Source organism: Setaria italica, chromosome I (assembly GCF_000263155.2).
Source record: "Setaria italica strain Yugu1 chromosome I, Setaria_italica_v2.0, whole genome shotgun sequence".
In the NCBI taxonomy this organism is placed as follows: Eukaryota; Viridiplantae; Streptophyta; class Magnoliopsida; order Poales; family Poaceae; genus Setaria; species Setaria italica.
The window spans coordinates 402545-541834 of record NC_028450.1 but is presented as its reverse complement, the minus strand read 5'-3'; the positions used below and the strand labels follow the sequence as shown (position 1 = coordinate 541834).

The 139290-nt window shown below is 46.6% G+C and overlaps 14 protein-coding genes and 4 pseudogenes across 30 annotated transcripts; 13 read left to right on the top strand and 5 right to left on the bottom strand.

The window, feature by feature from the left end:
• Window positions 1–9422: 9422 nt before the first annotated feature.
• LOC101778961 (snRNA-activating protein complex subunit 4) lies at window positions 9423–16540 on the top strand. 7 transcript variants are annotated; one of them, XM_004951171.3, is made up of 13 exons: window positions 9423–9664; window positions 9951–10035; window positions 10513–10570; window positions 11072–11129; window positions 11592–11687; window positions 11784–11883; window positions 12827–12955; window positions 13131–13524; window positions 13961–14018; window positions 14324–14419; window positions 14515–14614; window positions 15272–15400; window positions 15584–16540. In XM_004951171.3, exons 2-13 carry the CDS (start codon window positions 10001–10003, stop codon window positions 16284–16286), a joined length of 1956 nt encoding a protein of 651 aa, XP_004951228.1. In that variant the 5' UTR covers window positions 9423–9664; window positions 9951–10000; the 3' UTR covers window positions 16287–16540. The 7 variants fall into 7 exon arrangements, with proteins under 7 accessions (XP_004951228.1, XP_022683263.1, XP_022683260.1 ...); XM_022827528.1 differs by having other exon boundaries at window positions 9440–9664; window positions 9957–10035; window positions 13053–13524; XM_022827525.1 differs by having other exon boundaries at window positions 9440–9664; window positions 13053–13524.
• Window positions 16541–16937: 397 nt separating this feature from the next.
• Window positions 16938–21768, top strand: LOC101777738 (transcription factor MYB3R-1-like). Of its 6 annotated transcripts, XR_002678373.1 has the most exons (8): window positions 16938–17225; window positions 17396–17450; window positions 17772–17829; window positions 18685–18766; window positions 18855–18954; window positions 19829–19957; window positions 20314–21167; window positions 21754–21768. XR_002678373.1 is itself a non-coding variant. In XM_022827835.1 (7 exons), the coding sequence occupies exons 1-7, from the start codon at window positions 17191–17193 to the stop codon at window positions 20969–20971; spliced, it is 1074 nt and encodes a 357-aa protein (XP_022683570.1). In that variant the 5' UTR covers window positions 16938–17190; the 3' UTR covers window positions 20972–21140. The 6 variants fall into 6 exon arrangements, 5 of the variants coding, with proteins under 5 accessions (XP_022683570.1, XP_022683605.1, XP_022683586.1 ...); XM_022827835.1 differs by lacking the exon at window positions 21754–21768 and having other exon boundaries at window positions 18728–18766; window positions 20314–21140; XM_022827870.1 differs by lacking the exon at window positions 21754–21768 and having other exon boundaries at window positions 18724–18766; window positions 20314–21140.
• A 29466-nt stretch (window positions 21769–51234) lies between these two features.
• Window positions 51235–52978, bottom strand: LOC101777323 (probable inactive linolenate hydroperoxide lyase). Its single transcript, XM_004951166.4, has one exon. It carries the CDS (start codon window positions 52828–52830, stop codon window positions 51319–51321), a length of 1512 nt encoding a protein of 503 aa, XP_004951223.1. The 5' UTR covers window positions 52831–52978; the 3' UTR covers window positions 51235–51318.
• On the top strand, window positions 52974–54698 carry LOC111257403. The gene is made up of 2 exons (XM_022827087.1): window positions 52974–53107; window positions 53237–54698. The coding sequence occupies exons 1-2, from the start codon at window positions 52990–52992 to the stop codon at window positions 53671–53673; spliced, it is 555 nt and encodes a 184-aa protein (XP_022682822.1). The 5' UTR covers window positions 52974–52989; the 3' UTR covers window positions 53674–54698.
• Window positions 54699–55862: 1164 nt separating this feature from the next.
• LOC105913925 (vegetative cell wall protein gp1-like) lies at window positions 55863–56653 on the bottom strand. Its single transcript, XM_012844304.1, has 2 exons — window positions 56257–56653; window positions 55863–56035 (listed from the first exon to the last, which is right to left on the bottom strand). The coding sequence occupies exons 1-2, from the start codon at window positions 56651–56653 to the stop codon at window positions 55863–55865; spliced, it is 570 nt and encodes a 189-aa protein (XP_012699758.1).
• A 445-nt stretch (window positions 56654–57098) lies between these two features.
• Window positions 57099–58952, top strand: LOC101779115 (receptor like protein 3). Its single transcript, XM_004954507.2, has 2 exons — window positions 57099–57237; window positions 57353–58952. Exons 1-2 carry the CDS (start codon window positions 57099–57101, stop codon window positions 58831–58833), a joined length of 1620 nt encoding a protein of 539 aa, XP_004954564.1. The 3' UTR covers window positions 58834–58952.
• Window positions 58953–61743: 2791 nt separating this feature from the next.
• On the top strand, window positions 61744–64665 carry LOC101776920 (receptor like protein 3). Its single transcript, XM_012846301.2, has one exon. It carries the CDS (start codon window positions 62782–62784, stop codon window positions 64405–64407), a length of 1626 nt encoding a protein of 541 aa, XP_012701755.1. The 5' UTR covers window positions 61744–62781; the 3' UTR covers window positions 64408–64665.
• Window positions 64666–70219: 5554 nt separating this feature from the next.
• On the top strand, window positions 70220–72636 carry LOC101776515 (tyrosine-sulfated glycopeptide receptor 1). Its single transcript, XM_004951165.2, has one exon. The coding sequence runs from the start codon at window positions 70287–70289 to the stop codon at window positions 72420–72422; it is 2136 nt and encodes a 711-aa protein (XP_004951222.1). The 5' UTR covers window positions 70220–70286; the 3' UTR covers window positions 72423–72636.
• A 1398-nt stretch (window positions 72637–74034) lies between these two features.
• LOC106804116 (putative zinc finger protein CONSTANS-LIKE 11) lies at window positions 74035–76375 on the top strand. Its single transcript, XM_022825970.1, has 4 exons — window positions 74035–74494; window positions 74750–74967; window positions 75407–75843; window positions 76219–76375. The coding sequence occupies exons 1-4, from the start codon at window positions 74035–74037 to the stop codon at window positions 76373–76375; spliced, it is 1272 nt and encodes a 423-aa protein (XP_022681705.1).
• A 914-nt stretch (window positions 76376–77289) lies between these two features.
• LOC101777906 lies at window positions 77290–82999 on the top strand (annotated as a pseudogene).
• A 1345-nt stretch (window positions 83000–84344) lies between these two features.
• On the top strand, window positions 84345–92428 carry LOC111257025 (protein STRICTOSIDINE SYNTHASE-LIKE 2-like). Its single transcript, XM_022825966.1, has 5 exons — window positions 84345–85032; window positions 86782–86856; window positions 86943–87115; window positions 89534–89695; window positions 92262–92428. The coding sequence occupies exons 1-5, from the start codon at window positions 84764–84766 to the stop codon at window positions 92426–92428; spliced, it is 846 nt and encodes a 281-aa protein (XP_022681701.1). The 5' UTR covers window positions 84345–84763.
• Window positions 92429–92503: 75 nt separating this feature from the next.
• LOC111257024 lies at window positions 92504–94434 on the top strand (annotated as a pseudogene).
• Window positions 94435–95040: 606 nt separating this feature from the next.
• On the bottom strand, window positions 95041–99372 carry LOC111256980 (annotated as a pseudogene).
• A 1696-nt stretch (window positions 99373–101068) lies between these two features.
• Window positions 101069–106609, top strand: LOC101776113. 3 transcript variants are annotated; one of them, XM_022823817.1, is made up of 11 exons: window positions 101069–101561; window positions 102095–102304; window positions 102397–102858; window positions 102998–103108; window positions 103193–103372; window positions 103859–104140; window positions 104496–104616; window positions 104705–104831; window positions 105048–105293; window positions 106025–106149; window positions 106251–106609. In XM_022823817.1, the coding sequence occupies exons 1-8, from the start codon at window positions 101127–101129 to the stop codon at window positions 104821–104823; spliced, it is 1920 nt and encodes a 639-aa protein (XP_022679552.1). In that variant the 5' UTR covers window positions 101069–101126; the 3' UTR covers window positions 104824–104831; window positions 105048–105293; window positions 106025–106149; window positions 106251–106609. The 3 variants fall into 3 exon arrangements, with proteins under 3 accessions (XP_022679552.1, XP_022679525.1, XP_022679538.1); XM_022823790.1 differs by having other exon boundaries at window positions 106233–106609; XM_022823803.1 differs by having other exon boundaries at window positions 101070–101561; window positions 105231–105293; window positions 106233–106609.
• An 8651-nt stretch (window positions 106610–115260) lies between these two features.
• Window positions 115261–120198, bottom strand: LOC101775014. 4 transcript variants are annotated; one of them, XM_022825094.1, is made up of 10 exons: window positions 119417–120198; window positions 119118–119327; window positions 118564–119028; window positions 118313–118423; window positions 118050–118229; window positions 117281–117562; window positions 116807–116927; window positions 116592–116718; window positions 116130–116375; window positions 115261–115788 (listed from the first exon to the last, which is right to left on the bottom strand). In XM_022825094.1, exons 2-8 carry the CDS (start codon window positions 119229–119231, stop codon window positions 116600–116602), a joined length of 1392 nt encoding a protein of 463 aa, XP_022680829.1. In that variant the 5' UTR covers window positions 119232–119327; window positions 119417–120198; the 3' UTR covers window positions 115261–115788; window positions 116130–116375; window positions 116592–116599. The 4 variants fall into 4 exon arrangements, 3 of the variants coding, with proteins under 3 accessions (XP_022680829.1, XP_022680826.1, XP_022680830.1); XR_002676895.1 differs by having other exon boundaries at window positions 118050–118134; window positions 118564–119025; window positions 119118–120198; XM_022825091.1 differs by having other exon boundaries at window positions 119118–120198.
• Window positions 120199–120377: 179 nt separating this feature from the next.
• Window positions 120378–124317, top strand: LOC101774623 (annotated as a pseudogene).
• An 874-nt stretch (window positions 124318–125191) lies between these two features.
• Window positions 125192–135066, bottom strand: LOC101776264 (cell wall protein RBR3; the record flags this gene model as incomplete). Its single annotated transcript, XM_022826291.1, has 10 exons — window positions 125192–125447; window positions 125717–126563; window positions 126664–126712; window positions 129303–129460; window positions 129688–129750; window positions 131146–131736; window positions 132424–132531; window positions 133791–133860; window positions 133969–134318; window positions 134413–135066. Coding segments are annotated over 4 exons (1167 nt in total), but the record flags the coding sequence as incomplete, so codon positions are not given.
• Window positions 127077–128226, top strand: LOC106804513 (probable serine/threonine-protein phosphatase 2A regulatory subunit B'' subunit TON2). The gene is made up of 4 exons (XM_014805793.2): window positions 127077–127318; window positions 127469–127544; window positions 127689–127790; window positions 127925–128226. The coding sequence occupies exons 1-4, from the start codon at window positions 127304–127306 to the stop codon at window positions 128224–128226; spliced, it is 495 nt and encodes a 164-aa protein (XP_014661279.1). The 5' UTR covers window positions 127077–127303.
• Window positions 135067–139290: the final 4224 nt, after the last annotated feature.

The window sequence follows — 139290 nt, the reverse complement described above, 5'->3', positions numbered from 1 at the left end:
ACGGTATTCCTGGAACTTCATGGAGTATCGTTCGTCAGAACTTGACAAGATGTCGGTGTGCATCGAAAGAGTCGACACTCTTGTGCAGCTTCTGAAATCCAGATTCCCCAACCTGCCTCCAACCTTTATAGATGTTCTAAAGGTCCAGTACAACATGGTAAGTTTGGCATCCCATCAGCTGTGGATTCTGAATAATGTGGAAGATGTTCGATAGGTCTAAAATGATGTAACTCTGAACATGGACTGAAGAATAACTGCTGTGTACATATGCAGGACATCGGGCACGCCATCGTAGAGGCCTACTCTAGGATTTTGTTCTATTACATTAATATAAATATATTCGAATATCATTTATATTCATGTTTCAAAAAGATAGTGCAACTATGATCATCTTATTTATGCTTGATCTTACTTTTTTTTCAACAAGCAACACAATAGTATACACAAGTCTTATTTACGATTGATCGTGGCTATATGCGGACATTAAAGACTTAACAGACAACCAAACAGACAATGGGTTGTACGCGCTATCTATTTAGATGTCTTTATGTGATGTGACATCATCATACAGATGACAAGGTGTCTGTGGGTTGTACATACCCTTAGCCGTACCTACATAGAGAGCAATAATCGGCAAATAAGTGTTTCTTTTCAGTTTCAAGAAATGGCAACTTGTTCAAGAGTATGATAGATATGTACGGCGGGGTGGGGATCACAGTGGGCGAACTGCGCGCAGAAGCCGTGGCGGGAGCGGGTGAGGGGGCGAGGCGGGGCGCCGACGGTGTGGTGGAATCGGGCAAGCAAGCCGCGAGGCGGCGGCACGGCGGGACGTACGCGGCCGGGCGGGCATGGATCGGCGGCGCGGGGGAAGTGCGCGCAGAAGGCGTGGTGAGAGCGGGCGAGGGGGCGAGGTGGGGCGCCGCCGGCGCGGGGGAATCGGGCGAGCAAGCGGCGAGGCGGCGGCACGGCGGGATGTAAGCGGGCGAGGGGGAAAAGCGATGGATCGGCGGCGCAGGGGAATTCGGGGAGGGGATGAGGCGGCCGGTCAGCGGCGGGGTGGGGAGCAAGGCGGCGGGCAAGCTACGAGCGGTCGGGGTGGGGAGGAGTGGTGGAGCAGCCGCGGCGGCGACGGCCATGGTGGCGGCGTGAGACGAGATATCCAATCCAAAACGAAGCGAATCGAAATCGGCAAGAAATCTTACAAATAGAAGCGATCCGCCGGAGGCAGCAGACTTTCGCCGGGAAGAGCTCGAAAGCTAGCTGACGCGGGACGGAGGGAGTGCGCTTTGGACGATGCGTTTGAGGATGCGTGTATAGATCTACGGCGCAGGGTTGTTTTTACGGACCCGTACATGGAGGCGGTATCCATACGGTTCCGTAGGTCGGTCGCACCGGGAGGCCGAGAGGGGGTCGGTCTGTAATTTTGTGGGCCGCTCATTATTGTTGTTACTGTTTGACGGCCCAATACACAAGCCCATTACCGAACAACGTCCTTTCCTTTCCAGTCCAGTCCACTACTCCACTCTGGCTGGTGGTCCCTGAAAAACGGGTTAAACCTCCCTATGTTCATGTGTAACCACTTTGCAAGCCTCAATTACATATGATATACAAAATACAAGCTCCAAAAATCTGGCTAAATATGTAATTGATCCATACCACAAAACCAACTATATAAATATTTGCATCTTGTGCTCATCTCACATTATAGGATACATAGGGTGAGTTTGGTATAGCTCCAGGAACGGCTCCCGGACCCGTTTTAGATGGAGCTGTGCCAAATGGCTTCAAAGGAATGGCTCCATCGGAGAAGTCAAGTGTAGCTGGAGCCATTTTTCAACAAGCGAGACCGAGCCGGAATTTGTGGCTTCGTGCGGCTCCGTCTCGCAAGCCAACCCCATCGGTTACGTAATTGCCACTCAACTTCGCCAAAATTACATCAAAACTGCCACCGCAGGCAGACAGAAGGACGCGCTCCCTCTGTTGCACCCTCTTGAGTCACACTCCCTCTCTCGCGCTCGTAGGTAGAAAGACGGCGACGCCATGAATCCCCTCCGGCGCCCAACGCCGGCGAGCAGGGAGGCTACTTCGGGTGGGGAAAACAGTGGATCGACTGTGGCTGACCTCGATCCGAGGATTGGGGGTGCTGGAGGCTCCGCATCTGGGCCGGATGGCACCCTTCCCGGACCGGCGGCAGCCAGCCAAGCGCTAGCGCAGCAGGCGGCCGGCCAGGCAGCGGCTCACTAGGATGGCAGCTCATGGGCTAGCGGTCCGGTGGCCGCCTCAACCGCGGGCGCAGGAGCGTCGCATATTTGATAAGAGAAAACAAGCAATGGTGCATGGATCTAAGGAGGCTTGGAACATGACTATAAAGTACTTCCAATTGGAAGATTTGCTTGCAACAGAGAAAATGTCAAAAGATTGGTCATTATGTGTTGAAAGAAAATGGTTGATCAAGTAAAACTGAATCTAATGAAAATGCAAGCATATTTATTTCAAGTAGTGTGCTACATTCATCATGTGAAGGCCTCGAATTATAATAATTCTTTGAAGAAGATGATCAGAATAGTAAAATTGTTTTCTAATGTCGAGTTAATGAAAGGCAAGCTCGTGTGGGACTTAAGAAGGCATTTGGATAAAGGGGTTGATTGCAAAGTGAATGGCAAGCAAGGGCTTGATGCCAAAGAATCTAGCTATGATGAAGAAACAAGAAAGGAGATTGACACTAAGGCACCGAAGGTCATGGACAGGCTCATACTGGGAAGGATTAGTCATCCTTGTATCTATTGTGAAAAGTTGTGACTTGTGAAGTGGATTTCACTCATGCAAGCTAAATTTTGAGGTTGAAGTGCTCGATACAAACAGACAAAGATTGATGCAATCCTCGTGAAGAGATAGTGATCAAACTATGGCATGAAGAAGTGTTGAAAATCAAGTGGTGGAGTTTATTTATTCTTAGATCTTTTCTTTATGAAACATTTATTCTTGATCTGAATATAAAAAAGGGTACGGGGCAATTAATGATTTTGAAAACGCGAAATAGCTGATGAGTGAAGTTGTGGTACGGGGCAATTAATGACTTTGAAAACGCGAAATAGCTGATGAGAGAAGTTGTTGTTTAGAAATAGGAAAGTGGAATGAAATCTAGCCTTAGTCAAATATTTCATATCTCTTCTTGTCCAAACAGAAGGAAAAGAAGACAATTTGAGCTGAGCGGAAAATCTATGCAAGAAATTTTACTAAATTTGAAAGAAATTGTATTGAGAAGTAATCTCTATGGAGTTAGAGACGCATCAATTTGCGTCAAAGGTCCTAGATACATAACCGCTCAAGATATAATCTTACCGCCTTCCATAGAAATCGTTGATACGATACAACCTATAGCTAACTTGAGAGAGCCGATTGATTTCTATATTGAGTTACAGATCAAGAGAGATCGCGGATATCATACGGAACTCAGAAAGAACTCTCAAGATGGAAGTTATCCTATAGATGTTGTATCCATGCCGATTCGAAATGTGAATTATAGTATTTTTTATATAGATATTTCGTACAAGTCTCGGTGCTAAAGTATCCTGAGTTGATAAGAGATACACAAAGCCTCATGAACATTTAATATTGCTTCAGCCACGGCAAAATAATTTTCAGTTTCTACTGACTCTATCTAGGCTATCCTGCTTAGATCTATCAAGTATAGGTGCAGTCCTAGGGTCTATTTGGACGCCGCTGTAGGATGCCGTATCGAGGCTCTGGCTGCACCGCAGGTGTGGCGGACGATTTGTCCACCACACTCTTGGCAAGCTGTAGCGCAAAATTGAATTGCAACACTGGCAAATTCCGGCCGCGCCAGACTTTTCTGTGATCAATCAAATGATTGACTAAACAGCGGCGTGGAGTTGTGGCGAGTTATGGCATGGCTTGGCTACAAACCAAACACAGCCATAATGCGAACACTATATAACAGTGTGCATGGCATACTAAGGAGGTGTTTAGATACATCGTGCTAAAGTTTAGTACCTATCACATTGGATGTTTGGATGCTAATTAGAAGTATTAAATTCAGGCTAATTACAAAACTAATTGCACAGATGGAGTCTCATTTACGAGATGAATCTATTAAACCTAATTAGTCCATGATTTGACAATGTGGTGCTACAGTTTCCGTTTGCTAATGATGGATTAATTAGGCTTAATAGATTCGTCTCGCGAATTAGCACAGGTTCTGCAATTAGTTTTATAATTAGCTCATGTTTAGTCCTACTAATTAGCATCCGAACATTCGATGTGACACTGTTAAAGTTTAGCACCTAGTATCCAAACACCCCCTTAGATAGTCCCAAGAAACTTAGCTCCCAATACACAGTACTCCCTCCATTTCTTTCTGTAATATTCCTCAAAATTGAGAAATATTAATTTGAGTGAAATTTCAAAAATTTAAAACTTTTTGTTTGAATTATGTGCTCGTTTTGGTTAATCAATGGCAACTTCTCTAATCTCTCCTAGAATTCCCTATTAAATAAATTGTATAATTATTTTCAAAACATGAGTGCTAGTTTGATTTCGATTTTCTTAGACTTTATTTGGATTTCATATTTTATTTAGATTTTATTTTATTTGAGTGAGTTTGAATTTTAAATCCTATTCAAAATTCAAACTAAAAATAAAATTTAACTAACCTATCTAACCTAACCAACAGGACCAAACCAGCCTAGCCCACTAACTTCCCTCTCCCTCACCGGCAGGACAGCCCCTAACCAGCCCAGCCAGCCCACCAGGCTGCCACCGCACCCCTCTTCTCTCCCTCGCTGACATAGGGCCCCCGCATGTCAGCTTTATCCCCTTCCTCCCGTTGGCGCCTCCCTCTCTCACCCGCGCGCCTACGCCGCTACTGCTTCATTGGCACCCACGTCACGCACCCTCTCCCGCTTCACGACAACGTGGGGAGCGTCTCCGCGCACCTCCCCGCAGCCCTAGCTTCACGCACGCACCCATGACCCCCCTTGCATCAGCTCCCATGGTGGGGAAATCCCCGCCTTGCTCCTGCAATCCCACCGGCCCTCGCACCCACGGCCGCAAACCCTACCTCCGCACTGCGGGATGGCCGCCACATGCCCCCACAGCACGACCGCCGAGGATAAACGGCCGCGCAAGCCCACGCCCGCGCTCGCTCCCCGCAGCCCTAGCCCCGACCGTGGGCTATAAATACCCCTGGCCGGTAGCCTTCTCCACCCATCCAAAGCCTCGGGGATTCTCCCCTTCGGTGCCGCCACCAACCCGAGAGGAAGAAAAGGGAAGAGGAGGAGAGGAGGAGAAGATGGCCGCGTCGGGGGAAGCTACCGCCGCCTCGGAGCCGCGGGCCACGCTCGGGAGGAGAAGTCGGAGTTGCTCGTCCGCGTCGCCATGCTGAGGAGGAGGAGCTGCAGCCGCCGTCGTCTGCAAGCCGTCATACCGTGAGCCTTCACCAGGCCAGTGACGCCTTCACCATGCCAGTGACGCCTTCACCTCCATCCCGCCATGGGCGCTGCCACCCCTTCTCTCCCTCTTTGGCGAACCTGTTCGGCCTTCGAGCCGCTGCCCTTGACCCTTGCTTGCCTAGCCTTTGTGCCTCCGCCGTTGCTCAATGATGATTCCGTGGCCTCCCCACGTCGGCCGCCCACCGCGGTGCTCGCGTCTATGAGCCCGACTACGACTTCAACCATGATGGATGTGAAGACTAGGGATGGTCCTTCGTTCAAGTCACCTATGAAGTTGGTGTCCAGCATACTACATGTTCCCGTTGCGTGGATGATTTACCTTTCATGATTCAGTCCCGATGGACTTGTACCGGCATGTGCCGAGATGATGTACTAGATATTATGCTATTATTACTATGTTGCTACTTTATTTCTGTGTTGGTATAGATTTATACTATCTGAGACAAGGATTCGCACGTGATAGCCTTCCTGGGACTATCACGGAGGTGCGTAGGCTTGGATTCTCAGAAATGAGAATCCAAGCCGTTTCACTCTTTTGACAGGGATATTTCCAAATCTGAAAAATTCTCTTTTGATAGTCTTATTTCAATCTAACTACCCATCCACTTAATGACTGTCTCGGGTTTGACGCGTGACCTTTCATTTTTCCATACAAGATTGGCTATCTGAGCATCTAGAAGTCTGGGCCTTGGTTAATCACTTGTTTACGAGGAATAGCTTATACATGATTGTTTTCCTTGATCATTGTGCCAAAATGAAATAGAACTATTAAAAAAGAACGGAGAGAGTATCTAATTATAGCTCTAAAATAATCCTTCGATCATCTTTATCGTCTCCCCAAACCATCTTCCTCCCACTCTCTCCTCATGCCTTACATTGGTATTTGGTAGATTGAACATTTTAAACCCAGCATGAGCATGCTGAGTTCTGGCCCGCCCACACTTGAGTAGGGCCAAACTTGGTCAGCGAAAAATCAAGTTTGAAAAAATTGGCTGGTTCCTGCCATAATTTTTTAATTTATTTTTATAAAAGTATAAGGTAGCGTTTGGATGTATATATTGAGCCTCAGAATTCGGAACTGGTATTGGTGCTCCAAATGCCAAGTGTTTGGATGGTCTAGAATTCGAAATTGGAAATCAACCCCAATACCAGCTGGCATTCAACTCACTCTCATCCCGTCACACTCGATACCGAGCCATCCGCCTCTGTATTGGATGGAATCGTCCTCCCCCGTACCCTCGTCAGCACCCCTCCCCTTCCTTCTACGCGCGGCCACTTCCTGCTCCCTTCACCGGTGAACTGTTCCGCACTTCCCTTCCTCTGCCCAAGACGCGTCGGCCCTTCCTTCTCCCTTCACCGGCCAGCTGCGGGATCCCCGTCTTTTTCTCTAGCAAGGCAAGGCAAGGGTGGCGCGAGCTCGGCCCTAGATGCGGCCTGTCTTCTTCTCCAAAGCGGGATCCCCATCTTCTTCTCCGACGAGGCAAGGCGTGGGTGGGCGAGCTCTGCCCAGGATGCAGGCGGCGCGGCCCCTCCCTGCTCCCTTCGCAGGCAAGCGGGGCCGCCCCATCTTCTTCTCCAGCGGGATCCCCGTCTTCTTCTCCGGCGAGGGAAGGTGAGGGCGGACGAGCTCGGCCCCGGATGCGGGCGGTACGACCGCTCCCTCTCCCTTCGCTGGCGAGCTGCGCCACCCCATCTTCTTCTCCAGCGGGATCCGACGATGCCTAGGTGGCGCGCTCCGCCTCGGGCGAGCAATGGCTCATCGCAACGGCACCCAAGTTACGGCCCGCAGCTTTCTCCGACGAGGCCTGAGCGTCATGGAGAGAAGAAGATGTGAAGATGAGCAGTCAATTCTTAATTCCAGGATATATACATCCAAATGTGAGTTGGATTTGTCTATCTCATAAAATTTCATCTACATACAAACAATGGTTTTGGTATTGTAACTCAATACCAATACTAGTCTGATTTGGTATTTGATTCAATTCAATGCCAAAGTTTCTAATACCAACATCCAAACGAAGCCTAAGGGAAATCCGAGCTCGGTAAAAAAAATCAGCCCAAGAACAATCGTGGAATAGTCGTGGGCAGAAATTTTCAGTCCGAAATGTGAATCCGATTTATTTTCAGCTCGACCCGATTCCGACTCAAGCCTGACAGATGTCTAATATTTGCTATATCTATTTTCAATGGATTTCATCATGTCGTTTCTTGAACTTTGTTTTTTGTAGAAATCAATTTATTGCATGAAACGAATGTCTTGTCTTTTCTCTCTCCTCTTTAATAGTGTCGAATCGGTATAAAGTTCTATATCAAAACATATCAAATGCTATGAAAGCTATCCAAACTAATGTTTCTTTTTACCAAAGCAAGAAGGGGAAGCTGTATTTTTATATAATTTTTTATTCTAAATCTGTTTAACTCGCTCCATAAGGAGTCGAAGCTAGATCAGATGGATGCTACTTATATGCTCTAACTACTAGGCTAAATACTCTTTCACTATCCAAACTAATCTTATCTCCACTATCATCACACCTATAATATACTCTCTCTATTCTTGAATATATGACACTGTTGACTTTTTGACAATTTTTGACCAGCAATATATATTTAACAAATTAGTTAAATAAAATAAAATGAGTACATCTACTATAATAAATATTTAAATTTTACTTATAATTTATCATTTTACAAAAATATTTATATAAAAAAGAATAATCAAATGAATAAAAAAAGTCAATGGTATGTTAAGAGCAACTTCAGAAGTCTCCTAAAACATTATCTCCTAAACCTGTCTCTTCTAAAATTTTCTTTCCTCAAATACTATCATCCCACAACCCACAACAAATCTTCAAAAAATTACCTCATCAATATTTTAAAATAGGTCACGCTATCAGAAGTAGACCCATCCAGTGGGCTGCCCTCTCTTCCCCCTCACGGTCTTCGTTGCGGCACGCACGCGTCCAACCCGAGCTGCACCAGCACCGCGTACAGCGATGCAAACAGCTCATGCGCTGTGGTCTTCTTGGCAACCGTCCATGGCAAGGGACACAGGGCCTGCCCAACCGACTGCGGGGCCTTCGGGTTGACTTCGTCGTCATTGCTGCTAGCGCGTACGAGGTGGTGCGAATGGCGAGGGAGGTGGCCGGCGTGGACACGCATGCACGCGTGCATCCCAAGCTGCGCCAGCACCGTGTCCAGGTCGCCCATAGCGGGGCGAGGCTGCCCCTGAGTGTCTCTGTTGCCCACATGCGTCGGCATGCTCGGTGCCCCGTCGCGTCGGCCATGCACGGCGGCAGCGATTTTGCGGCCTTGCATGTCTCTGCAGCTAGCCTCGAGACTCGTGCGGGACGATGCACCGAAACTCAAGGCGTGACGCGTGGTTGTAAGGTGCGGGGAATAGCATCGCGCGCGTGTGGGGAAAGGAAACTCAGGGCGATTGGGGGATATGCGTGAGTCCGGAGCTGGATTCGCGTCCGGGTATTTTGCGGTAGATTTGAGGAGTCGTTGGAGGCCTTTTTTTTACTGTTTTTCACTAATTAATACTCCCTCCATCCTAAATTATAAGTCGTTTTAAGAATCTTGGAAAGTCAAAGCATCTCAAGTTTGATCAAAATTATAGAGAAAATTATAAAGATTTATGACATCAAATAGGTATACTATGAAAATATAATTGATGAAGAATCTAATGATACTTAGATGACATCATAAATGTTATTATATTATTATATAAATTTGGTCAAACTTGAGATATTTTTACTCTTCAAGATTCTTAGAATGACTTATAATTTGGGATAATTTGGGATGGATAAGTATATTAAGAGTGATTGATGGGAGTTCTTGGAGTCCGTTTGAGAGAAGTTACCGCCGTAAAAATGGCTCGTCCAAGCTTCCAGTCAGCGGAAATTGACCGCGCGGGCCTGCCTGAGGTGCCACTCACTCGTGCTACGGGACAGTTGGCGCGGGCGCGTGTGCCACGCTTCTTGAACTCCTCGCCATCCGAATCCAACTCGTGTCACCGTATGCTCTCCGGCAGCCTCCTGCTCCTCCCCTCGCATCCCAAATTCACCTCGCCGCCGGCCAGGTCGTCGCGGCCCCGCCCCGGCGCCCGCCATCACCGACCAAGCCTTCTTCGCCAGGATCGCACCGCGCGCCCAGCACATCGCCGAGCCCGAGCGCCCCTTCCACCGAAGCAGGTCCGCCTCGAACTCCTCGCTCCAAGTCGCTGCTCTCCTCCTCCTCCGCCGCCCCGCTACTGGCACCGGAAATGCAGATCCGCCTGGACCTGGATCGATTCCTTCTTCCGTGAGCAATCATGCGTGCATCACTGCAGCGATTTGGTGGCCGCGGTGGAGTAGTGCTGTTGCCAGTTTATTTTCCCCAAAAAAGAATAATTGGGGGTCAACTTCAAGTCTTAACCACCATGCGCTAGTAAATGTGATGTGTCACCGTTCTAATCTCTAACCATCTGTTTGATCCCAGCTTCAGGCGATGCTTCTGGTGGAATCGGAGCCTCATCTCTGACCGCTGCCATGGAGCAGAGTAGCGATGGGATGCCAAGGCAGCGGTGAGTTATCCGATCCTCCTCTGCAGCATTTATGCTCGTATGGGGAGCGCAGTTTCCACCTGGAGCTTGATTGTTTGAGAATCTGGTGGCGATTTGCTTCAGTAAAATGGGGGCTTCAGCTTATAACGTTGTAAGCTGAGTATAGGCATTTAGTCATTACTACTCCCTCCATCCCAAATTATAGGTCGTTTTGACTTTATTAGATTCATAAACTTTGTTATGCACTTAGATATACCCTATGTCTAGATGCATAATAATATCTATGTATCTAGAAAAGCCAAAACGACCTATAATTTGGAACGGAGGGAGTAGCACACTGTTGCAGTTCATTTTTCAGCAATATATAATGGGTTCTTACTCTTAGTATACTTTTTGCTGACAAGTAAAACCCAAGAATCGAAATTGACATTGTGAACTGCAAAATTTATAAGAGGACCGCCTGCATAATGTTCACTTGATTATCGCTTCCTCTTTTAGGAGGGACTTCAGTTCAACAAATCACTTGAGCAACTCCGACGCGGTTGCTGAAGGCATGGTAATGCCACATGGATCCAGTGCTACTAAATAGTTGTGTTTCCATATATGGACATCTATTGTACTACATTTGGCAGGGAGCTGTTCCTTGACATATCTGAACCATTTTGTTATGAATTTGAAAGCTCTGTTTACACCAAAACAAGAAAGTACTAAAATGAGCACAATCTTGGATCAATTATTTTTTAATTATTCATACCAAACTATCAAGAATACCTTTTGTTACCTGATTGGTACAATAATAAGGCTCTGGACCAAATGTTGTGCTACTGTAACAAAAGCAACCTGTGAGGAACTCTACTTATGCCATGTCTGCATGTTTATACTTTGCCTGATCCATTAGAAAGGTGCATTCAATAATTTATATATATAATTTGATTTTGTTATTCCCACTTATGTGATCCAACTGAATGGTTAGTTAGTTAGTTTTCTGGTAATTCTATAACTTTTGTTAATTGAATGGTATGCTGGTGCTTAGGTCATTTTTTAACTGTGATTGCAGACTGATATATCACATGAAACTTCGAAACATTGGCAAGATATGGAATCAGAAAATACAGGTAGGTGCTTGTTGATTGATCATTAGGTCCTTGACACACCATGGTTCAATTGCTCGAGAGAACAAACGATCCATGGTTAAACTTCCACATGCCCCAATCCAGGAAAGGCAATGCATGGCATGTCCACATCATCTCACATACAATTTCTGTGCTCCCTTTCTGCTAGAAAAGGTCGTCTAAAGTGGCACCTGATTTCCTCAAGCATTATATACAAAGATATAGTGATATACAAATGAGCAACCTTCGTCTAAGTCTAATCTGTATTTCAAATGCAGTTAGGTACTTTATTATATGATACTTTCAGGCTCATGCTTGCATTCATAAATATAATGCCATCAGCATTTATTTATCAAGTATTACCTGTCTCCTATTGCTGTAATTTTGTTCTTTGCTACATTTGCATATTCATTGAATAGAAGTGTATGGATTATGTGTTTAGATCATTTTTTTGGTTTCAAGCAGAGGTTCCACCTCAAAAGAAGAATGTGCACGGCTTCAATGAGTGCAGTAGTTTAAAAAATCTTGAAAGGACCAAATGCAGATGGTCACCAGAGGAAAGTTTTTAGGACTATAATTTTATTATTCGTGTGGTTTTTCTTTTTTATTCCATCTTGTCTGCTAAGAGAAAGAAACTGATTGTTTTTTTCCAGGAAGATGAGCTACTCACTCAATTGGTACACAAACATGGGACAAAGAACTGGCATAATATTTCATGTGCTATACCTGATCGAAATGCACATGCATGTTTATCAAGGTAATTTACTTATTATTTGCACCATACCTGTTTTTTAAAAAAAACAAAATTATGAACGTGACGACATTTGTTCCATTTTATCTTGAATTACTATATTCGGCATGTTATATCCTCTTATTCTAAAAAAAAAAATCGACCAACCTAAGAGGAACTAGGTGGCATTGTAAAAAAGAAATAGGCAACCAAATTCAAGCTAGAGGACTCGAATCTTGTCGGTGGGTGTGTGCACCCGCACCTTCCACCAATTGGGATATGCTCATTACCTTATATTCTATTGTTTTGATAATTTGGTGTGCTAAGTTTAGCTTGCATTACCAGAACAAGCTGCTGTGACCACCATGGTGATATTTAGTCAGCAGCTGCAAATTGTCCTCCTACCATTGTTCTATGCTGTAGCGGCCATAGCCTTCTATGTCGATATTGTTGCATGTTATGGCCACTGCTAGTTTGATCTTATTAAGATTTCTATTCCAAGTGACACACCTGATGGTTGCTCGTGACAATTCACAAAAGTTGTTCTTAGGAATCATGATTCTCCATATATTGCAATGCAACTTTTGCAATAGAAACTATTATGGGAATATGCCATCTTCTATCATCATCCTAAGTGGAAAATATGATGCCTCTGTTGTAAAGTGTAAACAGAGTAAGTTGTTTGGCACCTTATATGATCTTTTCCACACTCATACTGCTTCAGGACTTCTCTAGGTAAGGGTGTAAAGGTCAAAAAGAAAAAAAAACTGCATTACAGATTTCTTAGACAACATGTCCTGGAAGTTGTTTACACTATTAATTTCATTAATCATTGTTATATATTAGAAGCCTTAATAAATTTGACTAGTGATGTGGGAACATCCAGTAAAGCATTGACAATCTGCATTTGAATTCATTAGCTACTTAATGTTTTTTTTTTCACTTTTGTGCTAATGGACCTTCAACGCAGATGGAAATACGTTCTAGACCCAGCAATAAATAAAGAGGCTTGGTCGCAACAAGAGGAGCTAAGATTGATTCGTGCACATCAAATATATGGAAACAAGTGGTGTAAAATGGTCAAACATTTCCCAGGGAGGTATGAATGGATGGTCTCACCTGTAAAAAAAAAAGACAAACCACCTCTCCTTCTGTTAGCTACCATTTTTGTCTTTTGATTTTCATTATTTCCTTAGTGAGAGCTCATTATGCATATACCCTCTTCAAACTACTGTGAGGGTGGCACTAAAGTTATTGACATCATGTACAACCAGGACAAATAATGCACTCAAAGAACACTGGAGGGGTTCTATGAAAAGAAAACTGGATTCATATTTAGCCTCAGGGTTGCTTGAACAAGTTCCTGACCTTCATGAAAATCTATCAGTTCTGCAGAGCAGTCAGTCAGATAGTCCAAAGGACAGCAAAGTTTCATCTGATAGAAGTCAATTTTCGTCAATTTTATCTACAAGGTCCAAACTTAAACAAGAGATCAGAGAACTAAGTGAAAATGCTGATACTTCAGTAGGAGAAAGCTCTGATTTCATCTATGCTAAAGCACTTGATACCCATTCAGCCAAAGTTTCTGAAAGTATAATAACTAAACCGCAGCAGTGTGCGAGAGCAAGAAAGAAACTGGATTCGGTGTCAACCCCAGTGAAGCTCAAGGTGGGCATCGCTACCAAGGCTTTGCTGTTGTTTTATGCACTTCAAGTTTTTTATGTTTACTGATCTGTTTATAGGAGTACCAAACATCAAAGAAAGGCCTTTGTTAGTTCATGGATTTGAAGACAACAGTAATTCTGGATCAACTGTTGCATTACTGTAGAACATAACCTTAACCGATGAAAACCATGCATTTTAATTCGCTGTCAAAAGCTTACTGTGCATGCATCTTTTGATGTAATAGAACATCTATGACTGCTTATGCTTTCACATGATTCATTAGAAAAGGTTAATTTAATTCTTTATATAATCTTGATTTTGTTACTAATTTCTGATCTGCCTAAATGATTTTGTCAGCATTTAATTCTTGGTAGTTTTGTAACTTGTGTTAATATAATGTTATCCAAGTTCTTATGTCAGTTTTTAACTATGGCTGCAGAGTGATTTACCACCTGAAACCGTCAAATGTCGTCAAGAAATGGAATCAGGAAAGACAGGTAGTAGTTAGAATACATCTTCATTATCGGTTGCTCGTTTGCCCAAGTAGTGGGATGATGTTTTCATTGATGATACACATATAGTAGGGTACTTTGTAGTATAATAGGTTTCATGTGATATCTGATATCTTCTTGCATCATTATGATTGTATTGCTGTTCCTGTTACTGATACATCATGGTTAGCTTTCATATAACACTATCAAATGCTCTCCTATAGGTTAAATTTGATTAATTGTTACATTCACATCTTTGAAGAATAGAAGTGTAGAGTTTATGTATTTAGATTTGGCTTTATTTCAAGCAGAGGGACCACCATGCAAGAAAAATGGCTACTGCTTCAAGGAGGGAAGTAGTTTGAAAAATTCTGAAACGACCAAAGGAAGATGGTTAGCAGAGGAAAGTTGTTATCAACCATAATTTTTTATTAACCATGTCAGCTTGGGTTTGTTCCATCATGCCTACTGAGAAAACGAAATTGTATTTTATTCCAGGAAGATAAAATTCTCACTAAAATGGTTACCAAACATGGGCTGAAAAACTGGCAAACTATCGCATCTGCTATACCTAGCCGAAATGCACAACAGTGCCGAATAAGGTAATTAACTATTCGTTTATAGTACTGTACTGCTTGTTCCTTTTTGTATTTCTACATGTGACAGTTTATATTTATTTGATCTTAAATTAGTTTCTTGTATAGGTGACATCCTCTTTTGTTCATCATTTTGTTGCCTATGTTTAGCTTGCATTGCAATCACAATCTGCTGCAACCATCATGCAGTTGTCAGTCTACCACTGTTCTACTCTGAAAATGCACCTCTGTCAATACATCTGTTCACTGTTAACCTGTGCTTATAAAGATTTTGATCTCGAGCAACAAAACTGGATGCTTGCACTTTCTTTTTTTCTAACACACAGGAAAACTGTGTGTCAAAGTAAGATAATTGGTTCCAAATACAATCTTCTTGAGGTCGGGTCGTCTTTGATATGTAATAGGTGTTTAAGTTCTTAAAACTGTAGCTCTCCTGTTAATACAATGATACGCAGGTCTCCTGTGTGTTTGAGAGAGAAAAAACTTCGTTAATGATCCTATTTGACACTTTTCATTTCTTTAATTACAAAATCTCCTTTTATGGGTTGGAGTATTGACTAGCGACTAGTGAGAATATCTAGTATGCATTCGCACTCTGCATTCAACTTTTCATTAGAACTGCGAATATTTTTTTCACTTTGTGCTGATGGGCCTTCAATACAGATGGACACGCAGTCTTGACCCAGCAATAAACAAAGAGGATTGGTCTGAAGAGGAGGAGCTAAAATTGATTCGTGCCCATCAAATATATGGAAGCCAGTGGCTTAAAATGGTCAAACATTTCCCAGGGAGGTACGATTGGATGATCTTTACTGTAAAAGAAAACAGAGAAAAAACTTGCACACTGACACCTTCGTCAGTTTATGCTGCATCCAATATTCCCTTATTTTGTCAGTTACTGTTGTTTTTCATCCTTCCGTTTATACTAATTCAGTATGTCTCTACTCTACTAAGAATCCTTTTATGTGCAACCAGGACAAATCATGCACTCAAAGAACACTGGAGAGGTCGTATGAAAGGAAAACTGAATTATTATTTAGCCTCAGGACGGCTCGAAGAAATTACAGACCTGAAAGAAGATATATCAGTTCCAGAGAGCAGTCAGTCAGATATTCCAAAGGACAGCCAGGGTTCATCTGAGAGAAATCGACCACCATCATCTTTACCCCCAAGACCCAAATCTAAAACTGACCTCTCAGAACTTGATGAAAATGCAGATACATCAGAAGAGGAAAGTTCCGACTGCATCTATCCTAAAGGTCTTGATGCTCATTCAGCCAAAGTCTCTGAAAAGATAATGGCAAAATCAAAGCAGCGAGCTAGAGCAAGAAAGAAACTGGATTTTCTGTCGACCCCAGTGGAGCTCAAGGTGTGCACCGCTGCAGCAAGTTGTCAAAGGCCTCCCCCGAAAATGGAACAAACAACTCCAGCCAGTGACAATAGCTCTCCGTCAGATGTATGCCAAGGTATTCCACAAAATGCTGCATCAGAACCTGTGGATGTGGTTATACCAACAGCTGCTAGTAACCATCCCAATGATGTTCATTCATTGGCAACCCCAGATCCATGCTCACTGGAGATACATGAGGCGGATGCATCAGATCTTCTGGACATGTCCTACTGTGATGGCTTGATGATCGATTCTCCTCTTTATCTGCATGGCAGTAGCTTCATATAGAATGAAGATCGTCACTTAGACAGTGCAACGACAAGTATTGCGCTTGCTCCGTTGCACCTTTTTGGTACCAGGAGATGATGAACTGAGGTACAAACTTGATGCTGTCTTCCTATAATCGAACAGCTCCACGTATAAGGAGCTCGCTGCGTGTTGGATGGAATTTTTATATTGCATAAGTTGCAATTCTGTTCTGTTAAATGTCACTGTCTCACTGGTTTGGAGGGCAGTTTTCTATTTTCAGTTTGTTTAAACTACTTGCTGGTTTGACGCTTTGGGTTTGAGGGAATGTAGGTCCTTTCCAGAAACCAACTTTTCCTAACTTTCGGAAGGCCGAACATCCCAATTCCCAACTGGACAGAGACTTTCTTATGTCCTGTTTTGGGTTGAATCTAGCTCGACATAGATATAGGAATGCGCTGTGAATAATTTTTCACATACGAAATACAAGATTAGAAATCTACTCCAATTTAAAAATTAATAGGAAAATGAGAAGAAAAGAAAAAGAAAAGTCCACCTTTTTTCAGCAGAAAAAAAGAAGGCCCCTGAGGCCCACGAGCGCTCTTGGGCCGTTTTCGTTACCAGCTCAGTACTGGGCCGTGCGCTTTCATCTCAAATCGAGCAGTCCCACAGCTTCCGACCCGCAGCAGTCGGCAACGGCGGCTGAGAGCAGCCGCCGAAAGCTGCCACTGCCCCCCAGCCGTGGCACTCTTCTCTTCTTCCCTCCAGCAACCAAGCGAGGAAGGAGGAGCAAGCCTGTTCCTTCGGCACGGCCTGGTACCTCCCTCTTGGGCAACGGCGATTTCTTGAAGCAGAAAGGTGGGCGTAGCTTCTCCTTGGAAGCTGCGTTTCGTTGCTTCGATCTGAGCTAAGGCCGAGCTGAAATTGGTCTCCTCTGGAGGCGGCCATGGTGAGGAGCGCAGGCGGCGTCCACAGGCGGGGGTAGTCTGCTGGCCTTCTCTTGATTCAATTCAGTGCCCCCTGTTTCTTGGTTCAGAAGTCAGAACATCATTGTTCTTCTAGTTCTAGCCTTCTAGGCAGTTGCTGTTTAGCTGTTAATCCAGAAAAGAAGCAAGAATTTTCAGTGACATCCGCCTTGTTTTGCATTGTAGGACGTCTACCAAGCCAACAAGTTGCTCACGCGAAATTGATTGGATTGCAGAAGAGGTGGGATTGCATAACCTCCAGTCTACTAGTATTTTACACGAAGTTTGCAATGAATTGAATGTGGCATCTGTAGTCCAAAACTAAACTGGTATCAGCTGAAGTTTGGCATGTTCTTACTTCTTAGATCCCAATCATATGGGGGCTGCTTCACTCATACTCATTATTCTCAATTTCCCATAGCTTATTGCAGAAGCACATCCTTTCATGTTTCAGGCAATATTCCATCATGTCAAATATTCATTCTATATGGTATTTAATCATTTCTAATCCTTCGAATGGATTTGATATAGTACATATTCTCTGGATGAATTCCTACTGCAGCATGATGAGCCCCTACAAGCTTCTGAATATTTCGACGATGAAGAACCGGAAGGGACAGGTAACCGTAGTTTAATCAATTGTAATTTCAATTCTTGGCTAGATTAAAGATTTTGCACATCCGTTTCCTCACAATCTGTGTCCACTGTGGTGCTAGAACAAACTTTCTTAATCAATTGTCTTGTCGAATTAGCCGGCATTTCTTAACTAATACCAATCATCGCTGATGAAACTACTTTCTCAGTTTCTCTACAACCAAGCAAGAGTTAGTCTCCTACATGTGCATCTATATGACAGAAATTGCTCAGTATTAGTGTTCAAATTTTTCTCTGCAAACTATGTGTAATGTATGATGTTGGCATGGTGATGGTTATGACCAAATGTATTTTTATGAGTAAATATGTAACAGTTGTGCTTGGAACATCATTACCCCCTATGCCATAGTGTCAAACCTCCCAGCATATTTTTCTTATAGAAGTCTTCATTGATAAGTCTTGTAATAAGAATGCTTTTGTAGCTAAAATGATAGGTCGCGGTGATTTCAGTAAAATTCTTAACAAACTGAGTAAATGAAGAGGAATGGAATAATTGCTAGTGTCTTGGTTTTTTTGACAAATCTTATTAGTGTCTTATGAGAGGAAATAGTGGTACCAAACATGGACGCTCATCTGTAATATGATGGTGTAAGACTGTAATTTGGCTTATGTTAGACCTGTGGATGCAAATGGTGACCTGAATTGGAGTCAACTTTGGAAACAAAAAATGTATAATGTTAATTCTGCATTCCCTCAGTTAAATCATAATTTTCTATAGCATTTCTGTCTTCATAGCAATAGTTTGGAAGTTTGCATCTATAACTACCACTTGCACTCCTGCCAGCTCATTTTATGTCTTTTAACATCTGCAATCTCAATAGTTTTGATTCAACTGTCTCACTGAATGCCTGCCTTTCAAGACAGTTTCATTCAAGAGGAGGGGGGCATGGTCACAAGAGGAAAGTTATTAGTTCATATCAGCTACCTTTATTTTTGTATATTGTTCTGCATTAGTGAATTGTTGAAACAAAATTAGTTGTATTTCAGGAAGATGAGATTCTGATTCAAATGGTGGATACACATTCCTCAAAAGATTGGTCAAGCATTGCACGGGCTGTGCCCGGTCGTAGTCGAAAGCAGTGTAGAGACAGGTAGAATTACAGGACTCACATTATTTGGTTGCATGCCTTCTGATTCCAAATGCAAATAATTCAGCCTAGGTTCACTTCTAGTTTTAATTTGATTTGATAAAAGTTCCATGAGAACTATGTAGCTCCATATGTATGCCTATGTTTGCTTGCATCTATGGCTGTTGAAACTGGGAACTTGTCATATGCCACCTATTTTGGCCTGTTGGCCCTATGGAAGACTCATTGAAGACATGTTTGCTGCTTCCACATCTCGCACCTTCTACCATTTTTCCATTTTTAGCACATTGCAATCTCCTTTCAGCAAAGGAAACTATATGGTTCTTGAGGGAAAATATTGTTCAGATGCAAGCAACAAGGCAGAACTACACGCCTGTAAGAAATTAAATTGCTTTAGAAATGGCTTGTCCTCTTGGACTGTATGGATTTTAATTTCTACTTTTAAGTCCAAACATGGTTTGCACTGTTTTATTACATACAGGTGTAAGAAAGTCAATATTACCTCTATTTAAATTAATTTTCTCAAACAGTTAGAGTAATAAATAAAATTTTGGTGTTTGGCTTCTTGTATGCTATTTTTAGTGCTGTGACCAATGAACAGCTTTGTCAATTCCATATTATATCTTTGAAGACAAGTGAGTCAAGTTAATTGGTTAATATCTCTGTGGGCCATAGAAACATTTAAAACCTTGATGAACTATAAGTATTGTTAGTCACAAAATACAATTACGAAGCAGTAGCATTTTCATGCTGACGATATTGTATAAATGTATTGAATTCTAGAACTTTTTCAGCTATTCCATGTTTGATATTTATCCTTTCATATCTTTGTCTCCAAATTTGCTGAGTATTTTCCTTATTAAAAATGAGGATGCAGGTGGACGCATTATCTTGACCCTGCTGTGAACCAGATGCCGTGGTCGGAACAGGAGGAGATAGATCTTATCCGTGCTCACAAAATTCATGGAAACAAATGGTGTGAACTGGCTAAATTCTTTCCTGGGAGGTGAGATCAAGATGATAAACTAAAACTTGAAGACTAAAGCTCTATTATTCTGTTTGTACCATGCTCCTAGTAAAATTTAATAAATAATAATTCGTACTATGCCGCTTATTTATAGACTCCCTACTCTGCTATTAACCAGACCATAAAATTCATCTCCAGTCATTTAACCACTAGCTAGATATAGGTAGGTCTTTATTATGTTACGTGAGCTTACAAGTTTTCTGCTTTCATACTTTATGTTGTTATTATTTTTTGTTATTTTATGTTTTTGTTCATTATCTTTGTAAGGATTCAGCAAACTTTTATCCCTTTAGACTACCTTGAAATGTTGAAATGGTTATCTCTTGTGCTACCAGGACAGGGAAGGCAATTAAGAATTACTGGACTGGTGCTATGAAGAAAAAGATTAAGTCAAATTTAGGTAGTGGATCGCCAGAGCAACTTTCACCCTGCCCCAATGATTCATTGATTCCAGTGGGTAGGGACTCCACCGCAACAAGCAGTCAAGATTCATCCAATAATATTCCAATTTCATCAGCCGACCTGCCAGTAAGACTTAAATCTAAACATGGACTCACAGAAGCTTGTAGAAATGCATGTACACTGAAAGAAAAAGGTCCTGATTCTATACATGACGAAGGGTCTATACCTCATTCAGTTAATGTCTCGCAAATGGTGGATGGGCGAACAGTTGGATCTAGTTTGCGCATACTAACCGAGGAAAAATTGGTTTCGCCGTTGAGTTCAGTGGATGAGAAGGTCTCTTGTGTTGCAGCGAATTCTCCAAAGCCCCTGAAAGAAGAGGAATCAACAAACTTTCTGGAAATCCCACCAGCACTTAGTTTTCAATCAAGCAATGTACATTCTGATGCGATTTGCAGTAGTGCTGATCCAGAGTCACGGCAGCTACATCTGGCAAGTATAGCAGATCTTCTAGACATGTCATATTGTGAGAGCTTAATGGTCATCGCACCTGATTCAACAAATGATGAAGATTTCAAGCTTGGTATGTGATGTTAGTTTCAAACAAATAATCCAGGGACTGAACCTGGAGAAAAATCAATAATTCTGCTTGTTGGACTTCAAGTCCATGCAACTTTTGTTCATTTACTTGTAAATCATTTAATATTGCCGAGATTCTACATAAGGATTTGATTGCAGAGGGATGCATAAGCCACTGTCACTTCTGCTGTTCTGCACTGCTCTGAAGGTTAGGATCTAACTGAGAAAATCTTTTTCTGTCAGCACCCAAAGCAACTCAGAAAACTTTGTGATATTAAATTGAACAAAAATAAACCCAAAAATTGCCTAATGTTCTTTGGCGACGGTAAAAAAATGTCCTATCAACTATGTTTTAAAATTTCACGAAATGTTAGTGGGAATGTATTGTGAACTTGTGCAATTAGATCTCCACTGGCCCCTGTTGACTCTTCTACTCCATATCGGCGTATCCATTTCTCTGCCGGGAGGCCCCGAGCATCTGGATCAGATCAAATCAAACCTGTTAAATCACACCTGATGCGGGCCAGCAGACCTCGCCCACGTGGGTAATCCTCTATGGCTATTAAGATTAAAATCGAAAATTACCCACGTGGTGAGAGATCTCATGTTTAAATTCTAGGGGCCGAAATTAAATAACATAATTGCAGTACTATTTTTGCTTTTCAGACTTGAATTTTGCACAAGAGAATGCAAAGAGGATCGAAATCAACAACAATCTGAATCGGATTAACAGTTCTTTAATATTTGGTGAACAATAAAACATCAAGCTTACCTTTATATGCGCCATGTTGCAGACAGATGGAGCCAGTGGCAGTCAGCGGTAAGTAGGTGTTGACAGTGGCGGACCCAGGTTTTCACCAAGGCTAGGGCCAAGTTGTAAGGCTCATGAGTCATGACACAACAATGTATATACGAAAATATCATATACTACCGTAAAGTCTAAATTGTCTTCTAAATTGACTATCGTAGCATAATATTTCCTCAAAATCTACACAAATAGCACAATTATTAGTCGATTCTAGTACTCCATTGTGCTGCCATAAAAATCGTGTGTGTGGCCCCCAATAAATTGCTTCACTGAGTTTATTCTGCAATTGTTTACACTTAAACGGAAACAGGATATAATCAACTAATTGTTAGTTGACTTTGCCTTTACTAGTGTTTGCTACACAGCTGCATGGTGAACTTCGAATCGCTGCCTCCTATGCGACAAGATGCAAGCAAGCACAATGGCCACAAGGTAAGCTGGGCACGCTAGCACTGGTCTACGGATATACGTGCTCATGCTCGCTGGTTGCTGCTCTGCTTTCCGTGTCAGTTGACAACCAAGGACGCTTCGGCAAGGCCACAAGGTGGCAGACGGCGTGCATGCAGTGGCCTAGCAATGGCGCAAGAAGCTCGGGCCGGGCATGCTTCTGCAAAGAAGCTAAGAAAAATGCAGAAAGAGAGAAGGACATAGGCGTACAGACCAAGAGAAGGCACGTAGACGTGGTAGGTGTGCTGGCCTGGAATGCAGGAATGAGGATGGGACTATACCTTGCTACAAGGCTCAAGACTAGGGCCACGGCCCTACTGGCCCTACCCACAGGTCCGCCCCTGGGTGTTGAGATGGATCAAATCAAATATGTCATACTGCAACCTCATCCTTATCGAGTCAAATACAAAACAAACACCATCCAGATTCCTTTTCGAGAGAAAAAAAAACATAATCCAGATATAGATCAAATAAATACAAATACGAAGGAACAGTATCATCAACTGAATAAAAACACATAAATTTCAAACATGTGGCAAAAAAAAGTTCTAATAACATGATGAACTGAGTAAAATTAATGGATACAAATATAGGTACTAGAATTGAAAGAAACTTTTAGTCATATTGGAATGCTTCAACAAGTTACGCACATACATATTGGAGAATCACCTCTTTATGTGGTGGTGGTGGTGGAAATGTGAGAGGACACCAAGGTTCAAATCCTAGTGTCCAAGATTTACACACACTACCGGTGATTTGTAGGTATGTAACAAAAGGCACTCTCGTGGGCATCAGGACGCGCGTGTACTGTGCATACCTGGTTGTGTGCGTGTGTACTTCTGATAAATAAGAAAAAGCTGCACATATATTGTACTCCCTCCATCCCAAATTGCTATTCGTTTTGGCCTTTTTTAGATACATCACTTTTGCTATGTATCTAGACATAAGTATATATCTAGGTGTATATCAAAAAATGTGTATTTAGAAAAGCCAAAACGACTGAAATTTGGAATGGAGGAAGTATTTATGAATACGAATTAAAAAATATGGAAGTGGATACTTTAGGATGGGGAATTCAATACCATGCTCACATATAGTATTGCATAACAATAGCAAGAACCTGCAAAAAATACATACCGTTGTGCATTCAAATTCAGATATCGAATAATTTGCATCCATGTTTAGCTAGGCCAAATCGCAAATAAAGCATGTCTAGTGGACATTTGCCCTTCCCACTCGTTCCCGCCAAAACCACATCTTCTAGGCTTCTATACTCGACTTTCAGGAAGTAGCCGAGCTTCTCCAACAGGCTGCACGGATGCTCCGGAGAGACGACTGGCGCGCTGTTCTCGTCGCGGGGGCGCTCCGGGCTGACGACGTGCTCCATGGCCTTGTCGATGCCGAGCGCCCTAAGGTGCTCGGGGCACGCCATCTGCACGAAGAGCGCGGCTCCCCGAGCTTTCATCTCCTCCTGCGCCTCGCGGAACCTCTTCCTCGCCACGGCGCAGCGGAGGGCCTCTTCGTCGACGGCGGGCTTGGGCTTGGGGGGCTCCGGCGGCGCCTTCCCGCTCCGGAGGAGGCATCACCTTGTTTGTATATGTAAATGGCTCTGGCCCCTCGTTGAATGAACACATCTTTGAGGTTCTTTCTTTATTTCTATTGTGTGGATGATTCTATTTTTACTATTTAGCTTGTTTCTAATCACCCCGCACTTCCCTCGGTGGAGGTGGGTTTTTTTCGAGCTCAAACTGCAAATTCCTCGATGGCCACATACCGTGCTCGCTTTGAGCCTCAACAGGTTGGTTCCGGTGAGATCCGGTTTTCCGTCCATGGGAACACTAGCTTGGCTCATCTTGGAGCATCTCACGCTGCCTCGATCCCTCTTTCGTTTTGGCTCCTGAGTCGTTTGATCGACTCGAGGGACTTCGTTGTCCACCCCTCGTGGGGCCAGCCCACGGGTGGGGTTGTAACCATGGCTTTCGAATGCAGTCGAGAATTTCCTTCAGTCAGGGGCTGTTCCCAACTCCTTTGGGCCACTCTGAGGCCTATCCCTTATTGCACCTCGCTCCCTTGGCGTGCGGCGGCCTCGGAGCCCCCTGTGAGGCCGGCCTTCGAACCATGCACCTGTTCCGTGGGTCGGTGAGTTTTTTCTTTCTCCCCGGCCCGTTGGGCCGATGCCCCATCGACTGGGTTGCGTCACATCACGCGATGTGTTGGCGCCGCCCACATTAATCTTTCATGGGAAGTTGAAGGAGCACCTCACAGTTCCCTATTGTTGGGGCCCACCCCATTCCCATCGCTGGCGGTTCCGCTTCCCACGCCCGGTGTGGGTAGTGGCGGGGCCCACCACACCTGCGCCCGTCTCGTCGGTTCCGCTTGCTCCCTTTATTAACCGTCCAGGAGGTGGTAGGGTTTGCCCTTTCTTCTTCCTTGCTTCACATCTGTCTGCTCGCCTCCTCACACTGCTGCACACATTTTAGGTCTACCGCTTCATCGTCTTCATTGCCCTAGCTGTTTCCACCGTCACCACATCATGGGGTCCTAGCATCGCTCGGAGATCACCGGCGCCCGCATCCGCGGGCTTGTGAACAAGGGATTCCTCCATCCGCAAGAATCCGGATGGCACCTACCACAGGGGGAACCCTTCCCCGAGCCTCGGCAAGACGAGACTGTGGTCTTCGCTCTGTTCTACGAGCGAGGCTTCGAGTTGCCAGTGCATCCGTTCCTTCGAGCGCTCTTGCACTACTACCAATTGGAGCTGCAGCATCTTAACCCCAATGGGCTTCTTCGCATCACGACCTTCATCACCTTCTACGAGTGCTTCCTCGGCGTGCAGGCAAACTTCCTGCCGTGGATGTACTTCTTCACCGTCTACATCGAGTCCTACCTCGGATAGCGCGGTGGAGGTGGCGCCCCCATCGGTGGCACTGGGATCCGGCTACGGGGCGGGAAAGGGAAGGACTACTTCGATCTTCCCTCCGTCACTTCCAACAAGGGGTGGCATAGGGAGTGGTTTTATGTCAAAACCTATCCCCGAGCCTTCCCCCGTTCACCGGCGTTGTCCCCATTGTGCAGGACTCATGGACTTGGGGCGTGTTGACGCCTGACAAGAGGAGGCTGGACCGGATCCTGCCCGTCTTCCACAAGCGCGTCTCGCAAAGGATCACTGGGGCCAGATTGCTGCAGGAGTTCTTCAGCCGGCGCTTCCAGCCTGCGAAGCAGCGGGCCCATGGGATGTTCCAGTACTCGGGCCCTCAGGATTCAACTAGGGAGAGGCCCGAGGAGCCTCCCAACTCGGAGGCCCATGCCCGTGTCCAGTCCTACCTTGCAGGGGGTGCTGATGCTGTACTAAGGGGCCAGCCCCCATGGCCTTTCATCCTGACAACCCTCCCAACCTGGTTAGTCACCCATCTGGTTCTTTCTTTCCATGATTTTCTTTTGTCCTGAGCAGGGCTCATTGCTGCGGCAGAGGAGAGGACTCGCGTGGAAGAGGACTGGTGCGATCGCCTGGAGCAATGCGTGAAGGTGTTGGAGGAGGCACGCAATGATGAGCAGACTAACTAGGCGTCGGTGGAATGGGCTAAAGAGTGTTTGGAGCAGGATCTTCAGCAGAGGATCATCGCAGATCACCATGAATAGCCTGTACTTGCTACTTCGTGGTGGGTTCCTTCTTGACCCTCGTCCTGAGCGTTTCTCTTCTCCTGCAGATGCTTAGATGGTGGTGGTGACGCTGCAAGCGGACAGGGATCGGGCACGTGAGGATCTTGCGGCTGCGACTGGGCAGTTAGAGCAATTCCCCAACATTGCCATGGTAGTGTGTGAGGCGCTTCAGCCCCCAAGCGGAAGTAGTGACACCCTGGGCCACCTAGCTAGTCATCCCAACCGCATTTAGTCGGCTATTCGCTCCGCGTACTTCCTTGGGGCGCATACGACTCTCTCCGTAGTTGCTTCCTACTACGGCGAGCTGGACCTAGCTGCCCTGGAGGGTGGGTTCGCTCCTCTTCCAGAAGCCAAGCTGCTGCAGATCGAGTTGGAGGTAACCCCCTACGCCTAGTCCTTGATTGAGAAGATCCCACTGGAGCTCGCACTTGTTGACGGCTCTTAAGTGCCAATTCTAGGATGTCAACTCCTGCATAAACACAGGAAAGATGAGCATCAACCTAGTGGTAGGGGTTTATTACTAACCATTTCCACAAGTGTTGGTGAGTATTTGTATGCAGGTGACTTATCCTTAGAAAGAAGGAGAAAGCACACCCAAGAGGCAAAGAAACACAACTCTAGCCAATCAGGAAAGAGCACACGGATCCGTGGACCCACATCAGGGGGTAAACCGCCTTAACTTGGCATGAGCACCTAGAACCAACTTGAGGGCCCACCAGGCAGCATCCCAGACGAAGGGTGGTGTGAGAGGCGGTGCCTAGGGTTCGGCCGAACCAAAATGGCCCTGGCACCCCTCGTGCTTAGCTTCCACATGGTGGCTCCTGGTGACTTCCTAAAGGCGGTTATGATCATTTCACCAGGAGTTACCGCCTCAAAGCCTCGGTGTCGGCTAGGCACCCCTGGGCCCACTAGAAGACTTGTACGGACCCACTCAAGGGAACGTACCCAAAACCTACTCGGACATGAAGACTACTCTGCAGGGCGCGTAGGCTTCATGGACTCCCCGAAGACTAGTCGGGTCAAAAGGAAACTACTCTACCGAGTTAGAGTAGGACTCTATAACGTACTTGACTAGGACTCATACATAATCCACCCTATAACCCTACTTCCCCGACTATATAAGGGCGGGTAGGGACCCCCTCGAAACAACAAAGAACAAGATCAATGCAATCTACACACAGGACGTAGGGTATTACGCGATCTAGCGGCCCGAACCTATCTAAATCGTGTTCCTTGCGTCACCATCGACTCCTTGATTCTCGACGATACCCACCGCACAAAAGACCACCTTGGGTACTCCCTAGGCGGGTTGCCAGTCTAAAACACCAACAGCTAGCTCACCAGGTAGGGGAAGTCGTCGAGTTTCTCCGCACGAGATCGATGGAACCAGTCATCATCAAGCCCGCGTTCACCTTTGAGGTGGGCGTAACCTTCGTCTTCGGTTCCTAGCTTTGCATCGCTGACGGCGCTGGATCCTTTCAACGTTGCATTGTCAGCAACCAGGAAAAGAAGCGTCTCGACGAAAACTTTCTTCATCAAGAAGCAGAGAATCTCATCGAGAAAATCCAAGATTTCAACATTAATAACATTGAGTTCGACTACGGCTTGGACTCGACCTCGATTCTAACTAGCCCGCACAGGCTAACGTCCAAGCCATCCTGCAAGTCAACTTCAACTTGAAGTCGATTCCCGCACGGACTCCGCAGTGCAGCCACGGTCCACCAAGAATTCCTTACTCGAGTCCAATCCGGACTAGAGACAGCTAAGGACTGCGACTACGATTTGGACTTTGTCCAAGAGATCCCTTTGTCAGGCCCAGCTCAAGGCTTGCTAATTACTTCAACCCTGCAAGGCAGATTCGTTTATTGGCCTGGGATGAAGCCATTGTTCCTTGCCCAAGACTATGAGTTACACCTTGTCGCTCACATAGACAACCTCCCGTATCAAGAGGGTATCCCGCTTCAACCCATGAAGAAGGAAGCTCTACAGAGATTGCAACATCAAGCTCTGGAAGCTACTACCCAGACAGAGAAATCTTTGTCATCACGTCACCAAACAACGACGCAAGTGCTAGCCACCAAAGAACTCCTCGACGGGTTGGACAGCTCGACGACGTCTCACAAGATGAATCGTTAGCTAACGCCCCGCAAGATGAAACCTCTGAACAGAAAAATCAAAGAAGGGCGCACAATGCCGCTCGAGCAAATCGTCGCCGACTACTAGCTACGAATATTCCTATTGTGAACCTCAAAAGAGCATTCGATGCAGTGCAAGCTCGAGAACACAACACTCCACTTGCAGCAATTGCCTCGATCAATCTCATGTCAACTCTCATACCTCACGACAGAGATAATGAGTTAACAGCACAACTCGCGGAAAGGAGCAACAGTTAACAGCACAACTTGCAGAACAAGCTTACAAACTACTCGACAAGGAATCGTCAATCCCATCTATCCCTCGCAACTTGGCCCACCAGGATGGCAGCAGAGACGTTGCATTCTATGGTGGCAATCGCGAGGCTCCAAGAAATAGTAAAAAAGTAGCCAACCAGCCAAGGCAACATAGCCAAAGGCAAAATAAAGATGAACATGAGGCCCCAAGGCGAAACAGGGATGCAGGAGAGGCCAGCTGCACTAATTCTGTAAAGAGCCCTCACCACCGCAGAGCTGATCGCGAAGCCTCAATTTTCAGTGACCTAAGAGAGGTAATCAATAACAACCGTCGCCGCGAATGCAAACGTGAAGCCAATGACTATGATCACTTCCCCGCCTTCACCACATGGGTAATGAAGACTAAACTACCCGAGAAGTTCAAGCCGACAGGGATCACCAAGTACGATGGCAAGCAAGATCCAATCCAATGGCTACGATGTTACTCACTAGTAGTTCAAGCAGCTGGGGGTAATGATGATACAAAGGTCATTCACTTCCCCATATGCATGGAACCTATGCCGTTGACATGGCTTGAGTCACTCAAACCAAAATCGATCGATTCCTGGGAAGACTTGACGAAGACTTTCACTAATAATTACGTGGGCTCCGTATCTTGCCCAGGCAACAAAATTGACCTGAGCCAAGTCAAATAGAAGGAAAGCGAGACACTTCGTGACTACCTACGCCGTTTCTTTGAAAAGAAGGCTACAATAGTCGACATTTCAGAAAGGGACGTCATCGAGTGCTTTCAAAATGGCCTCTATGATCGTCGAACATACCAAGACTTTGGCAGACGTCGACCAGCCACTGTTAAAGATCTCAAAATCATGGTGCAACAATGGATAGATGAAGAAGATAAGGAGCATAAGAGATTCAGCTCTCATCGCAACCGCGGTCATGACAACAATAACAACAATCATGAACAAGATAGAAACTGCAACAATGATACTTGCAACAACTACTTGGGTAATCAGAACCATAAGCGAAACTTGACAACACTGTAGAAGCTATGTCCAACTCAGGCAAGAAAGGGTCACACAAACGGAAATTCGGGTCCTCCTTCACCGAGTTACTCAAGAAACAATGCCCATGGCATCCAAATAGCAAACTGTGGCGGAACCGCCCAACTTACACTGTTTTAAGTGCGTTTTGGATAATTATTGTTCTGACAGCAATTAGACGCACTTAAGCCAGTCTAAGTTGGGCGATTCCGCCACACAAACACTCGGCGATTGATTGCTACAGCATGCACCGAGTAATGCAAGAATTACCCACACCACCCCCTCCCGAAGACATTGGTCAGAAAAAGGACAAGGGTAAAGGCAAGGTCAATGAAGCTGACGAAGGTGAAGGCGAGTTCCAAACTGCCTCTAAGACGGTCAACATTATTTTTGGTGAAATCCCGGGTACCGTGTTCAAGCGGTCCAATAAGCTAGTACTTAGAGAGATTATGGCTATCGAGCCAGCAACTCCTACACCACTCAAATGGTCTGGAGTACCCATAACTTCAGTAGAAAGGACCAATGGACAAGTTTCTCAGAACCAGGCCGATTCCCTCTAGTACTCGACCTTGTCGTCGCCAGCTCAAGACTTACCAAAGTACTCATCAATGGGGGAAGTGGACTCAACGTCATTTTTGCTAAGACACTAAGGAAAATGTGCCTCGACATCATAGACATGCTTACTCCAACGGACTCACCATTTTACGGAATTGTCCCAGAAAATGTTGCCATACCTTTAGGACAAGTTGTCCTACCAGTCACTTTCAGCACCAAGGAACATTACCGAACCGAGTACATCAGGTTTGAGGTTGCCGACTTCAAAACTTGTTACCACACCTTACTCGGAAGACCAGCCCTGGCCAAGTTTATGGCTATACCACACTACGTGTACCTGGTACTTAAGATGCCAGGACCTAAGGGTGAGTTGACACTACGTGGAGACTTGAGGCGATCGTACGAGTGCGACACGGAAGCTGTTGAGATCGCAGTGACTTCTCAAGCACCCAGCCCCATGCAACAAGTCTTCACAGCTTCAAAGAAACTCAGCCCCACTAAACTCAAGATCCCAGAAAACAAGTCAGGATCGACTAAGGTGAAACCAGCAAGCGAGAAGGACTTCAAAACCGTCGATCTCCAGACTGGTGACTCATCCAAGACAGCCCTGATTGGAATAGGGCTAGACCCTAAATAGGAAAATGAGCTCGTCAGTTTTCTTCAGGCGAACCATGACATCTTTGCTTGGAAGCCAGCTGACATGCCCGGTGTGCCCAAGGAGCTGATTGAGCATTCATTAAATGTCGACCCCAAAGCTACCCCAAAAAGACAACGACTACAAAGGTTCGTCCAAGACAGAAGAGATGCAATCAAAAAAGAGCTAGCCAAACTACTTGTAGCAGGGTTTATCAAAGAGTTTTTCCACCCTGATTGGCTAGCCAACCCTGTACTCGTTCGCAAGAAGATCAATGAGTGGAGGATGTGCGTCGACTACACAGACCTTAACAAGCATTGCCCAAAGGACCCCTTTGGACTACCCAGGATCGACCAAGTAGTTGACTCCACAGCCGGGTGTGCTTTGCTCTGCTTTCTCGACTGCTACTCAGGCTATCATCAAATAGCCCACAAAGAAGAAGATCAAGCTAAAACAGCTTTCATCACCCCGTTTGGAGCATTTTTCTACAAAACAATGTCTTTCGGGCTAAAAAACGCAGGTACGACCTATCAACATGCCATCCAGATGTGTTTCGAGAAGCAACTACACCGCAACGTAGAATCTTATGTAGACGACGTAGTCGTAAAAACAAGAAATCCGGATGATCTAGTCACAGACTTAGAAGAAACATTTGCAAGCCTACGAGCATTCTGGTGGAAACTCAACCCTACAAAATGTGTTTTCGGTGTACGCTCAGGAAAACTACTCGGATTCATCATTAGCCACCGTGGCATTGAGGCTAACCCGGAGAAAATCTCTGCATCACAAATATGCAAGCTCCAGCCGGCATCAAGGACGTGCAAAAGCTTACAGGCTGCATGGCAGCCCTCAATCGATTCATCTCAAGACTTGGAGAACGTGGATTACCCTTCTTCAAGCTACTCTAACGGCAAGACAAGTTTCAATGGACAGAGGAGGCAGACAAAGCCTGCTAGGTGGCACAAGGAGAGAAGTTGGAGGACAATATTCCGTTGAGATGCTTGGAGCATCTCTACTCTCCCAAGGCACCTCCACTCTATAAATAGTAGAGGGGGGCCTCATTTGAGAACACACCATCCTAGAGAGAGTTAGAGCTCTATTCCAAAGGCTAAGGCTTGCCTAGCTTATGCTTAGAATAGGGAGAGAGTGAGGGGTGTTCAGGAGGAGTGTCGAGGTGTCGGCACTCTCCTCTCAGCTTGTACCTCTACGGATGCTTGTTTCCTTCGAGTAAAGTAAGTTACCATTCGTGATTCCTTCTTATATTGTTATACCTGGATCTTATATGCATGAGTAGTATATTACCATTGCTATGCTTATATGCTTGGCTTATATGCTCGTATGCTAGTCATATACCCTTGCTATCATAGTATAGGCTTGTATGCTCTCATGTATGCCTTGAGACCTTGATACAGTATACACTAGTAGTACTTACATAGAAGTGAGATCAGTTCTCTTACTCGCGGGTTCGTGTTGTAGTCTGCTATGGGAGCTCAGACGTAGTTAGATTGCAGTAGTAATTTGTAGCGTAGATGTGGTGTCTGGGCTAAGGGTTATCCTTCGTTGGCCGTATATCCCACGAGCTGCTAGAGGTAGGCCGTAGGTGGTGATAGTCCTATTGGTCCTTTGTCATCCTCCACATTCGGATATATGGTGGAGCTGTAGGCCGGAGGCATCTGACTAATTCAGGGTAAGCCAGCGCCCGATGCGAGTATTTGACCCGAGATATCAACCTTTAACTTATCTATAGTACTATCCTTAGGAATCCTCTCTACCCTCGCCACCTATCTTGGTGTGTCCTTGGACCAACTAGAATAGGAGTTAGTACACACACGTCCCCTTGGATTTGATACCTTTGGAATACTCTAAGATAAAAGCTACAACGGTATCCGTGCGCATTTATTCGCATCGTAAGCACTGGGAAGGAGGTGAAAAAGAATTAGTTGTGCCGCTATTGTCGTTTGATCATTGCCCGTGTGTGGGCGTGTATGGACAATTATACGTGTTTCTTTTTGTTTTGTGAACTTCGTGTGGTGGACCCTTTCGATCGTTTTTGTTTATCTATCACACTTCGATTTCCACTCTTTTTGACTTAATAAAACATTTTTTGCCGCGATCCTTTAAACCCTAGGTCGTCCCATTGTGGTTTTTTGGCGTTTGACCGTTAATCTTATCGATCTTGAGGGTGATTCGGGGCTTAGTGATAAGCTTCAAACGACTTGGAGGGGTAAAACCAATCCTTTCTAGGGGTTGAGTTATTACAGGTTTGGTAGCTCCCGAGCGACCCATATTGATCGACTGCTGGATTGGCACGGGTTGCTCAATCAGAAAATGACACGTGCTTTTATTTACATCATACGACTTGCTTTAAGCCAGGTACATTTCAAGGGAAAAATGACATAGCTGTTCTATGTTCCATGCGTTGGTGATGATGTTGCCTGCGACATCTTTGAGGTGGTACGCGCCTGGGCGCAGCGCCTCTGTGATGATGAACGACCCTTCCCATGGCGGCAACAACTTGTACTTGTCCTTAGAAGATTGTATCCTTCGGAGGACTAGCTCGTTGACGTTGAAGGAGTGCGCTTTAATACGCCTGCTGTGATACCGCCGCAGGTTTTGTTGGTATTTTGTTGACCGGATCATGGCTATGTCTCGGGCCTCATCTAGCATGTCGAGGTCGTCTTGCCATCCTTGCTTTGATTGCTCTTCCTGGTATGCGTGTACCCTTGGTGAGCCATAGTCTAGCTCTATTGGGAGCACTGCCTCGGCATCGTAGGTCATGAAGAAGGGGGTGAAGCCTATTGACCTATTGGGCGTCATTCTCAAACTCCAAAGCATAGAGGGAAGCTCGTCCACCCATCGCCCGGCAAATTTTTGGAGCTTATCGTAGATGCGAGGCTTAAGACCTTGCAGGATCATGCTATTGGACCGCTCTACTTGGCTATTGGTTCAGGGTGGGCTACAAACGCCCAGTCAACCCAAATGCCGTAGCTGTCGCAAAAGTCCAGGACTTTTCCAGTAAAGTTGCTACCATTGTCGGTGATGATGCAGTTGGGTACCTCGAATCGATGGACGATATCTAACATGAACTCGACTGCTTGCTCCGAATCGAGTGATGTTATCATCTTAGCTTCTATCCACTTGGTGAATTTGTCAACTGCGACCAAGAGGTGATCGTAGCCTCTGGATGCTTTCTTAAGAGGTCCTACCATCTTGAGCCCCCAAACTGTGAAGGGCCACATGATGGGGATCATCTGTAGCTCCTGTGCCGGGAGGTGTTTTTGTCTTGCGTAGAACTAGCACCCATGGCAAGTACGCACCAGGTGTTTGGTGTCGGCAACAGCAGTTGGCATGTAGAAGCCTTGTCGGAAGGCTTTGCCCATGAGTGTTCTTGGGGTTGCGTGGTGTTCGCAGGCCCCTACGTGGGTATCATGCATGATCTGCTTGCCCTGTTCGCGAGGAATGCAATGCATGCAGATTCCACTTGGGCTTCGCTTGCAGAGTTCATCTCCGATTACCACCAAAGTCTTCGATCACTGGGATAGGCACCTTGCTTCCATTTTTTTGGAGGGGAGTGTGTGCCGCAACAGGTAGCCGAGAAAAGGGGTTCTCTAGTCGGGTTCTCCAGACTCCGTTTCGCGTGCCGTGAAAATTGCTTCGGTCGCGGTGGGGCGGCTATCATCACCTGTCGAGGGTGTGGTGGGGCTTTGCGTCTCATCTCCTGGGGGTTCGGTAGGCATCACTTCGCCCACCAGTCTAAGTTGGATAGATGGTTCGTGGAGATCATTGACAAAAATGCCATCAGGGGTGAGTCCTTTGCTTGATGCGAGCTTGGCCAAATCATCTGCTGCCTGATTGTCTTTTTGGAGGATATGGTGGAGCTCGAGCCCCTTGAACTTGTCCTCCAACTTTCTAACCTCTTGGCAGTAGGCCTCCATCTTCAGGTTTTGGCAAGCGGCGTATTTCATGACTTGATCGACGACCAACTTGGAATCGCCCAATATGTAGAGTCGCTGTACATCTAGCTCGGATGCGTTTTGTAGTCCGTTGACCAGCCCCTCATATTCCACGATGTTGTTTGAGGCTTTGAAGTGTAGTTTGACCGCGTATCGGAGCCTATTTCCATGCAGCGAGATTAAAACTACTCCAGCCCCCGTGCCCTCCTTCAGTACCGACCCATCGAAGTACATGGTCCAGCACTCGTGCACTTGGGGATCAGCCGGGATTTGAATCTTGGTCCATTTAGCGACGAAGTCGGCCAAGACCTACGATTTGATTGCAGTTCGGGGAACATATGAGATTTGGCATCCTATGAGCTTGATCGCCCATTTTGCAATCTGTCTGGTCGTGTCCTGATTGTGCATGATCTCACCGAGGGGCGCGCTAGATACCACCGATATCGGGTGGGATTCGAAGTAGTGTCGTAATTTTTGATTTGCTATGAGCATGGCATATAAGAGCTTTTGGACCTGTGGGTACCCGGTTTTAGAGTCGATAGGACCTCGCTGATGGAGTAGACTGGGCACTGCATGGCCAGCGTATGGCCTGGCTCCTCTCATTTGACTAATAGCATGACACTTACGACTTGTGTTGTCGAGGTGATGTACAACAAGATGGGTTCCTCCACCATCGGGGAGACCAGCACTGGTGGCATGGTCAGGAAGGCCATTGTGTTGTTGAGGACTGCTTGGGCTTTCTCGGTCCATCAAAATTGGTTGGACTTCTTGAGTAGCTTGTATAGCGGCATGCCGCGTTCCCCTAGTCGTGAGATGAACCTGCTCAGGGAAGCGAGGCAACCTGTGAGCCTCTATACCCCTTTAATGTTAGTGATCGGCCCCATGTTTCAGATCGTTGAGATCTTTTCCATGTTGGCTTCGATGCCACGTTTGGAAACCATGAAACCAAGGAGTTTCCCCTTCGGAACTCCGAACACGCATTTTTCGGGATTTAGCTTAATGCTATTCTTTCGCAGATTAGCAAAAGTGGCCTCAAGGTCGCTTATGAGGTCGCACGCCCTTCTCGACTTCACCACAATATCGTCGATGTAAGCCTCAAGGTTTTTCCCTATCTAGTCTCAGAAGCATTGTTGCATGCATCGCTGGTAAGTTGCGCCAGTGTTTTTGAAACCGGACAGCATTGTCACATAACAGTATGAGCCGAACATTGTGATGAATGATGTAGCGAGCTGGTCAGGCTAATACATCGATATCTGGTGGTAGTTGGAGTAGGAGTCGAGAAAACATAGGATTTTGCATCCCACGGTCAAATCGATCACTTGATCGATTTGATGGGAAGGGGTCTTTGGGATAAGCCTTGTTCAGGCTGGTATAGTCAACACACATCCTCCATTTCCCATTCTTCTTCTCAACAAGCACGGGATTGTCAAGCCAATCCGGGTAGTACACTTCCTTGATGAACCCCACTGCCCGCAGCTTCGGGATCAACTCGCCGATCGCCTTCCGTCTTTCCTCGTCAAAGCATTGCAGGCATTGCTTGGTCGGCTTCACGTCTAGCTTTATACAAAGGTGGTGCTCAGTGACTTCCCTCAGAAGTCCTGGCATATCATATGGTTGCCACGCGAAGACATCCCGATTGCGATGTAGGAAGTCGACGAGCACACCTTCCTATTTGTCAGAGAAGGGCACCCCGATGCGTGCTTTCTTGGTTAGGTCATTGTTGTCGATCTCAACTTCGTTGGCCTCCTCGGTCGATTGGAACGGCAACGCGGTGGTGCCTTTGTTGGAGTCGGGGGTAGTTAGGATGAGGTTTCTCTCGATTTTTGCTAGGTCCGCTTTCATGACAATCTTGGAGGTGAGCTAGCGTGTGCGTGAAGCTTGGCCTGATGGTGATGATGCCCTTCGGTCCAGGCATCTTCAGCTTGACGTAAATGTAGTTGGGGACGGCCACGAACTTGGAGTAGCACGGCCTCCCGAGGATGGCGTGGTAGGGGTAGCTGAAGTCTACCACCTTGAACGTGAGGGTCTCCGTCTGAAAGTTTGACCGGTCTACGAACATCATGGGCAGGTCGATCTACCGAAGCAGGATGGTCTGCTTCCTGGGGATCATACTGTGGAAGGGCACTCCGGTTGGCTGCATACGCTCTTGACTAATCTTATGGAGTCTGAGGTGTTGATGTAGAGGATATTGAGACCGCTCCCACCATCCATTAGCACCTTGGAGAGATGCTTGGGGCTGATGATCTGTTTTACCCTCAGCGGGACCTTCTTGGACATCGCATGAGACTAGGATGGTCCAATCTGTCAAAGGTGATAGCGGATTCTAACCACTTCAGGTATGTTGGGACCGCCGGCTTGATGGTGTTAACCTCCCGGTTGGCCAGCTTCTGACGCTGCTTTGACTCGTAGTCGTTCGAAGATCGTGAGACATCCATCTGGCTCGGGGAAGTCGTCTCCCTCCCCTTCATCTGTTGGGGTAGAGGCCTCGGCATTCTTCTTCTTTGGGTCGGCCATCTTGAGGTTCTCCTACAGGTACTTCTTCATGAGAGAGCAGTCCTTGTAGAGGTGTTTGGCCGGGAACGCGTGGTTGGGGCATGGCCCCTCAAGCATCTTCTCGAAGTTTTCAGTCGGGGGCTTCCTACCCTTCTTCTTCAGCCGTTCTGCCGCTGCAACGAGCTCGCTCTCCTGCCGTGGCTTGCTCTTCTTTTTCTTCATGCAACCATGGGAGGTCTTGGCCTCATCCTCCTACCTCTTCGCCTTTCCCTTGCTGTGCTCGAACACCGCATCCATGGCCTCCTCCTCTAAGGCGTGATTGGTGGCAATATCTAGCAGCTCCTTGGTAGCTCGCAGCTTCGAGCATCCGAGTGTGTGTACAAGGGATTGGCAGGTCGTGCTAGAGATGAAGGCTCCGACTACATCTGCGTCGACTATGTCGGGGAGCTCGTTGCATTACCTCGAGAATCATTGGATGTAATCTTGGAGGGTTTCGCCCGACTTCTGTCTACAGCTCTTCAAATCCCAGGAGTTCCAAGGGCAAGTGTGCGTGCCCTGGAAGTTGTTGATGAAGATGACCTGAAAGGTCAACCCAGTCTTGAATCCGACCGTGCAGCAGGTACTCAAGCCAGGCCTTGGGGGAGTCAGCCAGACAGAGAGGGAGGTACTGAATGATGAAGTATTTGTCTTCGGCCCATCTAGCCCGCAAGGGTAGTCGGTAATCCTCGAGCCATACTCCGGGGTTGGTATCCCTGATGTACTTGGCAACGTGCAAAGAGAGGGACGTCTTCGGCTCCCTAGACGATTTCGCGGTGGACTTGCTGAGCGCGAGCTCGTGTGGCATCTCCTTACCACCGTCGTTGGGGTTCCATCTCTGCGTGTTCCCGATCCAACTGTTGCCCCTCTACTTCGAGCTCCGCGCGTCCAGCTTTTAGGCGCTCCGCTTGCTCCCAGGCGTAGGCTTCACGCTGCTCTATCGTTAGTTGATAAGGCAAGGTGTGCGTAGTGACTTCCTCGACAACGGGAGTGTCCGTGAGGTCTACCATGTTGCACTCCCATGATGGGTGCTCGCTGCCACAGAGTCCTAGTTTTGAGCTGGAATCATTGCTGGCATCATCTTCGAGGAGGTCGTGGACCGACGTCGGGGCGTAGTCCATCATGCCGACGAAGATGGGCATGTGCGGGGCGTGGGTGGTGGCTTCCCGTAACTTTTGCGAGTAGCCATGGCCCACGTTCTTCAGCCCGAAAAGGAAGCCAATCGTGGTCGCGCTCCTCTGTTGGCTCTGGGCCTCCCGCCGTTAGTTGGGAGAAGATGTTCACCAATACGTAGAGCGTGGCCTCGATCTCCTCGCAAGGTGGGTTCAGCCCGAGGTAGCTGGTGGTGCGGTGGGCGATTGCGTCTACATCGACGTCGAGGGAGGCATCACTAGCCGTGATGTTTGCATTGATGATGTGTTGGGTCGTTGGCTCACCAAGCTCGAGGTTGCCGTTTGCGTTGGCGATGAAGCAGAGGCTGCCAAAGCACGATACTTGTCCCCTTACAGGCTGCATGATGAGCTGGAGGTCGCCCGTGGCAATGGTGATGAAGTCCAAGCTCTCAAAGCAGATGCTGCTCCCGGGGATGAAGGCACGACCATCGTGGGCAAGGGGGAAAGCCATCTGAAGAGGGATGATGATCACGTAACCGGCCCCTTCCTGGCGTACCAACTGTTGATGTTTAGTAGCGTCAGCTAGTGAAGATTTGTTGCATGAGTCTTTGGATGGGTTAGCTTGCTATTGACGGCTCTTAAGTACCAAATCTAGGTGTCAACTCCCGCATAAACATATAAAAGATGAACATCAACAGTAGTGGTAGGATTTATAACTAATGAATTCCACAAGTGTTGGTGAATATTTGTATGCAGATCCATTAAGAGAGAAAACACACCTCAAGAGCAAGAAAACACACTCAACCAATCAGGAGCAAGCACATGGATCCATGGGCCCACAACCGGAAGGAAACCAACTACATTCAGCGCCAAGCACCCCATACCCACATGAGGATCCACAGGGCAGCGGTGCGAGAGGCGGTTGTAGTGGGTCGGCCGAACCCCTGGTTCAGCCGAACCCTTGTTGTCTCCTCTCATCCCTAGCTGACGCATGGCAGTAGTTGACGGTGTCCCTAAGGCGGTTGTGGAAGATTCCCTGAATATTCCTAACCGAAACAAACCCCAGGTGCTTATAAATATGAGGGGAGGGGTCTCATTTGAGGACAACAACCACACCAACTCCACTTGGAGAACACTACAAGAAATATGTTGATCTATGATGAAAATTTTATGATACATTTATTCTCGTCATAGATCTAAGACGTTTCTGACTGAAAATGTCACAAAGTTTCACATCCGAGCAAATTTAGTGACAAAGTTGCGAAATGTCATAAAAGTTACCACTATAGCCAAAAAGAAATCATCACTAGCTATTACATGGTGGTTTTGTGATGATATAAGCTCTGCGAAAACGTCATAAACCAACCAAGGTCCCACATGTAAGTTTAAGCTGATAAATAGGACGGTAAAAACATAAAGATGTTCTCCTTCCATGGGTCGAACATGTTACTGATCGAATGGGAAGTCTTTACCGTGACCGGGTCCCACATGTAAGTTTCAAGTGAGTCTTTACTGATCGAATGGCCGACACCATGCTTTGCCTTCACTCGCTTCGCAAAGACTTTCGCTGCATAGATCTACAATGGCCCACGGCGGGAATGGCGCATCCTAGCGGCGACGGGAGGATGATGCGCCACCTCCCGGGTATGAAAGGATGAGGAGCCATGATGAGGTCAATCCCCTGGTTTGAGCCGCTACTTTCCCCTATCGTCCAAGGGAAGGGGATTTCTGAATTTGGGGATCTAGGTTGAACATACTAGATTTCTGATGCAATTAGTTTTTAATTTGGATCGTATTATGGATTGATAGGTTCTTGTATTTTACTAGCTTCTAGAGGTGCTTGAAGTCATTGGTAGTGGCAGACTGGGGCCTCCTGACGATGATCTTATCATTGTGGATCCCGTAAACAAGTGCGAGCACAGGTATGCTCTCCTTGTGAGGTATAATTGGACATTTGACAAGCCTAGGCGCTGGTATGCATCCTGCAGCGAGGTAAATGATAACTTGTTTCAATTGTAATAAACCTTGCTTGTACTCTTGTTGTTAGTGTTGTAAATGGAGAATTGTATGAATGTAATTGGTGTCTGCAGTGTGAAGGGCTGAAATGCGTGATGTTTATGTGGGTTGATCATGAATGGGATGCTAGGACTAAAGGTATTCTAATGAAGCTGATGAAGAGGAAGGACAAAGCTAAAGAGGAAGCAAGGTCATGGCAGGAAGAATGCGCAAAGGCTAACATGAAGCTTGAAGCGACTGCCGCTGAGCTTTAAAAGATGAGGGACACCTGGAATAGGCCATCGATATGGTCAAGAAGGTCAAGCAATCGCTGCTGCTATGATGTACTATCTGGCAAATTAGGATAAGTAAGAACGATGATTATGAACTTTGTAGTAATGAATGGCTATGACATGCAATCTGATTATACTCATTTGGTTTAATCTACTTTCAGTTTGATTTCAGCATATTTACCATTCAAAATTCAGATACGCTGCATAATTGAGGAACACTAATGATATAGATATTGGTAGTATATATACAAATGTGTTGTCTGATAATACAACTGGCAGCTGAGATAATAAAATCTAGCAGGGTCCCACAACTCAGTCTGAGATAAAAAAGGAAGAAAAATTAAAAGGTAATAGTGTCCACAATAGGGATCAAACCTGCGACAACCTCTTGTTTCTGAAGAGTCAGCACTACCACTAAGACATAATGCAGTTTATAGTTTTTGAACAAGGTAGCTACTTTATATTACAGTTCTAATAAGTGTGGTCCACTTCCCAGTTGTAGGTCAGAGCAACGGGTATATCTGCAATGGCGTACACTACAAGGGACTCGCCAGCATGCTTCTGTTGGCTGTGGCAAAGACTTAATCCTAAAGGCGTCGGTGGTAGATCTGCACCAGGCGGCGGGTATGACGCATCCTAGCAGCGAAGGGAGGAGTAGGAGCTATGGTTAGGTCAGTCCCCTATTTTGTGCTGTTACTTTCCCCTTTCGTCAGAGGGAAAGGGGATTTCTAAAATTGGGGATTTCGGTTGAAGGTAGTAGATTCCGATTTCATCCTACCTTTAGGTTTGCATTCCGATTGGTGTTAGAAGTTGATAGGCTATAGTTTATGAAGTGCAAAACTAAACATTGATTTCAAGTTACAATGACTTTTATGAAGCATCCGAGTATTACATCATCTTCTTCCATTGGTAGCTACTGCTCGAAGACATCTTCCGGCAACACTACCCATTGGCATCCTGAAAACAAGTGCGATCATAGGTTGAGAGCGGTGGTGAAGTATTCTTGGTCCTTTCTTAACCCTGGTCGCCGGTTTGCTTGCTGCCCAAAGGTAATGGCTACCTGCTTCACAGAGGTTTTGGTTCTGTGGTTTCATGTTACTGTTGTCAACGGCGATTTGTAAAGGGGAGTTTAATTTGCAGGAAGGAAAAAAGCAATGCGATTACATGATCTGGGTTGATCCCGAATAGGATGATAGGGCCTTTGGTGTTCTAGTGAAGTTCATGAAGAAGAAGGTGCAAGCTGAAAAGGATGCAAAGAAGTGGGAGGAAGAATTATGAAAAGCTAACTGTGAGCTTAGAGAGATTAGAAATGAGCTCAAAACGGTGCGGCAACAAATTCAAAAGGCTACTGCCGAACTGAAGTCAATTGGGAATTATAGGCACCATGTCAAATTCGCGCACGTGCTGCTTGCTTTATTTTTTGTTATCGTGGGATTGATGCTTGGTGGCAAAGCTAATTAAATAGATGGTTCAGAGGTGGGATGGTGCTCTTATATTTTGGTAGCTAATCGTACCTAGAGTGAAAGTACCATAGGATTGCCTTATGTTTCTAAATATTTTCCCGATGATGTATTTTGCAAGTGTCATTTTGGTTATGTTGCCTTATGTTTCTGAACATTGTGCCGATGATGTACTATCACTTTTTCCAATCTCATTGCATGATTTTATTTTGTTGTTCCAAGAGTGCGACATCAACAAATAAAAATAAAACCATGGATGAAACTCTAGGTCTGCTTGGTTGTCTTGCCCAAGCTTGCCCACTAGCCTTGCTTGCCAAGACTTGGCAAGGCAATCCTTGCTGTGTGGCAGTTGCTATCCACCACTGCGCTACTCAAATGTTTTTGACTAACTCCACACTCATAACATTTTAGTCCGGTCCATTCACTTTTTCGACAACGGAATTTACATCTAGCTTCCCAGGGAAGTCGGCGCAACTTCCATGGAAGGCGAGGAACTCCTTATTTAATCATCATTTCCTCCACCATCGGCGTCATCGCCAGTTCCACTACCATCTCGTCCCCAATGCGCGTGCCTGACCCCAGTAGCCCAGCCGACGCCATGAAGTGATCCGTCTCCCCCTCGGCCCCCACCTCCTCCGGCTCCCCATCGCGCCGCCTCTCCCCCACCGGCTCCCCCTCGCGCATCGAGCGATCCTCCAGCACCTCCTTCTTATTGCCATACTCGTGTGGCGGGTTGTCGCCGTGCTACTGCCACACCACCGCCCGCAACTTCACAGCAGTGCTACGGTGCTACGTCCACACAGGGGGGTCGTCTCGCTACAGAAGCAAATTCCGCGTTGGGATCCCGCTCCGACGCCAGCGACCTTGGGTGGCCATTGTGCTTGTCATTGGGATAGAGCTACGACGCCGCCAACCTCAACCCGCCGTCGCTCGCGGATGGTCGCCATGGAGCCGCTGGAGGCTCCTCGGTGCGTTCCTAACCTCTTCTGGTGGTGGGGGCAGCTTCCTCTACCCCCGCGCCCTCATCAGTGCCTCAGAAGTTGACCTTGATGGTGACCTTTCCAACTGATGCATTCGACTCCAACTCCGACTCCCAGACTAAGATAGACTCGTTTGATGACCGTCGTTGTAGCTACTGCACGCCCTTCCCCCGAGGGCGACGCTCTGAGTGTCTTCCGCCGCGCTGACAACATCTTCGCATGCCCTGTCTACCCCAACACGAGCCATCGTTAGACGATCCTGAATGAGGTCTAGGACCATGTCCTAGGGATGGCAAAATCCGCACACCTCAGGGGCAAGAACAAGAAGAAATGGATCCACCACCGCATCATGGCTCGAAACGAGGGGTGGATGTAGTGAGCGAGCCACGCCGGTGGAAGATCAATGCTGTTATCTTTGCTATGCTGTAAATTCAAATCAAATTCAAACCAAACATCTATTTGCCAACAAAGGATCAAAACTATTAGTCTGTCCTATTCACTTTTGCGAAACTGTAAAATCCGGTCTCATACAAAATATATTCGCAGAAAATCCGATTTCTTAACAAATTCTTATTTTTACCCTAAATCAACGTGGCAACCATCCACGTTCCAGCGCTGGTTGTTTTGGGAGACTTGCCCGGTGAAGTAGCGGGTGGTTTTGTCATAAATGTGATGGCCCACCACTTCTTCTTCAGCCGACCTCAAGCACAGGAAAACCCTTCTACATCCCCTCCTCTCGGTGCAAGAAAACCCTTCTGCATCTCCCCCTCTCGACGCTAGTACAATGCTCTCTCCCTAGTCTCTATATCGATTTGTACGTGCTTTCGACTGTGCCCCCTCTTTGATCAAACTAATTTCTATGTGCATTTCAGGATCGTCAACATGGATGCTCTAACTCCACCGCTGGTACTCACCGTCACCCAGGCCGTGCTGCTCCACCTTGGTGTCTGGAACGGTGTTGCCGACCGGGTGGTGGCAACTTATGTCACCAAGCAGCACCACCAGGCTCCTTGGCTCACCACATCGGTCTGCATCGGCGCTTCGATGGGCTATCAGAACTCCAAGATGGCACATGACACCTCCTCTAAGCTTTTCTTTGCCATGCTAACATCCTCCTAGGATGTTGACCGCCTTCACGTTCACACCTAGTAGTGGTGGAAAGAGGTCGTCATCTTCCGCCACGTCAGTCGCTTTAACATCTTCGAGGGCAACTGGGAGTCCCTGGGCGACCCTAGGGAGATTACGTCGATCGTTTATCTTTGCAATGTTGTTGATCATTTATCTTTGCATGTTCTAGTACTTGCAAATTAAGTTTAGTTCTTTATTTCTCTACCAAAATTCACTGAGATTTCAGTGTTATTCACTTCCAAAAGACCATTACATTATTAGAGATCGATGCACCTCTTGCCATTTTTTGTTCCCTGACTCCCGATGCAATCCTTCAGCTTTCCCTTGGCAACTGAGAGCCATTAATATACCGTTACCCTCCTCTTGTGCTAACCAACCGCTCCATTGCCTTGCATACACTCTCTCTTCCTCTAGAAAACTACCATGGCTTATTCTCTGATTGCTTCTTCTCTTCCTTCCAACTACTCCTCTGACGAGGATGGTGGCCCTGTTGAGGATCATGGGCCACTGTATGATGACTCCGACCCCTCATCTGAGCCCTCCATTGTACCTGAGTCTCCCAGGTACTCCTACGAAGGAGATCAAGTACAAGAAGGAGGAGGAGGATGAGGAAGCGATGGCAGAGGCAGCTGCAGTGCAGGCGGCGGAAGCAACGTTTGGCGGAGGTTGTGAAGGAGGAGAGGGCCAAGATGTGGGCTGCCAAGAAGAGAAGGTAGGAGGAGAGGGCCAAGAAGAGAAGGGAGGAGGACAGGGCCAAGAAGCAGGCTGCCAAGAAGAGAAGGGGGGAGGAAGAGGTGGACTCGGAGATGGCCAAGAAGAGGAGGCGAGTGGACTTCGACGTTGGTTTTTTGAGTGGTTGAAAATCAGTATGTGATGAAAATTTTAGTCCTTCCTATTTACTTTTCCGACAATGGATCATACATCTGTACCTCGCCAAGAATTGCTATTTCTGATCATTGTGCCGATGATGTATTGTCACTTTACCAATCAAATTGCATGATTTCATTTTGCTATTTCCAAGAGTTCCAAGCTTTTCCTAGGGAGATTAATTAGATCATTTATCTTTGCTATGTTGTTCTCCTACTCACATAGCTCAAGAGGCCAAGATGGATCGAATTTTATATTTCATTTAATGTGATTCTAGATGGAATAGCGCATCAGTTTTTCTGAAGGTTGAAAATCAATATGAGACAAACATTGACAAATAAAGTAATCCTACTTGACTCTCTCTCAAAACCAAGGAAATCCTTGCTCACCTTGCCAAAATTCAAACCATTTTTCCAACAAAGGATCGAACATTTTGTTCCGTCCTATTCACTTTTCCTCTAATGGATCATACATCTGTACATATTTTTCCCAAAAATTGTAATGAATTCTAATTTGTATCCGAGGATTAATGTGGCAACTGTCCATATTCCAGTGCCATGTTATGTCACATCCTCCACGTCCACGCAGTCGGTCGTCCTTGGTTCTCGTGTAGCCATGATTACTTGAAACCAATTTACGCTATTCCCTCATTTAATTCGCAATGGGTGATTATCATACTTGCATGCCCCTAGAAATCAAGATGGATCAAATTTTATGTTCTATTTAATGAGAATGTAGTTGGAATAGTGCATCCATTTTTGAGAGATTAAAAATCAATATGGGATGATTATTAACAAAAAAATGTGATCCTATTTACCTATCTCTCAAAAGCAAGGAAATCCATGCTCACCTTGCCACAATTCAGACCAAACTTCTTTTTTCCAATAAAGGATCGCAAATGTTAGTCCAGTCTATTCAATTTTTCGAGAACGCATCATACGTCTGATTGATACTAATATAATCCATAAGAACATACAAATCTTTCTTGCATGGATTACAAAAGGATTAAGGTAGCATAAAAGTTCACATAACATCTTCATGATTTATCTTGCAGTGAGAGCACTAAAAGAAAAGAATTAAGGTTGCATCTTCTCCTTTTGAGATAATTCCATTGCATCAAGGTGGTGTTGGACGTCGATCCTCAGAACCTACAACGCCCTGATGAACACTAATAGCTCATCCTCCCTAAGAGCTTCCACGTCCACCTCCCACCAGTTCTATTTCCCCGCGCTCGTCTGAGCTGCCAAGATCTTCGACCATGCGGTAGCCTGACGCGCCCTTTCCACATCGGCCAAGAAAGCGGTCTCCTCCGCCTCCCGCTTCATTCCATCAATCCTGGTGGCAGCCTCTCCCGCCGTTTCAGAACAAGATGGAGACGGCGAGCTATGGATCTCGGGGAGGTAGGTACAGAGGATGGAGACAGCGATGGGTGCTCCATAGGCTTTGGGCTCACCGGTGGGGGAGAACGCGACAATGGCGACGTGGGTGCCAAACTCCTAGGAGAGGTCTTTTTCCATGGAGAAGAGTGTGTTGGTGCGCTCTGAGAAGCTTGTCTGGCTCTGAGCCATGCTGGTGGATTTGGGCATGAGGACAGCAGCTCGTCAGGCGGCGGTGGAGATTGGAAACATACGGGGAAGAGAGCAGAGGCAGCGAACAACAGGGGATTTCTTTTGTGCCTTAAATAGGGAGCAGAGTATAGAGGACAGCTTATATAAGAAGATACACAATGTAAGTTCCTCTTTTCTGAAATAGTAAGGAACAAACCATGACCATTCTTATTAGATCGCATTCTTAAGTACACATACATGATACTTACCACAGATCCACACTTGTACAGTAGCACAGGCGCGCGCACACACAATAACAAACCGTACAAATTTTAAATACTAAAGTGGTGAACTGTCACTAGGCACCGACAGGCTAAAACCATTGATCTAGAGGATACAAATTAATTCAGCTCTGTTACACGAAAGTGTCACAACATGCAGATGCAATGCATCGGGCACGGACATGGCAACGAGGATACAACGGACACGGTCATGGAGATGGATATGGCATAAGCTTATTTTGGCATACCTGCGGTAGCACGAAATGCAGCAAAACAAGGTTCGCTATGGAGATAGTCCTCCAATGCACGATGCCTAGCCCTCGAGTCCAGGGTAACACGACCCGAGCGACCAATGCAAGAAGCATGCTGTAGGATGTTACGAATACGCCACATACGATGGGCAAGAAAGCAGTAAGGGCACACAAATAGACCATTGTGAAGCACACGAGTGTAACCGTAGTCCTGCAGCCAAGCAAACACAGATTTCTTCAGCTCCTATGTTCCATCCTCGTCCGCTTCTTCCATGTTGTATAGATCATATGGATCAACGAAGCCTGGCTGCTGCGGAGGTGGCACATCATCGAAGTTGCCTGCTCCGTTCGCTTGACCAGCCATCATCCTATAGACACTTACCAACAAAACTAAAAAGTATAAGCAATGACCACAAGCAATGATGGTAACCTTTAAACAAGATGCGGAAGCTATGAGCTCACCTCTCATAGGGTGCAGAACCAAGTAGGTCGCCTAGCATAACCACTAAACAATGTGTGTAAGATGAGGAGCCGATGAGAAAAGGCCTTGGGGGCACTCCTATTTATTGAAGCAACATGACCGATCAACAACGCAGTACACCTTCTCCCAACTCACACCTCACGGGATTATAGTACCATGAAAATATGTGGGATGCTAGGAATACGCAGGCCTACACTGATCAGGAATCATGACACAAGTATAGAGTGGAATATGCAGGCTTTCGTTCATGGGTAGGCATGCGAAATATTCGGTAGGTACATGAGTGCGCTTTGGTCAGGATAAAAGGAAGAAAAATCCTGACATCCACATGAGTTAAAAAAACAGACGTGTAGGAATTATAGTTGGAGAAAGCAGTTGCTCCCCTTTATGGTTAGAGATTGGAATCACACCCAGGTTCACTGAAGCGTGGGCCTCTTCTAGATATTCATCTCCCGCCTATGTTGTTTGCAAGATGAAACGCACCCAGCTTCATTGACAAATCGGTCCGATAAGAGCGCACAATCTTGTCAGTGATCCCGCAGCAAGTGCAGCTTACCAAATTTTTATTTCACGCCCAGGAACTTGAAAGCGGGATCTTTAAATTCTGTATTCCCTCGCCTGCTCCCAAATAATAAAAACATGGCTACCGTAGTGCTCCACCAAACTCCCGCCTTGTATTTCCAAAATCAGCACTCTCCTCTTTGATGACTCTAAAGTCCAACTAGATATGCGGTGGCGGCTGACCTCGGTGGCCGCAAGGTACCTCAGCGGTGGCAGCAAGCTCCACGAGTGACGGGCATCAAGGTGCGGCATGGTCAACGGCACTCTTGGAGGAACATCTCAGCATCCTTGTAGCAGCAAGCACCGGCTACCCCATCCAACCATGCGCCACTGCATCTTCGAGCTCCACAAGTGAGAATCTCATTTCTTTTTTCTGTAGTCCCCTCCAATTTTCTGGGTCTACATCTGCTTCACCAGAGAGCACTCTGCTCAAGTTTATTTCTATCTGGAGCAGAGCCTAGTTACGCCTAGATATGGCCACAACCCCCATACTGCTGGAGTATTTCTTAAGCAAAAAGTAAATTTCTCTATGTATTGTGTTAGATTTGAAATCCTTCTCTTACCTTGCTGCTCTAGATCTATCTGCAAGGTTGGCATCTGCATTTCTATGGTCATGGTACATTCTGTTCCTTATATCTAAGACAACTAATCAAATACTTATTGTGCAGGGCCTAGTATCACATTCCTGCATTGCTAAAATTCAATCACATGTCGTGGTATGTAACAAAACAAGTGATTATCTTGCTCCTGTATTCTTTACTTTATTTGGTTGCTTTGTTTAAGATTGAAGTTTGAGTTCTGCTCCTTTCATTTGTAGGCTGAAATATTGAAAACAATCCTTGGGGTTGTAGTACCAAATTTTGATCTTCATGATTTGCAGTCAAGTCCCTTCCTTAATTATGTGGTCGTGCAGCCAGCCTCAGCTAAAAGGTCAAGATCTAATATTTCTTTGGGAGGGCTACAAGATGCTGCAGAACTAAGATAACAAGTTATTGAATAGGAGTAAATGTTGAGCAACTTGAAGATGAAGGTACAAGCTTCAGATGCAGCAATGAAAATGCAGTCTTAGGAGATTGAGAGTTTGAAGAAAGCAGTAAGAGAAACTAAGTACCTCCTTCGTCAACTACTAAACTTCAGAGGGTAAGGTCAATGTGTTTCTTAAGCATCTGCTCATGTCCTCCCAGCTGCTTGTGCTGGTTTGTGCTCAACGTGTTTCTAGGCCAGCTTTGTTCTTGGTCAGAGATATATCATGTGTAGTGGTTTGTGATCTCTTATGGACAATATTCTTCTGCTTGTTCTTTGGTCATGAATAATAATGTGTGAAGTGTGATGAAAAATATTTATTTGTATGTGTGGTATGTAAAGATTAATTGTGTTGTCAATTACCGAATTGATTTCTATGCAATATTAAATTAGATTATATTTTAATTAAGCGCTACCTGGGCTACACCCGAAAATAACTGGGCCCAAAATTTCATGGGCTCGCCCCCTCGGTCTATTATTTCGTGGGCCTAAACAAAGTTATGACGTCAGCAATTGTTCGGCTAAATCCATTAAGAATTGGGCCTAAACAAAGTTATGATGTCAGCAAATGTTGCGCTTGATCCAACAAGAATTGGGCCTAAACCAAGTTATGACGTTAGCAATTATTGGGCTCAGTTCAAAAAGAATTGAGCCTAAATCAATCTCTGATGATAGCAATTATTGACCTCAGCACAACAAATTGGGGCTAAATCAATCTATGACGACAGCAATTATTGACCCCAGGACAACAAGTTGGGTCTAAATCAATCTATGATGACAACAATTATTGGGATCGGTTCAACAAGAACTGGCGTAATTCAATCTATGACAAAACAGTTCGTCACAATCGTCATGCCACATCAGATTATGGTCCGACGTGGCATGCTACGTAGGAGCCGGTTTATGATGACATGTGGGACGAATTTTCATTCGTCATTATCTTAGTGACGCACCGAAATAAGGAACGTCACTCATCGCGGTTTATGACGCTCAACTATCACTCCCGCGTCATAAATCACGGTTTATGACGCAAAAAATACGTTTATGACACTTTTTGGTTCGTCACTAGTCGGAAGATTTCTTGTAGTGAAAGTCCCTCACTCCTATCAAGAGAACAGCTCCACTTCATGACGAAGCCCTATTTAGGCTAGCGCTTATTATAGGGAGAGAGAGGGAGAATAGATTGGAGGAGTGCTGAGTTCTTTAGCACTCCACTCCAATCATGTACCTCTACGGATGCTGGCCTCCTTCTGAGTAAAGTAAGTACTCGTGATTCTTTGTCTAGTTTAGTACTTATATCTAAGTGAGATCTGTTCCCTTTGCTTGCGGGTTCGTCGCTCTGTATCTATACAAAGTGCCGTAGTTTGCTATGGGTCGACAGACGTAGTTAGACTATGGTAGTAATCAATATCCTAGATGTGGTGTCTAGGCTAGGGGTTATCCTTCGTTTGCCTTATATCCCACGGATTGCTAGAGGTAGGCCGTAGGTGGTGATAGCCCTATTGGTCCTTTGTAATCCTCCATGTTCGGATATATTTGGAACAGCTCACATCCAGCTTATGATCAAAATAAGATGAAACTAGAAGCCAAACGGCATGCTTTTTTTGCAGCTTTTTTTGACCGCGCTTCTCCCCACTACCTCCATTTGTACTAAAATGCAGAAGCTGGTTCAGACCCGCTTGCTATTTCAATATTTATACAGCTTATCTGAGAAGCGCTTCTCCCGGCCGCCGTTCCAAACAGCGCCTAAAGATGATAGAGCAATTATATCGTCCCAGTTGAATTTGGACCTTCGTCTTGATCCCATCACGAATTTGCAAGATATTTCGAATAGCTATTGCTATATAGTGCCGATAAAATGGACCCCTCCCAACATGCAGCAGCAGCAGCAGTACAGTAAACATTTGTCGCTGGCACACATGCCCTGTCGATTGTAATTTGGATGGATTAGCTAACTAGCTGCTCAGTCTACACACACTCCCACGTCAAATCAATGTACTAGCTGCAATGCTCCTTGTTACAAAAATGAAGTTGAATTTTGCATAGAGATGGATATGCAAATGATTCCCACGTCTCAAATGGGCCCGAAGACGAGTCACCGTCTGTCCATGCACGATGCGTCGCTCTCTGTTGACATTGCCAATCGCAAGCGACGGGCACAAGCCCATCAGCTGCTGGACTGTTCCTCATCTTGTTTCTTCCTCCACTCGTGTTCCTTGCTTTCACTCCTCTCCCCTGCTGATCCGGGATTTCGTAACTTTCAAGTGTTTTTAACCAGAAAAAGAAGCAATTGCACAAGTGTTTATTATCAGCGGCTGGATCGGAACACAATTACACATGATGCTACTAATCCTCAATTGCTCATTGCGCTCCGGCTGCTGCCGGTTCCGACATGGTCGGCGACGGCTGGCGCTTGACGAGCTTGGTGAAGGAGGTGCCCTCGACCTGGAAGTCGTCGTAGCGGCGGAAGAGCTCGGCGACGAGCATGCATGCCGTGTCGACCACCACCTCCTTGGCGGCGCACTGCTTGTTCCCGGCCGCTGGCTGCGAGGTCTCCGGCCCGTTGGACCAGAAGAGGTGCTGCAGCAGGGCCTGGCCCTCGTCGCCGAGGAACCTCTCCGGCACGAACTCCTCCGGCCGGTCGAACACCTCCGGGTCCCGCATCGCCAGCGGCTGGTACCCGCACAGCACCTCGCCCTTGGCCACCTGGAAGGCGGCGCCGTGGGAGCGGAGCACGAAGTCCTTGCGCGCCCGCCCGAACTGCAGCGGCACCGGCGGCTGCATCCGGAGCATCTCGTATACCGTCGACCGCACCAGCGGCATCTCCCGGGCGGCCTTGAACCCGAACACGGTGTCGCCGCCGCCGGTGGCTGCTTTCAGCATCGCCGCCCGCACCTCCTCCCGCAGCCGCGGCCGGAGCCCCGTCGGGTCGGCGGCCTCGCCGATCTTGGCGACGAGGAACGGCAGGAACACCGAGAAGCCGCCGAAGGCGTTGAAGCCGAGCACGAAGAGGAGGTTGTTGATGGCGTCCTTCTTGCCGATGCCGTGCTCCTCCGCCGCGTACGCCACCGCCGCGGCGCCGTGCTCCTCCACGAAGCGGTAGAGCCGGTAGTAGCCCGGCCAGATGAGGAAGGACGGCAGCGGGAAGGAGTGGATCAGCAGCTCCTCCAGCGGCTGGATGATGCCGATCTTCTGCGTGGGGAGGATCTGCAGCGCCAGCCAGACGTCCAGGATGGTGAACCCGAACTTGTCGACGACCCAGTCCACCGACGGGTCGGCGCCGACGAGCGCCTTGCACAGGAACCGGAAGATGCATTGCTGCAGGGGCACGATGTAGTTGGCGGAGGGCTTCTCGTCGCTGGCCTTGGCGGCGAGGTCGGCCTCGATGGAGTCGAGCATGGCGTCGACGCCGGCGCGGAACGCGGAGGCCCAGGTGGTGGCGCTGCGGTGGAGGATGGCCATGGCGAACTTCTTGACGCGCTCGTGCTCGGGCTCCTCGGTGTCGAGGTAAACGCCGACGCGGGTGCCGCCGGTGAACCCGGCCCCGGGGTTGTAGGGCCCGATGAGGATGTCGCGCTTGTCGACGAGGGTGTTGTCGAAGAGCGCGGTGAAGGCGGCGGCGTCCACGACGGCGACCACGCGCGGGTCGATGCCCACGAAGAAGGGGAACGTCGGCGGGATGTTGGTGCGGAACACCGTGCTCCGGTTCGCCGCCGCGCGCCGCCGGAAGAACTCGTCCTGGCTCTGGAACCAGAAGTAGTCCAGGCGGTCACGGAGCGCGCCGATCACCGGCGGGCCGTAGCTGCCCGGTATCGGCCGCGGCGGGGGCGTCGCAGCCGAGGCGCTCGCCGCCGGCGATAAGGTCGGCAGCATGGCTAACGACGACGTCTAGCTATTTTATCTCCGGTGTGTGGTAGTGGTGAGCGGAGCTGCGTGCGCGTGTGGCTCGATCATCGTTAAGTACTGGCAGCCGCGGCAGCTGGAGTGAGAAGTGCAAGGCTTGCTCTAGCTGCCAGCGCACGGAACGCGACAATGGCGGTGGGACACAGGCCGGCTTCACACGAGCACAGAAACAAGGATCGGAATGGGCACGTTGCCATTCTGCCGACGACGACGCCATTGGCGACGGCAAGGGATCACGTGGGCCCGGGTGAGACGCTAGCGAGCATTGTGATTGGCTCACAGCTTATTACATTTTGTTTCTTTTCTTTTTGTTTTTTTCCTATTATTAGATGCAAGATTTAAGGGATTTAGCTACTTTTTTTCTTCAAGAATACAGGAGTAAGCTGCATCGCTCGTAGATCCGGCCGCCACGGTTGGGTCGTACTCTCGGTCGATCTCCAGTGCTGTGATGGCAGGCACGGCCAACACCAGCCTCGGCGCCGATCGGCCGGCCGGCCGGCGGCGCGCCATGTTCGGCTTGGGAAGAGGAGGCCGGTCGACACAATAATGGACGTCGATGACGACGACGACGTCTTCTGCGCCTACTGCTCCGTGCAGCGCGCGCTCCTCCACTGCGCCCAGCACGGCGCGCGCCTCTGCCTGCACTGCGACGTCCGCGTGCACGCCGCCGCGCCGTGCCACGAGCGCGCCCCGCTCTGCTACGGCTGCCAGGCCGCGCCCGCCGACGAGCACTGCACGCGGTCCGGTCCCCACACGCGGCCCGTCCTTCTCACAACAAGACAAAAACGAACAACAACCTCTGTGTTCCCCTGACGAAGCAGCGACCTATCGACCGAAACTTGAAACCCCTTCACAGTTCCAACAAAACCATAAAGTGACTCAGGGGCTCCTGACGGGTGCATAGACCCGGAGCCTTCAATGGACCCGCCTTCACGCAACACATGGCCCAACGAGAGGCGTGGCAACGACACACACCTGGGCCAGCCCAGCAATGCAACGCTAGGGTGAGACCTCGATCTGACCACCGACCGAGGGCTCCGACCAGGAGGCCTGGTTCGCACCCCGACTAGAAAGGCTTGGTCAGGGCCGGGACCACAGTTCGAATTTGACCAAGCTCCTCCGACCAGAGATGTGCCATACTGATCACACCGCTCCCCCCGATCGACACGGTCGGGACCGACCGGGACAATCGATCGGGGATGCCCGCTTGGTGTGGGCCCATGGAGTAGGTGGAACGGATAAGAGCGCACAGGTCAACCACCATACAAGGAACCGTACCACACCACACCCTACACACGCCCTGCATAGTGCCGTCGCTATCTACCCGCTACAACGGAGTGGCCTGACGAGATGAATAGGGACCGAGGACGGCGGCCATACCGTACCCGATGACGTGGGCATCGACAAGACTAGGCAGCGCCTGCACACTCCCTTTCTCTTTCTCTAACTTGTAAGGTCGTCCCCCTTTAACTATAAAAGGGGACAGACCCTCCACATCCGACATAGTCTCCACGACACGAGCAACGGAGAAACTCTTTGACTCTGTTCCAACATATAGCGCACGTTCGAGCTCCTGTCACTCTCTTCCACTCAGACCAGAGCGCGACCGGGACTTGGACACCCCTCTCTCATTCCTCTCTCGTTTATACTCCCACTGCAAACTTTGAGCACCTTGACTCAGGAATATAGTCAACCAACAGACCCCGAATTGGACGTAAGGGCCGTTTCCCAAACCAGTATACATCCTGTGTCATTGTGTGCTAGGCCATATCCGATCTAACGCCAGTAAAACTACAACATTTACTAGTCGGCCAGATTCCTCACCGACAAATATGAATATCCGCATATCCGAATTTGTATCCGCTAAAAATATCAATATGGATATCCGTATTCGTATTTATTTTTAATGTGAATGTGACATGGATGTATCTGGATTTAGTTTTCAGTGTTTTTCTCTATCCGGTTCAAGATTCGTGTTCGACAAAAATGTGAAATAACCGACATTATCTTTATCCGCAAAGAATAAAGTAACCAATGAAGCCATCTAAAACTTATTTATATTACTACTTACAAATAATGTTAATTTTAATATTGCTAATAAAATAATTATTTACATCAATTAAACTATTAAAAATGATATAGTTTAATTAATTTTAATATAACTAATCATATTGACTTTAAACACATTATATTATTTATTAAATGAATAAATTAACATTAAATGCATCAATGAACTTATTTTTATTATTAAACGATATATATATATTTATGGAAATACTTATTTTTATGTTTATTTTAGTGTATTTAGTTATTTATTAATAAATATGTTATTTCAATAAGATATTACTACACCCATAATTTGCTCCCTAGTAACATAATTTTTTGATCAATTATAAAACCATTGATAAAGCAAAATTGATACTCGTTATGATGCTATAATATAAATCGAGCAAATATCCGAATGTGAATTTGAATTCGAACTATCCATTTTGTATTCGTATTTAATAATAATCGTATTTGAATTCAAATTAAAATATGGTAAATAGTGACTATCCAAATTTGATTGCATAGCTATCCGGTCCGAATCCATCCACGCCAACGCGGACGCCGACGCCCGTCGCCGTGGGGAGGGGGCTAGCTCGTCGGGTCCGGACGCGTACGGCGTGCGCGACCTGCCTGCCTGTCCTGTCCTGGCTGCAGTCTTGAATTCCGGTCAGCAAGAGGAGCCATCACGCACCTGTGGAAGAACCCAACCGGGGCCATGGAAGGTAGCTGCGAGCGTAGGCGTCGCTGCATCAGCAGCAAGGAGTAGGGCCAAGGCGAAGTCGACGCATGAATCAGACGACCAAGAATAGTGACAGCACCGATGACTGCTCTAAAGTATTGTACGCACCTCCCGGAAATGATACTCTCCAAATACTCTCTTGTCAATCGAATCTTGTAGATCTTCAGTTTTAAGGCAGAGCACAGCCATGCAGCCACTCCAATTTACATGCAAGAAACTACCCATACCTTTGCTTGGTTTTGCTGTTCTGCTGCTGATCTCCTTGGCCAGTTCTTGCACAGAGCAGGAGAAGAACTCCCTCCTCCAGTTCCTTGCTGGGCTCTTGCAGGATGCCGGCCTTGCCAAGCTTTGGCAGGAAGGCAAAGACTGCTGCGAATGGGAAGGCATCGTCTGCAGTGGAAACAGAACGGTCATTGAGGTCTCCCTGGAACATAGAGGCCTTGAAGGGTCCATCACACATCTATTATCGAACCGAACAGATTCCTCGGTTCTTCAGTACTTCGGTTCCTAAGAAAGTCGGTACCGATCGGTTCTTCCAAAAAAATCGGTACCGACGAAGTTCAGTTTCGGTTAGTTCGGTTCGGTTCTGGTTTCAAACCGAACTAACCGACCAATTCCGGCTTCCAAAAATTCAGCGACGCTATGGACGGCGGCAGCCGGCGGGAGGACGTAGGGGGTGCCGTCGCGCTGGGACTCGGGAGGGCCCGCCGGACTCCGGGCGGGGATGCGGCACCCCGGGAGGACGCATGGGGCGCCAGGACGCCGTGTCTCCGGGAGGCGGAAGGGCGCGCTGACCGCCGACCGGGGATGCGGCGCTGCAGGACGACGGGAGGATGCCGGCGCCGCGGGAGGACGCAGGGCGGGGGGAGGGGGGCCGCCGCCGCGTCGGGACTCCGGGAGGGCGTGGCGGCCGTTGGGCGGGGATGCCGGTGCCGCGGGACTCAGGAGGATGCCGGTGCCACGGGACGGCGGGAGGACGCAGGGCCAACCGGCTACAGGAGGGGCCATCGCGCCGGGACTCCAACACCGACGCCGCGGGAGGACTAGGGCCGGGAGGGCGCCGCTGCGCCGGGACTTTGGGTGGGTGCGCCGGCCACCAACCGGTGTGGGTGGGTACTCATGATTGGGGAGGCGGCGTGGGAGGGAAGGATGGGAGACTGGAGTGCTAGATTACTCGCTCGTGTAGCAGACGGACGCAGTGCCAGTTCAAGCTGGGCCAGCCAGTGGGCCTTATTGGGTCTCGGTTCTTCGGTTAGTTCGGTTAACCGAGGGAAGGAACCAATTTAACTGAATAAGAAACCGGGATTTTGGTTCTTAGTTAGTTCGATTCGATTCTTGGTTCTCGATTATTTTTGCCCAAGGCTAAACATAGATCTGAAACACTTACAACATATGTTTGAAACACTTGCTGACGAGTCCATAGATCTGGAGTCCCCAATGGGACCGCCTTCCCATGGCGCTTGGCCTAACAAGAGACACGGCAAAAGCGCGCACCTGGGCCGGCCCAGCTACGCAACGCCAGGCCGAGACCAAGACCCGACCACAACCGACTCCTCCGACCAGGAGGCCTAGTCAGAACCCCGACCAGAAGGGTCCGGTCGGGGGTGGGACCACAGTCCGACCCCGACCGAGTTCCCCCGATCAGGGATGCGCTGTACCACCAACACCGCTCCCCCGACCGACACGGTCAGGGCTGACTGTAACCAGGACTCGGTAATTGCTCCAAGCTCAGAGTGCTCAAGGCTGGGTACAATTACCTCAGTGGGACTCTCCCTGATGAACTCTTCAATGCTACCTCGTTGGAGCATCTCTCTTTCCCCAGAAATGGTTTACAAGGAATGCTTGATGGCACGCATATATTCAAACTTAGTAATCTGGCCATCCTTGACCTTGGAGAAAACAAATTCAGCGGAATGATTTCGGACTCCATAGATCAGCTCAAGAGATTGCAGGAACTTCATTTGGACTACAACAACATGTCTGGGGAGCTGCCATCAACCTTGAGCAACTGCACAAATCTCATAACACTTGACCTTAAGTGCAACAATTTCAGTGGTGAACTCCACAAGGTTGGTTTCTCCAACTTCCCCAATCTAAAAACCTTAGATCTTTTGTTGAACGACTTCAGTGGCACAATTCCAGAAAGCATATACCCATGCAGAAACCTGATTGCATTACGGCTGTCTGGAAATAAGTTCCATGGACAGTTATCGAAAGGACTTGGCAATCTGAAATCCCTCTCCTTCCTGTCACTCGGAAACAGTTTTTCAAATATAACAAATACACTTCAGATAAGAAGCTCCAAGAACCTCACCACCCTTCTTCTTGGGATGAATTTCATGAATGAGACCATGCCAGATAATGCCAGAATTGATGGTTTTGAGAATCTTCGGGTTTTGGACATGTACGGTTCCCTATTGTCGGGGGAAATACCTCTTTGGATATCAGAGCTAGCGAATTTGGAGATGTTGTCTTTGCAAGGTAATCGACTCAGTGGATCAATACCAGCGTGGATCAACACATTGGAATACCTTTTCTATTTAGACATATCAAACAACAACCTTACAGGAGAAATTCCGACAACATTAATGGCTATGCCAATGCTAACTTCAGAGAAGACTGTAGCTCATTTGGACAAAAGGGTCTTTGATCTGCCAGTTTATCATAGTCCATCACTTGAACTCCGCGTACCAATTGCTCTTCCTAAAGCTCTATACCTAAGCAGAAACAAATTTACAGGTGTGATTCCTCCAGAGATTGGTCAGTTGGAAGCCCTCATTTCACTCAATATCAGCTTCAACAACTTGACAGGACCGATCCCCCGATCCATCTGCAATCTCACAAACCTGGAGCAGCTAGATTTATCCAACAACAATCTCAGAGGTGAAATCCCTGCTGCACTGGAGAACCTTCACTTCCTTTCTGATTTCGACATCTCAAACAATGACATGGAAGGCCCTATTCCAACAGGAGGCCAGTTTTTTACATTTCCAAATTCTAGCTTTGCTGGGAACCCAAGGATGTGCGGGCCTGGGCTTAATCACCATTGTACTTCGGTAGAGGTCGGTCCGCCCACTGGCTCCAGAGGACTGTGTGGTAGCAACATTGTCTTCCCTGTATCCTTCAGTGTTTTCGTTGGAGTAGGAGTACTATATGATCAGATGGTACTATCCAGATACTTCGGCTAGGAAAACCTTGCTTCAGCAACGTGTCCTGGATTGAAGAATGAATATAGGCACTGGATGTAATCATGCAACTGAAGCTCTCAGCAAACAACGGGAACTTTGTAATAGTTAATACCCATATAGAAACATGACGTGATCTACAGTGTTTTTGCTTGAGCAAGTCCGACTTCGCTGCTCCAAAAACATGATCCTGCAAGCAAATTCAGGAATGGAGCGTTTACTGTCAGTAAACAGAGCAATATATGTATCTACATCTTTTCCAGAGCACGGTAAATATCTTCAAAGTTTACTGTCACATGTGTGAACACGCGTGCTAATCAGATTGCTTGTCGAGGTGAAAATAGTTGCTTTTTACAGTACAATCTCTAAGAAATTAGTAGACTACTAGTAGTAGCTTATAATCCAAACTTATCATCCTAATACCAGTGTGTCACTTAATCATACCAAATTACCAGGGAAATTGACCTAAAACCAAATTCTTCAATTTGGCTCGAGAATTTCGACTGGTCGGAAGCATCGCGCAGACAACTACCAAACCCTAAGAGGTTGCCGAACGTACCACGGCATCGGGCGCCCTGCAGGAGCTGGTCCCCCTCACCCCGACCGTCGTACGCCGGCGCGCGTGCGCATTTCTTCGCCGCGCTGCCACCCGCCAACACTGCTGCTCCGCTTTGGGGACTTGGGAGGCGCCGACGTGTTGGGAGACGATGAGCTTTGGGCCGGACCATGATCGGGTCGGGGGGGACCCAGACTGGGCTGTTTTTTATTGCATCTTTGTTCGGCCTGCGAGGCAAGTATTTTGGGCTGCTCGTTGTCTCTCGTTACGGACTGGGCCGCTTGCGGAGCAGTTTGCTGCTTTTCTTTCTTTCGTATTCTTTTTCCCTTTTTCTGGGACCATTGGCCATCTTTTTTCCTTTTTCTGGGACCATTGGCCACCATCAAGTCTTCACGAGTATATATTAGCACAATTGCTCGTGCGTTGCTACGGATCTTTATCCTCTCTAAAATAATTATCTGCTTATTTCTGATTCATCTTTTACGGTGCTTTACCGCTTTTCTTCTTCTCGTTCTTGAAATTCTGCATAAGAAAAATTAAAGTAGATAAATTATCACAAGGAAAAAAGTTCATGAATTACCAGGTACTATTACAAGAATATGGAGGTTCTGGATGTAACTGGATGCTATGATCCGTCACCTTTTTAAACCAATCTATATTTACCTCTTCTCTTTTTCTTCTTTCCCCTCTCCTTTTTCCTACCTTATCTGTTCAGCCTTCCTTATCTTCTCTTCAGTCTCCACGCCGCTAGTCCAGCCACGCCGACCTGCTCTGTTCCCCACCTTTGCTCGCTCGCCGTGTGTTGCTGCTGCTACTCGACCTCCACCGCTGCCCGACCGACGAAGCTAGTACTACTCCGCTGCAACTCCCCCCACACTGCCGTGCGAGGGACACACTATTGCCAGGCGAGGCACCCGCACCACGTTGTCCTACGCACTGGCGTGCCAGCCATGGCTGCAGCAAGGCGGGGAGATGCACACAGGCTGTGCCAGCGGTCTTCCAGGTCGCACTCCTCTGCCGATGCGGTGCCGCTGTGGGCCGAGGCCAGCCAGCGCGAGCAGCTCGACCCTGGCACGGGTGGCCCCGACCCCGGCGTTGAGGCTGGCCTACACGAGCGCCTCCACCTCCACAATTGCAGAAAAGTTTGGGGACCTTTTTTGCAAGGACAGTGGTTTGATTATTAAAAAGTTGAAAGGGTTTTTTTTAAAACAACCACGATAGTTGGAAGAACCCACCACACTTCACTGATTATTGAAGAATCTTTTCATTGCTTGATTATTACTTGTCTTCAAATATTACATCTTCGCAGACTGCGAGCAACTAATTGTCTTCAAATATTACATCTTCGCAGACTGCGAGCAACTAATATTTCTGCAGTTCCCAGGAGGAATGTGCTGTCAACAATGCTATCCACTTCAACAGCCCTAATCTTAGGACCAAAACAGATCACCCTAGCTGAGACAACTGGCGGCGCATTCAGGAATACATTGACACATTCGACGGCTACACCTTCCTGTACCCCAAGAGCTGGATCCAAGTCAAGGAAGCTGGTGCGGACATATTCTTCAGAGAACCCTTCGTCCTTGATGGGAACATGTCAGTCGAGATATCATCCCCTTCGTCCTTGATGAGAACATGAGCTGGTGCAAAGCCTGGAGTGGGACGGGCGCTACCTGTCGATCCTCGGCGTCGAGAACAAGCTGCGGTTGCAGACGCCGGAGCAGGTGTTCATGCAGGAAGAGGAGGAGGACCTCAGGAGAGTCATGGACTCCTTCAGGGTCATCAAGGCGGCGTAGCACGGTGTACTAGTGCAGAGAGAACTAAGTGCATGCAAAATATTGCAATGCTTTGTCTAAGCGTAGACAACATCATGCATTCGTATTCATAAATTGGTAAGAATACCTGCAATAACATCGCCATATTGAGAGAAAGCATCCTTGAGAGCTGTTTCATTTGTATCGTAAGAAAGACCTGCACTTTGTTATACAATTACAAGGAATAAAAGGCAATAATCAGCATCAGCACACCCCAAATTGAACTCCATCACACCACTTAACATCCTTTCCCACTGGAAATTAAAAAGGAAGAATTTGATCAGGTGCGAGAATGCTATCTCTCTAAATCTGACCGCAGAAAGCGATCCACTTAAAGAAATCATATAGGAAAGGTGGAAAGGATTTACCGCTGATGAATAACTTGAGCGTGCGTGCACATGAACATGCGGCGTTCCGATTGAACAGCTTCCCGAACGGAGTTGCAGCATTGCGCAGCATCCCTCCTCTCCCATTCAGCATCATCTGCAAACTCTAGAAAACGATAACCTGCTGCGACTGACTGACCTGCAGGAAGCATCATTTCCGGACGCGTGCGCCGCACGCTGACTGACTGACGCCGGTCGCCGTGGGGAGGGGGCTAGCTCGTCGGGTCCGGACGCGAACGGCGTGCGCGACCTGCCTGCCTGTCCTGTCCTGGCTGCAGTCTTGAATTCCGGTCAGCAAGAGGAGCCATCACGCACCTGTGGAAGAACCCAACCGGGGCCATGGAAGGCAGCTGCGAGCGTAGGCGTCGCTGCATCAGCAGCAAGGAGTAGGGCCAAGGCGAAGTCGACGCATGAATCAGACGACCAAGAATAGGGACGCCAGGTCACCCTCACCCACCACCTTCCATTACCCTGCACCTTGTATTTTTCCAAACAATTAATGCCCAGCACCAATGATTGCTCTAAAGTATTGTACGTACCTCCCGGAAATGATACTCTTCAAATACTCTCTTGTCAATCGAATCCGCCTTTTCCTGCTTCACCGGAAAGAGTACCCATACCTTTACTTGGCTTTGCTGTTCTGCTGCTGATCTCCTTGTCAAGGCAGAGCACAGCCATGCAGCCACTCCAATTTACATGCAAGAAACTACCCATACCTTTGCTTGGCTCTGCTGTTCTGCTGCTGATCTCCTTGGCCACCCCCACCAGTTCTTGCACAGAGCAGGAGAAGAACTCCCTCCTCCAGTTCGTCTCTGGGCTCTCACAGGATGCTGGCCTTGCAAAGTAATGGCAGGAAGACACACATTGCTGCAATTGGGAAGGCATCACCTGCAATGGAAACAAAACAGTTATTGATGTCTCTCTAGCATCTAGAGGCCTTGAAGGGTCCATCACACCATCTCTCGGCAACCTCACTGGCTTGCAGCGTCTTAATCTGTCCTGCAACTCCCTCTACGGTGGCCTCCCTCTGGAGTTGGTGTCCTCCAGCACCATCATGGACCTTGACGTCAGCTTCAACCAGCTCAACGGAGACCTGCATCAGCTGCCATCTTCAGCCTCTGGCTAACCTCTGCAGGTACTTAACATCTCGAGCAACTTGTTTACAGGGCAGTTTACATCTGCAACATTGAAGGGGATGCAGAATTTGATCGCACTCAATGCCAGCAACAACAGCTTTACTGGGCAGATTCCCACTCATTTCTGCAACATATCACCATCTTTTGCTGTCCTTCAACTCTGTTTCAACAAACTCAGTGGCAATATCCCACCAGGGCTGGGCGATTGCTCCAAGCTCAGAGTGCTCAAGGCCGGGCACAACAACCTCAGTGGGACTCTCCCTGATGAACTCTTCAATGCTACCTCGTTGGAGCATCTCTCTTTCCCCAGAAATGGTTTACAAGGAATGCTTGATGACACGCATATATTCAAACTCAGAAATCTGGCCATCCTTGACCTTGGAGAAAACAAATTCAGCGGAATTATTCCAGACTCCATAGGTCAGCTCACGAGATTGCAGGAACTCCATTTGGACTACAACATCATGTCTGGGGAGTTGCCATCAACCTTTAGCAACTGCACAAATCTCATAACACTTGACCTTAAGAGTAACAATTTCAGTGGTGAACTCCACAAGGTCGGTTTCTCCAACTTTCCCGATCTAAAAACCTTAGATCTTTTGTGGAACAACTTCGGTGGCACAATTCCAGAAAGCATATACTCGTGCAGAAACCTGATTGCACTACGACTGTCTGCAAATAAGTTCCATGGACAGTTATCGAAAGGACTCGGCAATCTGAAATCCCTCTCCTTCCTGTCGCTCGGAAACAACAGTTTTTCAAATATAACAAATGCACTTCAGATATTAAGAAGCTCCAAGAACCTCACCACCCTTCTTCTTGGGATGAATTTCATGAACGAGACCATGCCAGACAATGCCAGAATTGATGGTTTTGAGAATCTTCGGGTTTTGGACATGTACGGTTCCCTATTGTCGGGGGAAATACCTTTTTGGATATCAGAGCTAGCGAATTTGGAGATCTTGTCTTTGAGAGGTAATCGACTCACTGGACCAATACCAGCTTGGATCAACACATTGGAATACCTTTTCTATTTACACATATCAAACAACAACCTTACAGGAGAAATTCCGACAACATTAATGGCTATGCCAATGCTAACTTCAGAGAAGACTGCAGCTCATTTGGACAAAAGGGTCTTTGATCTGCCAGTTTATCATAGTCCATCACTTCAATACCGCAAACCAATTGCTTATCTTAAAGCTCTATGCCTAAGCAGAAACAAATTTACGGGTGTGATTCCTCCGGAGATTGGTCAGTTGAAAGCCCTCTTTTCACTCGATATCAGCTTCAACAACTTGACAGGACCGATCCCACCATCCATCTGCAATCTCACAAACCTAGAGGTGCTAGATTTATCCAACAACAATCTCACAGGTGAAATCCTTGCTGCACTGGAGAACCTTCACTTCCTTTCTGATTTCAACATCTCAAACAATGACATGGAAGGCCCTATTCCAACAGGAGGCCAGTTTTGTACATTTCCAAATTCTAGCTTTGCTGGGAACCCAAGGATGTGTGGGCCTGGGCTTAATCACCATTGTACTTCGGTAGAGGTAGGTCTTGCGCCCACTGGCTCCAAAGGACTGTGTGGTGGCGACATCGTCTTCGCTGTATCCTTCAGTGTTTTCATTGGAGTAGGAGTGCTATATGATCAGATGGTACCATCCAGATACTTCGGCTAGGAAAAACTTGCTTCAGCAACGTGTCCTGGATTGAAGAATGAATATAGGCACTGGATGTAATCATGCAACTGAAGCTCTCAGCAAACAACGGGAACTTTGTAATAGTTAATACCCATATAGAAACATGACGTGATCTCCAGTGTTTTTGCTTGAGCAAGTCCGACTTCGTTGCTCCAAAAACATGATCCTGCAAGCAAATTCAGGAATGGAGCGTTTACTGTCAGTAAACAGAGCAATATATGTATCTACATCTTTTCCGGGGCACGGTAAATATTTTCAAAGTTTACTGTCACATGTGTGAACACGCGTGCTAATCAGATTGCTTATCGAGGTGAAAATAGTTGCTTTTTACACTACAACCTCAAAGAAATTAGTAGCTCAGATTGTTTGTTTGGGTGTGGACTACTAGTAGTAGCTTATAATCAGCACTTATCATCCTAATAATTTGTAGAAGATACCAGTGTGTCACTTAATCGTACCAAATTACCAATTATACAGGCAGGGCAGGGCGAGCAAGATGGAAATTGACCTAAAACCAAATTGTTCCATTTGGCTCGAGAGTTTCAACAAATGGTCGGAAGCATCATCGCGCAGACAACTACCAAACCGTAAATCTTCATACGTAAAACTTAAGCTAGGATCTTGCCGGTGAGCGATTGCTAACTTGGGAGGGAGCAGAGCGAAGAGGTCGCCGAACGTACCACGGCATCAGGAGCCCTACAAGATCCGGTCCCCCCTAGCCCGACCATCGTACGCCGTCGCGCGAGCGCATTTCTTCACCGCGCCGCCACCCGCCGACGCTGCTGCTCCGCTTTGGGACTTGGGAGGCGCCTGCGTATTGGGAGACGATGAGCTTGGGCCGGACCATGATCGGGGCAGGGGGGGACCCAGACTGGGCCGTTTTAGATGGCATCTTTGTTGGGCATGCGAGGCGAGTATTTTGGGCTGCTGCTGGTCTCTCATTACGGACTGGGCCGCTTGCGGATTAGCTTGCTCATGAGGAGACTTTTCTTTCTTTCGTATTCTTTTTCCTTTCTCTGGGACCATGGGCCATCAAGCCTTCATGAGTATATATTATTTGAAACGTGACTTCCGGCATTAGGGCACGTACAATGATCCGTTCCGAGCCGTCTGGGAGCCGATTCATTTGCAAAAAGCCCCCCGCGACGGCCTATGATCCGTTCCGAGCCGTCTGGGAGCCGATTCATTTGCAAAAAGCCCCCCGCGACGGCCTGGAGACGGCTTCATCGTCACCTCGCGAGGCGACGATCCCAGCTCATGCTCCCAGGCGAAAAAGGCGACTCCAGCACCGTTGTGCGGCTCACCGACGAACCCCTGCGTCGCTCCCTCGATCCGCTGCGGCCCCTCCGTGCGGGAAGATGGTGCCCCTCCTCCGCCTCCAACCCACGAGCCAGCGGCGCCCTTCCTCGAATCCAATGAGTAGCGGCGGCGGCGCGTTGCTAGATGCGGCGGCAGTGCCGGATGGAAGGCCGCGGCCGTGTAGGAGCAGGAAAGGTGCGGCCATGACACGGAAGCGCGGCGGCGGCTAGCGTAGGGACTCGATCTGCAGCTAGCCATGGCCTGATGGTGGCGGCTAGCTCGGGGCCTCGATTTGCCTTTGGCGATGCCCCTGATGGTGGCGTCCTCAAGATTCAAATGTAGCAGGATGGTAAGACTTCATTCCCTTCTTTTTTGAAACGAAAGACTTCAGTCCCTTCATTTGTGTCTCTTCATGCTTTGGTTCTTGAACTAATTGTACGAAGAAATTAACTTGCATGAGTTTGACCTTACTATCTTCTGTATTTACTTGGACGTTGCTCATGCTACCTTTGTTGTATGTCAATTGGTTCAGGAAGAACCACCAATACAAGACCCCCATGATTTTTTGACACTCATAAAATAGTTGGATAACGTCAGTTTTCATGTACAAGGTTAATCTTTTGTTCATTTATCAATGTTGCCCAAAAATATAGTTTTGCTTGCAGCTAGAAACATGTCTATTATTTATCAGTGTTGCATACCACAGAAGTTCAGATAAGTCTCAGTGTATACTAAATTTTGGATTAGATTTGTAGTGACTGCAAGTTGTTTTCAGGTTTATAGAAGGGACATTTCTGTAACCATTGTTGTGGGTTCAGTAAGCAATCTGCTACTTCTCTTAATTAATCTCTGATATTAATGATCATACTGTATCATGCCATATCTGTCAAATGTTTCTGATACATATATAGAGCACCAGGGATTCAGTAGAAATGTGTCAAATGCAGATTGTAGTTGTTTCAAGTCTGATCACATACGAGGAAAATGCTTTTACTTGATGGTTGATTATTGGTCCATAGGTTCTTCAAGGTGTCATTCTAATTTCCAGGATGATTGCACACATGAATTGTTTTTCACTGTTGGCTAGCTGTTTACTAAATGTTTCCTAACATGTTAATTGTTTATCATTGTTGCTTTGTTCAGACGAAGGATGGTGTTAGCTAAGGCTTTGCATGGCAGCTTCAAACTATTTTAACTAGTGTCATGGTGTAGCTGTTCTCTATTGCAATTAGTTTAACTAAATTTGTATTGTTCATGTTATGTATGTATTCCGAGTATCTGTTGCTATAAATATATATATTATACTTATGCTTTAAAAAAATTTCACGTGACTTGATTGAATACATTGTGTTTTCTAAAAAAAAGCAACATAATAGCATACAAAGATCAAATTATACTTCATCAACATGAGTTATGTACCTATACACGAATTAAATATTACACAGACAGCCTAATAGACAAGCCACTGTATAGTTATTTGTTTTGTTTTCTGTGTACGATCTCCAAAGCACTTGCTGTCTAAACGAACATGCCCTTGTACTAGCGCCAAGAAACAGCAATCGGTCGCGAAAACACAGAAAACCACGCACAAAACGGTACAACACGTGGCCCGATGGAAGTTAAGTACACTATTGTATTTGTGCACAGTCGATTTTCACTGGACCAAACCAGAGCTGCGGTACTTGCCCGCATGTCAGTACAACAGCTGTCCGTTCCGTTCCGGCCACCCATGGGACCGGACGGATAAAGAAGCTTAGAGCTTGCTAGCACTCCGGACGAAATCAAATTCATCACACGCTTCCGTGGCAGTACGTGATTAGTCATCGCACTCTGCCCTACGCTCTTAAAGAAATTAGTAGCGCACATTATTTATTGGGGTGTAGACTACTAGTTACTACTCAAATGTAAAGGCAAAAAAAGAAAACGGAGCACAAGGAAGCATCAAGATCAACAAAGAGCTGCACCTGTTCCCTACATAAAGGTTACACAATAAACTCCAACAAATCTCCGGTGAAGTAGTACGTGGTTTCTGCACGTATAGTTACATTCGACAAGATTGATCCACGACTCACCGACGACTACTTTGACTACTCATCTCGACTAAAAAATTAGTAGGAACAGGTCGCACATCATCGATAACTAGTCGGATTCAACTACGACTAGTCGGTTTTATCAATAAACCGTCGCAGCTTCATCGACGACCGCCATGGCTTCAGCATAAATCGTCCACGAATCAAGCTAAGTCACTTTTCTAATTATTTTCCGACTTGTTTTCCGCATGCAGGGCAACACGTCGACTACTTATTTGTGTAAGCCTCTCAACAGGAATTACCCTACAGAGCTACACTTTGCCAACTATTCCTGGAGCATGTTGACCGACAGCCACAAGCTTGGTACACCAAATTACGAAAGTCACAGGCACAGGTTTGGTGCACTAAGTTTTGGAGGCACCGTCACGAGTTTGGTATATTGAATTTTGGAAGCAATAGCCACATATTTGATACACTAAATATAGAAGGCTCACAACGGCTACACCCTAAAAAGGCACAAATCTTATGCACATAACACATGCTCTATTCGTCGGAGGGCAGCAAACTCTTACACACAACACGCGCTTTGCTCGCCGGAGGGCAGCAAACTCTTGTGCGCAATCGCGCAATCTTTTTTGTCACAATACCGACTACTCATTTTTGTCTTTTCTTAAAGTCACTAATCTTCTCGAACACAATACGTCTTAATTCCTGAAAGCCTCAGATTATCTATCATGTCTAAATGCTAGCACACATGCACGAGACAAGATCTCAGCTGTACAAACAGCAGTACTCGTACGCGTACAAGGGATAAAGATCTCACCACGCAGTGGCTATGACTAAGCAGAGACTGAAAGTCTAAACATAACAGGCTAACCACTCGGGAGAAATATAACCGAAACAAGAGTATGACACAAAACATTTATATTCAGCACTGAATAAATTTTAATAGTTTTCAATAATCTATAAATATGCTACGTAATGTAAGCCTCTCTTTTTACAGGTCAAGGTTCGGCGACGACGCTCCAGAATGCTCAGCGCACCTCGAAAGGCATAGCTAGTTCCCAAATTTGGGGGCTAAGCACCAATTACTGCTCAGAAATACTTTCAGTAGCTTCGCTAGTTCCCAAACTCGGGGGCTAAGCGCCAATTATTACTTGGAATATCTCTAATGGTTCAGCTAACTTTCAAGCTCGGGGACTAAGTGCTAATAACTACTCGACGTGGCTTACACGGCTCACCTGGCGCATAAGCTCGGGGGCTAGACACCGCGAAACTACTCAGATGATGACTTGCGTGAAAATTCAAGATTCTTGAATTGATTATTCAATCATTTTAAGGCTCGAGGCTGATAAGCTACACCCAACAGTTGATTTTTTGAAGTTGAAAGAAGAAAATTCAAAATTTTATTAACCTTCAGCCTGATTTTACGATTCAACCTAAGGCTCGGGGGCTACTTCATATAAAGTGCGACTTTTGCCGCTCTCCATATATGAAGATTATAAAATCAAGACGATTAAATACTTTGAGCACAGCATAGTCTCATGACAGTTTTGAGAAATTTTAAAGATTCAGCTAGATAAAGTACTCGAAAACTACTAAAACTACTCAGCGAGGATTTTAAAAGTACTAAAAAACTATCGCATTCGACTATGAAGCGCTCAGGGACTTGTCGGTGATAAATCCCTAATACCCACGAAAAAGAAAGAACACATATTCCTACTGAAATTTCTCTTTAATCCTACTAGAACTCATACCATATAATCCTACTAAGATTCTTCCTTGTAATTGTCTAGTTATCCCACCTCCTGCTGTGACTGACTGACCTGCACGAAGCATCATTTCCGGACGCATACGCCGCACGCTGGCTGACTGACGCCCGTCGCCGTGGCTGCAGTCTTGAATACCGGTCAGCAAGAAGAGTCATCACGCACATGTGGAAGAACCGAGGCCATGGAAGGCAGCTGCGAGCGTAGGCGTCGCTGCATCAGCAGCAAGGAGTAAACGCGTCGGGCCAAGGCGAAGTCGACGCATGAATAAGACAATCGGGAGTGTTTGAATTCTAGAGCTAAAATTTAATCCGTGTCATATCAAATATTTGCTAAATGGTGAGACGAATCTATTAAGTCTAATTAATCCATCATTAACAAATGGTTACTGTAGCAGTACGTTGCCAAATTATGGACTAATTAGGTTTAATAGATTCGTCTCGCCGTTTAGCCTATATCTGTGCAATGGGTTTTGTAAATAATCTATGTTTAATACTTCTAATTAGTATCTAAACATTCGATGTGATAGGGGCTAAAATTTATCTTAGGATCCACCACCCCAGGGACGCCAGGTCACCCTGCGCCTTGTATTTTTCCAAAAAATTAATGCCCACACTTTGACAGCACCGATGACTGCTCTAAAGTATTGTACGCACCTCCCGGAAATGATACTCTCCAAATACTCTCTTGTCAATCGAATCTTGTAGATCTTCAGTTTCCTGCTTCACCAGAAAGAGTAAAATTAAGGCAGAGCACAGCCATGCAGCCACTCCAATTTACATGCAAGAAACTACCCATACCTTTGCTTGGCTGTGCTGTTCTGCTGCTGATCTCCTTGGCCAGTTCTTGCACAGAGCAGGAGAAGAACTCCCTCCTCCAGTTCCTTGCTGGGCTCTTGCAGGATGCCGGCCTTGCCAAGCTTTGGCAGGAAGGCAAAGACTGCTGCGAATGGGAAGGCATCGTCTGCAATGGAAACAGAACGGTCATTGAGGTCTCTCTGGAATATAGAGGCCTTGAAGGGTCCATCACACCATCTCTCGGCAACCTCACTGGCTTGCAGCGTCTTAATTTGTCCTGCAACTCCCTCTACGGTGGCCTCCCTCTGGAGTTGGTGTCCTCCAGCACCATCATGGTCCTCGACGTCAGCTTCAACCAGCTCAACGGAGACCTGCATCAGCTGCCATCTTCAGCCTCTGGCCAACCTCTACAGGTACTTAACATCTCGAGCAACTTGTTTACAGGGCAGTTTACATCTGCAACATTGAAGGGGGTGGAGAATTTGATCGCACTCAATGCCAGCAACAACAGCTTTACTGGGCAGATTCCCACTCATTTCTGCAACATGTCACCATCCTTTGCTGTCCTTGAACTATGTTACAACAAACTCAGTGGCAGTATCCCACCAGGGCTGGGCAATTGCTCCAAGCTCAGGGTGCTCAAGGTCGGGCACAACAACATCAGTGGGACTCTCCCTGATGAACTCTTCAATGCTACCTCGTTGGAGCATCTCTCTTTCCCCAGAAATGGTTTACAAGGAATGATTGATGACACGTATATATTCAAACTCAGTAATCTGGCCATCCTTGATCTTGGAGAAAACAAATTCAGTGGAATGATTCCGGACTCCATAGGTCAGCTCACGAGATTGCAGGAACTCCATTTGGACTTCAACAACATGTATGGGGAGCTGCCATCAACCTTGAGCAACTGCACAAATCTCATAACACTTGACCTTAAGATCAACAATTTCAGTGGTGAACTCCACAAGGTCAGTTTCTCCAACTTCCCCAATCTAAAAACCTTAGATCTTTTGTGGAACAACTTCAGTGGCACAATTCCAGAAAGCATATACTCATGCAGAAACCTGATTGCACTACGGCTGTCTGGAAATAAGTTCCATGGACAGTTATCGAAACGACTCGGCAATCTGAAATCCCTCTCCTTCCTGTCGCTCGCAAACAACAATTTTTCAAATATAACAAATGCACTTCAGATATTAAGAAGCTCCAAGAACCTCACCACCCTTTTTCTTGGGGGAAATTTCATGAACGAGACCATGCCAGACAATGCCAAAATTGATGGTTTTGAGAATCTTTGGCTTTTGAACATTGACAGTTGCCTATTGTCGGGGGAAATACCTTTTTGGATATCAGAGCTAGCGAATTTGGAGATCTTGTCTTTGAAAGGTAATCGACTCACTGGAGCAATACCAGCTTGGATCAACACATTGGAATACCTTATCTATTTAGACATATCAAACAACAACCTTACAGGAGAAATTCCGACAACATTAATGGCTATGCCAATGCTAACTTCAGAGAAGACTGCAGCTCATTTGGACAAAAGGGTCTTTGATCTTCCAGTTTATCATAGTCCATCACTTCAATACCGCAAACCAATTGCTTATCCTAAAGCTCTATACCTAAGCAGAAACAAATTTACGGGTGTGATTCCTCCAGAGATTGGTCAGTTGAAAGCCCTCATTTCACTCGCTATCAGCTTCAACAACTTGACAGGACCGATCCCCCCATCCATCTGCAATCTCACAAACATGGAGGTGCTAGATTTATCCAACAACAATCTCACAGGTGAAATCCCTGCTGCACTGGAGAACCTGTACTTCCTTGCCGTATTCGACGTTTCTAATAATAACCTCGAAGGGCCTATCCTAACTGGTAGGCAATTTAATACATTTCCAAATTCTAGCTTTGCTGGGAACCCAAGGATGTGCGGGCCTGGGCTTAATCACCATTGTACTTCGGTAGAGGTCGGTCTTGCGCCCACTGGCTCCAAAGGACTGTGTGGTGGTGACATCGTCTTCGCTGTATCCTTCAGTGTTTTCGTTGGAGTAGGAGTGCTATATGATCAGATGGTACTATCCAGATACTTCGGCTAGGAAGAACTTGCTTCAGCAACGTGTCCTGGATTGAAGAATGAATATAGGCACTGGATGTAATCATGCAACTGAAGCTCTCAGCAAACAACGGGAACTTTGTAATAGTTAATACCCATATAGAAACATGAAGTGATCTCCAAAAACATAATCCTGCAAGCAAATTCAGGAATGGAGCGTTTACTGTCCGTAAACAGAGCAATATATGTATCTACATCTTTTCCAGAGCAGGGTAATAATTTTCAAAGTTTACTGTCACATGTGTGAACACACGTGCTAATCAGATTGCTTATCGAGGTGAAAATAATTGCATTTTACAGTACAATCTCAAAGAAATTAGTAGCTCAGGTTGTTTGTTTGGGTGTGGACTACTAGAAGTAGCTTATCATCCTAATAATTTGTAGAAGATACCAGTGTGTCACTTAATCGTACCAAATTACCAATTACACAGGCAGGGCGAGCAAGATGGAAATTGACCTAAAACCAAATTCTTCCATTTTGCTCGAGAATTTCAACAAATGGTCGGAAGCATCGCGTAGAAAACTACCAAACCGTAAACCTTCATACGTAAAACTTAAGCTAGGATCTTGCCGGTGAGCGATTGCAATCCTTTAACCTGGGAGGGAGCAGAGCGAAGAGGTCGCCGAGCGTACCATGCCATCGGGCGCCCTGCAAGAGCCAGTCCCTCCCCCCCCCAGCCCGACCATCGTACGCCGGCGCGCGAGCGCATTTCTTCACCGTGCCGCCACCCGCCGATGCTGCTACTCCGCTTTGGGACTTGGGAGGCGCCTGCGAGTTGGGGGACGATGAGCTTGGGCCGGACCATGATCGGGGCGGGGGAACCCAAACTGGGCCGTTTTATATGGCATCTTTGTTCGGTCTACGAGGCGAGTATTTTGGGCTGCTGGTGGTCTCTCGTTACGGGCTGCTGCTGGTGATCAAGAAACTAAAATAGTACTACCTTGGAGAATCTCCAATAGATAATTTTGGAGGAGATTTTTAGTAGAATCTCCATTAGATAATTTTGGAGGAGATTTTTTTAGTAAAATCTTCAATAGATAATTTTGGAGGAGGAGATTTTTTTTAGACTCTTGGAGTTGCTCTAAGATCGATTATCAAGAGACTTAATGAAGGAATTAAGCCCTAAACAAGGCAGCATGCATGAGTGTAAAAAAAAAGAGACTTTGGCGTGGCAATAAGTTGCGTTCACAAGAAGGTGCATTATTGGTGGGACGAATATGATCCATCCATTCCATCAAATCGTAACAACGGCGGCGCCTACAATTTTTCGGGGGCGAAACTGCTCGCGCTTGCTTGACCGGATACGCCGCAGCCCTTTTCTATTTCCGGCTCTATATATCCGGCCTCTGGCTGCGCCGAATATAATCCCCTACCGCCGCCATCGTCGACGACGATCACCTTGCGGTGCACCGATCGTCGTCGACCGGCCGGCACCAACCAACCACCCCCCCTCGGCCGATCGATCTCCAGTGCTGTGACGACAGGAACGGCGACCAACCCCATCCTCGCCGCCGGCCGGCAGGCCGGCGGCGCGCCATGCACGGCTCGCGATCGGACCGACGCCACAACACCACCAGCTGCGGACTACGAGGGCATGGACGGCGCCGGCGCCGACGACGACGAGGCCCCCTGCGCCTACTGCTCCGTGCAGCGCGCGCTCCTCCACTGCGCCCAGCACCGCGCGCGCCTCTGCCTGCCCTGCGACCTCCGCGTGCACGCCGCCGCCGCGCCGGCCCACGAGCGCGCCCCGCTCTGCGACGCCTGCCACGCCGCGCCCGCCGCCGCGCTCTGCGGCGACCACCAGGCCTCGCTCTGCGCGCCGTGCGCGCGCGCCGCCGGGTGCGACGCAGGGCGCCACGCCACGCGCCCGGCGCGCGCGTACACCGGGGTCCCGGCCGTCGAGGAGCTCGCGCGCATCCTATCCGGTGACACCACCCCTCCGCCGCCGCCGTCGGCGGCGGCGCTCCCAGAGCCAGCGGACACTTCTTGGATCCCCGACCTAATCAACATCGAACTGCTGCCGGACTTGACGAGCACGAGCTCTTGGCGCGATGGTAATGCCAGCACTGAGGTATATAGTCGATCTACTACCAATCCATCGTTTGATGAAATTTATCTTTACCTATCAAAAAAGCCTTCTTTTCAATCAAAATGATGGCAAACGGTGAAACAAAACGATGCTGATTCATCTCTCTTTTTCATGTTTTTGTCCTTCCCTCCTGGGTTCCATCCTGCCTAAATTTTAGGCAACAGATAGATCCACGAGCACTTTGCTTTTCCATTTCTATTTGATGCTTAGTTACTACCAGGCAGTCTCATCGAAACCGGAGGCAGCTTTGAAGGTCAGATCGCCGGATCATCAGCAGCCGCCTTGCCGCCGACCGGTGATGGCGACGAGCTCTTCATGCAACAAGACTGGCCCAACCTCAGCGATGCAGGGCTGGACGATTTCAACTTCTTCATCGCACAAGATTCCAACTTGACCAACTCCTTCAATTCGATGGGTCACAGAGAAGGCGCTCTCGAGGTATAGACGATGATCACATGCATATTCTGAATGTTCAAGTTCATCACTGCATGCAATTTTATGCACCAATTAAGTTCATCGATCGATCTAGATGTGGTCCTGTTATTAGCAAAAACCTCCAGCTTCAAGGTGATCTATACATCGAGAATTTGAAATTTGAGCGATGGATTAATATAAGCTTCAAGATCCATGGAAAATTTGGAGTTTGAATGATAAAGCGCTGTATATATAAAGTTGTTTAAACAAAATCCAAAAATAACATACATACATAGCTTGCCCTAGATAAAAAGTTGCATTAGTCATTGACATTTAATTTGCTGTTAACTTTTTTTAAGATTAAGGAAAATATCCGGTCTTGAACATTCACATGTGAAACATTCGCATTCGCATTCGCATTCGCATTTGCTGGTACCTTAATACATCTGTTCGGTACTGTCAGCTACAGGCATCGCCACCGTTGGGTTATGATCACCCGTTAATCGCATCATGTTCAGAACCGATTATTGCGTCGACTGATGCTGTTCTGGAATCCTTGGCCAGTAACAATGCAGCTTATCATCAACAGCAGTTCAGTTCAGTGCTCACTGCAAGCTCGAGCAACAACAATGTGGGCTTCTCCTCCGAGCTTCATCCTCGTGGCAACATGTTCTACGCCAGCCGCGGCGGCATGCCCATGTTGCCACGGCGGGACGAGCTCCCAAGTAGACACTTGGGCTTGGAGGTGAAGCCCTACCAAGATCAGGATGCGGTGGCTCTTCAGGCGTCATCGATAATGGCGGAGCAACCATCGAGCCAAGGCATGGAAGCGAGGACGAAGCAGCAAGAGAAGAGGCAGGAGGCTAAGCAGAGATACAAGGACAAGAAGAAGAACAGGAGGTATGCACTATATTTTGTGAGTTCTTTTACTGTACACAATACTACTATTTATATTTCAAACGGAATGGCCTTTTAAACTTTATGCTAGTGTTAAAAATAAAATTTTAGTGATGTCATTTGTGTTATTTTACCATGGTACCCTTATACTACCTATATTATTCATGTATACTACCCATACTACAGGTAAAGGTTTTAATAGTATCCTTTTCAAACACTAGTATAGTCTAGTATTGTGTATCGTAAAAGAGCTCTATTTTGTAGGCCATCATTCTCGACTCGGTTCATCGACCAATTTGTTGTTGTTAGTCTCTACTAGTCCTTGAAATGAGATGATGATGATGATTCTTCACTCCACTTTGGCGATTGCATTTGCAGGTTTGGCAAGCAGATCATGTACGTGTCCCGGAAGGTACGAGCAGATACACGAAACCGAGTGAAAGGCAGGTTTGCAAAGGCGTCCAGCAGCAGTTGGCATGCTAGCGGCGATCAACAGTCTACACAGCATGGCGATGATCAGCCTACAAATTCCTAGCTAGCTTGATCTTTTTGTAAGTTTGTTAACTTGATCTTTTTGACCTCTAGCATCACTAGAGGTTTTACTAGTTTGTTCAGTCCCTTGGATTTTTTTTGTCAGTTTTTTTAGCCCAGTGATTAGGTAGAATAAGTTCAGATGAGTGTTCTTTTTCGCCGCAGGATCTTTTTTATAGCGTTTTCAGAGCAAGGGCTTTTCTTTCCCTAGCCCTTTGGCAATATTCTTTATTATATTTGATTTTTTGGGGTTATACAACAATGTCCTGTGATGTAATAATTGCAACCATCACTGGTTCGCTCCACGATTAGTAATAATTTATCACAGTATGTGCTTTTGTCTGATGAATGAAGTCATAAATAATTTCGAGGTCATTTCTTTGCCTGCTATTAATGATTTAACTGTATGCTTTATCACAGCCTTTCAATTTTGGGTTTCCAGTGTACAGAAGAATATAAAGTGATCTACATATACATTGTTTTGGACGTTAATACTATTCATATTTATGACTCCAAATTAATTTATTATAAAAATACATTTCATAATTAATCTAATGGTATTTATTTGATATCATAAGTATTGATACTTTTTATCTATAATTGATCAAATTTAAGATACAAAACTATGACACTGTGCTAGAATTGCAATCTTTTCCGGATGGAGGGAGTACTATATATGTACCACTACTTGGTGTTTGCCTTTTGATTGTTCTAATGCTGCTTCGGTTCTCTCTAAAATGGAGATGCCATTTTGTTGTAGCTCCAGTTTCAGTCTAACTCAACTGAACCTGTAATGATACCCTCTTCTCTATTTGTCCAATAGACACCTATAATTTGTTGGGCTTGTCATGTTTTACCACATATAATCAGAACATGGAAATATACTCCGTGGATTGGCTATACTGTAGGAGATGAATCATGCAGGAGCTGGTGGGATATGGGCAGAGCTTGTTACTAACAGAGGTACGCCAGTTGCTCTTGATTTCACCGTGTCCCTTTTGGAATGAAATTTCTGTCAAGAAGATTGGACCGCTTATTTTGCTGTGAATGAGATGTGAAAGAATTATTCCCATTTATTAATAGCCTAAAGGTGATAGTTTGTCACATTGTCTGCTTAACTCAAATCTGTTCTCCCAGAACATTTTCTTTTATCAAACCTGATTATTCTGAGCATACTATGACTCTCTAAATGATACCAACTTTATCTTGATCGTGATCTGGAAAGAACAAAATAGGTCGTTTTCATCATACGCTGCTGTCAACTGTTGATGTTCAAGTTCATGGTTTAGCATAAACAGCTTCTGGAGTTATGCTTCAGTCGTACATCATGTTTCAGTCGAAACATTGTTGCTCTGAGAATGGAGGTCCTCTGTGATGACTGTCCTACTGGTGGTGTTGGTATTTACAACCCGGGGTTCTGGGGCATGGTGTGACTTTATCATATACTCCATGTTCATATCAGTATGAGAAACAGATAGTTTCATCAAAACTATTTAGTTAATATCAGTAATTTGTATGATGCTGTACAGCCTAAGGTAGCTATGCTATGTGATCTGTTTTTTCCCCCATAACTTACTGGCGATGCCAATTCCCAATTTCAGTAGCAATAGCAATAGCTGTAGGACTAGTGTAAGGAATTACAACCATCAGAGCTCCGTGCATTTTCTCTGTATTTTTTAGTAGTGTCGCCTTTCATGTTCTGATGTTAGGAAGATATTCATTACATGTTCTGTTTCCCAACCTTTTCCACTATTTTCTTTTTTATAATGTTATCATTTCAACCTACAGAATATAGAAGATGGAAAGGCCTACAATCTTGCTATGTACGTTAAGTCACCAGAAACAACAAACTTGACAGTTTCACTAACAAGTTCTGATGGTTTGCAAAACCTGGCTTCAGCTACAATAACGTTAGTACCTTTTCTCTCAATATTCGGATGGGACAGGATCAAGAAAAATATTTGGTTATTCACAATAGCTGAAAGGATTGCTCTGTTGCAGATTTTCTGGTACATCAAATTGGACAAAAGTGGAGTAGAAGTTGGTTGCTAAAGGAACCAATAGAACCTCAAGGCTTCAAATAACAACTAACAAGAAAGGAGTTGTATGGTTTGATCAAGTATCACTCATGCCTGAAGACACATACAAGGTCAGTTATAGTATTATTCTAGACATTATAGTGAAAGACACAAATAAGGCCAAGAAATTAAAAAAAAAACTTATAAGATATGAATGATAATATAAATTAGTAGCGAACCTGTGAGTATGAATCACCGGTCATTTAATTCAACCTAGCAATAAAATCTTAACATGGTCAGCAAGTCAAGACTCCCCCTTTTAGTAATCCAATAATCATGTCCCATTTCCATCGAATAGTGGGCTGGGTATCTCGATCACGTGCCATGCCCACTTGGCTGCAACATTTGCACTATTATCCGCATTCGTCATCCTACAAACCATACTACTGGCCAGTTATAACCCTTTATCTCAAGAGAAGAATAGTGTAAAGTGTAAGCTGTGTAGCACCCAGTTTGCTGCTTTGGTTTGTTTGTTGAATGCGATTACCAAATAAATATTTCCAATGGATACCCTTTTTGGCTGAATTTATATGTTGGTTCATCTGTGTACTCAATATCTTCTGATTTATTAATCTTGTGATAATCTTGAAAGTGAAATTGATCTATCTCTGGCTTATGGTCATAATTACTGTGCAAGAGTTTGTCTGATTATTTATCAACACTACTTCTCTGCACACACAAGGACATGGTTTCTGGACAGAACTTATATCCATGCTTTTGGATTTGAAACCACGATTCTTGAGATTCCCTGGTATGCTTCATCTTTTTTGATTGGAAATCATGTTCTTGATTTTTGGAAATATATGATATATTGATATATGTTTATACATGTTGGGATAATTGACTAGATTTCATCCAACTAATGCAGGAGGCTGCTTCGTGGAAGGTGAGACACCCGGCCCAATTTGGTTGGCCCAGTGTAGCCCATGAGCGCGGGTGCGCATGTTTAGTACCACCTTGCTAGTTGAGCAAGGGTGAAGCCAACTTATAAACCTTTGTCAACCAGCCATAGCACCTTCGGGTTAACCCTTTTACACGAAGCGAGGACGAAAGTGTAAGTAGGGTGCTATGTGTACGCGTGCCCGCCCCTCGGAAGGGCTGGGCGGTGCGGCTTTGGAGGACATGGTGTTGTTACAAATGGTATCAAAGCCGACCCTTGCGGTTGCGCGTACGGGTCAGTGTGCGGGCATATGGCGCATGGCGCGTGTGGGCCTAGGATGAGACACACGGCATGGCATATGGGCCGGCACTGGACGTACGGTCGTGCGCTAAGAGGGGACGTTCCTGAACATTTGCCCATGTGTGGGTGAGTTGGACCGATGAGGACGTCGGGTTCTTTGAGGGGGGGTGAATGTAACACCCGGCCCAATTTGGTTGGCCCAGTGTGGCCCATGAGCGCAGGTGCACATGTTTAGTACCACCTTGCTAGTTGAGCAAGGGTGGAGCCAACTTATAAGCCTTTGTCAACCAGCCATAGCACCTTCGGGTTAAACCTTTTACACAAAGCGAGGACGAAAGTGTAAGTAGGTGCTATGTGTACGCGTGCCCGCCTCTCGAAAGGGCTGGGCGGTGCGACTTTGGAGGACGGGGTGTTACAGAAGGTGATTGGTTAAGAAATGCATTTAGGTGGAGAGAATCTATTGGTCCATGGGAAGAGAGGCCTGGGCACTTCGGGGATGTTTGGCATTACTGGACTGACGAGGGTCTCGGATATTATGAATTTCTTCAGGTACCAGTTTACACTACTTTGATTCATCCGTCCTTTCATATCGTTGCCCCTCTAACAATTAACATTGAAATCTACATCAAAGCTTGCTGAGGACCTGGGCGCTGCCCCAATCTGGGTATTTAACAATGGTAATTGTTTTCAGATCTGTTAGATCTTTTATCACTGTTGGCCTTCTAAACTAATGGAAAGTCTGCTCATAAAACTCAGGAGTTAGCCATAACAATGAAGTTGATACTGCTGCTATTGCTCCATTTGTGAAGGTATGTTTTGAGTTCCAGTTATTTCTCTAGCAGACTAAACATTTTGTGTTATAGAGATATAGGAGTATTCAATTTTAATGCATTGTACTTTCTCAGCAATGGGTGCAAATTACCATTATATATCAGAATAATATCATTTCATTTTTTTATGAGAAAGAAAACATATCTCAAAATGAATAATTACATATGATCAGTTTGGATAATCTAAATCTATTCACTTATTCTTGAATGCTGAAAAAGATATTGTGATGGGCTTGATTTTTGTACTTTTTGTTCAGGCAGTTCACATGCAGATATGATGCTTGACTTGAGTTGTATATTTGCATTTACCAAGATTGTCAATGCATTAACTTCTTTATTTTATATGAAAAATAGTGGCTAATTCAATAAGATACCTTATATCCCCTATAGATTTAAGTAGTTTTAATATTCATGATTGTAGCTTAATTGATATGGAACTGTCTGTTTTTCTACAGGATGTATTGGACAGTCTAGAATTTGCAAGGGGGAGTGCAGATTCAACATGGGGCTCTGTTCGCGCTGCAATGGGGCACCCTGAACCATTCCCAGTGAGATATGTTGCAATTGGAAATGAAGATTGTGGGAAAAAATTTTACTGCGGTAAATTTATCAATTACATATTTGTTGCATTCTTTGTGGAGTTTAAGTCAAAATGGTCTTGTGCACAAGGGTTTCCTGAATCCCAATATCCTTCTATTAGCAAAGAAAATTAAGTTGAAAATAATTCCAAGTGGTAGTTGACCTACAATCTTTTTTATTGATGAAACATACTTTTAGCATGTCATGATATTCTCTATTTCTATTGCACAGGTAATTACCTCAAGTTCTACAATGCTACAAGGAAGGCATATCCAGATATCCAAATGATTTCAAACTGTGATGGTTCATCTAGACCACTTGATCATCCTGCTGATTTATACGACTTCCATGTAAAGTTCTTGTTGTCAAGTTTATTTGTCTCTTTTTTTGTGTATTGATTCTTGTATCCTATTTAATAATTCAATGTTAAGGTCAATTTTACTTCTCTAAATTTCAATAATGCTTCTTTTTCTAGGTCTATACTGATTCTAAGACTTTGTTTAACATGAGGAACACCTTTGACAGAACATCTTGTAGTGGACCGAAGGTAAGTCTCAATTTTCACAAGGAAGATTTTTGTGAAATAACTCTCTTGACCTATCATTTACATTGATTCGGAACATCCTAACATTTCTCTTGGGGTGTTCTTAGGATATTATAAAAAGGGTCATGTGTCCTATATAAAACTTAGCAAAACCCTGAATATGCACTCAATAACAACCTCAAGAGTTATAACTTACAACCAGTGGCGGAGCTTGGACAAGATGGGCCAAATTATTAACTTTTTAGCACACAAGTGGTAGAATTAAGTGTTCCTTTAAGAAATTTAGAGAATCAGGGCGGCCATGGCCTACTTTGGCCATGCCTAAGCTCCACCCCTGCTTACAACTTCTAGGGCTAATCCTAGCGCAAGAAAGAGGAGGACGAATGAGGTTGCAAATTCTTAGGGGCATTCTAATTCTAAAGGACTATAAGAAATGTATACGTGGAGCCATACTCGTGAGTACGGCCATGTGTGGATGTTATTTTCATGTTTGAGATTCTCAAGAATTTCATTGGCATCATCATTCATGCCTATCGGCATCGCCATGTCCTGTTGAGATAGCAAACATATTTCTGAGTAGCCTTCTGAATATGATTCAAATGCAGGCTTTTGTGAGTGAGTACACTGTTTGGAGAAGTGATGCAGGTAGAGGAAGTCTTCTTGCTTCATTGGCGGAAGCTGCTTTCCTTACTGGGCTGGAGATGAACAGGTGCTCTTTCCATTACTGAAATTGTTGGTTCCATGATGACCAGACCTGAGTTGTAGTCACCATGACCTGATCGATGGACTAGTTTCACTACTAAGAAAGTTTTCACTGCGAGTTATTTGACATTTTGTTGGTTCTTTGCAGTGACATTGTTCAGATGGCGAGTTATGCTCCGCTGTTTGTAAATGACAACGACAGGACGTCAGTATCTCCGGCTTGATGCTTTATTTGCTTCTTCTGTTTCCTTTCATCTAACGCTGAGGTAAATTGTGTTTGAATAAAACTATCAGGTGGAACTCAGATGCTATGCTATCGTCTTCAACTCGTGGCAACATTATGGAACTCCTAGTTACTGGATGCAGACGCTGTTTCGTGAGTCCAGCGGTGATATGATTCATCCAACCACTGTCAGTTTCAGCTACTCTGGTTCGCTAGCAGCATCTGCAATTACTTGGCAGGATTCGGAGAACAGCTTCCTAAGAGTAAAGGAGAGTAAAATTTACCGCATCCATGTCTACTATGTGGAGTGAAATCTCGTACTGATCTTGGAAATTGTTTGTGCGGGTTGTAAACTTTGGATCAGACGCTGTTAGCCTCAAAATCTCCACTGTCCTCCACTGTCATAATCAGGTTGCAGCTCTGTTGCAGCTGCAGCCTGCAGGCAGAGGCAGGCAGCCTGGGCTGCTGGTAGCTTGCTACTGCTGCTGCTAACCTGCAAGCAGGCCGGGCAGGAGGAGGTGTCACATCAGTAGCTTGCGCCATGCTTTGGTGTCACATCAGCGTAGCTCCGTGCTTAGAGTAGTAAAAAACTAAAAATGCAACCTAATTGTTGAACTCAAGAATGGAAGAGGGGCCATGCTAAACTTTTGAAGCTGGTTTGAGGCTGCTGAATTAATGTAGCTAACTTGAAACAAGGAAAATCAAATAATTTACTTGCCCGAATAAATCTTGAAAAGGGGAAAAATAAATAAAACAATGAGTAGATCCATGATATTTTTTTTTCAAAATTATATCAGGAACTTAGTAAAATTGTAGTGCTGCTGGGATTATGGTCATCAGTCGAGCTTCAGACTTGATGGGTGTCCAATGGCAACAATGGTGAAGCAAGCAGTGGAGAAAGATGCATAATTAATTGCACATGAAACTAAGAGAGAGAGAGAAAAGTACAATCTTTAGAGAGAAGTACTGAATATCAGCTTGGCTCCAGTTTCATGTGCCATTTACCACTGAGAGAGAAAAGCATGAAACGTATCTATCCATCTTGTGGATGGATCCAAAAGGCGACGTTCCTTCTCGGTGACGCCACAACGGCACCACCGTTCCTCCAACCATTACTTAACACACGGCACGTGCTCCTATCGTCCCTCGACGACGACGCGCCAGTGCTAGAGATATGTGGCGACAACGACGATGGCGGCCTGGAGCTGATCCCCGTCGACGGCAGCGCGATGGCAGAGGCGTAGCTAGGATTTGAACATAGAATCGTACATTATGGCATGTACACATGGTATACTTATACGAACTTGGCCAGAGCATAGATAGCAACCAACCAATTAAAGCTACTAATTTGGCTACATCATATATATGTTTGTTGATTAGAAATGAGCAGGATATATAGTGTTTTTCTACTAGAGTTCAAATCTTTCAACTATCAGGTTTGGAGTCTTGGATCCAAAGGCACAAAGTGCTGGTAGATTTGTAAGTTGAGAGCTCTTCCAACTCAATTAGCTTCCGATGGTTTGACTAATTTAGTTAGCCCTAGTGCCCACCTCAATCTAATTCTAAAGCATATATATAGTTGCAATTGGAGATTAAGGGCTCGTTTGGTGTGACTCCACGGGAAAGGGCTTCTGCTCCTGCTATACAGTGCGCTACTGTTTTTCCCTGTAGGGGTGAAAAAAGGGCTCCGGCTCCACTCTTTTTTGCCTAGGGACAGGAGGAGCTGCGTTGGAATGGCTCCCGTGGCTCCGTCACAGTGGCGCACAGTGCTAGAGCCGGAGCCGGCAGGAGCCGCGGCAAACGCGCCCTAAAATCGTACGGAGGAAGCGTGTCCATGGATTAGCAGCCTAGTGGGCTAGTGGCTACTGGCGAGCGCTGCATCTTGCACGGCCGGCCGCACCAGCGGATCGGACGGTGGCGGCCTGGAGTCTGGAGATCGGAGCAACGGTGAGACAGCAACAGAATATGTACGAATTCAGTAAGACCGTCGTCGGACGGGACGTACAGCCGGCTCCCTCCCAGTGATCGTGGACGCCGGACCGGATCGGATGGCAGCAGAGAACATTAACGCCCCCGGCCGGCACCGTGGCATCTGCTTTATATAGCTCAGAGACCTCAAGAGCAATGCCACACCGCTGGTAGCTCACCTAGAACAAATCTGCACCGGCCTTGCGTCGTCGTTGCACAGTGCAGAATTTACTCTGCTGCCAGCTGCGTCCCTGCTTCTTCCTCTTCGTCTCCGTCTCTGGCGGCGATATGCGCGCGGAGGTGCTGGTGCTCGCCGTGCTCGTCGCGGCCGCGGCCTTCCTGTCTCTCGACTCGCTCAGCGACGTCAGGCGGCTCGAGATAGGGAACGGCGACGACGTCGAGCTGGTCCCGCTACTCGACGGCGCCGCGGGGCCCGAGAGCATCGCCTTCGACGAGAGCGGCGGCGGGCCGTACACGAGCGTGTCGGACGGGCGGGTCCTCAGGTGGCTGCCGGAGGAGCGGCGGTGGGTGGAGCACTCCTGCTCGGCGCCGGAGCTGTAAGTATCGCCGATGCCCGTCCGTCATGCATGCTAGCTCTCTCTGTTCATCTGGTACACGGTAGCTCTTGTAACGCTGAAACTAACGTGATCTCGACATCCTCTCCGTGGAAACTGATTGAAAGGTTCTGGGCATAAATGACTCGATTTTGACATCATTCTTTTTTTTAAATAAGGCAGGAGCACTGCTAATTCATTTACGGTTACATGCAGTTCAATATTACAAAGGATGAAAAACTATTAACATCATTTCTAGGGGCACAACAACATGCATTACTCTTTTTTTTTTTCTTCTTTTTTGGCCCTTGGCAGTAGGATGCAATTCGGTTGGGCAGGTTCAGGGTTTTCCAGACTTGGAATGAAGGATAATAAGCCGAGAGTTGTCAATCAAACCTGAGAAACCAGATAGCATCTGATGCTACTCTCTCCGTTCTTAAATATATAACACCGTTGACTCTTTACTCCAACTTTGATCACCAATATCTATTGAACGAGTTAGTTAACTAAAGTAAAATGTGTATCATTATGTCTATTGTCAAATGTACTTTAGATTTAACTTGTAGGTTCATCTATTTGCAAAAATATTTGTAGAAAAGATTAATAGTCAAATGAATGAAAAAAAGTCAATGGTGTCATATATTTAAGAACGGAGGGAGTATAAGTTTTCAGTATCTCTCTTTTGCTGATAATGAAGTAATTGTCTAATTCCAAGCACATATAATGAGCAAGATAATACTCCAACCTTTTATGCCAAGGTCTCCATCCATCATGGTAGCTCTCAGTTACGCTCCCAGCGATGCAAACTCAAATGTTCAAAGCTATGAATATGGTTGGAGCGTCAAATTAATGGTGCACATAATACTGATTGTGCCATCTTCCCTACTGAAAATGACTGAAGAACTCATGGTACGACTCCATCGGACACCATGTCTTGGACAGAGTACAACATGCCAATATTTTCTTTCTCTCTCTCTCTCTCATGACTGCCTCACTGGTCTGCAATTAATGAGGTTAAATAATTTTGCAATCTTGGAGTTAAGGATCCTAAAAAGCTCTACTCGAGCTACTTTCTTCTGTTAAGAAGAGGTGAAAGTGGCCAGGCCTTGTAAAATTTAGCTTCTGGTGCAGTTTATTTTTATCTTTAATTCGCCCTAATATCCATTGGTAAAAAAAATACAAATCATATAATTTTTTTCTCGAGAATTCAAACTTTTATGACCAACCCCTGGTCAAATTATATGTATTTAGTACATAAAAAATATGTTTCACAATGGTATATCACATTGTTGATTCTGTAAGCAATGATAGATATAGGTCATATTTGGTTCCTAGCCACACTTTGCCACACCTAATCTTAGGTAAGTTTGACCAAGTTGACAAGTGTTTGGTTGGACACCTAACCTTTGGCAAGATTATTTGGGCTCCACAAGTCATAGAGACGAAAAGTGTGGCAAGATTCTCTTTACCAATGCAAAGTGTGGCTTCAAATTTATTTGCCACACTTTTTTGTGGCTTGCCACACTTGCCAAAGGTTAGGTGTGGCAAACGGTGGTTAGCAACCAAACATGCCCATAGTTTGAGAGCAAACAATGGTCAAAAGGTCTAGTTTTTTACGTGGATGAACTAAGAAAAGCATCCTTCTTCTTTGAACAATTTTTAATGATGTAAACAGAGAGGTGATTGATTATTGAGATGCAATAAACAGTGTGCAGTAGTAGTTGATTATTCTTTTTTTTCGTGAATACGCAGGAGAGTTGCGTATCTTTCGATTAAGAAGAAGAATAAACGTTTGTACAACGCGGGCCTTTCGGACGCATGCACACGGTTTAAATACCAACTTGCAATTACTTAGAAGAAAACAACAAATCACTGCAGCTCATTATATTGATGTCTGTAATTAACAAGTGCAGGCTGGGCAGTTGCAAAGGCTCTCAGGACCCGGGCCGGAAGCACGAGTGCGGGCGCCCACTGGGCCTCAAGTTCAACAGCGAGACGGGGGAGTTGTACGTCGCGGACGCGTACCATGGGCTGGGAGTTGTACCACCTCGTGTTAATGACACCCTAAAGATACCAATGAGAAGTGGTAATGATATTTGGAGCGAAAAGAAAGAAATTTGACTCAAAGTCAAATTTGAGCTGAATTTAGCCAAAATTGCAATTTGGAGATTTAAATTTGGAAAAATTTAGCAAAAATATGAAGTTGAGGCTTGAGGAAGTTTAGAACTCAAGGGAGTGAAATTGGAGACTAATCCTAGCCCTAAATCCCTCAAGAAATTCAATTGAAAATCAAGATCAAGTAAGTACTATTCAATGTCTGAAAACAGGAAAATTCAGAAAAACATTATGAGTATCCACTTTGGAAATTAATTTCTGTCAAATTTTCCAAGTAAGTGGACAAAAGTATCTGAACAGCAGTGAAGTATGATCTATGGACAAGATTAGTAGGGTGTTGTTGATCAGGAATAGTAAAGGAATCAAATTTAAATTGAGGCTCAAAGTTAGCACTCTGACCATTTTCGGCCTAACTACTGAACTGCACTTTTTTCGAAGTCTGAAAACAGCAGTATGTGGTTATGTTTGGAGCAAGATCCAGAGAAAAGTAGTGCAAGAAGTATATGTGTTCATGGGCAAAATGGAATCCTTGTTAGTTGTAGAGCATGAATGGTTAATGGTTGAACTAAATGGATCAAGAATTAGCTACTCAAATCAAGATCAAAGAGGGGTAAATGACTCTGAATAAGGGCCTGTCGAACTGAAACAGGAGGTTCAGAACATTTCAGTCTGCTCAAGAGAAAAATTCAAAATTCCGGCCTTTGGGATGTTTATCTCGAATTAGAGCCAATATACAAGTTAAAGTGCTTGAGTTTATCTACAACTTTGCTTAAGAGGCTCGTGGACCGTCGGATTCAAATTTGACCGTGGGGAAGGTCTGAACTTTCGGGTGAAAGAAAGAAGGGGGGAGGAAAATAGCGGAGCAGAGTCGTGTCGTCACCGGCGCCCTTGCCCGCTGTCCAGCTCGGCGCCTAGCGCCACCTCCTTACCACGCAAGCCTACGACTAGGCCACAGTGTCGCCCATGCGTGCGGTGAATTTTCGCATATCTACCGCTCCCGCCGTCACCCTTTACCGTGCTGTTTTTACCGCCGCCAGTCGAGCTCCTGCTGCCGGGCGAAAATTCCACCGCTACATCGCCTCCCGCCTCGATTCCTCTCACCCACATCCCCATCAATGCCTTCCTGACCACCGTGCCTACTTGTTGTTCCACTTCTCCGCCGGCGAGCCCTTAACCGCCGCCGTTTCCGTCCGCCGCCGCTAAGCTCCCTTCTCACGGTGAGCTCTCCCTTGCCGTCACTTTCCTTCCTTGTGGTAAGCCGTAGGTAAGCTCATGGGTCACTAGGAAGCTGTAGGGGTAGTTGGAGGGCCGAGTTGTGCCGTTGCCGTGCTTGGCCACGGCTGGCCGTCGGTCACGCCGCCCGCCGCCGTGGAGAGGCTAGCTCCGGCCATCTCCCGGGGAGCTGCCGCCGCCCACGGCTGCGTTGTGGCTTGGGGATGCCTCCCCAGCTCGGCCCCATTGCTGGTGGGGCGCTAGCCGTCGAGCCGCGCTGCCCCCTTGCTGCGCTCTGTTTTGGCGCGAGGAAGAAGAAGGTCCTAGCGCCGGGGGGGCCACGCGTCAGTAGGAAAGGAGGAAAGGGGAGAGGGTCGGCCGGGTGAAGGAGTAAGGCCGTGGGCTGGTTCAGCAGGCCGAGCACCGGGGGAAGAAAAGTAGAAGAAAGGTGGGCTGGTAGGCCGCTAGAAGAGTAGGAAGGAGGGAGGAGGAAGTAGAATCGGTCCAGCGGGCCCGGCAGTGAGAGAGAGTAGGCCGGCGGGTAAGGTAGAGAGGGGAGAAAGTGGACCCAAGCTGCGGGCCCAGCGCAAGTGAGAGAGGGTAGAGAGGGAGCAGGTGAGAAAAGTTGGGCCGGGGGTTTAGGGATAAATTTAGGTTTTTCTTTATTAGATTAATAGATTAAAATCGTTTTTCACCATTTAAATCACAGAAATTTCTAGGAGTGTCCAAAATTAGTGAAACCAATTTTGTTAGGATTGTTTTATTTTCCTTTATGTATTAAAATTCTTATACCTTAGGAAAAATAATAAAATTTAGGTATTTGTTTAATGCCTTTTCATTAAGGTATTTAAATAAATACTTAACCTTTATTAAATGTATAAAATATGGAATAATATTTTCATATTCACAAAATATTATTAACCTATAGGATTTAGGTTTTGAGATTAGAAAATACTTATAATGTTTTCTAAAAATAAAAGAAAAGACCTAAGGTAGGATTAGTAAAGGAAATAAAAATGGTGGGTTAATCTTTTCGGGTTTTTGTGTGTTGGCTTGCAACTTTATCATGATAAATTGTGTAGTCACTTGTTGACTTGCAACCTTATAATGAAGGAAAGTTGTATAGTCTTGTATTCAAAAAGTTGCATCACTAACCCATGCATGTACTGTATCATAGACACCGAAGCACCTGAAGGGGAATTCTTGGAACTATTAGAAGGACCTTCGGAATTTGAGGAGATCGTTGAATTGATCCCCTGTGAAGCCAGTCCGTCAGACAATGCTAACATTTTTACAGATCAAGGCAAGCCCCGGTGCATTTATACCTATCTACTTTGGAGTTATTATTTCATGTGTCCAATTATTGGTTAATTTTTTTATATGAATGCATTAAGTCTAGGAGTTGATTGAAACCTATTCTTGTGCATGATCCTACCTTGTTTTAAGGACATCTTTGCCACTTGTTCAATGATTAATAATTAACCCATGCTTAGCAATGCTTAGATACTTAAAATAACTTGGTTACCGAACCTTAAGGTAAATTGTTGGGTCATACATGCTAGATATGAAAAGATAGCTTGGAATTTGGAAAGTCGACAGAAGCTAGAGATGTTAATTCTGTCTGCTAGATTAATTTGGTTAAGGCCCGATCGTTGTCTTAACCTTTGATCAAGTGATTGTCATCTGGTTGCTTACTGGGTATGGGACCAATAAAGCCCGGTAGGTTAGTAGACTCTCTGATCGGGAATATTTCGTACCCGTGCTTGACGTGCTGGAGATTGGCAGGGGCGTAGCCTGAAACTCACATGGAGATCGGGCCAGACGTGGGATCCCATGTGGGGGTGCGTCCCTAGGTTCGGGTAGTCTTATTCCCAATCTTTGGGTATGCTAATCGAAATGTCGTTATGTACGACCCAGACAGTTGTACATAGCTGGTGATCAGGGTGCTCTCCTGCAGGATGTAAATTGATCCGGATCGCCGCAATTCTCAGTTATGAATGCACTTGATCACTGTTAAGCATCGTAGTGTAATCTCATGAATACAATGCTTTTCCGAAATTAATATGTTGTATGACTTAATTTCTTACAGTTTGCAAAAGTATTTCTTTTTCATCATCTAGACTGGTTAGGTAATAACTCAATTAAATTAAAAGATAAAGTTAAGGTTTCACTTTTAGTAAGCTCTTTTGGCAAAATGTGAGTCAGCCAGTACACTATACAGCTTTCATGCAGTTCCAGAAAAGCTATTATATTGGTTAGTCGGGTTAGTCTTGCTGAGTACCCTGTACTCAGGTGTCGTTGTCAAGATTAGCGGATCAAGACTAAGACTAGTGAATTTCTTTTATGCGCGTAAGGCTTCGGATAGTGGCGTGGGAGACACAGGGTTTAGACTAGTTCGGGCAAGGGAAATCCCTACGTCCAGTATGAGGCGCTGCTCATGTTGCCCACGCGGGGTCTGTAGTAGGGGGTTACAGGAGGACGAGAGAGGGAACTGGTCCCAAGTCTCTTGGGTGTGCACTGATGTTCTGAAGGGGAGCGTGCGTGTGTTCTGTTGGCTTGAGAGAGTCTCCTGTCTCAGGGTCCCCAGTCCTCCTTTTATAGCACAAGGGGAGCTCGGGGTTACAGATGAGCCAGGTATGAGGAGAAGTAAAAGAGATAAGCTAATTCAAGTAAAATACAATGCAAGGGAAAGGACCGAGTTCCAGGGCCGCCGCCCCCCACTCCAGCCTTCGGCTCCTGTCAGCGCGTCCGCTGGAAGAGTGCGGCTGCCTTCGGATCCTGTCGACGATCTCCCAAGTGGTTGTTGCTGCCAGGCATGATGATGATATTCGGTCGTGGCATCTGTGCCTGTCGGGAAAGGCGGCTGATCCTGTTATCTTGCTGATGGTCCGTGGGAGCGGACATCGTGTCCCTGTTGCCAGATGCGCGAGGTGCGAGAACGAGCGGGGCTTCCTCCTGTGCCGGGTGGCGCAGGCCATGAGTGCCCTGCAGTGAATAGGGGAAAGCCGCGACCACTAGCCCATGCCGTGCGGTCGTGCATGGGTACTTGTGGCGGGTCGCGTCGAGGGCGCGGGAGCCTTTCTGCGCGCCAGAGCCGCGGCGCATTTATGACGAGCTCGACAGGGGGCCCACGAGATCTGCGCTCTCTTCCAGTCTGCGCCCGAGGCGGATACTTGTCTTGTGGGCTCGGATGAGTCCGACCTCCAGCGCCCTGGGTCGGGCAAGGTGGAGTCTTGCAGCGAGGGGTCGGGCGCTCCCGACCCTGGGACCGTGGGTCGGGCGAGGCGGAGTTTGGTTGTCAAGGGGTCGGGAACGTCCGACCCCGGGGCACTGGGTCGGGCGAGGCGGAGCGGGGCTCTCCCCTCCCATGTTGGGCCGGCGCCGGTCTTCATTACCTCAAGTGGGCCTGGGCCTTCATGATTGTTGTTTTAATGGGCATTAGGAGATTGTTAATATTTTCCCCCAGCATCAGGGTTATCCCTCGTTGCTATTTCAGAGCCACAGCAGGAGTCCACCGAGGAAGAAGCCCCAAAGAACTAGGGTATTTTTATGAGTCTCATAATACCCTAGAAATAAAACTTAAATGTTTATCTTTTACCTGGACCGTTTATGTTTTAAACTCTTAGAACCGCTCTAACCTGCACTATTAAGTTTGTTTCAAACTATGGTCTGTAATAATTCGTACCCCAGTATGTATGTAAAAATATAATGTTTGTTGATATTTTTCCATCGTGGAAGCGATCCTAGTGTATGGCTATGAGACATGTCATGGATCTTTCGAGGAGTCCTAGCGACACTCGACGAACTACCGGACTTATGCTGTTTTAGATGCGTTTCGGATAATTGCTGTCCCGACAGCGATTCGGCGCACTTAAACCAGCTTAAGTTGGGCGGTTCCGCCACAGGAGTGGTCGGGCCGGAGGATCACGTGTCCAGACCGCTGCTGGTGCTGCCGGAGTGGCAAGGGAGCCGCCGCCACCGCCCGTTCAGCTTCGCCAACGGCGTCGAGATCGACCACGAAACCGGAGCCATCTACTTCACCGAGACCAGCACAAGGTTTCAGAGGAGGTGAATGAATGCATCATCTTGGAACTTCAATTTTATGTGCTTACTAGCTGTTTCCTTTTCACATCAGTTTGATCGATGATCTGAGGTGTCCATTGACTACCATGGTTTACTAAAATTCATCTGCTGGGAGTTTCTGAACATTGTTATATCGGGTGACAATACCGGTAGATTGTTAAAATATGACCCAAAAAGGAGCAATCAAAAAGTGGAAGTTCTTGTCGATGGTCTATCTTTCGCCAATGGCTTGGCAATGAGCACGGATGGCACATACCTGCTCCTTGCAGAGACCACAACCGGCAAGATTCTAAGGTACTGGATCAAGACACCAAAAGCTTCGACCCTAGAAGAAGTCGTGCAGCTACCTTGGTTCCCGGACAACATCAGGATGAGCCCCAGAGGAGGGTTCTGGGTTGGTCTCCATGCCAAGAGAGGGAAGATTGCCAAGTGGTCGATTTCTTACCCTTGGCTAAGGAGGTTGGTACTGAAGTTGCCGATGCGCCACGTCCAGCGTGCCTCGTGGCTCCTGAATCGGCTTGGCTGCCGTCAGGTCATAGCGCTGAGGTTGAGCGAGGATGATGGGAAAATAATGGAGGTGGTTAGTGTTCACGGTGCCGTAGTGCAAGAGGCTTTCAGGTCGGTCAGCGAGGTGGAGAAGAAAGGAATGGGAACTTATGGATGGGCTCATGAAGCGCGCGGCAGCGGCGGAGGCCCAGGCCCAACCGGCTGCCGGAAAGAAGATGACGCAGGGAAATAGGCCGGCTGCCCAGGACTGCTTGCTAGGCCGGCCCGAGGCTTGGGCTGACGCAGAGGAAAGCGAGCGGAGCTGGCCCGCGCAGGGAAATAGGCCGAGCCTGCTGGGCTGAAGGAAACAGCGACGGCTGAAGAAGGGAGCTGGCGCCAGTAGCGCGAGCTGGACTTGTTGCTGGGCCACAAGGAGAAAAGAAGCAGAAGCAGGCCGGAAAAAAAAGGATTGGGCCGGAAGAAAAAGGAAGAAGAAGAAAGGAAACAGAGTTTGAACAACAAATTCAAATTTGAAGTCAAACACAAATTCGAATTCAGCCAGATAAAAGCAATGCACCGGCATGAATGCGCAAACACAGAATAACATTATTAAATTCCGAAAAACAAGCAATTATTTTTCCTATACTGAATTCCATGTAAAGAAAAATAAATGTTGGGAAAATTTTTAAAATTATGAGAAAAATCATTGTTTATTTATTATTCTTATTCATATCCTAAAATTCGAAAAATTTAGGGTGTGATAAATTCTATGCCCAAGAAAAGGCTATCTCTGACAAGATACTGGAGTACAAGGAGGCTCTCATCGAGAAGTTCCGTGAAAAGGGCTATGCGGAGGATTATACGGAGGTCGAGATCACCGATTAAGTAGTCCCACTGTTGTAGTGTGTGCAAGATCCAGCTCCCCAAATTAATCCAAGTGTGTATATCTTCTCGTCCTATGCTGATGCATGCTGTTCATCGTCCTGATGCTGTTATCACTTATCACACCTTGCTACTGGGTGATCCTCATGTTATAAAAATTTCCCAGCTAGTTTGCAATCGTACTCGTACTGATGGATGTGTTTTATGTTGCATGTCTCATGTTTGATATGATTCCATTACTGCATATTTCTTGGAAAAAGTTTAAGGTTATCTGTTCTGCTTGCATAATCTCATTTAAGCGTTACTTTTGTTTGTTTGCTTGATGACATTATTAGGACTGAACCATAGGTTTTGAAAGGATGATGGGCCTTTCTCTCTGTACTGAAATTTGCAGATCTAGTGGTCCATTGCAAGATTTGAATTTGTTTCCATCTCTGCAGCAAGCCAACAACAATTTTTTTTCCGAATATAGTTTTAGATAAAGTGAAATTTAAGCCGAACATGCGGAATAGCATTAGCATGTGATGGAAGTTCTATGCAATCTATCCTAGCTTGAGAGTTAAGATAAGTTTGATGTGTTTTTGTCTACATTAACCGAACTGATAGATTGCGATTCCTGACGGCCCGTTTTTGTGCGCTTGGTTTAAAGTGGTGACCTCACCAGAATCAAACTCGTTGTTCGGGAGCTGGAAGCGGATGTGCGGACGGCGGTCGGTCCGCGGACTAGGACCGGCGGCGGCGGCTGCGCTGCGAGCGAAGCGCGGACGGTTGGACCGGAACCGGCTGCGGCAGCGGTGCGTGCGACGAGAGAAACGAGGACGGCCTCGCCGGGGCAGCGGCCGGCCTCGCTGGGGCCGGCTGCAGCGTGGTCGGCGGCGGCCACCGACGAGGAGGCGGGAGCGGCACCACGGAGGCCGCCGGCAGCTCAACTCCAACAAGCGTGCAGCGGTGCGGCCTCCGGGGTGGACTATGGCTCGCGTCTCGGAGGCCATGGCGGCCTGTCCCTCCGTGGCTCTGTGTGTCGCGGAAACAAACAGGTGAGAAAGAGATAGAGTAAAAAAAGTAAGTTGGGTAGCCAAGTAACATATGACTTTGAGTTTTTCAAAAAAAAATTCATCAAAATAAGGTATTAGGGGCTATGCTAAAAAAATTTCAAAAATAAGATATCACGCTATATAAAACTACTCCCCAATATTTACCACGTCATCCTAATCGAGCCTATGTCCAAAACAGATTCCCTATACCTCCAGAACAGAGCTCGCCGCCAACTCTGCCACCGTGGCTCCTCACCTCCCCCGACGCGTCGCCTACCTCCTCACGCCACACTTGAGCACTCCTCCTTAGCACCGCGCCATGGGGTCTTGCTGTCCGCAGTGTCCTCACGCGCCGCAGCCGCCAACCGCCCCGCATGCACTTTGCCCGCGCACTCGCGCTCCGGGCTGATGCCAAGGCCGCCGCTGTCGTCGGCTGCGTTGCCCCGAGCTTGGTGTTTGCCGCCGCGCGGTCGATGTCGTCAGGCACCCGCAGAAGGTCCGCATCACCAGTGTCGGCGCCAACCGCAACACACTCTTCCAGCGCCGCCACGAGCTTGGAGCTCCAACAGGACGAGACGCTCGCCGCGAACTGCGTCACATTCTTGCACAAGCTGGAATCGAAGTTCGGTGGAATCTATTATCAAATCGAGCTCCATAGGATGCAAATCTGGCCGTATTCGGTGGAATTGGACTTGCATTTGGTGAAATCGGAGGAGTTGTCGGTCATCTCCACGCGCAAGATGCAGGAGCCCATGGGATGAGATGAGACTGAAACTGAGATGAGACGAGAGCGACGTCCTCTGCCTGAACGTGTCGATGGAGTTGCGGTGGCGGACGAGCTGCTTCTGCCCGGCGGCGACGCCGCGCTTCCGGTCGCCGTCCACCATCGCGCCGGCGCCGGTGACGGCCACCATGCCGTACTCGTCGGGGTGCGCGGTCACGCAGCTCGACAGCGACCTGGAGCTCATGGACAGCGCCAGCGTGTGGTGGTGGTATTGATGCCCCGCGGGCCGCGGATGCGGCAGCGGAATGCACGCCGCTCTCGAGCGGGAGTGACGGGCGGGACTAGCGACGGCGGCAGCAACGACGTCCGAGCTTTTTTTTTATTATTCCAAAATAATAATAATAAAACAGCGTCAACTGGAGAGGCCTGACACAGCCAGGGTGTATCGATCAGGGACATCGCAAAGCACCATCTGATCAGGGCTGGCATGAAGAGGCAACTCGCGGAAGTTGCGGTGGAGCGGAGGGATGACTTGGCGTGCCAGGAGGTCAGCCTAGGCGAGGGTGTGCCGCGGGAAGCGAAGTCGACAACCAGCAACTCCGGCCGGGAGAACTCTCGCGGCTGGAGCCTTGGAGAGCAGGAAGCGAAGTTGACAACCAGCGGCTCCGGCCGGGAGAACTCTCGCGGTTGGAGCCGGAACAACTTCTTCTTGTCGTAGTGTTGATTGCTGAAAGACTCTTCTATTTCACCTGAAGCGAAGTAGTACTTCGGCGGTGTTCACCAGGATTCTCCGACTACAACAACTTTGATCTGGTTGGACTTGTGACGATTCTTGTTCGTTTCATGGACCTGATACAGTGCACTTTCCAGCCACGGGTCGAATTTCGAACCACGGAACTTCACCTCTTTAAGGTTATTCAAGTTGTCAATGCCGACAATGCTCGTGTGCTCATTGTAGAGAGTCAATACAGGCGTCTAGCTTCGCCATTGATCCTTTCTCAAACCTAACTTGTTCAAATGTTGACGAGGACACATCCAGGATCCTCAGCGCTGGAAACTTGTCCTTGGTTGTAACCAGCTCCGGGCCTCGGTAGCTTCCGTTCCTCAGTCGGAGGCTCTGCAGGCTGGGCAACTCTCACAAGGAACCAAGTAGCTCGTCGCCAGCAAGGCCGGTGCTGTCCACGGAAAACTCGGCGAGGTGTTTGAGTGATGAGATCCAGCCAGGAAACCGACTGATGTGCCCTCTGAAAATAAGACTCCAGAGGAGTGGTGGCGGTGAGGAGACCTGGAGGAGAAAGTCCATAAGCTGGTCAGTTGCTGACAGGTGGAGAGTTCGGAGGGCGTATGTCTTGCTCAGGGAGGAGGCAAGCTCATGCAAAAACTCCTCTTTGTTGGGATCCCACCTGCTGTTCTCCAATTCAATACATAGAAACTGCAACCGTTGCAGCTCACCGATCTCTCAGGCAACCTGAACGTCGTCGCCGGTTTTGAAAGGGCAAAATCCACCTTGCGCAGCGCCTTCATGTTCCCAAGCCACAGTGGAAGATACAACCTATCCACCCTCAGGCGCTCAAGTTTGCTCAGCTTTGTCACAGTTGGCGGCATGCTGTGGATCCTAGTCTCTTGAACATCGAGACTCTCCAGACACTCGAGGTCGCCAATTTCGCTAGGTATCACATTGATTAGTGTACCCCTCAAGCTCAAGAACCTGACAAGGTACAGCCGGCAGACATCTCTCATATGCTTGTTTCGCAGGGACTTGCAGCCTTCCAGGTCAAGTAACCTCAACAATCTGAACTCGCCTAGCCGATCCAGCAGCTTGCCAAGGCCTTTTTCGACCTCAAATGTACCCAGTGATCGGACATGTTGTAGATTCATTGCCTCAATGCCGCCACGCCTCACACGACGACGCTGCTCCACAGCTTTTTTGTTGTTGTTGTTGTTGGGAGGACGACCACTACTGCTACGCTCCTCCTCGTCTTCAACATTGCCATGGACAGAGAGGCGGCGAACCAGGCCACGGGCCAATCCTCCTCCTCCGTATTGCCGCCCTACCAAGCAAACAAAGTTAGCCTCTTGGGATTTCGACACCATCACCTCAAGCATTATATCGTGCACCCGACACACTTCCTCCGTTCTCCGATAGCCATAGTACGTCCAACTTCTCCTCGGCAGCTTGTCTAGTTGAATCATGTTCCTGCTTATCAACTCGTCGAAGTACTCTTCTGCCACATCAAACAAAGTCAAACCCCGCTTCTCAGCAACCAGACCTTCAGCAATCCACCTGTACAGCAGCCTATCCTTGGCAATCACATAATCCTCAGGGAAAATGCTCAGATACAACATACAAGCCTTTAGATGATGAGGCAGGTACCCGTAGCTGAGTGTAATCACTTGCCTCATCCCCTCGAGGGTGGGATGGTTCTCCATCTGAGAACCAATCGAGTTGGAAACTCTTATCCACGTTTCTACACTCTCAACCGAATTGTAGCTTGCTAGGATGCTGGCAATCTTAACAATTGCCAATGGCAATCCACCACACTTGTTCAGAATCTTGCTCATGGTGTCTTTCAATCCATCGAGACAAGCACCCACGGAGCCAAATACTATCTTGACGAACAGGTTCTCACTGGCGTTTTGTTCTAGAGGCTTCATACGATGGACAAGGTCCTCTGAAACACTACTTGCTTTGGCCACGGTCTCTATCCGAGTCGTCACAATGATTCTGCTGCCGCAGTTATTCTCTGGCAATCTGATGTGGATAGCTTCCCATGCTTGAAGGCTCCATACATCATCGATCACAACGAGATACCTGGTGCAGAGAGCGAGATTAAAAGTTTTATTTGAAGAAGGTAGTGCATGCGTGCGTGCGATGTGTGTAAACTGTAAGCATGTGTACCTCTTATCCACGAGGAGCTCGTTAAGCTTGGTGGACAGGCCTTCCACATCCATCTGGTCAATATTGAGTTGGTTGGCGTGGGTTCTACCCGCGTCCTCATCTTGTTTCACTTTGCCGATCTGCAGGAGCAGTCGGGCGAGCGGTCCCTTCATATCGTTGACGCCATCGAACGCTTGTGACACGGACACCAGCGCGGCGCTCGAAGTCCGCTTCCAGCTGCCGGCACAACTCCATGGCTAGGGTCGTCTTCCCCAGCCCTCCGAACCCCACGATGGAGAACACCTTGAGCCTGTTGTCATCGTCAGCATGGATTTCCTTGATTCTCTGGGCCAGGGTGTCGGCCTGTTCCCTGATGCCGACAAGCTGATGATCGGGGTCATCGTCGGCACGCCGGAGCCGGGCACTCGCGGACGCGGACGCCGCCGAGACAGGGGCGAACCTGGGAGACCTGGGTAGCGCTGCCCGATCGATGTGGTAACGGCCTCGGCGTTAGCTGACGGCGCAGGTACGTGCCAGCAGGGCCTTGACGTCGGCGGCGAGGTTGCGTTGCGACCGCAGCTTCTCCAGCTGGTACTTGGGCCATTTGAGAACGTAAGGCAGGAACTTTCCTGGAATGGGGCGGTTGACGCGGAGGCGGTAGATGTCGGCGCAGTCCTCGGCGTCGGAGGCGAGCTCCCGCACCTGCTTTTCCCACTCCCCGACAAGGTGGTCGACGGCGCTCTCGTCCGCCTCGGAGGTCATGCGGAGCACAGCGTTCATGGTGGCCAGCTCGTCCGTTAGGAGGACGATCTTGTCGCCGACGCCGCGGATCTCCTGGAGCTCCTCCACCACCAGCTGCCCCAGCTTGCTCACAATGGATTGCGCTGCGCTCTCCATTTGCTCTCCATTCCTCGATGGTGGGCGTGTCGATCCCGACCCTGCACCGACGGGACGCGCGCAAATCGTCAAACACCCGGCGGGCGAGCCGGCGAGGGCTTAGCACAGCACGGTACCTGTCGACGCGGTCCTTGAGGTTGAGCAGGAAGCGCTCGTTGTCCTCGTCGGCGACGCGGACGAGGCGCTCCGGCAGCGCCCGGCACTGCTGCGGGCCGAGGCTGAGCACGTCGACGTCAACGAACCCCTTACCGCCGCCCGCGGCCTCGGTGCCGTCGCCGCCGAGGCCGAGCGGGACGGGGGCAGCGAGCGGCGCGGGGTCGGGAGCAATTGAGAGTTAAGACGATCGATGGTCAACATCCCTCACAGCATATCCAAATCATTACCGATCGATCGCGTCGGCTGATATGATAATTAATTATGAGTTGATCTTGTTTTCGCCCCCGTCGACTTGACCCTAAACGGTAGCCAATGTGCCACGGTTTTTATTATAATTTTGTCCATCGCACATCAAACTATGATCAAGTGGTATGGGATGGAGGAAGAACGAATCCATCGCGCTGCATGTTGGTCTGCAGGATAATACCAGGTGGGTGCAGATGCTTTAGTGGAAAAAAAAACTAAGTATACCAGCCAGCGAGCCAAGTACATTTTTCTGTTAAGTTTCATACCACTTGTGCAGGAAAGAGCATATCATAATTAAAGTACTGTTGTCATGTCGTGAGCAATGCCAATTCATTAAACAAGATATAGGCCGGCAAACAACTCAATCAAGTGGTAAAAGGTGAAAACATCTTGAATAAAATCCTATTGCAGTAATATATGCATAGAAGGAACATTCTTCAAGTGAGATTTGAGACATACGTAAAACTGCAACTTGTCCGTGAATCACAAATGACTGAATAAGTAACCATGAGGGAAGAAAACTCGGAAAAGTAAGAACCTGACTCTTGATCTGAATCACCGTATCATCCTTGGCCTAAGCTCGAAATTCAGGTAACATTTCACTGCCTCAAGTGTTGATACCCTTTCAAGAAAGAAAGACGAACTAAAGAGGAAAACTCATTAACCATGCTAACAGTAAACAAAGAGAGGAGGAAAGTGGTTAGACCATGTGATATGTGATGGGGCAGAGTAGCTGGTTTTCTGGTACAGCACCTCCAGGCACGCATCCGCTCCATACTTGCCACTGCCAATGATTTGCCCGTTCCATCTTTGGTTAGGTGTTCATCATAAGAGCTGAAAAAAATCATTGCACACAAACAATTAATCTCATTGCGTGATGTAGGCTATTCTACTTGAAAAGATGGAGCTGCATACAGAACAAGGAGCTCCCAAACACATAGATAAAGGCATAGCAATGCAAAGCTAGTTCCGTACAATTGCAAGGAGCAATTAGGCACAGCAAACTAGCACAAAATATTCTACAGGAAAGGGGGAATATACTATAGTTTGCTAAAATCCATAGGCAGAGATAGATATTAATCCAAAGACAAATAGGTTTCTTTCAACAAAACAATACAATCAGAAATTATTACATACCCTAAAGAGCTCCACAAACGTATGTAGGTAGGGGTGGTAATGAATCGTGACTCTTCAAAATCATAGATTATGATTCGATTTCTATTAACTCCGATCCTTAAATTTGCTAAGGGTCCTCTACCACCCCTGGGTCGTCCAGTATACCTTTTGGGCTGGGCCTACTCGGCCTACTGGTCGTCGATAAACCCTCTGCTGTCGCTCGTCGTCTTCACCTCCGGCAAACCAAAATCAAAGCGCACTGGAGTGCATGTACCAGGCCAGAATGCCGTCCCTCCTCCGCGACCCTCCTCCCTCGCCGCGCTTCGCCTCCCCCCGCCGCCGATGCTCCGCCTCCCCCTCCCCACCCCCTTCCCTCAGACCAACCCGCGGCGCTCCCCCTCGCCTCCACCCTCTGCGCCTGCCCCCCGCGGGCCGCCGCGCGCCTCGCTCCACCTCCCGCGTCGTGGAGGCGGGCGACGCCGACGGCCTCATCCCGATAGCGCGCTGCTACGAGGGCCGCCTCGCGCGGCTCGAGGTCGCCGGCGCGGCGCGGCGGGAGCAGGCGGTCGCGGCCGCGGCCGCGGCGGATGGAGGGGCGGCGGCGGAGCAGCACCTCTCCGCCGGCGCCGCCGAGGCCATGGTCGTCGAGGCGTTACTCCCCGGGCCCGATGGGGGCGGGACGAGTGCATCGTCGACTCGAGTGGTGAGTCACCGCATCCCCGGGTTTCCTCTGCCGCTGCACTGCACTGCACTGCACTGTGCTTACTGTCGCGTAGGGGGAGGAAAACTCTCTACAGATTTCCAATAGTTTATACCTTCACTAATGGAGAGTAGTGACTTGTGAGGGGGCTGCTATTGAGTGCAAGCAACAGTATCTTGCTGTGTCCATTCAGATTGATTGTTTTGGATTTCGTTAAGCTATATATATTAACCGTAGCAAGCATCGCACCTTTTCTTAGGTGCGCTACATTATGCCAAACCTGATTCTTATGCACCGCCAATGCAGATGCGTCTAACGGTTAAGCGGAGAGCAATTTCACCATGCACATTCCTCTCGCTAATAGAGGCGCTTGCACTTTAACCATTGAGTGAACCTATCCACTTTGTATTGAATGGCTTGCTACGAGGAACCTACTGGTTTACTTGTGTATGCGAATAATTATGTCAGCCTTGAAAATTTCTGTTTGATTGTTTGTCTTGTTCTGCATCTTGAGTAAGTTTCAGCAATTTCTGTAGATTTTGCAAGCCAAGGAAGTTAAAGACAAGGCCAGTAAGATAAAGAAACAACTTGGATCTGAGTTTTTCTCTGAAAATGAACCTGATTCAGAGACTATGTTGGCTATGGCATTTAAGCAAGTGGTGATGCAGCGGCTTTCAAACTTTCGGCTCGAGGCCTTCTCCCCAGGTTCAGAGAGAGACCTAGAAGACTTGAGCAAACCACGAAAGGTGCAAATTCACAAAGCTTGGGATGTTTTGATTTGTTTTTTTCCTCCCTCAGCTTACTTCTTGCTGAATGCTGATTCGTGAATTTACAACAGGTGTCTATGGATTTTAGTGTCATCTCATCAGATGAAAAACTTCTGGCTTCTCTTGCCGAAGCTATTTTCTCCTGTGCCATCGAGGATGCCAGCAACAATCACATCGGGGGCACAGGCAGTTTGTTTCAGAAGCGACAGTTCAACTGCTCAATCGACTCCTCTGTTTGTATACACAAAATTTCTGAGGCAGAAATTGTGAGGAATGCTAAGAGATGCCTGGAGAATTTTAGTCTAACAAAGTCTCCTCAGAATATGCAAAACACAAAGAATGGATGGTGGCCAGCGCCAAATCATGATAGTTTGGTGAAAATCGGGGGTCCTGAGTTTGTCCTTTGGGCCAATGAGTACATTCCTATCTACAAACTGCAAATAAATGCCAAAGCATTTGAGAATACTACTCTTGAAGGCCGTCATGAGTTACAAAGTAATAGGTGGGAAGTTCTCTTAACCCACTCGCAACTGGTACACTGTTATTCCCTCCCTTTCCTTCATTGGACACATTTGTTTTCTAGAAATAATATCAGAACCAAGCAGATGTGAAATTTGAATTTGGTCCTTTGTATGTCTTCTAACTTGTTTTGTCCATTTCCACCACTTGTAGGCGGAACTAGGGAACATTATAGACATGTACTTTGAAGACCAATTCACATTACCGGGCAAAACTTTCCATCCTCACTGGAATTCAGATCCATCAAAGATTAAAAAGAACAATGTATGCTGATACTGTCCAGGCCAAAGTTTTCTCGCATTCAGTATTTATCAAACTCTGGCCATCGACTAATTTTGTTTTATGCAGGGCTATTTGAACAACCTTTTTACTTTCTTGGCTGGTAGCTGTATTATTCTTTTTGTCACTGTCTTTGCTCAATTATGCTGGCCTCGATCTCTTAGGGACAAAAGACTATTCAACGGAAGTTCAAATGTCTCATCATCTCAGAGCTACTGTTCTGATATCAACTCTCTCGATAGCAGTGAGGTATTTATCTAGTCCTTGTGAATCTGTTATTTGTCCAAGGGATGTTAATGCTCAAATTTAGTGATGGATTCCTTTTGGTGATACCCCATTACCAGTTCACGTAACATTGATTCATTACAATACCTGAAGGACAGTTTCTCATCCCATTTTAGCTAGTTTATTTTTTCACTTATGTGTACTTATCTTCTGTTAGTACTTGGAAATATTCTGACAGGCTGCATTTCATCTGTTTAAAAACTAATTATTAGCTGCCACTTTGAAAATCGGAAAGTTTCAGGATGTGATCCCTTGATCTCTCTTCTTTTCCCCCCTCAAAGATTAACCAAGTTAAGTTTAAGGCAAATTTGTTATATGTGTGTAAGTAAGACTGAAATACTGATCTAACATGCCTGCCTGCATAACCGGATCAAAGCATAACTACTCTATCGGCCATTCTCAGTTTATTATGTGTGCTGCATGTTTTGTCTGATTTACTCCTCTTCTCAGATACAAGCTTATTGCACATCTCTTATTAAGAAAATGAAAGACTCGTATGGCTGCCCTGGTGATGTATTCATTGATGCACGTATTGGAGCATGGGTTGGAGAACTACCTGACTGCTTCAAGGGAATCAATAGCCAGGATGACACTGCTTCTGGCAATGTTCAGCATCCTGACACTTTTAGCCAAGAAAATCAATCCCAGTTGGTGCCAACTAATATTAAGATGTCCGATTTGGAACAAAATGATAGAACTCAGGAAACTCTGCAGAATATTGCTAGTTTTCAGGTACCTCGTTTCATCATCTCTTTTATAATGTTGTAGATGCCTTTAGAAATACCTTTTTACTATGTATTATTCTTTGGTTACATCCCTTTTTTCATTGGTACTGCAGTTCTTTTTTCTTCAATAAGGAAGCTTTATCAAATGTTACTACAGTTCTCTTTACGTAATGATAGTAGACTAGGAGTATAGAATGGTAATGTTTTAGTCTTTCTGAAAACAAGCCTTTTGTGTGGCGTTTGCTAAGCTGGGTTGTTGCAGGCATCCAGTATAAGTTTTGTATCTGCATTTATGTAGGGAAAAAAAACATTCTCGGTAATCAGCTCACACTCAACCCATCGTTTGATTCACTTATTTGTAGGTGGTCATGTCAGAAGAAGGTAAAGTAGTGGGATTTCAGCCAACTAACCGCCCAGCTGTGAACCATTGGTCAACAAACCCACTGGCTACACTTCTGTATCAGGGGCAAACGCTTTCTCCAGGTACTATAATGGAACAATGGACTTTGTTCTTATATGTATGAACACTAAATATAAATTGCATCTAATCTTTTAAAATTGATATTGTCAGGTATTCTGGAACCAAAGCTTAAAATTTCTCGTCCAGCTAAGGCTGTCCCCATTGAATTGTTGATGTCCGTAAATCAAGATTCCTTTTTTGCTTTGGCAAGGCGCATTCAAGACCTATAGTAGCAGAGGTGATATATCACTCCTCTACTTGCTTCATATTGATTTGTTTCTTTTCCTGAATATGGTTTATATCAATCACCATTACTACCTACTTATGCAAAAGCTTGTAGTTGCCAACTTTCTCATATTAAGGCATTTACAGTTTTACACAAATGGCACCGTGTCTTATTATGATTTGCTCCTTTTTGGTCAAATACATGCTCAATGCATGTCTGTAACAACAGAATGAAAGATTTGGCTGCTCTGGTGATATAATGGTTGATGCAAATATTGGAGCTCGGGTTGGAGAGCTGCCTGACTGCTTCATGAGCATCAATAGCATGGATAATGCTGCTTCTGATGATGTTCAATATCTGGATGTAGCTATCCTAGAAAATTAACTGCAGTTGGTGCCATCTAATTTTCAGATGGGCTGTTTGGAACGAAATGATACAACTCAGGAAACCTGGCAGAACTTTGCAAGTTTTCAGGTATGTTTGTCTGACTTAAGTTATAAGGAGGATTTCTCTTGTAGCATATGAAGATGTTTTGTACTCTCTACTATGACATTCTATCATATCTGAGATTCCTACTTGGTTGATGGTCGTTTTCAATTTTCTTTTGTATATGGAATTCGGAACTTGGAAGTACCAATACCTTTCCTTAGCATGTTAACTATCATGTCATTTGTAAATATCCTACGCACATGTTAAAGTAGAATACACTTACTTACTGTCTTGCAATGTCTTTTTGCCGCATATTGAATTGTTCTTTTGATATTGACAAGGAAGAGACTACATTCTCACTTTTGCTGGTACATCTCATGGCCCGGACTAAAATGTACATTTGCTTGCTGTCTAGCTCTAGGCACGAGCCTCGTTGGCCATTGCCCCTTCTCCCTCAATTTCCTCTGGATTCCCTCCCTCAGTCCATGTACACAATAGTACAGCCTTAGTTCGATATGTTTCATACTATGTTTGCAACAAAAAAAATAGGACTGCAAACTATTTTACTCGTATTGAAAACAAGTTTTATGTGATTAGTTTGTTACTCTTTCCTCTTTACCGGTTTGCATGAGGCATACTTTTTTTTGTATTGCATTTAACATTATATGCTGACGAAACTCCCTTCATCAACTTTGTGTAAGAAGTTACTTTTCCCCCTATTATATTGAGCCAGTCAGCTTAAACTTTACACCACATCGCCCGACTCACCTATGTAGGTGATTATATTAGAAGACAGTAGAGTTGTTGTGAGATTTCAGCAAAACTAGCTGTCTAACTGTGAACAATTGGGCAAAAACTCCGCAAGCAACACTTCTTTATAAGAACTGGAAGCTCTCTCCAGGTACAACAATTTACCCATATCCCATCTGACTTCATTCTTAATATCTAATTTCGCATTCAGTGACGGTAGGATTTCTGTTTCAGTGGTTCTTTTTTTTTCAGAAAAAATAAATGGCACAAAACCCGTCTCGTGGTCGAATGGAGTGGTTGTTGCCGTTTGCTCCTCCGCCATGCATCTCCCGGCTCCTCTGCAAGGCGCTCCATTGTCAGCTATGTTGGCTGGCACTCACGCACAAGCGTTGTCCATTGCCAAAGGTTTGCTTAAATTTGTGTTCGGGGTTTAGGGCAGCGGTGTCCTTACCGCTTGAGCGAACCAAAGTGATGTTATAGATGCACAATTGTATTAGAAGCATTGAAAAGAAAAAAATAGTGAGAGCATCAACATTGATGTAAGTTACTGATGGGTTATGATGGAATTGTTTGTAAATACATTCAATTATAAATCCAATCTTTTCACGTACAGTACATCCCAAAGGTCGGGCAAGTAAACTGTGCACGACAGAGGTGCCTTAGATGAGTGAATTGGATCAATTCTTTCCGATTTGAGTATGCCAAAATCTGAAACTGAAAACTACAGCCAAATGCGCACCATTTTGCAAGAAAGCAAAAGGGATACAAATACAGTTGCGATAAACATTCTGAACATGAGCTTGGATGATTGGCTAAAGTTTAACTCTTGTTACATCGAATATTCGGATGCTAATTAGGAGGACTAAACATGAGGTAATTATAAAACTAATTGTAGAAGTCTTGGGCTAATTTGTGAGACGAATCTATTAAGTCTAATTAATACAAAGATACGCAGCTCTCATGCATGTTCTCGAAACAAAGAGTAGCCGATACAAAGCAGTCAAGCTTCTGATCTCCTGCTGTGTCAAAGCAATCTAGTCACAAGTGAAATTTCAGAGTTTTTTTTCCTGCAGCAGGAGTGAGTCAAATTGAACGAGGCTCTCCGTATATGCATGGCCTCACGTTGAAATTCCAGAGGTTCTTCCATTTCCTTCTTCTCCGACGACGACCGACCTGGTACCTGATGCGATCGAACCTGCACTGCACACGGTGGTCGTCGGCAAATCATGGCCGCAGAGCACGCAGCGACGCCGCCACAGCAGCGAGAAGCACAAGACGGCGTCAACTGAGAGCGTACGTCTTCTATGTAATAAAGCGTAGTGATATGTGTGTGTACAGCAGGAGCCGATAGGCCCAGCTGTAGGTGAGAAGAGAGGAGGGTTTAAAACTGTGTTCTGTAAGACAATGGATATCAGACATTTTATCAAGTAACAGAAAGGAACTCGCGAGGAACGTTTCCTCCGCGATTCGCTATCTCTCGATCTACCCTTCTTGTCCGCTCACGTCGTTGGTGATCGCCGGCGGCCAAGGGTCACGACAGTTGGTATCAGGTTCGGGCTTCCTCGGCGCGCGCCGCAGTGCCGCTTACTCCGTCGGTTGAACCGGATCCGGCGTAGGCGTGTTGAGATCTCGAAATTTGCCGCGCAGCACCGGCGATTTCGATCGATTTCCCGTAAGTCCTTGCCATTCCGGGTCGATTTGCGGGCGGTCATCACGGCGCCTCCCAAGCCTTCGGTTCAGACTCAGTTCCTCCTCGACGCCATGGACACGGCGGCGCAGAGGGAGGCGGCACGCTGGCAGCAGATGACCGACAGCATCGACCTGCTCTTCGCGCGGGTAACGGACATCAGTCGAGTGCAGGAGCAGATGCAAGTTAACCAAGAACTCGGAGTGAAGGCAATGGAGCAAGTGTTGAAGGATCAATCAATTTTGGCAAAGCAACTCGAGGCAACAGGCAAGGCCGTGGCACAGCTCACCGTGGATCGAGCGGGCGATGATGAGTCCGATGCCTTCTCTGCTCACTCTTTGGGATCTCGACCACCACCGCAATTTCGTCCACCACGGCCACCTCCACAACCTCCAGGTGAGCCGCACCACAACCGTTCGACGTTTGGCGCACATCGTGCTGTTGGGGAGGGACCACCAAATTCCTTTACTACCAAACTCTATACCTGTCAATTCCAAACCATACAGATATTCTCCTTTGCACAAAGATGAAATTGAAAAACAAGTCAAAGCTCTTCTAGCAGCAGGGTTGATTATTCCTAGTACTAGTCCTTTTGCTTCTCCAGTATTGTTGGTACAAAAGAAGGATGGTACATGGCGGTTCTGTGTGGACTATAGGAAACTGAACACTATTACCATCAAGAATAGATACCCTATGCCAGTGATAGATGAGATCTTAGATGAGCTAGCAGGTACTAAATACTTTACAAAACTTGATATGCGCTCTGGGTACCACCAAGTCCGAATGCATGCCTCTGATGAACATAAGACAGCTTTTAAGACCCATCATGGCCACTACCAATTCAGGGTGATGCCTTTTGGTTTAACAAATGCCCCAGCCACATTTTAGTGCATTATGAATGAGATCTTAGAACCTTTCTTGAGAAACTTTGTATTGGTCTTTTTGGATGACATTTTAATCTATAGTCCAACTTTGGAAATGCATCTTATTCATCTTAAGCAAGTGTTGACTAAGCTGAGGACCCACAAACTGTATATGAAACTCAGTAAATGTTCCTTTGCCCAAGAATCTTTGGAGTATTTGGGTCATATCATTTCTCATCAAGGAGTAGCTACTGATCCTAGCAAAACTGATGCAATGGTAAAATGGCCAGTGCCAGTTACAGTCACTGAATTGAGAGGGTTTCTAGGCCTCACTGGGTATTACCGAAAATTTATCAAAAATTATGGAATAATTGCTCGACCATTAACCAATTTGTTGAAGAAGAAGCAATTTTCTTGGTCTTCTGTAGCACAACAGGCTTTTCAGCAACTTAAGACTGCCATGGTCAATGCTCCAGTTCTGGGACTTCCTGATTTCAGTGCCCAGTTTGTGGTGGAGACTGATGCATCTGACTTTGGAGTGGGGGCTGTGTTGATGCAAAAAGAGCAACCTATAGCTTTTCTAAGCAAGGCTCTGGGACCAGTTCATCAGAAGTTGTCAATCTATGAAAAAGAATTTTTGGCTCTGATTATGGCAGTGGAGAAATGGAGACCATACTTGCAGAGACAAGAATTTCTCATTCGCACTGACCATAAGAGTCTGTCCTATTTGATTGAGCAGACTTTACACTCTGACATGCAAAAGAAGGCCATGACAAGATTAATGGGCCTACAATTTAAGGTTGTCTATAGGCAAGGGAAGGATAATTTGGCTGCTGATGCACTATCCAGAGTTAGTCATTTGACAGCTCTTCAAGCAGTTTCAGTAGTACAGCCTCTTTGGACTCAGGAGGTGTTAAACAGCTATTCTACTGACCCTTTAGCTCAAGAGCTTCTCACAAAGTTGGCGGTAACATCACCTGATGAGCATGGGTTTTCTCTCCACCAGGGTGTTATTAAATACAAAAACAAGGTCTGGATTGCACACAATTCAGCACTTCAGACTAAAATTATTGCTGCTCTGCATTCCACAGCTATTGGTGGCCACTCGGGTATTCAAGCCACATATCACAGAGTTAAACAGTTGTTCCATTGGAAAGGACTCAAATCTGATGTGGAGAATTTTGTGAAGCAATGCCAAGTATGTCAACAGGCTAAGCATTCTAACACTCATCCTGCGGGGTTACTGCAACCTTTACCTATTCCTAGTGGTGCTTGGAGGGATTGGACAATGGATTTCATCGAGGGCCTTCCATTGTCTGAAGGATCCAATTCTATATTAGTGGTGGTTGACCGTTACACTAAGTATGCTCACTTTATACCCTTGAAACATCCTTTTACAGCTCAAATGGTGGCAAGAGCAGTTATGGAAAATGTGGTGAAGCTACATGGGTTTCCCAAATCCATTGTGTCTGACAGGGATAGGGTGTTCACAAGCGCTTTCTGGAAAGAACTCTTCTCCTTGTTTGACACTAAATTGTTGAGAAGCACAGCCTATCATCCACAGACGGATGGCCAGTCTGAAAGGGTCAACCAGTGCTTGGAGATGTATCTCAGGTGTGCAGTTTCTGATAACCCTAAACGTTGGAGATCTTGGCTTTCATTGGCCGAAATATGGTACAATTCTTCTTACCATACAGCTCTAGGGTGTTCTCCTTTTAAAGCACTCTATGGATATGAGTCAGATTCGGGCATAACTATCCCTGTTGACAGTATACCTCCAACTGAAGCATTGACAGTGGTCAGAGACCGTGCAGCTCAGCTTCAGCAGTTGAAAGATCACCTGGCCAGAGCTCAGAACCGTATGAAACTCATGGCTGATAGGAAACGTGTGGAACGAAGCTTTCAAGTAGGCGAAAAGGTCCTGTTGAAACTGCAACCATATGCTCAAACTTCGGTGGTAAACAGACCCTTTCCGAAGCTCGCTTTCAAATATTTCGGTCCTTTTGAAGTCTTGGAACGTATTGGGCCAGTTGCTTATAAACTTCAATTACCTGAAGGCAGTTTGGTTCATCCAGTTTTTCATGTGTCTCAGATCAAGCCATTCACACCTAATTACACACCTGTGTATGCTGATCTAACAACTGTGGTGGATCTCAGTGTGAAGGATTTGCAACCAGAAAACATCCTGCAACGTCGCCTGGTGAAGAAAGGTAACAAAGCCATTCCGCAAGTACTTGTGAAGTGGAGTCATTTACCGGCGGCGTCAGCTACTTGGGAGGACTGGAATGTACTCAAGGTGAGGTTTCCAGCTCTTGTTGCCGGTGGACCAGCAACGTCTTCAGCGGGGGGAGATGTCGAGACCGACGGCGTCAACTGAGAGCGTACGTCTTCTATGTAATAAAGCGTAGTGATATGTGTGTGTACAGCAGGAGCCGATAGGCCCAGCTGTAGGTGAGAAGAGAGGAGGGTTTAAAACTGTGTTCTGTAAGACAATGGATATCAGACATTTTATCAAGTAACAGAAAGGAACTCGCGAGGAACGTTTCCTCCGTGATTCGCTATCTCTCGATCTACCCTTCTTGTCCGCTCACGTCGTTGGTGATCGCCGGCGGCCAAGGGTCACGACACGATCGTGGTGCATGCGAGCCCGACTGCTCGAGCCGGCAGCTGGGCTGGGCAGTGGGCACGTCCGCCCGCGTCATGAACGCCTCCTCCACCGTCGCCTCATCCGCCACGCACTCCTCGGAACCCAGCCGCGCGCGACACCATGCGCCGGACGCCGGCCGCTACCGTCACCCCCGGCCGTAGTTGCAAGCTCCGTTGCCGTTGGTCGCAGAGTTCGAGTTCCCCGCGCCACGCACCGGCCACCGCCTCCGGTGGCGCGGGCAGGGACTCCCCGGCGACACAACTGGCACGCCGTACCGGGCGGGCGACGTGCTGCATGGGGCCTCATCCAGTGAGCCCTGGCGCCGCCCACCAAGGAAGGCAGCGCCGCCGCCGGCTGCAGAGCTTCGTTGGCGACGCCGACTCCTGCGCGCCCACGCGTTTCGTCGCCATGATCGTTGACGGCGCCGGTTAATTCGCCACCGGCACGCGCGCAATGCCCGCGCGAGCAGCGCCGCCGCCGAGCATGTGCTGCCTCCTGCGCGATCGGCGCAGGAGCTGGCGTCGAACGAACCGCGCGGTCGCATTGACGTCGAGCCGAAACAACGGCGCGCACGCACCGGCACGGCACCACCCTGCCGGGCGCCTCGCCGAGGATTATTGTACGGTCGCCGAGCACGCAGAGAGAGCGCGGGGACGGAGGAGGCGCCGACCGCGCAGCGAGGCGTTTGTTGAGTCCGCCGGAGCCGGATCCGTACGTCGGGGACGATCTGGGCGGTGCAGAAGCCGTCGTCCGTCGAGGCGTGTGCTGATGATCCAGGGAACGTCGCATCCGGAGGACTCATGGCCACCGCCGCCGTGCGCGACGCCTGGAACTCGGTCCGTGCCGCCGTCCGTGGATAGCACGCCGCCGCCGAGCTCGTGCTGGGCTAACGCTCCACGGATTCGCGGTCGGAAGCTGCGTGGACGCGTACCTTGCAGCGCCGCTGTGGAGGTCAGCAAGGCGTGGTTTCCCGGCGGCGACGTCCGACTCTGTGGCCTCTCTTGTCCGTCGCATCAGCCTCTTGCGGCCAAGATCGATCGACCTGATGAGTTGTGGGCGGCGAAAAGTCTCTGTGGTCCTCGCGCTGGGGCTGGGCCGTCGTCCGCCTCGTCGAGCGCTGCCCGGCCAGGAACACGATGGCTGCAGAGTTTCGTTGGCAACAACGGCACCTGCGCCTCTTGGTCGCCATGATCACGCGGCCGTCGAACTCGTCCATACACGCGAGCAGAGCCACGGAGCTCGAGCTGCCCTAGCGCTGGGAGGCCGATCCGGCAAGTCAAGGTGACGCTGGGCGCGTCCCGCCGCTGGGCCCGCGCCTTGAACGCCTCCATCTCTGGAGACGTCGCAGAGGTATCCGTCGAACAGCGCCTCCCACGGCACGGAGACGTCGAAGAGGTCCACCGCCGTCCCGTACCGGCCGGTGCTATGTCCAGCTCCACGCGCTCTACAGCGCGTCGTCGCGGCCCGGCCGGCACTTGGCTCTGCCGCGCTGAGTGGGCCGGCGCTGGCCAGCGACGCCACGGGCACGCCGTACCCGGCCACCGGCGGGAACGCGTAGATGCGGTCGCTGTGCACGCAGAACGGGAGGCAGCGCTCCATGACGGAGCTGTGCGCCCTTGTAGCTGCTGTAGTGCTTCGCAAAATTGGAAAATATGAAAAACTAGTCTCCTAGACCCAGTAACAACGGTATGTTCGCGTGTAATTTGTTGCAACAAATTTGGCCCGTTTGTGTGGGGGTTACCAGGCCCCCTGACGTGAATGCACGGCCCATTTCATTCATTGGTTACTCTCCTCTGTGTGGTGGGCTCAAGCACAAATCCCAACTCCCAAGCCATCATCGCCCAAAGGAAAGCACCGGAGATGATGATGAAGGGAGAACTGAACCCAAAGGAGGGAATAAACAGTCTGAACCTCTGACCGTGATGTGCATGTGGTGCATCGCGGCGTGCGTGTTTGTACCAAGAAATTTCTACTCCCGTCATCTGATCTGGCATTCCTCATGAAATTTATTTTACCAAGAAAATATTTTTTTATCCCTTCAATCAATTTCTTAATGCATACTCCGTATACAACGATTAAATAAAGGGACGAACTAGTGACAGGTCGTAAACAATGTGCATGGGGATCCTACCAGTTCTCATTGAATGTACAGTACAGCATCCTGTCAGACTTGCGGGCTGCAGCAGTAATATAGTTGAGGTGAAACTTCAAGGAGTAATGACAGGGGCATCCGGTGAAACTTCAAGTAGTAACTATGAAAAGGAGAAATTTGCTCCCTTTTCTTAAAAAAAATAAAACAATTCAACCACTTGGGCTGTATGAGCCCCTGTTACAATTCAACCACTTGATCTGGTTTCTTGAATAGCAGATTCTTGGCCGCGCGATCGATCCAAGAGTCCACTTGGGCGCGTGATCGCCAAACTGGTTTCTTGAATAGCAGAAATAGTTCATTCTTCAGTAAAGAAGCAGGTCACTGCAATTTCTTGAAGCTAACCAATCAAAATCACCAGCCGAGGGGAAATCACCAGCCGAGGGATGGAGACCGGTGACAGTGAACGACCGATGACAGTGAAGCTAGCCGATCAAAATCACCAGCCGAGGGAAAATCACCAGCCGAGGGATGGAGACCGGTGACAGTGAAGCTAGCTGGTCAAAATCATCAGCCGAGGGATGGAGACCGGTGATAGTGAACGACCGGTGACAGTGAAGCTAGCCGGTCAAAATCACCAGCCGAGGGGAAATCACCGGCCGAACGTGCCCGAGTTGTCGTGCACAAGGCCGAGGTCGCCGTTGAGCGTGCCAACGGAAAGCTCCTCGCGGCGTCCTGCGCTCGGGGGGAACTGTCGCGGGAACGTGCCGGGGTTGTGGTTCATCATGCCGGGTCCGCCGCGGAGCACGCCGACGAGCACCTTGCCGCGTCCGGCGCCCTGGCGAACCTGGCGCGCGAGCTCGCCGTACATCGTGCCGAGGTGGAGGAGGATGCCACGGGATAAGTCGCGGCGAACGGGCGCTGCGCCGTGCTGGCTGCCGAGCATGCCGGCGTGGACCGCGCCTCCGTGTGCAGCCCCCGCCTTGCCGAGCTCGTTGGTGGACTCTACCGCCGCAGGCGGCGCCAGCTCGCCTCTACTGCCCATGTTCCTCGGCTTTGGTTACTCAATTCGGAACTCTACAAGTGGTTTGGGAAATGGGAATGGATGTTGGATGGGTCGGCCGGGGGGAAGTAGGAATTTATAGAGCCTGAAATGCATCTTCTCTGGACGAGGACGAGCGAGGCATGCAATGCAGCAAGACGCAACAGGGTGGGGGCTTCTCTGGACGAGAGTGAGAGTGAACGCGACGAGATCGGTGATCAGCTAGGGTCGAGTGTATCGATCAAGCTTCAATTCGCGGAAGCTTCGCGTCCCTTCTTCCTCTCCACGTTGGCCGTTTGCGGGCTGCAGCAGCCGTGCCGCCGCACGGAACGCCTCCTTCCGGCCGGCGGGCGCGCCCTTTGCTGTCCGCTTGCGGCACGGCCTCGCTATCGCGCCCTCACGGCACGACAGCGCTGTCGCGTGCCGCCGACTACGCGGCAAGGGATGGCCGCCGCCGCCGTACTCGAGCAGTCGTATCCAGCAACTGCCGGCACAAGTACTTGGATACCAAAAAAGTCAAGCGTGAAAGCCAAGACGTACTTGGATACGAAAAAATCCAAGCGTGAAAAAGTCGTAGTAGGCCACAAATAACACGCATTGGACGCGGAGACGACCGGCATGTTTTTCGATCTCTAGAGGAGGTGCGTGGCGACGATGGAGGAGGCGTTTATGACGCGGGCGGCGGACGTTGCCCAGCCCAGCGGCGTTGATAGATGCCGGCTCGAGCAGTCGATCGGGCTCGCGTGCACCACGATCGGCGGCGGCGAGCACCGTCTTATGCTTCTTCGCTGCTGTGGCGACGTCGCTGCGTGCTCTGCGGCCATGATTTTGCCGACCACCGTGTGCAGGTTCGATCGCATCATGAGAGCCTCGTTCGACTTCGACTCACTACTGCGGCAGGAAAAAAAAACCTCTGAAATTTCAACGCGAGGTATACGAAGAACTTCTGACTACTTGCCCGACCTTTGGGATGTACTGTACGTCAAAAGATTGGATTTATAATTGAATGTATTTACAAACAATTCCATCATAGCCCATATCAGTAACTTACATCAATGTTGATGCCCTCACTATTTTTCTTTCTTTTCAATGCTTCTAAATACAATTGTGCATCTAGAACATCACTTTGGTTCGCCTCAAGCGGTAAGGCCGGACACCGCTGCGCTAAACCCCGGTTCACATTTAAGCGAACCTTTGGCAATGGAGATGGTGTCGGCGCCGTGCTTCAGCAGACCACGTTGCAGCTGGGCTTGGTGACTTGGAACAGCAGCGGAAGGAGTGGATGAACAGCTCGACGTTTTGGCGTGAGTGCCAGCCAACATAGCTGACAATCGGAGCGCCTTGCAGAGGAGCCGGGAGACGCATGGCGGAGGAGCAAACGGCAACAGCCACTTCATTCAACCACGAGACAGCAAGCAATTCTAGCATTGTACCCTTCTTCCACTTGTACTTTGGACTACATCTGGGCCATGAGATGTACCAGCAAAAGTGAGAATGTAGTATCTTCCTTGTCAATAACCAAAGAACAATTCAATATGATGCAAAAAGACATTGCAAGACAGTAAATAAGTGTATTCTACTTTAACATGTGCATGGGATATTTACAAATGACATGATAGTTAACATGCTAAGGAAAGGTATTGATACTTCCAAGTTCCGAAATCCATATAAAAAAGAAAATTGAAAACGACCGTCAACCAAGTAGGGATCTCAGATATGATAGAATGTCATAGTAGAGGGTACAAAATATCTTCATATGCTACACGAGAAATCCTCCTTATAACTTAAGTCGGACAAACATACCTGAAAAGTTGCAAAGTTCTACCAGGTTTCCTGAGTTGTATCATTTCGTTCCAAACAGCCCATCTGAAAATTAGATGGCACCAACTGCAGTTGATTTTCTAGGATAGCTACGTCCAGATGTTGAACATCATCAGAAGCAGCATTATCCATGCTATTGATGATCATGAAGCAGTTAGGCAGCTCTCCAACCCGAGCTCCAATATTTGCATCAACCATTATATCACCAGAGCAGCCAAATCTTTCATTCTGTTGATACAGACATGCATTGAGCATATATTTGACCAAAAAGGAGCAAATCATAATAAGACACGGTGCCATTTGTGTAAAATTGTAAATGCCTTAATATGAGAAAGTTGGCAACTACAAGCTTTTGCATAAGTAGGTAGTAATGGTGATTAATATAAACCATATTCAAGAAAAGAAACAACTCAATATGAAGCAAGTAGAGGAGTGATATATCACCTCTGCTACTATAGGTCTTGAATGGGCCTTGCCAAAGCAAAAAAGGAATCTTGATTTACCAACATCAACAATTCAATTGGGACAGCCTTAGCTGGACGAGAAATTTTAAGCTTTGGTTCTAGAATACCTGACAATATCAATTTTAAAAGATTAGATGCAATTTATTTTTAGTGTTCATACATATAAGAACAAAGTCCATTGTTCCATTATAGTACCTGGAGAAAGCGTTTGCCCCTGATACAGAAGTGTAGCTAGTGGGTTTGTTGACCAATGGTTCACAGCTGGGCGGTTAGTTGGCTGAAATCCCACTACTTTACCGTCTTCTGACATGACCACCTACAAATAAGTGAATCAAGCGATGGGTTATGAGTGAGCTGATTACCGAGAATGTTTTTTTGCTTACATAAATGCAGACACAAACTGATACTGGGTGCCTGAAGCAACCAAGCTTAGGAAACGCCACACAAAAAGCTTGTTTTCAGAAAGACTAAAGCAGTACCATTCTATATTCCTACTCTACTATCATTACGTAAAGAAAATTGTAGTACCATTTGATAAAGCTTCCTTATTAAAGAAAAAAGAACTGCAGTACCAATGAAAAAAGGGATGTAACCAAAGAATAATACATAGTAAAAAGGTATTTCCAAAGGCATCTACAACATCATTAAAGAGATGATGAGACGAGGTACCTGAAAACTAGCAATATTCTGCAGAGTTTCCTGAGTTCTATCATTTTGTTCCAAATCAGACATCTTAATATTAGTTGGCACCAACTGGGATTGATTTTCTTGGCTAAAAGTGTCAGGATGCTGAACATTGCCAGAAGCAGTATTATCCTGGCTATTGATTCCCTTGAAGCAGTCAGGTAGTTCTCCAACCCATGCTCCAATATGTGCATCAATGATTACATCACCAGGGCAGCCATACGAGTCTTTCATTTTCTTAATAAGAGATGTGCAATAAGCTTGTATCTGAGAAGAGGAGTAAATCAGAAAAAACATGCAGCACACATAATAAACTGAAAATGGCCGATAGAGTAGTTATGCTTTGATCCGGTTATGCAGGCAGGCATGTTAGATCAGTATTTCAGTCTTACTTACACATATATAACAAATTTGCCTTGAACTTAACTTGGTTAATCTTTGAGGGGGAAAAAGAAGAGAGATCAAGGGATCACATCCTGAAACTTTCCAATTTTCAAAGTGGCAGCTAATAATTAGTTTTTAAACAGATGAAATGCAGCCTGTCAGAATATTTCCAAGTACTAACAGAAGATAAGTACATATAAGTGAAAAAAATAAACTAGCTAAAATGGGATGAGAAACTGTCCTTCAGGTATTGTAATGAAGCAATGTTACGTGAACTGGTAATGGGGTATCACCAAAAGGAATCCATCACTAAATTTGAGCATTATCATCCCTTGGACAAATAACAGATTCACAAGGACTAGATAAATACCTCACTGCTATCGAGAGAGTTGATATCAGAACAGTAGCTCTGAGATGGTGAGACATTTGAACTTCCGTTGAATAGTCTTTTGTCCCTAAGAGATCGAGGCCAGCATAATTTAGCAAAGACAGTGACAAAAAGAATAATACAGCTACCAGCCAAGAAAGTAAAAAGGTTGTTCAAATAGCCCTGCATAAAACAAAATTACTCGATGGCCAGAGTTTGATAAATACTGAATGCGAGAAAACTTTGGCCTGGACAGTATCGCATACATTGTTCTTTTTAATCTTTGATGGATCTGAATTCCAGTGAGGATGGAAAGTTTTGCCTGGTAATGTGAATTGGTCTTCAAAGTACATGTCTATAATGTTCCCTAGTTCCGCCTACAAGTGGTGGAAATGGACAGAAACAAGTTAGAAGACATACAAAGGACCAAATTCAAATTTCACATCTGCTTGGTTCTGATATTATTTCTAGAAAACAAATGTGTCCAATGAAGGAACGGGAGGGAATAACAGCGTACCAGTTGCGAGTGGGTTAAGAGAACTTCCCACCTATTACTTTGCAACTCATGACGGCCTTCAAGATTAGTATTCTCAAATGCTTTGGCATTTATTTGCAGTTTGTAGGTAGGAATGTACTCATTGGCCCAAAGGACAAACTCAAGACCCCCGATTTTCACCAAACTATCATAATTTGGTGCTGGCCACCATCCATTCTTTGTTTTTTGCATATTCTGAGGAGACTTCGTTAGACTAAAATTCTCCAGGCATCTCTTAGCATTCCTCACAATTTCTGCCTCAGAAATTTTGTGTATACAAACAGAGGTGTCGATTGAGCAGTTGAACTGTAGCTTCTGAAACAAACTGCCTGTGCCCCCGATGTGATTGTTGCTGGCATCCTCGATGGCACAGGAGAAAATGGCTTCAGCAAGAGAAGCCAGAAGTTTTTCATCTGATGAGATGACACTAAAATCCATAGACACCTGCTGTAAATCCACGAATAAGCATTCAGCAAGAAGTAAGCTGAGGGAGGAAAAAAACAAATCAAAACATCCCAAGCTTTGTGAATTTGCACCTTTCGTGGTTTGCTCAAGTCTTCTAGGTCTCTCTCTGAACCTGGGGAGAAGGCCTCGAGCCGAAAGTTTGAAAGCCGCTGCATCACCACTTGCTTAAATGCCATAGCCAACATAGTCTCTGAATCAGGTTCATTTTCAGAGAAAAACTCAGATCCAAGTTGTTTCTTTATCTTACTGGCCTTGTCTTTAACTTCCTTGGCTTGCAAAATCTACAGAAATTGCCGAAACTTACTCAAGATGCAGAACAAGACAAACAATCAAACAGAAATTTTCAAGGCTGCTGTAATTGTTCGCATACACAAGTAAACCAGTAGGTGAGTTCCTCCTAGCAAGCCATTCAATACAAAGTGGATAGGTTCACTCAATGGTTAAACTGCAAGCGCCTCTATTAGCGAGAGGAATGTGCATGGTGCGCCTCCGCCGCGGCCCCTCCATCCGCCGCGGCCGCTGCCGCGACCGCCTGCTCCCGCCGCGCCGCGCCGGCGACCTCGAGCCGCGCGAGGCGGCCCTCGTAGCAGCGCGCGATCGGGATGAGGCCGTCGGCAGCATCGCCGTCGTCCGCCTCCACGACGCGGGCGGTGGCGCGAGGCGCGCGGCGGCCCGCGGGGGGCAGGCGCAGAGGGTGGAGGCGAGGGGGAGCGCCGCGGGTCGGTCCGAGGGAAGGGGGTGGGGAGGTGGAGACGGAGCATCGGCGGCGGGGGGAGGCGAAGCGCGGCGAGGGAGGAGGGGCGCGGAGGAGGAGAGACGGTGACGACGGCATACTGGCCTGCTGGTACTCCACTCCACCGCCGGGTGTGTGGTTTTAGAATTTCATCTACATTTTTACCAACGGAGTGAAGGTTTTGTTACACATTCTTTGGCCTCCGTGACGCGTCACGTCACGCTTCCACGCTGGACGGTGCCCGCGAAATGACGTCGTGCCCCTCGCCCCGCCGCGCTGCATCTGCATCTGGACCGCCGGCGAAATGACGCTGTTCTTGGGGATGAGCTTCCTTTGGAGCTTCTTCCAATGGTTCTACACCGCCGGCGAAGCCTGCGGATTCGTTATCAGTTCCCCACGGCATTTCCTCCCGTCCACCGGCCCATCCCTCAACTTGCCCAGCGATTCCTAAGGGCATTACCTTATATCACCATCACCAGCAAGCAGGAGGGAGGTATGCCTTGCCGTCGAAGCTATGCCTTGCCGCCTTTTGCTTTTCTTGTGCACCGGCCTGCCGCGAGGTATCCCTTTCGCTACTTCTGCTTTCAGCTTGGCTTTGGCTCGTACTGATTCGTTGCGGCTGGGTGGTAGCCTTGAGCTCTGGATCAACAGCCTTGAGCTCGTACAGACGTGCTCAGCCTCGGCCCGCAGCGCCTCGTCCGCGTCGCCGGTGAGGACAACGAGCGCTTCCTGCTCAAGCTCAAGGACCCGCGTCGACAGGTACCGTGCTGTGCTAAGCCCTCGCCGGCTCGCCCTCGCTCGCCCGCCGGGTGTCAGGGTCGGGATCGACACGCCCACCATCGAGGCGGAGGTGCGCGTCGGCAGCAGCGGCCACCCCACCCTCCTCAACTCCGTCGTGAACACGGTCGAGAAATGGAGAGCGCATCGCAATCCATTGTGAGCATGCTGGGGCAGCTGGTGGTGGAGGAGCTCCAGGAGATCCGCGGCGTCGGCGACAAGATCATCCTCCTAACGGACGAGCTGGCCACCACGAACGCCGTGCTCCGCATGATCTCCGAGGCGGACGAGAGCGTCGTCGACCACCTTGCCAGGGAGTGGGAGAAGCAGGTGCGGGAGCTCGCCTGCGACGCCGAGGACTGCGCCGACATCTACCGCCTCCGCGTCAACCGCCCCATCCCGGAAAGCTGCTGCCTTACGTTCTCAAATGGCCCAAGTACCAGCTGGAGAAGCTGTGGTTGCAACGCAACCTCGCCGCCGACGTCAAGGCCCTGCTGGCACGTACCTGCGCCGTCAGCGAACGCCGAGGCCGTTACCACATCGACCGGGCGGCGCTACCCAGGTCTCCCTGGTTCACCCCTGTCTCGGTGGCGTCCGCGAGTGCCCGACTCCGGCGTGCCAATGATGACCCCGATCATCAGCTTGTCGGCATCAGGGAACAGGCCGAGACCATGGCCCAGAGAATCAAGGAAATCCATGTTGACGATGACAAAAGGCTCAAGGTGTTCTCCATCGTGGGGTTCGGAGGGCTGGGGAAGACGACCCTGGCCATGGAGTTGTGCCGGCAGCTGGAAGCGGACTTCGAGCGCCAGGCGCTGGTGTCCGTGTCACAAGCGTTCGATGGCGTCAACGATATGAAGGGACCGCTCGCCCGACTGCTCCTGCAGATCGACAAAGTGAAACAAGATGAGGACGCGGGTAGAACCCACGCCAACCAACTCAATATTGACCAGATGGATGTGGAAGGCCTGTCCACCAAGCTTAACGAGCTCCTCATGGATAAGAGGTACACATGTTTTTTACGATACACAATACTACTGCTTAGTAGTATATAGTATATATAAGATCTAAATATTTATGATTATGGATGATTTAGTAATTATTACAAGTGAAAAATGATATTTCAAATGGAATGGCTTTTTAAACTTTATGCTAGTGTCAGAAATAAAATTTTAGTGATGTCATTTGTGTTCTTTTACCATTATACCCTTATACTACCTATACTACTCATGTATACTACCCATACTACAGGTGAATGTTTAATCTTAACCATCGGATGTTTGTATACTAGTCCTTTCCGAACACTAGTATAGCTTAATATTGTGTACCGCAAAAGAGCTCCTACAGTTTACACACGCACGCACTACCTTCTTCAAATAAAACTTTTAATCTCGCTCTCTGCACCAGGTATCTCATTGTGATCGATGATGTATGGAGCCTGCCAGCATGGGAAGCTATCCGCATCAGATTGCTAGAGAATAACTGCCGCAGCAGAATCATTGTGACGACTCGGATAGAGACCGTGGCCAAAGCAAGTAGTGTTTCAGAGGACTTTGTCCATCATATGAAGCCTCTGAAACAAGACGCCAGTGAGAAACTGTTCGTCAAGATAGTATTTGGCTCCGTGGGTGCTTGTCCCGATGGATTGAAAGACACCATGAGCAAGATTCTGAAGAAGTGTGGTGGATTGCCATTGGCAATTGTTAAGATCGCCAGCATCCTAGCAAGCTACAATTTGGTTGAGTTTAGAAATGTGGAAAAGAGTTTCCAACTCAATTGGTTCTGAGATGGAGAACCATCCCACCCTCGAGGGGATGAGTCAAGTGATTGCACTCAGCTACGGGTACCTGCCTCATCATCTAAAGGCTTGTATGCTGTATCTGAGCATTTTCCCTGAGGATTATGTGATTGCCAAGGATAGGCTGCTGTACAGGTGGATTGCTGAAGGTCTGGTTGCTGAGAAGCGGGGTTTGACTTTGTTTGATGTGGCAGAAGAGTACTTCAACGAGTTGATAAGCAGGAACATGATTCAATTAGACAAGCTGTCGAGGAGGAGTTGGGTGTTCTATAGCTATTCGAGAACGGAGGAAGCGTGCTGGGTGCACGATATGATGCTTGAGGTGATGGTGTCGAAATCCCAAGTGGCTAACTTTGTTTGCTTGGTAGGGCGGCAATACGAAGGAGGATTGGCCCGTGGCCTGGTTCGCCGCCTCTCTGTCCATGGCAATGTTGAAGACGAGGAGGAGCGTCCTCCCAGCAGTAGCAGCAACAACAACAACAAGCTGAAGAAGAAGAAGAAGAAGAAAGCTATGGGGCAGCGTCGTTGTGTGAGGCATGGCGGCATTGAGGCAATGAATCTACAACATGTCCGATCGCTGGGTACATTTCAGGTCGAAAAAGGTCTCGACAAGCTGCTGGATCGGCTAGGCGAGTTCAGATTGTTGAGGGTACTTGATCTGGAAGGCTGCAATTCCCTACGAAACAAGCATATAAGAGATGTCTGCCGGCTGTACCTTGTCAGGTTCTTGGGCTTGAGGGATACACGAATCAGTGTGATACCTAGCAAAATTGGCGACCTCGAGTGTTTGGAGAGTCTTGATGTTGAAAAGACTGACATCTACAGGATGCCGCCAACTGTGACAAAGCTGAGCAAACTTGAGCGCCTGAGGGTGAACAGGTGGTCTCTTCCACTGGGGCTTGGGAACATGAAGGCGCTGCGCGAGGTGGATTTTGCCGTTCTCAAAGTCGGCGACGTTCAGGTTGCCCGAGAGATCGGTGAGCTGCAACGGTTGCAGATCCTATATATTGCATTGGAAAAGAGCGAGGCCGAGCCCAACGACAAAGAGGATGAGTTCTTGCATGAGCTTGCCTCCTCCCTGAGCAAGACATACGCCCTCCGAACTCTCCATCTGTCAGGTGAAAAAGACCTGGACTTTCTGGACTTTCTCCTCCAGGTCTCCTCACCGCCACCACTCCTCCGGAGTCTTTTTTTCAATGAGCACATCAGTCGGTTTCCTGGCTGGATCTCATCACTCAAACACCTCGCCGAGTTTTCCGTGGACATCACCGACCTTGCTGGCGACGAGCTACTTGATTCCTTGTGTGAGTTGCCCAGCCTGCAGAGCCTCCAACTGTGGGGCCGAAGCTGCCGAGGCCCGGAGCTGGTTGCAACCAAGGACAAGTTTCCAGCGCTGAGGATCCTGGATCTGAATCTGTCCTCATCAACATTTAAACAAGTCAGATTTGAGAAAGGATCAATGGCGAAGCTCGAGACGCTTCTATTGACTCTCTGTGATTGGAACACGAGCATTGTCGGCATTGACAACTTGAATAACCTTAAAGAGGTGAAGTTCTGTGGTTCGGAATTCAACCCGTCGCTGGAAAGTGCACTGCAGCAGGTCCATCAAATGAACAAGAATCGCCACAAGTCCAACCAGATCAAAGTTGTAGCGAAATACTGGTGAACTGCTCACATATTGTGTGGGCCAACACTGCCGAAGTACTACTTCACTTCCGGCGAAATAGAAGAGTTCTTTCAGCAATCAACACTACGACCAGAAGAAGTGTTCCACAAGGTGCAGGAAGAAGTTGCACTTGGCTGTCGAGCCCGTGCAAGCCTCACAGTAGGCAATGTATCTTAATTTCTGCTTTACATGTTTTTTTATTTCCGATCATGAGGGTGAACTATCGAGTTCGGTATGTCAACTGTAATAACGGACAATTTGTAAACTTTTTTCTCTTCTCTCTTAAATAAATTAGCAGCGCTCCTACTTCCTTTTAAGAAAAACTACTTCGCTTCCGGCTCCAGCCGCGAGAGTTCTCCCGGCCGGAGCCGCTGGTTGTCGACTTGGCTTCCTGCGGCCTGGACACCCTCACCTAGGCTGACCTCTTGGCACGCCAAGTCATCCCTCCGCTCCGACCGGATGCTTACGAGGACCCTCTGCTCTGCCTTGCCTGCTTATACCTGCAGTCCCGGCCATCTCCTAGATCCCCTTTTCTAATCAATGCTTTAATTAGATTTGGATCTTCAACCAGGAACTCAGCTTCAAGACGTTGGTCAGATTTGGTACCTCATTTTTTGTTTTGAAGGATGCGGACATGCGGTTGTGAGAAGTGTGGATTCTGAAGCTTATCCATGGACCATGATAAACTTCCGTTCTTTTTTTCCCCTTATACTAGGATCATACCCGTGCGTTGCTACAGGCAACCAAATATTGGTGTTGCAATACAAATAGCATTCAACAAGACTAATAATATAAAAATCAGGACAAATATTAATTAAGTAAATAATCAAGAACATAATTATTTAATTAAACAAAGCTATACGCCATGCATCAAAGGGCAATCAAATATATTTTATGTCGGCAGGAATATATCTTCAATACTCATTCGCTTCGTGCGTCAAATTTTCATTGAAGAAGTTTCACCGCACTGTCATCGTATCCTATACATAAATCAAGTTTGTTCCTAATTAGGTTATGTCTATCTACCTGATAGAGTTAAATGTGTCCAAAAACTTAAAAAAGCTACAAATTCGTGATAGCGTAGAGACACCAGAATCAAATTAGAGCAAGTGGTAAGCAATTGAGGCATTCCATCGAATATGTTGAGAGCATATGTCAACTCAAAAAGGTGTGAGCATACTACCACTGTGGCTAGCATATCATAAATCATAAACTACAGACATGAAGTAATTGTAGATAAACATCAAAGATTAACAAGTGCACAACACAAGGGAATCTTATTATTGACATACATGTGAATATCATGCAAAGGCTACTTGCAATTTGTACAGCAAAAGGTTGACCTCATAGCCTTTATCCTATTTTCTTCAAAAGTGCTCCTGGGGATGCTGCAGATCCTATCAGAAATGCTGCCATAACCTAATCACCTGGCAAATAGGAGAGATGAAGGCTGATCACAGGCAATGTATACAGCAAAAGATTGACAAGAGTCTTCGTTCTATTTTTCTACAACAGTGCTCGTGGAGATGTTGTAGTCACAATAAAAAGTGCTACCATAACTTGTCTTTTCAGGCTTAACTGATGCACTTGTCAATGAAGGTGGAATCTTATTATATGAGGTTTGGTTTCAGGTTTATAATTTTTTAAAGTAAAAGGATTATGTAAAATGACATCAAGAATATAGCAAAGATATTACCTTACTGTTCCATCTTGTTTTGTGTATGAGCACTCTCAAATCTTATCAAACGTGAAATAAAGCTTATGGCTGACATCATGTGAGTGAGAGCTAGTTTAGAAATTTTAGGCAGGTTCAGTAGTGCAAAACTAACATAGCAAGGGGCATCAAACTTCTCGACAGTCCTAAGGCATATCCCAAGCATCTCTACTCTAAAAATACTGAAACGACGACTATTTTTCGTCCGTCATTCCTTTCGCTCGGTTTCGTCCCGCGGTAAATACATTTTTACCACCGTCCGATCCTATTCCCTTATCCAGTTTGGTCTTCTCCTCCCTTCCTCTCGCGAAATCCGCACCTCCCAGCCGCCGCCTCCCATCCACCGCTGCCGCCCCTGTGGTCCGCGACGCCGCAGCCTCGTGACCTCACCCCTTCGTCGTCAGCCGTCTCTTCTCACCCTGCGCCGCCGCCCGCGCCGCCTCCTGCGTCGCGACGCCATCTCAAACACCGCGCCGCACCTCTGGTCCGTGCCGACGTTGCCTCGCGAATCCCAAGCCGCCTCTTCTCGCCCTGCGCGCCGACGCCATCACACCCTTCGTCTGGCACGCGACCCCGCCTACTGCGCGCCGCCCGCGCCGTCTCCTTCACGCAGCAGGTCGCGCCGCCCCTGCCTGGCCCTCACGCCTTGAACGCCCGAGCCGTCCCTGCTCAGTCCTCAGTCGAAATCGCCTTGAGCCGTTGACCTTCATTGACGCCTCTCCGCCGTGGTCAATCACCGCCCCGCCACCGTCCTCATTCGCCATCGCCTCCAAGGTTTGATCTTTTTCCTCGGTCGTAGTTTACCTTCCTCCATGTTAATGTTGTGTAGCTGTGTAGGGGAACCAAAAATTAATACTTCAGCTAAAACTTGTTTGATCAACTATTCAGCTTTGCGTATCAGTTCAGGAGTGCCCAAAACTCAAACTCACCAGGTTCAGCTGAATTGTTTTTGCTTCCTTCTTACTGGACCATAGTGTCCTGCAAAGGTAAAATCAGTATTTGCTTCTTCACAAACCATAAAAGAGGCTATCATTAATACAGTTAATTGAATTAAAATGACATCTCATGTGGCATTTTGAAAGAATTTGTTGGTACAAATATATTGTTCAGAATTGAAACATGCCAAAGGAACTTTCACGATCATACCACCCTCATAGCTGACATTAATATTGCAGTCACTATATGTAGGCTTAGCAATAACTTTATGTCTAGGAAGGTAAGAATTTATATTTCGAGTATCCATGAATGAAGAATTTGACAATAATGAGTATTCGACCCATACTTCAAAATAGATAATATTCTGAATTTATCATGACTCATATATAATGCTAAGCATTGGACCATAATCAGACAATTGGATAACTGCAATCCGAACATTTTGCAACAGAACATATTATTGCTGGATAGAAAGATAAAGGTAGAGCATGCAGTAGAGGTCTTATTGCAACAGTTGATTTCTATCCAAAGCAGCATTACAAGTTTGATTTCCTATGTCATAATATATTGTTTATTCTTGCAGGGAAAGCGTGTATAAAGAAAGTATTGCTGAGTAATTGTCTGCAGGAGCTAATGGAACTACATCAGGTAAATTTTTTAATGTATTATCACATTGTTCAATGTGGTGAACTTGACTTGAGCATCTTGTATTTTGACAGTGTAATTTTGCTGCATAATTCACATTATTTTTGTTATTTGCGTGCTCTGATGGCTGATTCTCATCACTGATATTTCCAGGAGAGCGAGGAAGAGGTAACTGACACTGAACAGGCAGAAAATTGGTTTTCCTTAACTTCAGCCCAGCGCATATGTGGTATGCCAACTGGAATTCTCATAAATACTTATCCCCACTCTCCATCGACCCACCAAACGCACACAGAGAGAATTGCAATGGAAGAATATTTTTACCTAGATACAATGGATGCCTGTGTTTGATTTTTACTTTATGTTTGTTCAGATATGTTTCTTGCTCTGGATAAGGATCAAAATGGTACACTGAGCAAACAAGAGCTCAAGGAATATGCAGATGGCACATTGACTGAGATTTTCATTGAAAGAGGTTAAAATCTGCCACTGTTCTTATGAATCTTGTTATTGTTGCCTAAAAACTCGTATACATTTAGGCATTGATCATGAACTGCTTTTAAAAATTTATTCGTGAATACATAACAATGATGTGGCTGTGCTTTTCAGTTTTTGATGAGCATGTCCACCGGAGCAAAGTTGGAGGTGGAAACAGTCGCGAGATGGACTTTGAAAGCTTTCTTGATTTTGTTTTGGCTCTAGATAACAAAGATACCGCTGAAGGCTTGACATATTTATTTAGATGCCTTGATCTTAATGGAAGGGGGTTCCTTACAACTGCAGATATCCACACTCTGTTTAGGTATGTATGGACTACTTTACACTGTGCAGTGTTATTTCATTCTTATGACAGCTGTGCTCTGATTATAGACATACTTGTTCAGTTTGGACCCTTGTGGCTGCCATTCTGACCAATTTGTTTGTCTTGAAAGCAATGCAAAACTTGCTTCTATTTGATGTATTTTTTGTGAGAAACTACCATGCCTACAAGTAACAGGGGAACCTCAGTTAGGTGAAAAGAATACTCTTATAAACTACACAAAGTTGGCTTGAAACTTGTTTGGGTTGATTCCGTCGCACTACCTATTTGTGTTATTCCAATTTGCATAGAGTCATCCTCTCATCATTTTGTTGCTGCATGTTAATTAAAAAAAAGAATTGTGTTCAAGGGCACTGTGAAGTTAAAAGATTGAGCTCTATTTAAATCTTATTTGAGAAGCACCTGAACTCTGGAAGAAAAAAAAGGGAGGATGTTAAAGTTAACATTCCTGCCTGATGCCATCTTCCTAGATTGAATCTGTCATTTTTGCGCTCGCTGAACGTTTAGACTGTTCTCAAAATGGTTCATGTAATGTTTGACCTGTGAAACTAAAACTACTATGACTCAACTGTGCACCTAAATGATTAACTCAAAATATGGAAATGCATTGCTAGCTCATTACAATTATTTGAGAAGCACCTGAACTCTGGAAGAAAAGAAAGGAGGATGTTAAAGTTAACATTCCTGCCTGATGCCATCTTCCTAGATTGAATCTGTCATTTTTGCGCTCGCTGACCGTTTAGACTGTTCTCAAAATGGTTCATGTAATGTTTGACCTGTGAAATTAAAACTACTATGACTAAACTTTGCACCTAAATGATTAACTCAAAATATGGAAATGCATTGCTAGCTCATTACAATTTTCAGAAGCAAAAGATCTACAGATGATAGGTGCGATTCTGCACCATCTAGGGATAACATTTTAGAGACCTGATGATTGCATCTCTACAACTTAAAGTATAATTTTAGATGTCTTGGGTGGAATCAAAAAATATTAACGGAGGAAACTTATACAAAGCTTAATGAAAATCACAATGTACTCTATAAAAAAGCAAGAACATAGGGGAAGAAGAGCATGCGCAATAGCTAGAACATGAGTAAATAGTTGAAAATAGAAAAGAACCTAATGTAGACAATGACAAATTGATATAGCATGCTAATTCTCACCTGTGCAGAACATTTCGCTGATGTATATAGAGCAAACCATTCAAAATCTGCCTTGTGTATGCTGAGTTTTGTGAATCTTGTAGATGGTATTTTTGATATAAAGCTGCCAACGATCCTTGAGTAACAAGTTCAAGAAAAATATATAGTTTCCCACCTTCCTGCAAGATATTCATCCCACCAAATTTAACATTAAAAAATGTTTATGATGGACAGCTGCCATATTTGGAGATAGCACGTGACATAGAAACAGAATGAAATCGATACAATAGAGCAATCAGCACATGGAGCAAATCTTATTATACAACAGAAAATACAGAAAGAATGTATACTTGTAATAGATATATTCTGAAAAGGAACTGCATAACCAAAGCAATGAGGTAAGTACCTTATCTGTTCCAAAATACTGTACTATATTTTCATGCTCCAAACGACTCAAGAGAGTTATCTCCTGAAACAGTGAAAAAATAATTGACTATTATCAGTGTAACTCAAGAGTGGTGTAGCTAGCAGGGTGGCCGGGTGGGCCTTGGCTCACCCTAAGTTTTGCAGCTGCCCAAGGTATACAAATAAGAATTGTTCATCTATAAATCCAACATGCATGTAACTTTCAGACATATATTATCAGGCGTTTTTATGAATTCTATACTTGTATTGTATGATATATATGTTGCAATGAAAATTTATGTCAAGTTGGACCACCCTAACCCAAAATCCGCCACTGATTCTCAAGCGCATAATCCATATAGAATGCTAAGAATTCTATATTAATAGAATGCTAAGCATTGGACCAAAATCCAACTGCAACTGCAACTTGGATGATCAGATTTTTCACTTTGAAATGCTGGTCACGACCTATCTTTCCAAACTTCATTTCTGTTCTCTGAGAAAGCTAACCAGTTTGTATTATTGAGACAATCATAAGCTTGGTTGGATCTACTTTTACACTATATAGAAGTACTCTTAACACAATTTGAGCACTGGACCAGTTCGTCGACCTCGAGCAAGCAAGGTACTCCGATCACAGCTATCCACTGTCAGCATCATTTAGAATGTTATGAACTGATCAGATCGATTTACCGCTGGACGTAACAGAGCAGAAGAAAAGATCATACCACCCTCATAACTGACATTAATATTGCAGTCTCTATTTCGAGTATCCATGAATGAAGAGAACTAATTTCGCCACATCTTACACATCATTAACATGGAGGAAGGTCAACGGCGACCTAGGAAAAAGTCAGCACCTTGGAGGTGATGGCGATTGAGGACGGTGGCGGGGCAGTGATCGACCACGGCGGAGAGGCGTCGATGAAGGTCAACGTCTCGAGGCGATTTCAACTGAGGACTGGGCAGGTGGCGGCGAGTACAGCGTGGCTCGGTGGTGGGGAGTTGCAGGCGGTGGCTGCTCGGGCATTCGTGGCGTGAGGGCCAGGCAGGGGCGGCGCACGCCTTGCTGCGCGAAGGAGGCGGAGGCGGGGCGGCGTGCCAGACGGCGGCGGCGGCACGCAGGGCGAGTTCGCGAGGGATCGTCGGCGCGGGCCAGAGGAGCGGCGCAGGGCAAGGGGCGGCGGCGCAGGATGGGAGGCGGGCGCAGGCCAAGGTGCGGCGGCGCAGGATGGGAAGCGAGGAGAACCAACCAGATGAGGGCCTTTTCATCGAACGGTGGGAATGTAATTAACCGCGGGACAAAAGTGAGCGGATGGTAAGACGTACGAAGATTTGTTGCCGTTTCACTTTTTTAGGAGTACTAGGATCGTATCCGTGCGTTGCTACGGGGCTACATTTAATAATAAAATAATAATAGTTTGAAAATAAACACAAACATTCACTCAAAGTTAGTTACCTATCTACATTGAGTCGAAGTTTGTTACCCATCTATATCATCTGCGATACCATCTGCATGTAAAATTAAAATCGCTTAAGTACATTCATTGCGGTCATCTTCTTTCCAGTACCCTGCCAAAAAAATCTGGATCTAGCAGTATCCATTTGTTGATAACCCCCTTCATAAAAGCATATACACACCCGTGGTGATAGGGACGCAAGAATACTTGTTTGAATCATGAAGGCAAAACAAAGGAACAACAGATGAAGGCAAATCGGCAGAGAGAAAGAAAGATGAATTAGAAATTAGAATCTAAGGTGCAAATATTCCATAAAAGGTAGATAAATAAGTTGAGCGAGACCTCAAAAACTTAAGCAAGCATATAAGTAGTGATCTCACCATTACAGTGACATGCACCTTATTTTTTTTTATCAAAATATATTAGGACAAAAAAGCACATTGAGCAGGCAAACTATGTGATAAGTGGTAGTTCACTTACTTCGATTTCAGTGACAAAAAGACAGTTGGAACATTTAACAGCAGGAGCCCCAAAAGGATACATCAACAATGTATCGCACTGTCCACAATACACCTTACCAACTTGATGTTCTGCCAGGAAGGGAAAAAAAGGTAACAACAATCTTTGAATGATAAGAAAGCGCATAGATAACTTTAACGTGAGTTTGTAAAAAGCTATGGAAGCATTAATAAGCCTATGAGAGCAAGTTAATATAATTTTTTAGCAGAAAAAATATCAGGAAAAATTGTTGTGTAAAAAATTTCAAAGGGAATGTATAATGCAACTTAAAGCAAAGGATAAGAATTCTCCGCTAACCAAGTTTATGTTGATATACTTGGAAAATCAAACTACATCTGTAAAACTTAGACAATGATATAGCAACGAAATTTTTGAGACAAAAAACAAAGTTAAATAATTACAGCAGAATTCCTCCAAGTTCATCTAAGCATTCTTTAGTCTACTAAATATAACTCCATCCCTAGTTCATGGAATCTTTTTAACTCAATTTTCCCTGTTTTGCTTCTATTTACATGCCTAATCAATGGAAGTAACGATGCTGGCCACATGCCACATTAATTCTGTCAATGATCGATGGGCAATTTGGCATCTGGCATCCACCTTAACTCCCACACATGAGCTTAAATGGATCTATATTGGGGATTAGAGGGAGTAAGAAATAAGATGGTTGGTAATGAAGTTATTTCAAAGAAAACAATTGCGAATAATGTACTAATAGAATAAGGAGAGACAATGTTTAACATAGAAATAGCACGTACCTTCCAATACAAGGTTTATTGTCCAACAACCAAAACACTGAACATGAACAACACCCCTGGGATATGCAAGAAGCTGACGACAACGTCCACATACCATTTGACCCATTTCTGCACAATTCACCAGCAAGGTCAAAAAATAATGCAACAAAACATACAAGTCCCACATTAAACAAAATAGTTTTTAGAAGAATAAATCAACATCAACATCAAAGCCTTTCAGTCCCAGGCCACTTATAAGAGCAATCCATATGTACCTCTAAACCAAAGAAGCCAGATTCTGTACAAATGCCGAAATTGGGTCTGTCATAACTCGTAATAGTATTCCATTTTTATGGTTATATCTAATATTGACTTAGAAGAGCTGTATACAATAGGGATTGTCGAGAAATAGTGATATCATGACATCTATGAGTATTGAAAGAGTTGTTTGAAAAGGAAAATATCAGGTCCATCAACTAAGCTCCGTTTCCTGGAAGTTTTGTTCATCTAAATTATTCAAAAGTTCATAATTATGGAGAATAATACAATTGCAAAACATATCAGGCATATTCAATGCAAAAGTTAATACAAAACCTAATGAATACGAGCATGAAGAAGGCAATGCTAGTAATACACATTTTTGAGGATGATGAACTTAAATTCTTTTTTCATAGGCTGTATTTGTAGAGACTGTGCCTGTTGTTAGGTCAGTGATGGATGGCTTCAACGTATGCATATTCACTTATGGACAGATAGGGACTGGGAAAACTTTCACAATGGAAGGGGTTCCAGAAAATAGAGGTGTAAATTATAGAGCTTTGGAAGAACTGTTCAGAATGTCTGATAAGAGAAGCACATCCGTTACCTACACATTTTCTGTAAGCATATTGGAAGTCTACAATGAGAAAATCAGAGACCTGCTTGATGAGAGCAACGATCAATCAAAAAGGTACATTTCCTTTCTTTGTCCTTTGGTTGAGGAAAGAATTTGTTGCTGACGCATGGTATCTTGTTGCATTTCAAGGTTGGATATTAAGCAAAGTGCTGATGGAATGCAAGAGGTTCCTGGAATGGAGTGTGGGAGAAACTCAAATTCGGCGCTAGAAATAGATCTGTTGGAACGACCAATGCTAATGACCTCAGCAGCCCCTTGCACAGGTGACTGCTGTGGTGTTGTTTTACCTCTTGTTTATTCATTCAAATTAATTGACATCATAATCTAGAATATGCTTCCATTTTTTAAGATTGCTCACTATCAATTAGATTCAGTTTGTCAACTTGGCATAGCACTGTCATTCCTACAGCACTGAGATAAAACATATTATGAATTTAAAAATTCAATTCCAACTACCATCCTAATTCAAGTATTCTGCACGAATTTCACATACCATATAAACATACGGATCCAAAAGGCCGCCGGTGCCTGCACGCCGCAAGCCACCCTCCTGCTTCAGCAGCCTGCAAATTTGCACACGTAGAAGCAAGCAGATACGAAGATTTAGGAAACAATCAGGTAACGATTTCAAAACCACTTCAAATGTGAGTTGGAGGCAGAGTCCTGCTCACCAGCGTATCGTCTTGCTCATCCCGGAGTTGTCACCAACGGCGACGCATATGTCGTTCTCCGTGGCCGGTCCAGCTTGCGACCGCGAAAACCACTGCATGATTGCTTCCACCCTCCTCGGCGCCTTCTCACCACCCCCACCTCCGCCACCGCTCGCTCGTGGAGGCCGGCGGCATCTCCCCGATGTGGCTGTGGAGCCCGCGGACGCGGCGGCCGTGACGGTGCTCCCCTCGCTGGCCACCACGCTGCTCCTCTTGCTCTGGTCCTCGTAGTTGTCGACCTCGATCCACACTCCCTTCCGCTTCTTCTCTGCCCCGCTATGGAACAGCGCACCTGTGGCCTCGGCGAACATCTGGAAGCAACGAGCAGAGCCATCGGTGCGAAACTTCAGAAGAAACGGCCTGCAATCGCGCGTTGGTAAGTAATCGAGGAACCAGATTCCCCACCTTCGGATTGATGCGGCGGAGGGAGGCGACGACGGAGAGCACGCGGAGGGGGTCGACGGGGCGGCCGCGCTGCGCCGAGTCGGAGACGCACGACCTCGCCGATGCGCCAGAGTAGGAAGAGGAGGAGGAGGAGCCCGAGTAACAGGAGAACTCGTCGCTGCAATGGGAGAAGCGCACCGCAATGGAGGGTCGATTAAATATCGGGGCGCCGCCTGAGAGGCCCCCTGATCCGCCGGCTCCAGCTGCTGGCGCCCGAGGGGAGGAGGAGGGAGGACCCGGGCCACAAGGGCCGTCCTGCGTCGGCGACGAAGCCCAGTCGAGGAGTCGGCGGCCACCAGTGTCGCCATCGGAGCCTTCTGCTTGCGCCGGCGGCCACCCGAGAGGAGAAGACGACGGGTTGGAGGAGGCGGACGGCGGCGCGTGCTTGGAGGCGATGGCGGGATCGATGGTGGAGGCGCGACGGCGAGGAGAAGATGACGGGTTGGAGGAGGCAGATGGCGGCGCGTGCTTGGAGACGATGGTGGGATCGATGGTGGAGGCGAGGCGGCGGCGGCGGCGTATGAGTTGGGGAGGCGTCTTGGGCTCGATCGGAGGGACATGGATGGCAGCGGATCTGCGTGGGAGCTGAGGGACGGCTTGGAGGCATCCCAAGAATCAACGGTGTAAGCGTTGAGCGCGGATGGGCGCAGGGTCAGCGGACGGCAATAATTAGGCGCAGCACAAGATGAAGAAGTGGAGGATACTCGACGTACGAAGTTTTGTCTTGGTTTTATTTTTTTAGGAGTAGAGATAAGAGATAGAGAAGATGAAGATGGGCCTTACTGCTTAGCAGGATCTGCAGTTGCCAAAACATATATGTATCTTGTCGCTTAATTAGAATCTGCTGCGAAATGTTGTTTGTTTCATGAGAGAACAAGAGCAGGTAATGTCACCGTGATTTTAACTAAGTAGTACAGTAGTGTATCATTTCCCTAAATTCTCCTGTTCATACTCCATCAAATATTTATTCAATTTGGTTGTTGTGTACAATTTTTTTTTCAGGTTCAATTTCTCAATTTTGAAATAAATTAAAATTCTGGATCAGTGTACATGTTGGTGATTTAGTTTTGCTGTTTTTTTCCGCTATCGAGCGGCATCAGATGGTGCTTTTGTGATGTCCCTGATATCATACACCTACCCTGATGACAGGCCTCTCCAGTTGACACTGTCCATGATCTTGCGGTAGTAGAATCAGCGGAAGCTGAAAGCCAAGAACAATTAATTTGTCCAGTAACCGATGAATTAGAAAGCAGCAGATGATGCGTGCAGTTACCGCTCAATCTTGTGAGGAATCATGATCTCACCACCTAGAGATGGATATACCACCTAGAGATGGATATTCAGGGGGTGTTTGGGAAACACCTCCTAAAGTTTAGTACCTGTCACATCGGATGTTTAGATACTAATTAGGAGTATTAAATATAGACTATTTACAAAACTAATTGCACAGATGGAGTCTAATTCGCGAGACGAATCTATTAAGCCTAATTAGTCCATGATTTGACAATGTGCTGCTACAGTAAACATGTGCTAATCATGGATTAATTAAGCTCAATAGATTCGTCTCGCGAATTAGTATAGGGGTTCTGCAATTAGTTTTATAATTAGCTCATGTTTAATCCTTCTAATTAGCATCCGAACATCCGATGTGACACTCCTAAAGTTTAGGAGCTCGTATCCAAACACCCCCTCAGTACTTGCAAATTTTATATACAGTGTGGTCAGTCAGACGATGATACCTACAGTGAGCGAATTCCATCAAATAATTATTTAACTAGTGGAGGTATCCATCGGTGTTTAAACCCGGCAACCTACCAAGGGAAGTAGCCAATGTAAAGTTTTGGTTGGTGGGTGTCGCTGAAATCAGGAACTCGATGGTGTACGTAGGCACGCAATTTAGACAGGATCGGGCCGCTCGATCGCGTAATACCCTATGTCATGTATGTTGTTTGCTTGTATTCAATTGAACTTGTTTGGAGGGAATCTCTACCCATCCTTATATATTGGAGGAGCAAGGTTACGTCGGTTGTTTTACAAGAGTACTGGTCGAATTCGACTAGAGAGTCCTACTCTAACTGCTACGAGTAGTCTCCGAGTCCTCGACTAGTTCCTGTTCTCTATGTAGACTATACCATCCTGCACCATAGTCCCCATATCTGACACGTCTCGATGTACATCCCTATATATGGGTCTGTCCAAACCTTCTGCGGGCCCATAGATGTATGTATGACAAGCCCCCGAGTATGTTTGAGTCAAATGCAGCAGTTTCGAGTACCTTTACAGGCTTCATCCCAGCTAGTTGTTGGTGCTCTTCTGAGTACTTTGTCGAAACTGAGGCTTCAAGTGATTCGAGTACTGCCATACAGCTAGAACATACTCAAGCCTCATTTGACGCTATGTTGAATATCTGTCCTTGAATTTATATGTGGAAGTGCTCTGTATGGAGTAGCTCCCGAGCCTTAGGTGGAATCAAAGAATCAGGCTGAGGGTCAATTTGCATTTGCGTTGTCTTCGCCTTAAACTCCGGAAAAAAAAGAATTTAGCCAATGGGCACGTGGCACATAGTTCCCGATCCGTTACTTGACTAGTTTTAGGAGGTATATGGGTCAACCACTGGTTATCGTGACCGTCGCCAACAGTAAGTTCCAGAAATAGCATAAGTTTTAGAAATTTACTCTACTCCTGCTAGCATTTTGATTCCAGAATCAACAGAAGTTTGAGAACTCCAGCTTGGCTTGGTTTCAGCAAAACCAAGCAACGAAAACAGCCCATAAAAGCAACAGAAACAACAATAAAAAGAAGGCAGCAGCTAACCAATGATAGCTAAGGAATATGTTCATGATATGTTAAATAAAAGCTGTGTAATCATGCCAATTATTTTGGCTACTATCGTGCCAACAACCAATTAGCTGGGTGCGTGTCTCATCATCTAAAGGCTTGTATGCTGTATCTGAGCATTTTCCCTCCCTGAGGATTATGTGATTGCCAAGTATAGGCTGCTCGAAGGAAGGTCTGGTTGCTGAGAAGCGGGGTTTGACGTGGCAGAAGAGTACTTGAACGAGTTGATAAGCAGGAACATGATTCAACCAAACAAGCTGCATGTCGGTGGAGAGGCGGCACCGTTTCGATTCGGAAATGGTGGAAGCGTGCCGGGTGCACGATATGATCGGGGCTGTTTGGCAATAGGGTGTTAAAATTTAACACCCGTCACATCGGATGTTTGGATGCTAATTAGAAGTATTAAATATAGGTTAATTACAAAACTAATTGCATGGATGGGGTGTAATTCGCGAGACGAATCTATTAAGCCTAATTAGTCCATGATTTGACAATGTGGTGCTACATTAACCATTTGCTAATGATGGATTAATTAGGCTTAATAGATTCGTCTCGCGAATTAGAACAGGGTTCTGCAATTAGTTTTATAATTAGCTCATCTTTAGTTCTCCTAATTAGCATCCGAATATCCGATGTGACACTATTAAAGTTTAACACCTCGTATCCGAACACTCCTGAAATCGGCGACCTCGAGAGCTTGGAGAGTCTCGACAAAATTGAGGTTTCCGCCACGGGGGCAAACTGAGCAAACATGAAGGCGATGACGTTGAGGTTGCCCAACAAATCGGTGAGCTGCAACAGCTACAGGTGCTACCTATCCTAGGAGGTGCTTGGGAGGAAGGGGCTAAATTTTAGCCCCCGTCACATCGAATGTTTGGACACTAATTAGGAGTATTAAACCTAGACTAATTATAAAACTTGTTTGGACACTAATTAGGAATATTAACCTAGACTAATTACAAAACTAATTATACAACCACTAGGCTAAATCGCGAGATGAATCTATTAAGCCTAATTAGTCCATGATTTGATAATGTGGTGCTACAGTAACCATTCACTAATGGTGGATTAATTAGGCTTAATAGATTCATCTCGCGATTTAGTCTAGGGGTTCTGCAATTATTTTTATAATTAGCTTATGTTTAGTCCTCCTAATTAGTATCCGAACATCCGATGTGACAGGACTAAAGTTTAGCCCCCTCCCAAACACCCCTATTGGATATTCTTTGTGTCAGTTGCCCAACCTGCGGGCCTCCAACCCGGACCACGCACAAGTTTCCAGCGCTGAGCATCCTGCATCTATCTGTACATCGAATCATCATTTAGGCCTTGTTTAGTTGCTTGATTTTGGTTGTCCAAAATCACTGTGCTAGTACTGTAGAACACTGTAGCGTTTCATTTGCATTTGTGAATTATTGTCCAAATATTGACTAATTAGGCTTAAAAGATTCGTCTCGCAAAGTAAAACCAAACTGTGCAATTAGTTTTTGATTTCGTCTACATTTTGTACTCTATGCATGTACCACAAGTTTGATGTGATGGGGAATCTTCTTTTTGCATAGTGTCAAAGTTGGGATTTTGGGAACTAAACAGTCCCTTAAACAAGTCAAATTTGAGATTCGGATTTGGTGTGAAGAGGAGATGAGCATTGTCGGCGTTGGCAACTTGGAGAACCTTAAAGAGCTCTTTGAGCTCCAAAGACAACCGGTCGCTGAAACTCCATCGAATATTTATTTAATTTGGTTGTGTACCATTTTTTTCAGGTTCAATTTCTCAACTTTCAAATAAATTAAAAAGCGTGCATTCTTGAGACGGCAGTGCTCGTTACTTAATTTGTCCGTCGCTCGTAGTTTCTGACCATGTTACTTGGATTGACAAAGCTGCATGCTATTTCTAACTGCCTTCAGACTTGAGTGTCCATGGATAGCAGAAACGGCAAAACAGATAGCATTTCCAACTGGCAAACATGATCCAGAACTACCCTAAAATAAAAATGCATAT

Excerpts from the sequence above, each read along its gene's own strand:
- LOC105913925 (XM_012844304.1), bottom strand. The coding sequence starts at position 56,653 with ATGGCCCCTCCTGTAGCCGGTTGGCCCTGCGTCCTCCCGCCGTCCCGT. Across the intron at positions 56,036-56,256 it reads ATTTTTGGAAGCCGGAATTG|ACGATGCCTTCCCATTCGCA; the intron begins GTCGGTTAGTTC and ends TTTCCACTGCAG.
- LOC111257403 (XM_022827087.1), top strand. The coding sequence starts at position 52,990 with ATGGCGGTGGGACACAGGCCGGCTTCACACGAGCACAGAAACAAGGAT. Across the intron at positions 53,108-53,236 it reads AAGGGATCACGTGGGCCCGG|GAGTAAGCTGCATCGCTCGT; the intron begins GTGAGACGCTAG and ends TCAAGAATACAG.
- LOC106804116 (XM_022825970.1), top strand. The coding sequence starts at position 74,035 with ATGGACGGCGCCGGCGCCGACGACGACGAGGCCCCCTGCGCCTACTGC. Across the intron at positions 74,495-74,749 it reads CACGAGCTCTTGGCGCGATG|GCAGTCTCATCGAAACCGGA; the intron begins GTAATGCCAGCA and ends AGTTACTACCAG. Across the intron at positions 75,844-76,218 it reads GACAAGAAGAAGAACAGGAG|GTTTGGCAAGCAGATCATGT; the intron begins GTATGCACTATA and ends TTGCATTTGCAG.
- LOC111257025 (XM_022825966.1), top strand. The coding sequence starts at position 84,764 with ATGCGCGCGGAGGTGCTGGTGCTCGCCGTGCTCGTCGCGGCCGCGGCC. Across the intron at positions 87,116-89,533 it reads AAAGATACCAATGAGAAGTG|ACACCGAAGCACCTGAAGGG; the intron begins GTAATGATATTT and ends ACTGTATCATAG. Across the intron at positions 89,696-92,261 it reads TTATACCTATCTACTTTGGA|GAGTGGTCGGGCCGGAGGAT; the intron begins GTTATTATTTCA and ends GTTCCGCCACAG.
- LOC101776920 (XM_012846301.2), top strand. The coding sequence starts at position 62,782 with ATGCAGAATTTGATCGCACTCAATGCCAGCAACAACAGCTTTACTGGG.
- LOC101776515 (XM_004951165.2), top strand. The coding sequence starts at position 70,287 with ATGCAGCCACTCCAATTTACATGCAAGAAACTACCCATACCTTTGCTT.
- LOC101777323 (XM_004951166.4), bottom strand. The coding sequence starts at position 52,830 with ATGCTGCCGACCTTATCGCCGGCGGCGAGCGCCTCGGCTGCGACGCCC.
- LOC101775014 (XM_022825091.1), bottom strand. The coding sequence starts at position 119,231 with ATGTTGGCTATGGCATTTAAGCAAGTGGTGATGCAGCGGCTTTCAAAC. Across the intron at positions 118,230-118,312 it reads CAAAGATTAAAAAGAACAAT|GGCTATTTGAACAACCTTTT; the intron begins GTATGCGATACT and ends TGTTTTATGCAG. Across the intron at positions 116,928-117,280 it reads AGAATATTGCTAGTTTTCAG|GTGGTCATGTCAGAAGACGG; the intron begins GTACCTCGTCTC and ends ACTTATTTGTAG.
- LOC101776113 (XM_022823817.1), top strand. The coding sequence starts at position 101,127 with ATGTACCAGGCCAGAATGCCGTCCCTCCTCCGCGACCCTCCTCCCTCG. Across the intron at positions 104,141-104,495 it reads AGAATATTGCTAGTTTTCAG|GTGGTCATGTCAGAAGAAGG; the intron begins GTACCTCGTTTC and ends ACTTATTTGTAG. Across the intron at positions 104,617-104,704 it reads GGGGCAAACGCTTTCTCCAG|GTATTCTGGAACCAAAGCTT; the intron begins GTACTATAATGG and ends TGATATTGTCAG.
- LOC101778961 (XM_022827528.1), top strand. The coding sequence starts at position 10,001 with ATGGAGCAGAGTAGCGATGGGATGCCAAGGCAGCG. Across the intron at positions 10,571-11,071 it reads ACGCGGTTGCTGAAGGCATG|ACTGATATATCACATGAAAC; the intron begins GTAATGCCACAT and ends CTGTGATTGCAG. Across the intron at positions 13,525-13,960 it reads CAACCCCAGTGAAGCTCAAG|AGTGATTTACCACCTGAAAC; the intron begins GTGGGCATCGCT and ends CTATGGCTGCAG.
- LOC101777738 (XM_022827835.1), top strand. The coding sequence starts at position 17,191 with ATGGTGAGGAGCGCAGGCGGCGTCCACAGGCGGGG. Across the intron at positions 17,226-17,395 it reads GGCGGCGTCCACAGGCGGGG|GACGTCTACCAAGCCAACAA; the intron begins GTAGTCTGCTGG and ends TTTGCATTGTAG. Across the intron at positions 19,958-20,313 it reads GCTAAATTCTTTCCTGGGAG|GACAGGGAAGGCAATTAAGA; the intron begins GTGAGATCAAGA and ends TTGTGCTACCAG.
- LOC101779115 (XM_004954507.2), top strand. The coding sequence starts at position 57,099 with ATGGCGCTTGGCCTAACAAGAGACACGGCAAAAGCGCGCACCTGGGCC. Across the intron at positions 57,238-57,352 it reads TCAGAACCCCGACCAGAAGG|GACTCGGTAATTGCTCCAAG; the intron begins GTCCGGTCGGGG and ends GACTGTAACCAG.
- LOC106804513 (XM_014805793.2), top strand. Across the intron at positions 127,545-127,688 it reads TTCAGCCCAGCGCATATGTG|ATATGTTTCTTGCTCTGGAT; the intron begins GTATGCCAACTG and ends ATGTTTGTTCAG. Across the intron at positions 127,791-127,924 it reads TGAGATTTTCATTGAAAGAG|TTTTTGATGAGCATGTCCAC; the intron begins GTTAAAATCTGC and ends TGTGCTTTTCAG.